This window comes from Orbicella franksi, chromosome 8, assembly GCF_964199315.1.
Source record: "Orbicella franksi chromosome 8, jaOrbFran1.1, whole genome shotgun sequence".
NCBI classification, from domain to species: Eukaryota; Metazoa; Cnidaria; class Anthozoa; order Scleractinia; family Merulinidae; genus Orbicella; species Orbicella franksi.
In genome coordinates this window covers 12,510,895-12,652,145 of record NC_138152.1, presented here as the reverse complement: position 1 = coordinate 12,652,145, position 141,251 = coordinate 12,510,895, and the positions used below count along the sequence as shown (strand labels likewise).

Below are 141,251 nucleotides of genomic sequence, written 5' to 3'. Positions count from 1 at the left end.
CCATTAACACTGACTTCGAACTTAAAAATAAGCAACTTCAGTATCCGCTACAGCCGTCTACAATAAGCTAGTCTCCTCCGCAGCCGTTTTTCGGGATGTCACCCAACGCTCCCCCAAAGAAACGGCTGCTCAAATCCGAACCACATTCTTTTCCTTTTCTGTTTGTGGTTTGTTTATGCTCTGTTGAACAGACCAATCACATAATAGCAAACTGTGAATGACGTAAGCTTTCGTGCGAAAAGGTCTGCGGTGCGAAAATACGAGGGATTTCTGGTTTTTGTTTCACGCCGCGCGTCGCCAAAAATAGGCGGTGTTCGCAGGCTACGATCATGACGGACGAAAAAAAATGTAAATGAAAGCCCTAATTACAAGTGCTTCATGTGCTCATCGCTATGTTCAGCTAATGAGAGAATATATATTATCTCGAAATGTCAAATTGTAAGCGTCAATCAAGGGCTGAACGCTTCCTACAGATTGCAATCAGGAGGAAAGAGCGGCATTCAGAGCTCGCTGTCAACGAATCGAGCGAAGCTACTTGATTTCCAGGTTCCTTTATTAAGTTAAAATAGATATCGTCCTTCTCGACAATAATTTTTTGAGTTGAAAGCTTCCAATAATTAGCTTGAACTTTGAAGAGTCTTCAGCTACATAGAAAGCTCGTTCAAGCGTCGCCGGTATTTTTCGGCGTCCCTAAACAAAAGCCGGAAATCTGAATGTTCATTTGTGACATCTCCCACAACGGGATACAAAGATAAAAAACATTCTCTGATTGGACAAGTTTCAAAGGGCGAATTTGGCGCGAAAACGTTCTTGACAATGGAACGGAAGCGGTGATTGGCTAATTTCGTGAAAGGAATGTTGTTCGGATGTGAGCAGCCGTTTCTTTGGGGGGAGCGTTGCGTTACATCCCAAGAAACGGCTGCGAAGGAGACTAACAAGAAGCCGCCCCGAAACTCGAAAGTCTACAATACTGCGCAACACGCGAAAGAAATCACATGGATGAACATTCGCTCCTGAAGAATTTTTTTTTTTGGGGGGGGGGGGGGGAATTGGTGTCCTCCGATAGATAGATAGATTCACAGATCTGGAATTTTTATGCATTACGCGATTAATTTTGCCAGCAAAATCTCGTGCAGCTTTATATGCTGTGAACCAATGAGATACCACGTTTTGTTCAAGAGCGTGCAGTGACAGATTTGATGCTAGGTTCAATAAATTAGTTGTTCACATTGTCCAACAGAAGGAAAAAAGTTTTCGGTGAACTTTTTGAAGCTTAAAACATTGAACTATTTCCTGCCATAGCAGTTGCTCAAAATCATCTGCAAACCCAGGGAATTATAAAAGAGTAAAACTACAACACGGTGAGTTAGCGAGACAATGTTTTCGTGTTCTATTTCGTTAACTACATTGCCTTGTGCCTCGTCCACACAACGCTGGGGGATTTAAAAAGGCAACAATCACCGGTCATTTTGGATTTGTGTTTGGGGAAAACTTGGTCAGGGAAATCACGTGATTATCCTGACGCAATCGTTTTCGAAAAGCTCCGTTTTCAAAATGTTGTCCGTTCACACGAAGATGAAAAGCCGGCGATTTCAAATTCCCCTGGTTTGAAGGGCGGTTTGGAAAAGCTTTATTTTCGTAACGGGATTTTGTGAAAGGAAGGCCAAACCATGGAAATGAGGCTGCGTCGTCAAGTACCTCCGGCGTAGTGTGGACAGTGCCTGTTTTGGAGAGATTTCATCCACCATTTTCCGCAATGGTACGTTTGTATTTTGCTTAAATCTAGACTCGGTTTCCTTTGCTTTTATTTATTTTAAGAAGATAGTCATCGAAAGAATTGACAAACTTCGCGAGATAATAACTGCGATGAAATTAAGACCGAGGTTTAAACGCCCTATTCTTATTGCGGGTACGTTTATCTGTGTATTTGGTTTGATTTTTTTTCTTTCCCAGTCAACTAAATAATACTCGATTGTGGATTCTGCCCACTGACACAGGTTTAGATAATTATTGATAAACAAAACTAAAGTAATTTTTTGTGTAGAGCGAAACGCGTCAGGGTTCATGAACTGGAATGACGGGTCTGAAATGGGGCGACCTCCAGACTTTACACAGTTTTTTATAATCGGCCAAACGAAACAACAGGCATTCAACCCAAACAATGCCCCTAGACCTAAGAACGAAAGAAGTGGAGGTTAACAAGAACGAATAAAAATAGCTGAGGGGTTTAAAGAAGTGTAGATCAACTGTCTGGTATACACTGCGTTATAATTCAATGTATGTATTTTTATCATCTGACAGAAATTGTCTTACAATTGAAATTTAAAATGTGTGGCTTAAATAACCAATACAATGATGTGATTGATCAAACCTCTATTTTACGCCATACTTAATTATGCATACACTTTTAATGTCATGAATGACGAAGGGAATGAAAGAAAATTCATGTCATCTACCTATATTGTATCATTATTTTTGTGACCGTAACATTTTCTTACGCTTCTGTTCTGTTTAATTTAGTTTAGTCTTGGCGACTCGCTATGGCGCATAATGCTCGTACCTTTACGCCGCGATCCATTTTGGTCAGCACCACCCCTGACACACTTTCGCTTCCTCCGCTTTTCACCATTCAAAAATAAGGTCAGGGTTTATATTTTTACTTTAAACGTATTTGTTTGATGTAAACGAAAAATACGATTTATACCCTTTACATATGTGGTACGCCACTAGATACCTTGGCCACATAAGTTCATGCTGGTTAGCTTAAAATTGTACAGGTTCTCTCCTTTTTTTATTTCCATTGCAGGTGGAAAAGACAACGCAATCGTGTTCATCTTGCACCAAAAAGATACGTTTTCCCCTGCAGATAGTCCTAGTCATAGCAATTTTTCTTGGACAATTCTGGCCAAGGGGAAAGGTGCAATGAGGTTAAGCCTATGTAAAGCACCAACCCGTGAGACAAGGCCAGACCACAACACCGGGAACTACGTGCCCTACTCTTTTCGATAAGTGGGTGGGTTCTTTAACGTCCCCTGCTAGCCATGTAACACTGAAGATGCAGGAGACGGGGCCTACGGTTTATAGTGCTTATCCGCGAAGACTTAAACGTGTAACCATTTGCAGATGTAATTACAAGGTCAGCACATTCTCCCCAATTTATTTTAAGACCCTGAGTATTGGTCTGGTCTGGTCTGGTCTGGTCTGGTATGGTCTGGGGCTCCAACCCTCGACCGTCCCACACAGCAGTGTGGCTCTCTAACAACTGAGCTAACTAGGCGGCGGATAAATCTAGCCTTTAAACTTTTTGTCATGTCTCCCTAACCTCAGAATGTTTCGCAGAGTTACTCTTTGAAGTATTTCGATATCAGCATGTCGGCTCATCAAAATATCATTATGACGCTATACTATGAAATGAATAGTCACGTGATCTAAATGATACAAAATAAAAGGAGGAGAGTGACTTGAGGGAGGATAAAGAGTAAGACTTTATCCCCAATATAGGCCACAAGTCTTATCGTCTAGACTTGATCGGATTTGACAGGTACTCGTCAAATGACGTCCTCAGACAAAGTACCGCCCATTTGTCTATGTAATGGGTTTGATCGACAGATCAAATGACATCATCGATCCAACTCGGCTTCTAATGGATCCGTTCAAAAAATACTACTTTTCTGATGGATGGGCGTCACGCAGAAAGAAAAATAAAACCAGGCGGTGGCATTTCAGCTGTCAACAGCTCAATTTCACAAAATATGCCTCTTATATTACAAGCGGGACGTGTTTGGCGAATACCTGTCAGATGCGACCAAGCGGGGCCGATAAGACTACAGAGGCCTTATTGAATATCCACAAGGTAATAACACTCAAAATATTTTTAGACATAGTGCCCAGTTCTTCCGCGGACAATGTTGTCACGCGTGTTGCGTGGATGTTGTTATGGGGGATGGAAATGCGTGTAAAGTCGCTTGACCTGTCCACGAGAGAAAAATCCGCGTCACAGGATTCTAAACCATCCTGGGGTTTCTAAAGTCGGAAGTGAGCTAAAAATAACTTAAGACGTAAGGTCAAAATAGAAGACTAACTGTCTTAGTCTTCATGCTCTCTTATCGGTAATATCTCACTTCGCAGTCGAGTCTCTGCAAGAGTCCTTGATGTTCACCCAATAAATCTAGGATAAAGAGAAAGGGACCATAGACAGCGATCTATGCCGGCTAAATCTTCCCTCCGCTGGTGAATCCCTGTCGAATATTGGAAAACGTTTCAAATACCAAATTGTAAAGGTTGAAGCAAGGCTGGGATCAGCAGCTTGCTTAGCATGTCGAGATGGAAGGGTTAGCATTAAGAAGAATAATTTAAAGTTTATTGTCTTGATGTAAGATTACTCCATTGACTAACATTAAAAGGCCTGAATCTGAAGTTCTTTCAGGAGCAATGAACATCCTGTACCTCAAGAAATATTTTCAAGCAAATAGCTAGAAAGATTTACCAATATGAACTTGTATTTTGGAATATATTGCCTTGTTGGCTCACCAAATTCTTAGAAGTAATTAATGTTTCCTGTCTATGAACTGAAAAGATTGAACAATGTAAAATCTAACAGGTTTGTAACTACACATTTGTCTCGACAGTTATATGAGTGTTGCCAAAAAAAAAATCTGAATTGCTCCCTTCTCTGATGGTGTTTTTAACTAGCAATACTTTGGGGTCAGGGGTTATGGAGGCCGTATAAGCACCTTCAGTAGATTATTATTATGTTTTATTCTTTCCTTTTAGAATAACGGATAGTGAATGGCCAAAAACAACTTCTGACAATTTGTCTGTGGGATTCCTCCGGCAGGCTCCTGGTTCAACGTCATGCTGACCATACCACGATACTCGTGATGTGTTGCTGTTAGTCGTGAGAAAAAGGTCTGGCCGGACTTTTATTCTTCGTCATCCATTCTGCTCATGTGAACCAACTTGTAACAGAGAGATTTTGGTTTCTCCATAGACCCCTCAATTTTCTGTCTTTTTTGCGTTTTTGGATACATAGGTTTTTTTTCCTATATCGGTAAAGAAATACAATCTCTTGATGCTCCCGAATATATTGCCACATGCAGTAATGAAATGATTTATATGTTGACTTCTAAGCCCTTAACGGTTCGGGTAACTTGAGTGAGCATTCAGCTACTACAACGTACTTACTAATTTAAATGATTATTTTATTTTGTTGATTCGTCATAAGTTAGTTGATCTCGACTTGCTTCGAGTATATGATTCGACTAGGGAATCAAGAAAACCGAGATTCCCTCCTCAAACATGATGTTCTGATGTTGAAGCTTTTGCATTTTTTCCTGCCACAGGCTTGAAAATGACAGCTCAGAAGAGAACTTAATTAATGAGGAACCATAATTGGAGCTAAATCATGCGTCAAAACAATTTGTAAGAATGAGGTGGCTACTCTTATAAATATTCTAATTCTCGTCAAAATACTTAACGCCAATATAGCTGGCCACACCTAGACAGTTGAAACTTGCTTCACGATCATTTGATCATGATCTGTTTTCCATATTTCTTTTAAACAAGTATATTTTCCCTCAGGATTCCGTCAGACAGTAGGCCCCGTCTCCTGCATCTTCACTGTTATGGTCAGCAGGGGACGTTAAAGAACCCACACACTAATCGTAAAGAGCAGGGCACGAAGTTCCCGGTGTTGTGGTCTGGTCTCTGCCCGTTGTGCTGTTGAAATGCTCGGAGACATTAGCTGTTAAAGCTACTCTACAATCCGAGGGTAAATAAAGTATACTACTACTACTACTATACTACTACAAGTTGAAAACCTACAATTGAAACGGCCGGTATGTACATTGCTTAGCATACGAGCTGGCACTAAACTGTACATCATATCAAGAAAGTGGCTGAGATATTTTTAAACGTGTTTTCAGAAAGTGGCTTAAAATAATTTTTTTCCTTTTTCACCAAATGTTATTATGGATTGTGGCGATTGCAAGTCCACTTGAGCGAACAGAACAGCAATCACGTAATCCAATAATATTGGAAATGTGTTACAATCGGTCGAATAATTTCAGTGCCTTCTAGCCCAATCTTAGTTTATTTCTAATCCATAATTAAGTCCTTGAATTCAGCAGTTTGTTAGCTGTTAACGAGTGGAAGTGAAGGTAATGTTAAGTAACTGTAGCATATGGTGCAGTATCTGTGTGCTTTCAGTGACCAAACTCAATTACGACTGTCAATTCTGTTTATTTCTGTTATATATACTGTATGTCGTTAAGTTTCCTTCTTGTCTTTTCTTTAGTGTCCTTCTTTGCGGTGTAGTAAAACTAAGTTTGTAAGATGTTGGTCTAGATACTACGTTCCGCTGATTTAATCCAGTTTCGAAAATAAAACTAATTATTAAGAAGCCATGGAAAAAAATGAATTCAGTGCATGCTGTACATAGGATTGAACTAAAACATTGCTTTGTTCAGTGTGTATTGTTCATTCTGAGCTTGTGTTCCGAGTATTGTGTAAACTCTGGTGATGTGCATGCTGCATTAGATAGAAATATGCTAGGAAGTTGCCGGAAGACATCTCCGTAAGTTTGCCACCGCTTCCTGTCGCTTTTCTTTGTTTCTGTGTATTTTTCCTTATGTGTGACAAATATACAAATGAAGAAGGAGAGGAGAGAATTACTACGCTCCGTCCTATATTGAGAGGCCATACCCGTGTGAAAGAACGTGTGTCAGTTTTTACGGCTGTTTCTTGATCTTGCTTCTTGTTTCTCCAAAACTACATTGCTACATGTAGTTATAGAAAGGTATAATTTATATATTGACATTGCGAGCGAATTTATATTGACATTGCGAGCCATCAGCGGTTCAATGAGCTTTGAAATACTGAACGAGCTTTCTAGCTTTTGCAATCTAGTTACCACTATTAGCAATGATTTAGTTTGCTGATTCACCAGCAGTTTATTTATGTCGATTTTGTTCGAACACATGATTCAATGTTAGATACGATGGGGCAGCGATATTGGAACAGAAAGCCAAGATTCCTTCCTCAGACATGACATCCTGATGTTGAAGGTTTTGCTTTTATTTCTGCACCAGGCTTGACAATGACAGCGTCAAAACAATTTTATAAGAATGAGGGGGTTACCCTTTCAATCGATTATAAATATTCTAATTATTACAGGAATATTTAACACCTCAATAGCTGGCAACACCGAGACACTTGAAACTAGCTCCATGATGGTAATTTCTTCTTATTTGATCGTGTCCGGTATTTCATATCTCTGTTAAACTAGTTCATTTTTCTTCAGGATTGCCTCAACACTGAAGAAAGCGTTACCTGTCGGAAACCTTCAAGCCATAAAGTGATTGTTGGTATTGCTCAGTATATACGGCTTCGAACTGAACTCTACCTGATATCAAGAATATGTTTCAGATATTTAGGTTAAAACTTTGTTTTTATCCATTTTCCTTTATTCAGTGTTCTTCTTTTCCGCGGTTTAGTACATCTTCTAAATTATTGTTAACTGTTGGTAAAAACCAAAGGTTTAGACACTGCCTTCCCCTGAAGTTGTCCAGTATAAAAAGTAAAGCCAATTACTTAGGAGGGGCACGATGTAGAAAAATCTTTTGAGTGTTATACATGTACATGGGATTTAAATAGAACATTCTTTTGTTCAGTGTGTTTTGTTCAAGCTTTGTTCACTTGGGTTTAGTGTGTAAATTCTGGTGATGTGCTTGCTAATCTTTTCTGGGGACAGCTGCTGGAAAATGGAAGCTGAGACATTGAAAAAGGAACAGAGTTAAATTATTGGCAGCTAGGATATTTTTCTGAAAGAATGCATATTTGTTGATTACCTAGTAGCCATGACGCTGTCAGGTGACTTGAGAAATTGTTTTTTTGTATTCCCCTTAAGCTAGGCCTCTTTTCTTTTGACTTCTTCTTAATGACGACAGTTCAGTCAGTCAAACTATACTTTCTACTGAGAGAAACTTGTTCGTAATCGACGAGGCGTCTGGTATATCAGCACACGCAAAAGACGAGAACTTCGTTTACAACAAGCTTAAAACCGCGCAGGGAAATTTAAAGTAAATTACTGTGAATCCATAGAAAACAGTTCCATGAAGCAACACTAGCCAAGTAGCAGCGACAAAATAACTCTATTTAATGGCAAAAGAAAAACGCAAAGCTGTGCTTGCGTCAAAAGATGCGTCAGAACAATTTGATAAGAAGAGGGGGTTACCCTTAAAAATATTCTAACTCTCGTAGAAATACTTAACCCTTGAATAGTGGCCACACCGAGACAGTTCAAAATTTGCTTCATGAAGGAAGTTTTTTCTTATTTGGTCCTGACCTGCATTCCATATTTCTTTTAAAAGCGTGCATTTTCCTTCAGGTTTCCGTCAAACAGTTATCAAAGCGCCACAAGTTGAAAACCTACAAGCCTTTAAGTGCCATTGCTGGTATGTACATTGCTTAGCATACGAGCTGGCAGTAACCTTTTCATGACATCGACAAAGTGGTTTAGATATCTCTTAACTTGTTTCCGAGATGTGATTTAACATACTCTTTTCATTTTTTCTTTTTTTTTTTTTTACCAAAGATTCTCTTTGTGAATGATGCGATTAGGAGCTAACTTGGACGTACAAAATTGCAACATGTAATCCAGTGACTTTAGAAATGTGTTACAATCGAGTGTTTCTTAATCTTGCGATTCTAGTGAATACAGTGCTACACGTAGTAATAGAAAGGTAGAATTTATATATTGATATTGCAAGCTATCAACGCTTCAATGAACTTTGAAATATTGAACTAGATTTCTAGCTATTACAACATTGTTACCACTATTATCAATGGTTTAGTTTTCTGACTCACCAGAAGTGTATTCATGTCTAATTTAGATCGAACACATGATTCAATGTTAGATACGATGGGGCAGCGATATTGGACAAAAAAACCAAGATTCCTTCCTCAGACATGACATTCTGATATTGAAAGTTTTGCATTTATTTCTTTCCCAGGCTTGACAATGACAGTGTCAAAACAATTTGATAAGAATGAGGGGGTTACCCTTAAGAATATTGTAACTCTTATTAGAATACTTAACTCCGTATTAGCTGGCCACACCGACACACTTGAAACTAGCTTCATTAAGGTGAATATCTTTGTTAAACTAGTTCATTTTTTCTTCAGGATTGTCTCACACACTCACGAAAGCGCTACCTGTCGGAAGGCTTGAAGCCACAAAGTGATAGCTGGTATGTACCTCTTAGCATATTACCTAGCATACGGGTTCGAACTGAACTCTACATGATTTCAAGAATGTGGTTTAAGATGTCTTTTAATTTTTTCCTCTACGAGCACGGGACAAACGAATGTTCCAGGTTGTTATTCTTTTATTGTAAGAGAACCCTTCACTAAGAATTTGAACAGTAAAAACTTTTCGCCTTAAATCTTTCACTGGCAAGATCAAAATATCAATTCTCCTTCCTGACTGATATTCATTTCTTATCTGATGGTTAGGAGATTTTGGTAGCAAATCAATACAGTCTACTAGCTGACGTTTTCTTTCATCTCGTCACGTGTCTTCTTGACATGAAGACTTGAGAAATAATGGCTTCTTAATGAGCTAATATCGCGTTAAAACTCAAAAAACCAGGATTGAAACTACTCGACTGTAACACAAACAAACAGCATTGCTCTTCCGTTTGCTGATCACCCAAGTCTTCGTTCAAGGAGGGTTGCCCAATACACATCTAGTCGTCAGGTTGTAAGTCCATTGACTACCGGAAGTCGATTTGTGAAAATTAAGTGGAAGTCTTTGGATTTGATGACTAGACATCCGCTTACTCCATCAGCCTCAACTAGTGTCCGTGCTACTCCACTGGTTTGTATCAGACATACATGAAATTCGAGTAAGCTTGGGATCCAAACACCCACAATGACATTCGGAAAAGAAAAAAAAGTTTTTAAAATCACCTGGTAAAGAGATAAAAAGTGTTTTTAATAACCTGACCACTTAATTTACACACATGAATTTTTTACAAATCCGAACATTTTAAAAGGAAGATTATTACAATCACGAATTGGAATTTCAGAAACAACAAATAAATGATACTGGGGCCAGGGTAACTGTGTTGACCACCCCAGAAAAGTTAGGACTGCAAAACAGTCCCAACTTTTCCGCCAAAAGTTCTGCATAAAACGACGGCCGCTCACCCGAGATAAAAGCTGACAGCAGAGGCTGATGCAGTTTATTGTAGATTGCCATGCCTCCCTCCCCCTTTTCGTTTAACCCGAAGACTGTATTACCAGTCAATCATTACAGGCAGCATGAATTAAATTCTATAGAGGGACTGTCCACAGTCTAAATTTACACTTGTGTCCATACCTCTGGGGAATAAGTATTGAAAGTTAGATTTTTTAATTTCTCGTCCAGTGTCCAACCTGTTACAGGCTAAATAACGAAGTCCTCTAACATAAAATACTTATCCTCGAACAGGGTGTTATGGACAGCAGAAGTGAATATTTAAGTTTGTTTAAACTTCTCGAATGTCAAGTCACGCAATGTTTGTGACAGAACCTTCTACTGTCACGCTATGGAACAGTTTAGAACATTCTACCGAATGATGCTTCATAAATAGTTATGTTAGAAGCTCTAAGAACATTCTAGAAAAATCAAGTTATTTTTAGAACACGGTTAGTTCAGAAGCAAGCATATGTACTCTTTGTAACAGCAGGAATACGTTTCTTTAGTGTTCAACGACTCATTGATCTGTTAACTGCAGTAAGATCACTTCTGCTTTCGAATTCATCAGTTATGTATTTGATAGCTTTCACAAAGCTCTCGGTATAAATGAGTGTTGTTGTCATCTTACAGGACTCAATCCATGAAATTTACAGTCCAGGTGTACTGTGTCATCGATTTATACTCATCTCAGGTAAGCATCGTAGGAACTTGCGAAATTTATCGGGTGTCTGGAAAGTCGTGAATAGGGTCCCATGATAGAACAATGTTAAAGACATGAGTAAAGTGCCCAGCCACACAGTCAATGTGAACTCCAAGAGATTTTACAAATTAATACAAAAAACAGGTATCGTGATGGGATGGACAACTACAATAAAACAAGGGACTATCAAGAGGCTGAATAATCCTTGACGGGAGCTATAATCGTTACCTTACCAGTCTTAGGCTGTTTGATGGCCTCCTTTTGTCTCCCCTAGTTCACTGGCTACAGCTTATTGAAAGGTCTTTGTCTGCAGCTGGAATGTCAGGTGGTTTCATTGGAAGTGGTATGTTGGGCAAGACCTCAAATGATCAGCCCACCTACTTCTGAGTAGCTGCTAGTCAGCACCAATCGACTCATTTCCGTTCTTATCCTTGACTGGACTTTTGTATGGCCACACTTTCCACACTTTGCTCTTTTTTATAAAATAGAGCTGCCTCAGATTGTTGAAATCCAGATCTTCAAGATTATGTTTCTTATTTACCCCGATGCTGTTTCTTTATTTCCTTGTTTGTTGTAACACATTGTTTTAGTGCTTCCTTTATGGCTGCTCTTGTTCTACAAGTGAGCATGACTGCGTTCTTTCCCTTCCTTTCAGGATTTTGTTATTAGACTGACTCTACAGATAGCCAGTACCTCCACGAAGACTTTTTCACATAGATAATTAATGGTTTCTCTCCTGGATTTCCACTGTGAATCAATTCCTGAAGGGCGTGGGTTCTCTTTAACAATTAAACATCCTAAATGTGTCAGCTGATTTGTCCTTCTGCAAGAAATCCTCATTATATCTGACCCTTCAGCAATTTCATTCCTTGTGTCTTTGCTCTTACTGCGCCATTAGGATATTGGCGTCCCGGCATCCTGATATAACCCTTCTTGTCTAGCTAGGACAGCTTGCAACTGATTGTAGAATGCATCCTTCACTCCCTAACTCTTGCCGTTTTGTTGGTTAATTATTACATGTGCATGGTGGGGTTGCTATCCCCGCACAAAAACCCCACCCAGTAGGACCAAAGTGTTACTTTGGTTTGGCTACTCAACACGCAGACCAATCTTTCGCGGTTAGACCTGCCATGAGTGCAATGCTCCCACCAGCATAAGTTAAGTATGCATAAGAGCCAAGTGGCTCATCAGGCCGGTGCTTATCTCCGGTTTCTTTGGCATGAAGTGTCTAGGAGTATTTCTACTTCCCCCTGGATGGGATGCTAGCCCATCGCAGGGTTACCCACAGCATTAAATTCGCCGCTACCCATTTATACACGTGGGTGGAGAAAGGCACTGTGAGAGTAAATTGTGTTGCCCAAGAACACAACACTATTTCCCCGGCCATGGCTGGAACCCATACCGCTCTATCCAGAGACAAGTGCGCTAACCATGAGGCCAGTGCACCTCCCGCATAGGCCTGGGTGTCAAAAGGTCACACAAGTATCCCCACTATAACTAGGCACAACACCAGAGGGTTATTCCCATTGTTATGAAAATGGCTGAAATAAGCAATTTTGCTCTAAAAGGGATGATACTTTACATATTTCCCACAATTTCACACTTTTTAGGTACAAAAAATCAAGTTTGTTCTTTTGCAGACTTGGCATGTTGCGAAATAAAGCCTCCTGCAGTCTGAAATTCCCTTAAAATATCAAGAAACCAAGATAAATATTAGCATTTGGGAAAAATATCAGTGATATTACTTGTTTATGTTTAAACAAGAATTCTGAAACACATTTACTGTTGAAGAAAATTTACAGCTTGTTTGTCAATGGTTAATGCATTGGTGGTTGACTGACAACTGGGCGTGAGAAAATGCATAGCGTGCTTAGGTGCCTTTTAAACAGGAAGTTGTATGTAATTAGAAGGAAGTTGTATGTAAGTTGTGTAATAATGTTTATGAGATAAATAACCACAAACATTTCATTTTATTGTTTTAAATAGTACCTCCAGTGAGTCAAGATGCATTGAGAGATTAGAAGAACCCAAGTCGGAAGGAACTCAGTAAGTTCTAGGCTCAGTTTTAGCAATATTTTTCATGACTAATTTCTTATTAAATTAAGGTAAAAGTCTGCATGCTAGCCAAGTGGCCTATCAGACGGACCCTGTCCTGGTTTCTGTAGGATGAATTCACTAAGAGACTACCTGGATGGGATGCTAGTCCATCGTAGGGTTACCCCCAGCATTATGTTCGCCGGTACCCATTTGTACACATGAGTGGAGAGACGCACTGTAAGAGTAAATTGTCTTTCCCAAGAACACAACACAGTGTCCCCGGCCAGGCCTCAAAAGTAGACCACTTGATCTGCAGACAACCACCCTAACCATGATGCCACTACAAGAGCTTGATCCTTATTATAAGCCTGGCCAATCTACCACTCATGAATGTTCAGTGTAACTTGCCGGAGTATAAACAGCAGCATGCATTCCTTGGTTTCCTCCCAATGTCGGATGGATTTGTCGCTTTTGTAATTTGAACTCCATCAACGGTGGCCTAGGGCCGAACTGCTCTTGTTCACTTGTGTTTCTTTTAATTGTAGATGACCAGTGACCTAGTAGTGACCAGTGACCAGTGACTGTGCTTACACTTTTTTAACTCCTTAACGTTTGATGTTTACCCACCAAGAGATTTTTTGGCCATAGAAAAAAAAAGAGTTGCTTCTCATTGCTTGTGAGTATTGTAGAGATTCAGGACGACAGTTCGTTTTTTGAGATTGCAAATGAGTGTGCTGTTTAGGTCAGACTAGCAGCCCTAAAAACAGCCTCAGAACAGCTGCAGGAGCGAATATAACTATGTTATAGTGCATAGATGCTTTTAGACTCAAGATGTACCCTGTAGACTGCCAATTTTAATTTTAGTCAATGTGTAAGGTAGTCATGGACGTACATTGTACATTGTAAACAATCATGACAACAACAAACTACAATAGCATAACCCAATGATAACGAATCAAGATACAGTATTAGTTTCTATTGAACTTTACGTAGGCGGGGCGGTCCCCCATACAATTTGAAAAACATCAGGGTCAACTGGGGGGTCCCCACAGGTCCAAATATTGCAACACGTGTGAGTTAACGTACGCATCACTCTCAGCAGACACCAGCAACAGAGAACAGTTCGAAACACCTTTTAGAAAAACACCCTGAACAGTCACAACCTTTTTTGTAACAATTATTGTCCCCGCAGGTTTTGATCAAACCAGCGGAGGTATCGTTGAAGTCTGCGCGTATAATAATTTGAGTATAAATAGAACATACACTATGAATATACCGTGTGTAGTCCCAGAAAAATCTCGAGTCGACAAAAATGAGCGAGCACGTAGGTGACGGGTAATTGATTTCATTGATTAATGTCCACAAAGAAGATTGACATATCGCCGTTGCAACGCTGTTGTGGCATCTAGCGAAACGCTGTGAACGGTGAACACATGAAAGCCGAACAAAGTTGGCGGTAATTTAAAGCATAATTGCCGATGTTTTCTTGAAGAGTAAGAACAAAACGAAAGCCGAGAAAAAATTTGACACGACCACTTTCATCGACTGACAGACTTGGTTCACTACCAAACTTCGGCGGCTCATGTAATATATCAAACAATATCATTGGGATATCCAAACACCAAGAAGACGACGCGCAACGGAGTATTTTTGACGAAGTTCGAGGTGTTTGGATAGCCGATGAAACACTGTCTCGAGTGTCAGATATATCTTCTCAATCGAAGCAAAAACTAAAGAGTAAACAGAAGTAAAATCGTCAAAATCGATGCTAATTAAGACCCTCCTTCACGGTTGTGATTTTCTTTGCTTTAACTTGATCTATAATTAGTTAGTTTGAGAACTCTAGTTGAAAACCGCGCAAGGATACCGATCGCAACTGACTGAAGTTATCAATCGCAACTCCTTAGTAAGATTTATATGTTTAAGCTTATCCTTTAAGCCAAATCATACCTTTTTGGTTTGCTTAGGCGTCTTCATATTGTCGGTTACCAATTTATACAGTTTATATCACATAGAAAAGAAGAAAGTGAGTAACGAAATTGCTTAGAAAAGCTTCAAGAAATCGAAGCGGAAAGCCTGTTATCGTTTGAATTACTCGTATGTTGCAAACATTCGAGTCGAGTCATCATCTAGTGGCCTACGTTGAATCTTTTCATAAATTTTAGTGCTTTATATAATTTCCCCCGAGGTAAATTGTGGTATCTCATAATTTCAGATAATACCTAACTAAATAAGGCTAAGGGAACAAACTGTTTGAAGTATGCTGAGCATCGAAGAGTGATCTTTTTGACGTGCGCAAGGAGTTGTTTTGTCACCTAGGCGAGAAATTTTAAAGTATGAGCGTTATGCTTAGCTTAGGCCTGGAGCAAACTTTGAATCTTAGTCGAACTTAATTCGTCGAACCAATTAATTTTGAAATAGACGCAAGAATGGTGCGACTCTAGCATAATTTCGACTTGCCAAGTCGGATAATGCGACAGTGGATCGGCGTTTCAGCAAACGCCGTTCTAAACACGCGCGGAACTAAATTCATGAATCATGTAAATAACAAAATAGTTTATTCAAATGTGATTGATGGACTGTGCGAGCGTCACAAAAATACACAGTCCCCCATCTGCCAAACGTTATTTTCCCTCCTGACGAGCATGCGCTGTACAAAGACAATTTCGCGACCGTGAATGGCAAGCTATCGAAAGTCATTGCTGACATCAAGACCGCTGCTCGATCAATTGTTGCTCGCTAACAAAAGCACGGTCAAGCATGCCACTTAGGGCACTAGCTGTCGTCTCTGATACACTGTGTGTCTCAGAACTGTATACAATGCGAGTCTTCTCTTTCTTTCGCAATTAATTGCTAAAGTAAGGCCCGACGAGCACTGTATTTCGGCATTTCGCTAGCAAGTCCTAGCAGTAACTAGCCGCGCATCGAGTGAATAGCAGTCGGACACGTGCTTATTCCCGTGTTTTAATGAAGTGCAACATGTCAAATGGGATCGACGCAGGTTCGACGTTTGTTACCACGCTGGAATTAAGTCGACTCTTTGTCGCACCTGTCTTTAATCTATTCGCCGCGACTTGGATTCGAAGTTTGCCGTAGGCCTTACCGTTCATGTTTTAAATTTTCTCACCCACCTAGGTGACGAAATAACCATACTTGAGAAAGCTAAAAACACAATTAAAACAAAGAAATCAATAACAAGAGAATCATACATGAGAAAAGAAAGCAAACCATAATCGCACATTGGGGGCAGCTGTGGCGTCAACTACTACTAGTTACTAACCCGGGTTACTTTTTTTCTGTATGTAGTTGCCGTTGCTTGACTGAACCTTCACGCTTATGGTTTCAATGGCAGCTGCAACTCCTTCACCCCTGGCGGCCTCTACTGAGACAACAAATGGAGTCAAGTTGAGACGGCTTCTCGTCGATGGTGGAACGACAGTTCTAAGGAAGGTTTTTGATGGCATTCATCCTGCCACAAAACTGGCTGCTAATCTCCATCTGAATAATTCAATTCTAGATGACCTCTTTGCAAGAGGAATCCTTAGTGAACAGCAGAGAAATCGTTTGTTTCCCCCAGATGGATCCAAACCAGACTCGAAAACATTTGACATTACTCTCCTCTTTCTTTTGCTGACTGAAATTTGTGGCTTATCCCCCCCTGCCCGCACAGGTTGGAACCACAAGCCTCAGGCAAAAAACAAATCTCTTGCTGCAAACCTTGTTCGTATTAAACTGTTTCGCAATAAGCTAATTCACACTCCTGAAACACGTATTGACTCACGATTGTTTAATGAGCTTTGGAAAGAAATTAGTGGTGTTCTTGTTTCTCTTGGTTTGGACCAGGCACAGGTAGACAGATTGAAAACAGAACGCTGCGGGGAAGAAGATTATCTCGACGTTTTGTTTAAATGGGCAGACCGGGAGAAAGAGATCAAGTCAATGGTGGAATTACTACGTCAAGGCCAAGCTAAAATGCAGAAAGCCCAACAAGACAACCAAGTGCTACTTCAGGATACAAAGACCGCTGTTGAGGCAGCATGCAAGACCCAACAAGAACACCTTACTCTACTTCAAGATGCCAACGCTAAGTTGGAACAAGCTCGTGAGACCCAACAAGTTACTAAATTAAAGCTAGAAACAATACATCAGAGCCAGGCCAAGACACAAGAAACTGCCGAGAGAGTTCATCACACCCAATTACAAGATCATGAAACACTTCAGGCTAACAAGTCAAAACTGGGTAAAGTACACCAGACCCAAACCAAGACACAAGAAACTGTTAAGAAAGTGCGCCGGACGCAGTTAGAATACCGTGAAACACTTCAGGATAACACGTCAAAACTGGATAAAGTGCATCAGACCCAAATCAAGACAAAAGAAACTGTTGAGAGAGTTCGTCAGTCTCAATTAGAAGACCGTGAAACACTTCAGAATAGCAAGTCAAAACTGGATGAAGTACATCAGACACAGACCAAGACACGAGAAACTGTTGAGAGAGTTCGTCAATCTCAATTAGAAGACCGTGAAACACTTCAGGATAGCAGGTCAAAACTGGATGAAGTACATCAGACTCAGATCAAAACACAGCAAGTTGTTAAGGGTGTAGCGAAGACCCAAGAAGAACATTTTGAAAGTTTGCAAGTAGTAAAGCAAGCTGTCAACAGCTTAAAACAGGAAAGAGAAGCAGACAAAGAAAAATACCAAGTCTTAAAAAACCTTGCCAAGGCGGAGTTCAAAGGAGACATAGAGTATCATGTGGGACGGTATCAAGAGGGAACTCGTGAGTGGGTGTTTAACGAAGTTGAAAACTGGTTAGACAACAAGCGTTCTCAAAACCGTGTGATGGTGATCAGTGCAAATGCAGGCATGGGTAAGTCGGTTATCTCCGCTGTTATTTGCAAAAGAATGCAAGAGGATGGCAGACTGGCAGGAAGCCACTTTTGTCAGCATAACAATGCTCGTTACCGAAATCCTCAGTTGATGCTTCAGTCCTTGTCCTGTCACTTGTGCAATGCCTTGCCTGAGTACAAACAAGCTCTTGTGAAACAGCTGTCAAGAAATCTGGGTAAAGACCTCAATGACATGGGTGTTGAGGAGCTGTTTTCCCTACTTTTTAAGGAGCCTCTGAGCACTGTAGCTGACCGTGGAAGAAACATGCTCATGGTGATAGACGGCTTGGACGAAAGTGAGTACCAAGAACGCAATGAACTTCTTGATGTTATTGCAAACCACCTTTGTAAACTTCCATGTTGGATCCGATTCCTTTGTACGACCCGACCAGAGAGGAACATTGCAGAGGCGTTAACACATCTGAAGCCGTTTCTGCTGGAATCAAATGATGATAAGAATATTGAAGACATCAAGTGGTTCTTTGAAAAGAGGATGCAGCAGCTAATCGAAGCAGAAAAAAAACACTCCATAGTGGAAAAGCTTGTCGAAAAGTCTGACGGGCTCATGCTGTATGCGTACTTTCTTGTTTCGTTTATTGAAGAAGATGTGTCAGTTCTGGACCAAGAAGATCTCGAAGGCAGCTTGCCATTAGCAATTTCTTCAATCTACCATTCGTATTTTAAACGACTAGAGAACGGACTTAAGAAAGAAGTAGACGTTAAGGTTGAGAATTTTTTGAACCTACTTGCTGCTGTTACCGTCTCCAGGGAGCCCTTGCCAACTGGCTTTCTTTCCAAACTCTTGGTACCTAATGCCAGGTCACCACTTGCAAGGCGGAAAGAACTTTAAGCTATTAGTAGTGTGTCCTCACTTCTTCCCATTCGTGAAGGCTGTCTTCACGTCATTCACAAGTCAGTTAAAGACTGGTTGACTGACGCATCCTTTTATGGAGAGCATGAATTCAGTATGGACGAGAAAGAAGGCCACCAAATTCTTGCAAGCCTCTGTGCTAGAGAACTTGTTGAGCTGAAACAGAAAGATGTGCTTCACCGACAGTTTACCCCCACTGAGAAGTATGCGCTACGTCACGGTGTAAGACACATGTTGCTGATAGACGAGGAAATGAAATCCCATAGCCTGAGGGAATGTGTAAAAACATACGTACTAGACTTAGAGCTTTTGTATGCAAAGCTCTGTTTAAACGATTCGGTAGCAGCTGGAGACATTCTGTGGCTTCACAAGCAGAAGATGTTCCCCATGCTGTCTGAAGATAGTCAAGATATGTTGCACATTTTGTTGTTCCTGCTACGAAAGTACTTCTCCACTTTTTCAGACCATTCCCATCGTATTTTTCCAAACCGTGGTCAATGAGGGAGGATCATTTCTGTCTCCTATGGCATCGGACCTGTTGCTAAGCAAATATCCTGAATTACCATATATGGAATTGGTCCAGAAACAGATGCAGCAGGGAGTTGTTCTAGCCCGATTTCGATGCTCGTCTCCGGTGGCTTGTTTTGATGTTTCTCCCGAGTTAGACTACATGGTGTGTGAATGTGACGACGGAACGATTTACATGTGGTCACTTCATACTGGTAAACTTGTATGGGCACGTCCTGTGATCGTGAAGAAACTGCACTTCGGGAATGGAGCATACAGAATGTCACCATCCTCTCCAGGCGTCCTGTCGTTTTACCGTTCAGTAGTTTTTCATCCCACCAAGGAAGTGGTCTTGCCAGGAGTCCTTAGCCGTGCCTATGATTTCAAAGGAGAGATGAAACCGCTTTTTCCCGAAAGTAGCTGCAATTTCACTGTTTGCTCGATTTCAGGAGACAAGACCACCATGCTAACTGACTGCCCTGACAATCCTAAATGCATTATTATGTGGAGTCTCAGGAATGGTTCCGAGATTATTCGCACCACAAGAAAGGACGATGTTTTATCTTTTGCATGGTCACGAGATGGAAAGATGGTAGCAATTTCTCATTGCATGGGTTCAATTTGCTTGGTTGATGTGACATATGGCTTTAGAACACTGGCACAAACGGCTCTGCCAGAAAGTTGTGGGATGATAAAGTTCTCACCTAACTGCCAATCTCTTTTTTGCTTTAGTGGAACACATCTCCTTAATCACCTCGTCTGTTTGAACATCAATATGGCGGAACATCTCAGCTGTAGTTTAGATGTTTGTATTAAATCCTATGTTCCCTGGAAATTGGAATCCCGTAGCGAAGCTGGCTTTTTATTGGGAGATCCTCTTTCGTCTGTGGATGTGGAATTTGAGTTTGTGCTGAATAAGAAAATAGTATTGAGGAGTTCTCCCGGTAACATTTCCATAGACATGCTGAATATTGATGAAACGAAGAAAAACCTAAAAGCCGAACTTAACAGGAGCAAAGAAATTATTTTTGCTTTGAGTGGAGATACTATTTATAATGTCTTCCGTGACGAGGTCAGGGCTTTCGATGTTTCAAGCGGTGAGCTCATCGGCCAAGTTGCAGCGAGCGGTGAATATCTCTCAGCGCTAGCCATGGAAGAAGGTGTTTTAATATTAACAACAACGTATACAACGTATACAATTGAGTTGTGGAATGTTGAATTATCCAGGTGCGTCCGAAATTGGCCAAATTTAAACGGCATCAGACAACTGATCGGGATATCAGAACAACGAGTGGCATGCGAAGGAGAGAACCAAGTTCTTATCTTGGATACTGCTAGCGGAGACATCGTGTCGACAATCCCAATTGGTCGTCAGTTTCTTGCTTGTAACAGTAAATGTCAATTGTTAACAGCTGGTCGCTTTTCACTTGAGTTGTGGGATGGCGAAACTCTTCTCTGGGACAACGACGTCCCTGTTTATTATTTTTCACAAGCGATTTTCTCTCTTGGTGAACGGTTTGTAGTAGTTTCCACTAAACACGGCAAAACTCGCGAAGTAGTGATTGTCTTGGATGCAGTGTCAGGAAGAGAGGTAAACGTTTTAGATGTCAAAGTCAGAAATTTGAATTTATGTAAATTTATCAGCGAGGAAGAATGCGTTATCAGCTCCGAAGCTGCTTCAGAAGGTCTTCTGCTGTTTAACGTCCAGTCTGGTAAACTGCTGAGTGTAATCGATCTGGAAAGTCCAGTGACCTGTTTAGCAACCTGTCCTCGTAAGCAGCTCGTGGCCATTAACAAAAGTGACTCTAAACATGGATTTAAACTTATCCAGACTCAGATGCCTCGAAGTTTAGGCAACATTCAGAACAAAAGGTGATCTAGAAATACACAAATTAGAAATTTTAAAAGTCATACACCGAATGCAATGTTGTGTTTTGACAATGGTTCCCCAGAAAAGTCTTGCTTCGTCGTCGATCTGGTCTGTTTTTGTTTCGCCCTCCCTATAAGTTGTTGTGTTCCTGAATGCCACCAGAAGGAATTGAAATCTTCCACAGCAGAGAAAGTGTTTTGTTTTTTCCGTTTCCGCGGTCGCCTCTCAGGGAAAACAGACGAAGGTAAAAAGTTCACGATCGCCGAAGGAACTGTTAAAGTTTGTTCGTTCAGGCTGGAAGATCTTAGACAATGTGTAAGCGACCGCATTTAGCTCCAAGTCGTTCTCATTTGGCTGAAAGCATTCACTGGATACAATGATGGGGGCAGTTGAAGTTCATTCGCTTGGTTATTACACCGTAATATTTGTTTCGTGCGATTCCTTGCGAGTGGTCGACGCGAAGTCGACTTCTTCCTTTGAGACAAAGGGTGTTTTTCAAGAGGAGCTTTTTTTTACTTTGGGGAAGGTAATGGCCATGTAAATTGTGTTGGAACACCACCAGACACCACATGAGCTCATCATTTAAACGATTTTTCTAAGATCTTCTAATGTGAAATGTAGCGAACAAACTTTAGTTCCTGCGGCGATCGTGAACTCCTTTCCTTCGTCTTAACGAATTGCATTGATCCGCTATTCTCACTAAGCTTAAGAGGCGAACGGTGGAAAATTTATATCCCTTCTCGTGGCGTTCAGAAACACAGCAGCTCGAAGCCACAGCTAAATAAAACAGACTAGATAGACGACGAAGCAAGACTTTTCTGGGGAAGCATTGTCAAAACAAAACATCAAAGCCTGACTAGCCTCGCTTTCATGCGACTCGTCCCGGGCGCCGACCGAGTGGTCCGCCATATTTGCATTCGGTGTATTAGTTATAAAAGTGTTATACATGTACGTGGGGTGGTGGGTGGTGGGGGAAAGATCAGTTCTGTTCATTATATGGATATTGATGAAACATCCAAATCTAAGACATTTCAGCGTTTCATTCATTTTAAAAGTGGTCACTTTAAATGAGATCAGGATTACTCTAGAAAATGTTGAAACTAATATGACGTAATATATCAAACACGAAAGATCGTGTTTAACCACATTTCCAAACACCTAAAAAGACTTGCGACGCGCAGCGAAGTATTTTTGACGAACTTCGAGATGTTTGGAAATGTGGTCAAACAGTACCTTTCGTGTTTGATATATCTTCTCAATCGAAACTAAAACTAAGGAGAAAACGGAGACATAAAATCGTAAAAATCTATGCTAATTGAGATTAGATATCGAAACACCGCCACGGTCATGATTTCCTCTGTTTAAACGTAATGAATTATTAATGAGTTTTAGAAGTAACTCTAAAAATGATGCGAAGAGAGATTATTTGAAAAGGCGCGACTCATCATGAGCGAAAACGTATTTGTCATTTGTTTCACTTTATTGCTAGGGATTTGAGTTCTTCCGCGGATAATGTAACCACGCGTGTTACGTGGATGTTTTCGTGTAGGATAAAAATACATTTAAAGCTGCTCGGGGTGTCCATATTAGCAAAATCTGCGCCACGGGATTGGTAATTTCTAGACCTTTCTGTGATTTCCAAAACAGTTAGTATTGTAAAACTACCTTAATAGGGATTACCTTAGAAGTATGGCTCATATGGCAAATTAACTCTCTTACCCTTTATGCTCTCTTGTAGTAATCAATCAATTTGAAACTAAGGATGCCATAACAGTGACCAGTTTTTGCATCTTATCGATTCTTAATAGGGAGAAAAGACTGCGCGTCTTTTGGATCTGATGAGCCCGCTAGTCGGACAGCAGTCCCTCCGCAGTTTCCATGATGAGAATGTTTTGTCGAGAGTGGAGAGTCATGCAGACAGACGAAAACCGCCTCAAGTAGGTTTGACTGTTTCAATCTCTTCATGTTAAGGAAAATTAAGAAAATTAGCGGTTGTATCCTAGGTACAGCGTTCCAAAAGTTCGCTATACTTTCGCAATTGGTGACCATTGTTGCCAACAATGATTACCCGTGATGCCGTGAAGGACAGAGAGCTCAACCACTAAAAGCTTCAACCATGTGCAGTTTGTTTTCAATTCTTCGGAAAAACTGATCCAAATTTAAGCTTAACCAATTTTTGAAAAACACTTTTACCGATTGATATTTAGCGGGTTAACTGAGTGGTTTGAAATTGTTTCTTTGCCCGAGCAACTATTAAGTCGCCGCGATCCAAGAAAAATTTTGATGTGTCGCTTTGTCAGATTTTTAAATTAACTTTTTTGCGCGGTTTATCGCGCTTTTGACTTCATGTAAGCCGACGAGAAGTCTCCTTGGGAGGTTTGCCAAGCACTCAAGAAGCTAGATCGGCTATCACCTCGTACGACTCTTACGCTTCTTTCGCGCTTGGCAAACTTTCGCGTACATCCATTTAACAAATAGATTCCGTGTTGCCGTGCGTCTGTTCAATAATAGATCACAGATGACGTCAAAATGTAAGAACAAAAAAGTCACTGATGTTCTGATGTCACTGATGTGTGTTACTGATGTCCTCTGTGGTTGGTGATTCTCAAATCAGTTTGAAATAGTGTCGGAGACACCTTTTACCTGCGATACAGTTGGCCGTGAGCTGTAGTAAGTTGTACTCTGCTTGCTGCTTTGCCCTGAAACGGACTGAAATATTCGTATCGGAAAGCAAGGTTATGTGGTTATTTTAACTGATTTTAAGAAGTGATGTTTTGATGTTTCATTCCTGACATCAATCAGTGGTCAACAGTTATCTTGAGACTGAGAAAAGTTGAATCTTTTGAATAAATTAATCTCATAAACATTTTGTTTATTGGGTTTGTTAAATTTGAGATAAGGCAAGGTTCTCGGCTTACCAAGACCAATTTTGTGCTTTGTGTAGTCTGGCTCGGCTACCGACTGAGACTGCTGGAGTATTTTTTCTGGGTCATTTACAAAACGGCTTTATCTTTCTTCTTCCTGCTTCTCGTACCTGTTCAATGCCTCGACAAGACTTTTTTGTACCTTATCTTTTGCCCAGTCACGTAAAATATTATCTAAATTCTTAAAACTTTCCACCATTTTAAAACACAGAGAGAAAAACTTTTTAATGATGACATCAATCGTGCGTCTGTCTTCTAATAGATCATAGGCGGGAACCAATCAAAATGCAAGAATAACTTGGGTTATTATATAAACTCCATTGTTGCACACTGTACGCTTGCCATTTCTTAAATCGCATGTAGTTATCGCATGTAGCTATAGGGTGGCTGCCTATAGTTTTACGATCGCACGCGCGCTTAGCACGAAAGTTCAAGTAATCTGTGCGCGCTCAAAGGAAACGTCAGTGTTTTTCGATATTTTATGACGTCAACATAGACCCTTTTCATAACTGGCTGCCAATTTAAGTAATGATCCAGATACGAACTGCAGCATTTTCTATTGTTCAGCAGCAAAACGCCGAGTTTCCCCACATTGAAATGGTTCTGTTTTCATACAGAGAATGTAACAACCGTTGAAAACTGCTTGAAGCAGGTTTATGAAATAAAATGTATTTAAACTCTATTTTGAAAGGTAGTTTCCTTTGTGTTAAAACATTTAAACCAATCACAACAGGCATAAACAAAGACAATAAACGCTTCCAATTTTCCAATGTTCCCCACACAGGGTTACTGTGGTATTTAGACTCAGAAGAGATTTTGTTGAAAGGAAGATAGTGGATCAATTACGGATAAATATATATATATACAGCTACCTGAAGTTTTGGTAGATTTTGCTGATTGAGCCAATCAGAAGTATGGTAAAACAATAGCAAAGTTGCGCAACAGTTAGCACCTTTTTGCACTCCTTGCCACGTGGTGCTATCCTTCTTATATGGACCGTTACTTAAAATTCTTTTGATTGCATTTAAATTAGCCTCTCTAACCTCGTTTGAGAGCAAAAATTCTTTCGAATAATCAACTTAAAAACGAGGTTTGTAAGGCTAATTTTAATACTTTCTAAAGAATTTATAATTGGTAGCCATTTATGAAGAGAGTCTATTGGCACAAAAAGCAGAGCTGACTGTGAATTTTCTTGCGTTTACTTCGATGAAATTCCGTAAAATTTGCAGACGGGTGATAAATACCTAACTTTAGCTGGGGCTCGTTTTTCAGGGAAATCTATCTGACCAGTTTTTCCGCAGCGCTAAAAGACATAAATGTGCAGAAATCTAAAAAAGCTGCCTTTACAAACTCTAATTTTTTTTCGTGTTTTAAATTGGTATCCCGCCGGGTTTAATGTACTGTAAAATATTTGGAAAATTTCACCGAAGGATATTCAAGAAAATCACAAATAAAGCCATAAAAACGGTAAAAAAGCGATTGTTTGGGCATTTATAATTCAAGATTAAAAGAAATGATAGTAAATCAATATATCATCATTGCTCATTACGTGTAATAAGTTTGAGATGACTGGGTGTTAAAACGAATGCTTAAACAGCTTTCAAAACATTACACAAGCGCGCTGAACTCGATAAATCAATACCCTGTTGAGCCACCTTAAGCCTCAGATTGTCAAAGGTATTTTACCACATCACATCGATTTAGTTTGAGATTCAAAGTGTAAAATGTATCGTACTTATAGTGATAACCAAGTAAACCAAGATATCAATTCAAACTTAAAGAGGCTGAATATTTTTTAACCTCCACGGTTCGGCATTCGAAAACACTTCCAAAAGGCACAAGGAAAACAATTTGAAAGAGACTCGCTTATTAAAATAAATCACACAAAAGGAAGCTTGGTGTTGAAATCGTGAGAATGTTGAAAAGCTAAATCAGGTTTTCCAACTTCTCGCATTGTTGAGTTACAATAACGCTGCGTTTATTTGAATGCTTTATTGCGGTTTCACGTCTAAATTAGAAGCAATTATCATGTTATTATGGTGACTTTTAGTTTAGCGGCAATCTTGTTGGTTTAATCAAGGTGTCAGTCTCGACACAAGAGGCATGTGGCAGCGACAAATAACGCGTTCTGCTCACAGTGGAGGACACTGAGCAGGGAAATGTAACTTGTGGCAGGGACGAAAGCATCGCAAAAAAGTGTAGGAAGAAAATGGCCGAGGGATATATTGGGTGAAGTAACTATACATGGCCCAAATCGAGTTTTTAGGAAACAGTCACAATGATTTTGAAATCACAATGATTTTGAAATCAGACTACTTAGTTTTTATAAACACTAAGTGTTCTTTTCTTGAAAATTATAATTAATGAGAGCTATTTTTTAAGGTTTTCGCTATAAAACAGATTCATGCAATCCTGTGCATTGCGTTTGATGAACGTATCTTCTTTTCCAGGTGTGTGTTGGTGTTAGCACAGAAACTACGCCTCTGCTCAGTTCGGCAACGCATGACTCTGCGGGGAAGGATGTTTGCTGTACAGGGTGTGTTCTTGTCTAGTGCGTGATGAATGATGGTCATGCTGCTGCTTGGTGAGACTACGTATGAGCCTGCAGGGAGGACTGTTTGCGGTCATAATTGCGAGTGTATTTGTATCGAGGAAGTAGTACGCCTGAACCTTGTGATTCTCGTTCTACTGTGAATGAACGGTTGGAGTGCACTTCGTCTGGAACCTCAGCAAACTGCTCCGTGGCCTTGAGGCTAACTACAGTATAGTAAAAATATCCTGCGAAGGTGATTTTTAATTTAGCATGTTAGTGAATTATATTGCAGTCATTCTTTACTGTGTAAGGGCCCGGCGCACGCTACTGGTATACACGGCTATGAATCACACATAATTTGGCTCTTGTGAACTTGTTTAAAATCGGATCATGTTGATGTTTGGCAAGTAGTTGACCTTTGTGAATATCTTCCCATTGAAAAGGTTTGGTTCTGCCTATATGGTTGAATAAAAGAGAGAATTTTAAAAAAAGTCGTCTAAAACGGGGCCATTTTGAACGCTTCGCGTAGCATTTGGAGTCTTACTTGGCACATTTTAGGATCTGCCTGTTTTTATGAAAGTTACCCAATTTAACTTTCTCCACAAAAGTTATTGGTTTATGAGTACTCATTATCTTAATAATGACAGTGATCAATCGAAAAGTGAGGAAGTTAGAGCAATTTACAGCAGGATTTTCATGTTATATCTGTCTAGATACAGACGGAACAACGATTTAAAAGATCATTTTTGTTTTAGTTCCTTTTGTTATAGAGAAGATAAGAAACTAATAATTCTTCACGGCGTACGGTTGACCTAAAATCAGTTTCTAACAGTTTGTGCATAAAATGTGCCTGGGTTGTGCTTGAAGTGTGCAACATATTTTTCTGTGTGCGTAAAATGTGCCTAAGCCGTGCCTAAGTTGTTCCAAAATTGTGCTTAAGTCATGCCTAAACTGCGCCAAGTTGTGCCTTAAGTTGTGCGTAAAGTGGTCAAAGACCTTGCCTAAATTGTGCCAAATCGTGCGAAATCGTGGCAAAGGTGTGTGTTAAAGAGCTCTAAAAGTATTCTTTAAACTAACCTGTGTGAGGCCTATAATACAATCTTTGTTATTCGATATAATGAATTTTAAACAACATTCTATTCAATCTCTAACCACTTCCCGTTGTATTATAATTTTTTTCTTATTTAACACTGACAGTCAACGGTCATTGAACTACTTACAAGACATTGCATTGTTGTTTTAAAATTTAAGCTCGTCCTCTTAGGTTGTTTAATTTAAACCAGTTGGAATATTTAACTCGCGCCCTTTAACGGAATTTCACAGAGAACGACTGTGTTGAAACAGTGAGGTTTAGTTCTCTCGAAGTATTGTCCGAAACGGTCGACCGTGAAAATGATATAATCTTACCACGTACATCTACAGCGTCTAAGTTCATCCATCTTGAAGTAATATGAAGTAAATCTATTGTCCCTTGAAAGTGCTTGAGAATTTGCCTCGAACCTTATCTTCAGATTTTCTCACCGCCTTAGATCTTCATTATGTTCAGATAATTGGCTTGACTCGTTTCCATCTTGAATCAAACGTTGCATAAATTAGTTTTCCATACATGGAAAATACAAACTCCCACAAACACAGCCCTGCACAAGGAGGTCAATTTCTCTAAATCGCGAATTTAAAGTGCTTCAGATCACCTTGGGCAGAAAGCCCATGTAAAATTTCGACATCTGCGCTGCCACTCAGTTTAAACTTCAGGCTGCCTAAACTGTGCCTAAGTTGTGCCTAAACTGTGCTAAAGAGTGCTAGAATTGTGCCTTCTTCGATTTTACCCTTTGCTGTTGCACCAAAACCGTGCCTTTCTCTGAAGAGCGAATTTGTGCATACGCACGATTCTTTGCTCGTGTACACCCGTAGCATGCACCAGTCCTAAGTCGCTGTATGGCAAGTCTAGGTTCAAAGCAAGAATTAAAGCTTAACAAATAGGTTTCATTTTGCCGAGCGTCTGTTCAGTTCTAGATGCACAGATGTGGCGAGAACAAAACAGTTGACCTGCGCGTTCTGGCGTGTTCGTTTGATCCAAAATCTACCTTGTAACTGAACAGACCAAGGATAAAATAAAATCTCTTTGTGTTATACAGTAACAGGAAATATCTCAGGTAATTTTATTTCTATGAAACAAGAAACAAGTTGTTAATAATTTTTTTTAAACGAATTTGCAGAGAGTGAAAGCACGACTCGACAAACTTCAGAATAAGTGCAAAAACTTGAAACACGTTAGAAACACAATTTACTGAAAACTACGTGAAAATGTATTTTAAAAAAACATTGTTTGAAATTGTTCTACGAAGAATTATGTCCGCTGCCATTCAGTGCATTTTCACGGCAAACTAGTCGAGACTTTTTACTTTATGATGATAAATTGGTAATATGTAATAGGCTAGGTAGAATTGTTTATTTTCAGCAATGATTATGTTAGTTCTATTAAACTAGGGTTTAGTGGAGGGATTCTTTGTAAATATTGTTAAGGCCTAATTCATTGCAGAGTATAGTTGTAACTTGAACCATATCATAAGTTTGGATAAGTTGTTACAGATTCACAGCAGTGTTTGCATTATTTTAGTGTGTGACTGGAGGAGATGTCTGAAATTCAGGCTATTAGTTTTAAGCTTTCATAAAGCGTATTAGAACTAATGTTATATAGATGTTCAAATAAGGGATAACAGTGAAGAGATCGAGCCTCCAACTTTGTACAAAAATAATTTATTTCATGACCACATCATTATAAAATATGTTTTCCTACCATAGAAGATTTTCTGAAAATATTCAATTTAGCACAGAGTGTGATCATGAGATTATCGGTGTATTGCGTTTCTATAAGCTCATTCGATTTCAAAAAATAAAGTTTTTCAAAGGAAAATATAACGAAACGTAGTCCTGAGTAATGTACTCATTAAAAAAGTTTAAAGCAGTATAGAAATCTAGATTTCTATTTTTTTTTTTTTTTTTGAGAAAAATAGTACAAGAATGCCTAGGATCTGTCACGGTGGATTCTTCAGGTGTATATGGAGTTTCTTTATTCTGTAATATTTTACTGTACCTCACTGTATTGTAGGAAATGAGACTTTTCTTCCTGATGAAAATAGTAAGTATTGTAGGCTTATTGTACAAGTGATGAGAACACTTGAAAACGACAGACGATGATATTTAAGTCAGCTTAATTGTATCAGGTAGACTTTTGTTGCGATCCAGGAAAAATAAACGTGATGTTGGTTGTCAGTTAACTGTTGCCACATTCTTTACTTGGTGTGCCTGTGGCATGAAGTCAAATGTCGATGACTAACACCTTAGTCTTGATATTCTCAAGAATGATCATTTTAATATTCATTATTAAGAAGACGCGTAACGAGATGGAAGAAATCGTCAGCTACTAAGTTGCATTGATGTTCTACCAAATTCTCCCAAACGTCAAATAAGATTTTTACTACAATTGCTACTAATCGCGCAATCTGATTGGCTAATTTGCTGTTGTCGATGAGAGTTGCTGCTCGCGTCAATGTGGCGCAATGCCTTTTTCAGCTCCCACTCTGAAAAAAAATTTTTTTTTGTTCAAAACACAATGTATTCAATCATTAACTATGATTCAACGGACAAAAATGGCCAGTCAATGAGAGCCCGTGCGGCTTTTGATGAGGTGAGCCAATGGAGAGCCTTCTGTTTTTGTTGAAAAGATTTGGCGCCCAAGTTAAGTTGCTTATTCAGGTTGTGAATGAGAAGGAAACAAAGCTTCGGTGAGATTTTTGAAGGTTCAACATTGAAGCCTTTCCTGTCAACCATATTTGAGAGCGAAAGGTTTAATTTCTCTAAAGCTGGGCTCAAAATTGCCTCAACTACAGGGAAATATAGTACCTGGAACATGTTCGGTGAACGAGACAATGTTTCAATTTGTATTCGGTAGGACCAGATTGTCTTATTTTGGCAGAACAAAACATATTCCTGACAAACATCCCGAGATGGTAATTATGATGTGAACCTTGGTTAAACTCCCTCTAATTATTGCGGGTGCGTTTGTTTGTGTATTTTGTTTACTTTGTTTGTTTTCCCATCATTGTCTTAAAATATGCTTGTAAATTAATTCTGGCCGCTATTCATATGAATCATGTCAGAAGTGTAGTAGCTCTAGTAAGCTGGGGTCAACTCAATAAACTTTTACCCTTCTAATCTACAAATGGGACCATGGCATGAATTTTACGAGTGCAGACGAAATCGAGTTTAATAAGCATTGTTCCAAGTCCAGACTGTAATTACAGGTGTAGCGCTACACGGCAAAGAATGGTAAGTATCAAATTTAATAAAACTTTTACAAGAGTCCGAATTGTAATTTTACAAGATGTCCAACTTATAAATCACAGGTGCAAAATACAGGTTGTATGTCATTTGTAAACATTGAGTAGGACTTCTGAAAAAGAGATTCAGTGGAGCGTCAAAACATGTCGTGTTCCAGTGAAGAGGAACTCGACGAGCTGCCGAGACGTTAAGTTATCCACCAACCCATGAATTTTGAGCAAAGACGGCTTCTAGACAGCTAAAAACCAAGGAAATTTCAGGAGACGTTTTGTCTCCCTGTAGACGTCTCGGTCCACCTTTTCGAATTTTAAATAAGCCCACAGATTTTGAAATTAAACTAATTTGCAATTGTAAAAAGTGCACGGGCATTCAGGCGGAGTTTACTCTGGTATCCTGACTCGGGAAACAAGTGTAAATTCCAGCGTAGAAAACAAGCCGGAATCTGTAAAAACTACACCCCTGCTATTGTCTTATTACAGTTGCAGCTGCTATTGTTTTGGGGCATTGTTTCTGTTGTTTGTTCTATTGTGTTCGTAAAGGGTATCAAGCCATTCATATGAGAACTGCTATCCGACCCGATAACGTGACATTTTAGACAATATTTGTTAAAAAGAAATAAATTAGACAGTATAAAGCGATTTTTTGTATGAAAGGAAAACGTCAGAGATTACGAATTTGAAAAACGGACCTAAACTTCGGATAGGCCCTTCAAAAAAACATTTCTAGAGAGATATTCATACAATCATAATTTAAACATATGATTTAATCAATGCAATAGCTCCATTTTGAATTATGCATAATTAACTGCCTTTAATTACTCGATGCTTGCTCGTGTTTGGGTAATGATAGGAGAGATCAAGTATGCCATCTTCGTTATATCTCTGCATACCGTAGAACAAATTTTGATCGCAGACTTTTATTCTTCTCTTTTCTGTTAAGTTCCTCCCGGCCTCATTAAGCAGTCAGTCCAGCGTCGTGAGTTACAAGTCCATCCCAGTGCATCCATTTCAAACCTCAGCATGTAGTCGCACAAGGTTCTCAGCGTTACCATGGCAACAATAGACTAGAAGTTCTTCCCGGTAGTGGTTAGTGTTGGTCTTTGTTGATTGGGTGGCGTGGTGCACTGCAGTCTGGATGAACCTGACTCAAATAATGCTGGTCTTACCTTTGGCTTAAATTCGGCTTACAAGACTAAATTGGTGTAGCTTAATTTAGATTTAGCTCTTATATTAACCGAGCAGAAGGTCTGCATCGGAGAATCTTGACCGAGGTATTGAGTACAAACCTCACAACGTTCAGCCTGTACACACGACCTCGGTCAAGATTCTCCCATACAGACAGACCGATTAAGGTCGACTAATAAGATGTTTAATATATGGCAAACAGGGAAAATTTATTCGTTTAATGCAACTGGTTTGTACTAGCTGACATTTTGCTTGCGAACAGCGATGAGCTAGACTTAAATCTTCTAAAGTTTGCTCGTCCTCTTTTCTTTGTTTGTTTGTTTGTTGTTTTTTTTTTCTCTCATCAGGCCTTTTAACATTTCCATAGAAGAAAATTGTCGATATTTAGTATTTTAGTTTGCAACGTTTTCACAGTACAATGTAATTGGTCTAGATGCCGGTCTAGATGGGAAAATCTAGACCGTGGTCAATGTCGATTTCTGAATTCGGTAGTTCCCAGTCCTTGTGAGAAAGAGCCATATAATAAAGATAAGGTGAAGTCGGATGGTTTGCATTTTTGCCCCCCCCCCCCCCCCCCCATTCTTTTCCTTTCCTCGGTTTCACGTACAATTCGGCCTTCGGCATACTTCGACTTTATTTTAGCAATACTTTGGCTTCTGTGCATTCTCCCGCTTAGCCTCTTTTGCCAAAACAAACAAACAAACAAACAAACAAACAAACAAACAAAAACAAAACAATGCAAAATGTTTTTTCAAGTTCTCGTGATCGACAGCACTCTCTGTTATTGGCAGGAAGTTTTCCTCTTTAATGACAGCATTGTTGTTAACTTGTTATTAACAGGGCGTTTTTCAGACATATAATTCATGTTATTAATTAATCATGACTCGTGGGAAACTAGAGGCTGACCGCGTAACCCGTGAAGGAAGACTGGTTTGTTTTCTCTTGTTTGCCAGCAGATACGTTGTCTTGACAGGTGTCAACGGAAAATTTACTTACTCCAAGCCAATCACAGTGAAATGATTTTCTTAGTTATATAATCGAGGAATTAGAAGTTTACTTTCACAGCAATTATCACGATTCACGAGAACAAAGAAACAAGAGCAACAAAAAAAAGGCCATTTCACATTTCACGGGACAAAACAGTAAGTCACTCATGAATCAAAGAAATACCCACTTGAATAAACTCTGCAGATTTCCAATACAATTTCGAGAATGTAATTGACCATTTCTGAGTTGCCTTAAGCCTCTTTTTCAAAGCAAATCTTGGTGCCCAACTTTTCCTATGAAAATGAGATTTCATTCACATACAAATTAAAATCATTTTCATATGAATGGTTGTGCACCAGCCGGGCCCTGCTTTGAGAGGCTTAAGGCAACTCCGAAAAGGGCCGGTCGAATCATAGGGAAGAATATTATCTTTTAACTGCTGAGTATAGTTAAGCTTAGTATTCCGACAGTTAAATTGAGTGTCAGCATCGTCTTTGGAGCTGAAAAGCTTTTTTCCACCTGAGAGGATCGATCCATCTAAAGATGGCGGACTGGCTTAAGTGACGCAGATGTAGAGAATGCATGAAAAATAAATTTTATTTACGAGTTGGGTAAAACCAGAAAGCACACAAGTGAGCGCAACGAACGAGTGAGTGTTCTGATACTGCTCAACTCGTAAGTAAACATTGAGCAAAGCGTTTTATTGGTACTGAAGAGTTCCTTCGTGCCAAGATTACAGTCAAGGGAGACAAACCAAAACGACTTAGCCTTAGACCTCGTCCACACCGCTAGAAATTTGAAACAAAGCTTTATTTCTACGGTCAGGCCCACAATCCACACTAATCCGTCGCGAAAACCGAGCTTTTAATTCGAAAACGCTCTTGAAACCGGAGGAATTTGAAAACGCCGGCTTTCAGTCTTAGTGCTGACAAAATACATTTGAAAACGGATCTTTTCGAAAACGAAGACGTTACGATTACCATGTGATTTCCCTGTCTGAGTCTTCCTCAAACATAAATCCAAAATTGCCAGTGATTGTTGCATTTTGAACTTTCTCCGAGTGTAGTGTGGACGAAGCCTTTAGAGGCATAAGTGATTCAAGCCTGAAATCAATACAATAAAAACATCAGTATATATAATTGGCGTACAGCACCACTTATAGTAAAATTGTGGTAGAAATTGCCGAAGTGTTCTATTTTATTTAATGTACAACATTCTTGCCATATTTTTGGAGTAAAAACTACCGTGCCTCTACAAAAGTGTGCCCAGATCGCTAGGACGCCAAAAGTTTGCAGCAGTGATCTTTTTGGTCAGCAACAGCGCACCCCTCCCGCTTCCTGCGGTAATGTAAGGTCAGGGTCCGTAATTTCACTGCGGCTTATAGACCCTTTGCAGAAATGGCGCCTAAATTTGAATGAAAATACTTATACATCCTAAGCCTTGCATTCATGTGAAAATTTGCTTTGTCTGGAAACATAAGTACGAGGCTAAGGATGTACAAAGTATCCTTATTCAAATTCAGACGCCATTTATGCAAAGGGTCTACTATAGATACAGCAAGTGCGATTGATAGCCTCAAAATTATTCTTCTTTTATTTGCAATTTTTTTTTCGCCTATTGTGTAAACACAATTCAATTATTTGATTAACATATTGCCAGCAAAGTCCCGTGCGCGTTTCATGATGTGAACCAATAAGATATCATGTTTTGGTGGAGAGCGTGCAGTAAATAATTTGATGCCCAGGTTAATTTTTGGGTTATTCACATCGTGTATGAGAAGGAAGAAAGCTTCGGTGAACTTTTTGAAGCTTAAAACATTGAAGCCTTTCTTGACAATCTGACAACACTAGGTTTAATCGCTCTAAAGCTGCAGCTCAAAATTGTCCAAACTCACAGGGAATGACAGTGCCTGGAACTAGAACATGCACGGTGAGTAAGACAATGTTTTATTTTTTATTCGGTAAAGCTCAATTGTCATATTCTAGGAGATTTAAAAAGTCAGCATTAAACCACGTGTTTTCATTGGAATAATGATCAGTATTTGACGTAATCTGCACTCGGTTTCCTTTGCTCTTACATTTTTAGACAGCTCAGAATGAATCATATTTCAAACAAACTTTCCGAGACAATAATTACTACGAAATGTGGACCGCGGATTGATCGGTAATTAAAAACTCGTTTGACACTTTCGGAATGATTTGGTAACAATTAATTTACACATGAATTTTTGTGCTCCATTCACTGTTGTGGTACAGGCGCGAACATTTGTCCACTTTGGCCTCGTCCTCACCACACCCTAGAAATTGGAAAACGCAGCTTTATTTCTCCTGTTAGGCCTTAACCGTCCACACTAATCCGTCACGAAAATGGAACTTTTCGAAAACGCTCTTCAAACCGCAAGAACTTGAAAACGCCGGTGTTGCGTTGCGTGTAGACGGAAAACAAATACGATAATCATAATATTCCCCTGCTTGAGTTTTACTCAAACACAGATGCAAATTTCTCCGAGACGAACCGACTCAAATTGGGTGTATTAACCAACCCTTGAGACCTCCGTCTTCAAATTCGTCCTGCATAGTGTGGACAGTGCCTTTGAAGTCGGTGAATAATTGTTAATTTATGAAATACGTTTTCAAGGTAAATTTATTGCACGTTTATAACATGAGCATGACGATTGTTGCTGTTACCATCTTTGCCAGGTGAGTGTCACGTGATTTGCATGCCCGGATAAACGCTGTCACACTTTGGAATATAACGCGCGCTTTTGATTAGTGTCTATTTTCATTTTGACTCGAGCCTTCATTTTCTGTTGCTTATTTAATTATTGCAGAACTTACAAACGATTTGAAACAAACAATATGGACTGTAGTTTGCAGTGTATTATAATTTTTAAATTCATCATTCCCTCGCTTCGGCTCGGTTCAATTCGGATCCTTTCGGAACACTTCGATCGGTGATCGGCTTTCGGCTTAAACCGAGAATCTACGACAAGGGCCTTGTATCGCTTTTTCCTCGATAGCAGGCCAGTGCAAATGTCTGCGCAATTAACCCTGCGTGTCGCACGTTACAGGAACGTTCATGTAAATTGCAGTACTGCGTGTTGATAAAGTTGGCACCGTAAGTACATGTCGTTAAAGACAGTAGCATTTTGGGCGATTATTCTCGTTTTTTCTAAGCACTTGTTTTAAAGATAGGAGCGCAACCTCCCCCTCAGATTAGTTTGGTTCACCTGGAATTATGTAAGCTAAAGCAGCTAGAGAATTGTAATAGCCTTTGCAAATAGTAAACTTAGTAGAAACTACCTTTATGACAAAAATTCTTCGACATTGTTAATTACCCATCTTTGGTTAACAGAATAGATACCAGATGCATTCGCGTAGAAAACTTATCTACGGATCACGTTTTCTCTAATGTCGAAGCTCATTTTCGGAGACTAAAGCGATCCCATAGCACGCAACTTAAACAATAACTTTCGGTAAAGAATACGTTCCGTCTTTAATCTGTATGACTCTTTTTGCCTGGAAAACTAATTCTAGCGACTTTTTTGTTCAAGGTTCTTAGTTTCATGATCCACATCACATGGACACAAATGGACGGGGATTGGGGTGCTCGTCGTACATTTCAGGGGCTAGAACAGCGGTTTTGATACCTCTTAGTCAGCGGGAGCTTGCGCGATACCTTTTATGGTATTGATCCGAAAAGGATGTGACAGGAGATAACGTGTTGCTTTAGAATTGATACCTTTTAGGGTTGAAAAAAGTTCAAGCCACGCCCACAAGACAGGTACCTCTTAGGGGTTCTTTTCAAAATTTCTGACGAGCACCCCCGTCCTTTTTTATATGGGAGTTCCCTTCGGGTTGTGGCTCAGATAAAAAGCAAAATAGCGATGTATGTATTGTCCTGTATTTTGTACCCTCATGTTTGCATAACATTCAAGACAAAGAACTTGACGCACGCAGGTCGCTTTTGTCAAAGAACCTTTCTCTGTTGCCATACATTTCGAAAATATTGCTCTCCAGATGTCAAGATATTTGCTGTTTCTTTCACTTTTACCACACAGCACAGCACTTTTACTGCGCCTGCCTAGACTGCGTATGCTCATGCGTAAGTGAAAACCAGCCTTAAGATTATCAAGAACAAGATGAAGGCACATGAAAGTAATTATAACTCATCATAATTCATTAGAAAATAACCCAAAGCAAATACGCGCGCTGCTTGGTTTAAGACCATGTTTCTGTAACTCGATAAAAACAGAACTATCACGAGCTGTTGACGTATGAAGGCACGAGCAAAGAGAATTTACATTTTGATGATCGCAGTAAGCAAATTGTTTTTCTTTTTTTTTCATCACGGTATTTTTTAAAAGAAATCGAAAACATGTTTTCCGTGTTTCTATCGAGTTTTAGTATAAATGTACTAGCGTTCTATTACGAATGCCGTTCTCTGATTGGCTACGCTACTCACTATCTATTCTGTGATAGATAGTGAGCAGCGTAACAGTGTACCCTTGTCAACAAAATGACGGCCGCTTCTTAGCGTTTTCGATGTGTCTGTAAAGAGGATTTAGATAAAGTTTTGAACGACTAGTAGATTTATACTAAAACAATTAGATTATTCGCTCTCGATTTCTATACGTGATAGTTGCGCGATAGAAATCTCGAGCTCATAATCTAATTGTTTAATAGAAACACTCGTAAATGTTTAGGAGAACTCGAAAAAGGTGTGGAAACACTCGCCTGTGGGCTTGTGTTCCCACAGCATTTCTCGTCCTCCCAAACTTTCACTTGTGTTTCTTCTATTAAAAAATTAGATTATTCGCTCTCGATTTAATTCTTGGGGGCAGCCCGAGTCAACTGTCACGTATAGAAATCGAGGGCGAATAATCTAATTTTTTTAGTACAATTATACTAGTCGTTCAAAACCTAAATCCTCCTCACAGACACTTCAAAAAGGCCAAGAAGAGGCCGTCATTTTGTTAATATATATAACAAGGGCACACTGCTACGCTACTCACTATCTATCACAGAATAGATAGTGAGTAATGCAATCTTCGCATTCGAATTTGGGATAGAAAACACCAAAGTGGTTTTAACTTACCGTCAAAAATGTATATATTCTGGAATTGCTTTGGTTTTGCTTAGCGCGTCCTGTGATTGGTTAATGAACTCACGCCAACCAGGGCAGTATTCACTTGTCTTTTGAAAGTACTTAGCGTTCACTTTGGTTTTGCATTAGGATGCTTTGCTAAAAAGAATATTCGCACCACTTTGTCATCCAATCAATAGGAAACCAAAACTAATGGAGTCCCGTTCGCACACGCTCTCCCACGCTTCGCGTCAGCTGCATATTATTCGTTAAATTTGTCTGTTAATTCCTGTGTAATTTGTGTCGATTTGTGATTGGGCAGAATGATTGCTTTGATATTGGTTTTACGCCACTTGATTAACAACCAATCAGATAGCAATCGAAGGCCATGTTAATTTCATTTCCATCGAACCGGCTCGACGCGAACGAACTCAAACTTGAGCACAATTACCAGTGGAACGCCGCCGAAAGTTCGAATTTAGAGCTCTCTATTGGTAACCTCCGCTGACTAACGACTACAATATATATTACTACATGAAATTCTCGCGACAACGTAATTTCACGATTTTGAAATATTAAAGAATTTGTGTAACATTTCCGTAACAAATAAGTAACTTTCTTTTGTCGCAACAGTCTCTGCGATGTAGAGGTAAAAATGTTTGTGACAAACGCTACCATTTTAGGCAATAACGTAGAAATCTTGAGGTGCAACTGACGTAAAGCTTACAAATAGTGGACTTCACATGCTCATTCATTGCACTTACTCCAAAATTTTCCTAGAGTCTGTTCTTACGACTTGAAAAGTGTCGGCCTATATTGTACCGACTAATGTTCTTACCGAAAAGTATCGAACTGATATTAATGGGAGAGGTTTGAATCGTAAAACTAAAGTGTAGCCTCGTGTGTGACTTCAAGTAGATGGCTACTCTTAGCAGTCTCTGCATGTTCCTCGCCGAGCAATTTTACCCTGCTATCAAGTGCATGCTGCAAAGACCGATGAGCAGAGACATAGTCTCCTTGTTCGTGTTGAGTGATTCCAAGCTCATGCCAACTGGCAGCTGTCTGTAAATGTTCCTCGCCGAATAATTTTAGTCTAACATCAACAGCATGCTGCTTTGACTGAAGAGCCGATGTGTAGTTTCCCAGTTGATGCTGTGTGACGCCTAGTTCATGATAGCTTTCAGCTGTGTCTGCATGATCCTCACCCAATAGCTTTAGTCTGATATCAAGCGCATGTTGGAAAGACAGACGAGCAGACTGGTAGTCTCCAAGTTGATGTTGTGTTTCTCCCATTGAGTGGTGGCTGTCCGCTGTCTTTAAATGTTCCTCCCCAAACAGTCGCAGTCTGATGTCAAGTTCTTGTTGTTTAGACTGAAGAGCTGAATTGAAGTCTCCCAGCTGATGTTGAGTGTAACCTAATGAACGGAAGCTGTCAGCTGTTTTTGGATGTTCCTCACCAAAAACTTTTAGTCTGATGGCAACTTCATGCTGTTTCAACGGAAGAGCTGAATTGTAGTCTCCTATTTCGTTATATGTCTGTCCCAGGGAACGGTAGCTGTCAGCTGTCCGTGGATCTTCCTCGCCAAACAGTTTCAGTCGAATGTCAAGTTCGCGCTTTTTAGACTTCAGAGCTGATTTGTAATCTCCTAGCTCGTGTTGTGTGTATCCTACTGATCGGTAACTGTACGCCGTCAGGGAATGATCTTCACCAAAAAGTTTACGTCTGATCTTTAGCGCAAGCTGATTATATGGCAGCGCTGACACGTAATCTTCTAACTGATAATGTGCCCATCCCACTAGGTAATAACAAACTGCTGTTGCTGGATGCTCCTCGCCGAATACAGCAAGTGCAAGGTCAAGTGCAAGCTGCTGGGACTGAAGAGCCGCTGAATAGTTGCCTTTGCTGTAATGGATCTGTCCAAGATCCTGGTAGAGCCCTACCAATGCCTCCTCGTGAATTTGCGAACTTGTTACAGAGTGTACCTCGTTACCTTCTTTTGACAAACTGCTCTCGTTGCTTTTAAATTGCTGGAGGGCAGTTCGATGAGATGTTATGGCAGACTCCGCAAACTTGACAGCTGCTTCGTATTTTCGTTGCTCTTGTAGCATCACAGCAACTATGCGGTGGAATTTGAATAAACCAAGTGACGGTTTGCAAGATGCAGCACCGTTGTCTAGTATTTTGAGTGCAACGTTGCCAAAACCTTGCTGGGTGTCAATGTCAGAGAAATTCTCTGTTGCTTGGTTTACATGATACAACACTTGCATTAAGAGTGGTGCATTCGCCTGATCTTTGGATGGTGTCTCTTCTCCTCGAGCTTTTGGCTCCCTCGTTGAAGGAGGAATTACGAGGTGTTGGTTGTCTGTACACTCGCATTCTTGAAGTGCCTTCGTTTGGTAGTAACTTGCACTTGCCGGGTTATTTCTGCATTTGTAGTAGACAGCCAGGATTTGGTAAGTGATAAGTTTGAGAATCACCAGAGCAGGGATGTTGCTCATCATAGAAAGGGCTTCATGGAAACATTTAACGCCTTCTTCCGATTCATTTGTAACAAGATAATGTATGCCTAAATAGCACAGGAGTTTCCCCTGTTCTTCATTAGGGACTGAGGAAGATAAGGCTTGGCATTCCTTAGCTTTGTTAAGAAGTTGACTCGTTTTTCCAGTTTTACCCCATGTTATCTGACCGAAAGCTTTGGAAACAAGTAATTTTCTGTAGGAGATGTTTTTCCCCTGCTTGTGGGACTCTTCAAGTGCTGAATCATAAATTTTAACAAAGGAGGTGACATCTCTCCACAAAAGCATGTCTAGAAACTGCTCTGCTGTAGCCAGGACGTCAAAAACATCATCAGCAACTTTGGGATCAGAACAGCTTTCAATGAGACTTTCAGTGATACTCTGCTTCTCTTCGTAGAATTCAATAAAAGCGGGCATAGAATGTCCACTGAGAAACTTCTCATTGAGAGTTTTGAAGAGTGTAACGTAATAAGCACGAAAACGGGATTTGGCACAGAAAACAGTTTCCGGCATCTCTTGTTCTCCCTTCTCTCTGGAAAATGATTGGATGAGCTTGTGTATCGAGAACAGACCATGCGTAGTGCCGGAACTGAGAAGGGATTTCCTCCGGAGCCTTTGCAATATCTTGTTTGCTCTAGCAGTGTTTGCCAAACCCAAAACAGCGGCAGCGATGTCTAAATGAAAATTGTCAGGAAGAATAGCTAGTGACACCAGCGCTCGTTTTTCTTCCTCTGAGAGTCTCTGAAAAGAAGTTCCAAAAAGAACTTGCAATCTCAAATTGCTTGGATAATCCGGATTGTCCAACATCTCAATGATGTCGGTTGAGGCCTTCAAGTAGTTCTCTAAATACTGACTCAGTTCAACGGGGTCATCTTCCGAAACAGAGGGACACAGTAGCTTTATTGCCAAAGGTACATGTCCACAAACTTGGGCCATTTTTTTGCAGTCAGAGGCACTTGCCATGGGAAGCAGTTTGTAAACAAGCTCCTGGGAGAAGATGTCATCAAGGTGTCCTATTCTCGATCCCTGGTGGCCTGGGAAACGTACGTCTATGAACTGCAAAGATTCTCTGGAAGTTAAAAGGAATTTCACCTTTTCATTGCTTCTCATAATTTCTTCCAGTAGATCAATGACCTCATCCTTCACGTTCGGGTCACCGGTCTCCAGCAAATCATCGGCATTGTCCAGTATGCAGACAAGACTATCCGATATCTTACTAAAAGTTTGGCATAATTCATCATCGAGCGATAGTTGCTGAGCTGTTTGATCATTTGGAAGAGACGGACCCTGTCTTAGGAGGCCAAGAAACTTTGATGTTAGATCTGCTTTGGACTTGAGTCCTCGTAATGAGAGGAAGTGGACTGGCAATCCTGAAGACTGGAGCTGATGCCCAACTGCGATTGCAACCGAAGTTTTTCCGAATCCTGGCGAGCCCCAGATTGAAACGAGTCTTGTCGATTCCGAAGTTACTTGGCAAGTGATCTCATCGCATTCTCTTTTGCGGCCAGTAAAATGTGGAACGATTGGAGGAAGAGATGATCGTTTGAGTGATAGTTTCGTACCTTTCAAAAGAATAGCAGAATTTATAGTTGAGTATCCTAAGAAGTAATATCGTTTTTTTCTGGTTTTCAGTTGGAAAAAGTCGAAATCTTGACAAAAGAGAAAAGAAAACGGGGAACGGCCTTTTGCGCGCGACTCATAATAATTATACTTCCCTTAGTCTTCCTAACTCTCAATTGTAGGGTGTTGGTTCAGAGTAGCCTATGCCCTAAACCGGGTTCATTAAATGAAGGTACACTTCACACATCAAACTCAATTGTTCCTGACAGATCTATTTGATTGAGTGCTGATTATTTTCAAACATAGCAATGACGTTAAAACAAAGCAAATAGTTACTTAACGGGCAAAAGTTGTTTCGTGGTTATCATAGTTCTACTTTATATCAAATTCTCCATTATTGACCCCGGGGAGAATGTGTAAAGAAAGACTATTTAAAAAACTTTGCTTGGATCATGAATCCGGAGCGTGGTTATTAATAAAGCATACCTCACGATCCAAGGATTTGACTACACGCAGTACCTTGAGGAATCGAAAAGAGGATGCTAAAAATATTACCTGGTCTCTGGCTCTTGATCATGTCCTCGACTTTCTCCTTCAGCTCAGCTATGCTCTCTTTCACCTCTTGGTTTGTAGTAGTTGTCGCTTTTTCCCTCTCATCTTCGGTTTTTTGTAACTGAGCGATATCGGACCGTATGCACTGCACCTCATCTTTCACATAGCACAGTTCTTCCTTTACGTCTTTTTGAAGAAAAGTCTTGTCCGCTTGTAACTCCTTCCTAATTTCTCTCTCCAACTTGTGAACCATTTCAGTAGGAAAGTCAGAATCGTTCAAACTTCCAATTGCATCTATGGGGTCAGTCTTCAATCCCAGAGCTTTAAACGCGTCTTTAGAGAGTTGAACATGCTGATCAAATGTTACTTTGTCAATCTCTGGAGTGGCTGAGTGTAATAGAGAATTTCTTAGAAGTCTGAGCTGGTCAATGGCAAGTGCAAATGTTTCAACCTTGACTCCGGTAAGGCTCAACACAGAGGCATGGAAGCTTCCATATGGCAGTCCGATGTGCTTTATGAAACAGTCGCTAAGTACTGTGTGACCGCCTTTGCTGTGTGGTAAAGCGAAAGCCTGTGAGTAGATTGTGGCTTGGAACAGGGTAGTGCAATCCCATTCATCGTAAGAAAGGTGTGTGGGAACTCTTGTTTTTCCACCCTCTAAAGCAAGGAACACATTCCTTACGGCAAGCGAGTCATCCCACATTTTATGACCATGGCGACTTCCAAAGAAGTTATCCCACATATATCTGAAGGTCTGGCGTAGGGCCTTTGGGTACTCATTGAGAACAACAAAAGCGAGCTTGAAATAGTTTAAATGCTCCCTTGTAAACGGCTGCAGGGCCATTGTTTCTTCACAATCAGTTCTTTAAAAAAGAAAAGCGATTTCCACTTGAGTCAACAACGGGATCTGCCGCGTTACCTGGTTTGGAGAGAAAATTTCAGCAATTATTGGATGAGGTTTTGCCTGATTTCCAAAATGATCAAACTTTCAGCCTCGGTTGATAACACTTTACCGACGAAAAACCGATTTCAATCATTTTTTATGGTACATTGTTGAAAAGGAAAAACTTAACACAGTTTAGCTAAAGAAAATCACTCGGCATAAATCCGATGTCAATCCAAGAGTACATTCAATTGTACATTCCAATAGTAAGTCAAATCTCAATTCCAATTTCTTTCAATTTTATGCTTAGGCTTGGCTGATTAACGCGTCAGCCAAACAAAAAGTACAAGTTACATAAGTACAAAATAAAGTAAAGTAGCGTTATTCGTTACAGCATTTGAAACCCGCGTGTTTTTGTATTGTTTCCAAGAACTTTCCAGAGGGGGCCAGATAGTTTGCTAAAGAAAATTCCTGGCCGTTGTCAATCGGACCCAATCAAACTTAATTTCAATGGAACTCAATCGAAGTCAATTCAAGGATTGAGTTCGACTGGGTCCGATTTCCGAAAGTTCCATTGACTATGCCGGGAAAATTTAATGCCTCCTCGACCACAAATTTAGAAATCACGATTTGCCTCGGGATGTAATGCCTATGGTCACACAAACATCATTAACCTTAGTTTGCCCGGGTTAGTCTTTAGCTAAATAACTCCCGTTCAACCCTAAAAGATACCTTGAAGGCTAAAAATAGTGGCGTCTTGTCTTGAACAACCAAAGTAAGACCAAAATCGGCGATTTACACCTCTAAGTGAGATGACGAGCATCTCCGAATATTTCATATGGGAGTTGTACCCCCGAGTTTTTTAATTACATAATTGTGTTTATATCGCACTTGTTAGTCTGCATTCTGATTAGCTTTACGTTTGTAAACTAAAGTTCAACCCATGCATCCAATACGGCCTATATAACTATTGTTAGTTTGTCTTGTTTTGGATCATTGAAGCATGAGTGAACGTGTATAGAGCTGAAGAGGTCACACTATCGAAATAGTTAACTAAAGCTACCTCTGCCGCAAAAAAATCGTTTGATGTCTCTTTAGTTTGTCGTCTCAATTCTAATCTAAATTTGATGTCACCACATACAATAATACATCATTATCGGTAGCATTGCAACCTGTAGTATCTTTACTGGAACGTTTATAAATCAACGGTAGAAGTAATTTTGTGTACTTATATACTAATTTCGCAGCATAACTTGTTTCTGTCTGCGTGGTTAACCCTCTATTACAAGCAAAACATTCCTAGAGCTGTCTCTCGAACCATGGACTCGATCAGTGTGGCGGTTACGCGGTTTCAGAGATTTTCTCTTTTCAAACTTATCAGTTCCTTTGAGCACTGTAACGGCAGAATGAAGAAAGTAAACACCGATATGGGACTAGGATATATGAAAGTATGTATACAACAGCATGCATACGTCTTTGTGTACTTACTTGTAAATTTGGCACATAGCTTTGGGAGTACAATCTTTATCTCAAAAGCTGAGTTTTCGTCCTGTATTAGTCCCGACAGAAATATAGTGCAAGCGGTCGTATCAAACCTAGTACGCTTATAATGCCTTCTGGCATGAACTTCCTTTCTTTCTCAGAATTGTTGACAACAGTCTAGGACGTCGCTGTCACAAAACATTGACCCTTTGATATCGGTAGGCGAATGTGTGACGAGTCAAATCGTTAAACGAATTGACGACGAATATTTTTCTTGAGTTACGCTCATGCAAGTCTCTCTCCTCCGCAGAGGTTCCCAATGGGGCTTTCGTTGTAAAAATCCGCTGGGCAAGGTGGGTGCAGGCGCAAAAGAACGGGATCCACTGAGCGGGGAACCTCTGCCAGAAGCTTGTCGTTTTCTGGTACATCCTTGTCGTTTTCTGGTACATTGATCAATTTCTCAGCCCTCGCGGACTTTGCGAGCTTGAAACTTGGCAAAAATCAGCGCTAGGTATGCTACTACAATTAGCAATCGTTATTTTCCAGACAACGTTACATATTTTCGCAAAAAACAGCAAAAATATTGTTCTCCGAAGCCCCCCCTGGAACCTGGCTGAAACTATGGGGAGTAGTGACAAGTACGTTGTTTTTTGGAGGTCAAATGTCAAAATGGAGGAAGCAAGAGAGGAAGCGCTTGACATTTCCTTCCGAGAGATGTCTCTTGAAGGTAAATATTCCTCTTCTATGTCTTCTTTTTGTCTTTTATCCCTACTAGCTGCATTTCGTTTATTAAATTTCGGCCTTTAGTTCACTAACTTTACAAAGCCATAGCTTCGTTACAAACAAATCTGTCTCTCGGAAGTAACAACAAGAAGATCTGTTAGATCTTAAAACCGCGCTTTTAAAATTTAACTGTTTTCTTAGCACTACAGTCGCAACGCAGTGCACATTCGAAAGTAATCCTTGATGATTCATTGATTACTGTAGACATCACATCACTTGATCAACACAGACTGTACTATTGCACCATCAGTCGTAGCCGTTGCGAAATCTCCGATGACGTAATAGTGTTAATCTGGAACTTTCTTTGGGATATGTATGGGCATGAAGATACGAACACTATTAACAACAGCTTTCTTTCTTAAAAGTCAAGTTTAAATTTAATTTTTTCCTTGGGTAAAGGGCTAGCAAAGAAGTCACACGAGTCACATTATTCAAGAATTGCGTTATCGACGGCTATCTTTAGTACGGTGGTTATTTCCCTACCAATGACGTAATCATTGCATGTCCTGACATGTTCTTTGCTTGGCTTGCAAATATTTCATTTTCCTTCCCATCTATGAACTCGTTGCGATGAAAGAGCCAAAGAATTTACTTCATTTGCCTAAAACCACAAGAAATACTCGCAAACTTGCAAATAAATTGATGACCGTCGCTTCTGGCGAAATAAACTTCCAAAGTAAACACGATCTTATTAGTCACGTAGCGAAAGTGAAAGCTGCAACGTCAACGCATTCCATGACTGACGTAATACCTTTTTTTAGCGTATTTATTAATCCCTTTGAATCCAACGCTTCGATAAAACCAAAAGAAAATATATTTTACCCACAACAAAGGAAACAATATCCGTAAAATTATCCGTGTATTAATGTTTTAACAGCTTCTGGCGGAAAAAACATCACACGTTGCGTGACTCGGAATTTGGCCGAGCGGAGGTCTGCGTCTGGTCACCGACAAAAAAAAAAAAAATAAACCACGGGTAAACCTAGAACCGCGCTCGGCCCATGGCCGCGCGGTTAATTAAGCATATAAAAAGTTACAAACAAACGATTTAAACTTTGAAAACTGTTCCGTCTACTAGTTTTTCAAAAAATCGGTATCGCAATCCGTTTCAATCTTATTTAATTTTTTTCTACATCCGACCGTATCTCCTTTTGTATATATATGCTGTGTTATTGAAATGCTCTATTTTAAGTGCTTTATGTGCTTTTGGTGGCCATTTTGCCATGTGTAAATCCTTTAAACGAAAACCTCACAACCTCCTTTGGTTTTTTAGATGACCCACAGAAAAGACAGTTAACACCATCGAAGGTTGAGCCCACCAGTAAACGGTCTCGACAGAATTTAAGTGGACGATTTTACAAGGACAGGAAAGAAACGTTTTCTTCTGTTCTCCAAGAAAGGTTTGTGGAAAGTCCAGGGAAACAAGCCACACAAGAATCCATTCTCAGTGCTTTACAGTTAAACAAAGAAGAGAAAGGGCTGGCCACACGTGCTGTAACAAAAACATTCCCCTCTTCCAAATTAAATAAAAGAAAAGGGGTTTATACTAACATCAGAAAAGCAGTTTCTTTTAACTGTGAAGATGATAAATCAGGAACAGTTACTGTGGATAGTGAAATAGCTAATGTACAAGCCCTTATTGCTGAGTCAAGAAAAAGAGGAAATGATCTTCTGGAGGATATTATTGCCAAGGTAACTGCTGGAGAGACTAATGCCTTGCAAGCACTTTTGTTGGCTTACAAAACGGAAACTGAATTGTTAACTGCTAAATCAGAATTACTTGACAAGATCTATGAGCGTGAAATTCAATTTTTAATGAGAACTGATCAGTCATCCACACTTTCTCAGTCAGAGAAAACAAAACTTACAGAGGAGGTAGACTTGTTATCAAAAACATTAAGTTTTGGATTGAGAAGTGGTGAGGAAGTCTTTATCAATGAGGAGATTTTTACAGATCTTGTAAACAATGTTGCAGAGAAGTTTCCCTTTCTCTTTGACATTGTTAAGACTCTCTTTCCAAGTGACGACAGGAGAAAGGAGAAAGGAGCAGTTCACTCTCTAAGCCTATTAATGAGCCTGAGAAACAATCAGTGCCAAAATGATGTAACATTAGTTTTTACAATTCTTCTGGTTGCTTATGGAGCTGGTACACGAATGGTCAATATGCTGAATAAAGTTGGATTAACTCTTCACTGGGACACTCTTATGTCATTCCTGGACAGGTACAACAGGAAAAAGTTTGACAAACTGCACTCTAATATACCAGCAGAGAAACCCTTGTTTTTGCTATTGGACAATGTGAACATTCACAGGGGATATCAAAGACACCATAGGTTGTTTAAGGTGCCAAAGGTGAACATGTGGAACTTCACTGTTAGAGGATTACTAAACCCAGACATCACTGGCATTGAAGATTTGTTGAGTACACCTGACACTTCACTGCAGAACCAGGACAATGTGGTAGGGTGGAATGCTAACAATATACAATTGGAAAACTGTAATGAACATTTTTTAATTTGGCAGAAGTTCAGTAAAAGTTACATTCTCCAGTTGCTTTATGATGGATTGAACAAGATTCCACCACATGAAAAACCCATTTGTGAAATGAATGAAAAACAATGTAACCAGTGGTTGTCAAATGCTGATGGTTGTACCCAACAGAATGTGAAACTGAGCATTCCCAGCATTGAAAACATTTTTGACACAAGTATGTCCACAGTGAAGACTGATGTTCACATATTACCTCTGTCATTAGAAAATAATGCAACCCTTACAGGAACAAGTGTGATTCTAGATCAGTTTGCTGAGGAATTTGGCCTTTGCAATAAAGTGGACAAACTGGAAACATTGCCATTTGACAAAAGGAACAGGAATTTCAGCCTTAAAAAAGCCAGGGAACATGTTGAGTTTTTAATCATGTTGTATGAACACAGAGATGAAATGGCTGACTTATTAAAAACCTTGGAGGCAACAGAAAAAGAGTTTGACAGTTCTCAAGAGTTAACCACAAATGATGATGGTGATGATGAGCTTGCAGGTGATTCTGATGATGAAAATAGAACAACTATTCAGCAAGCTAAGAGTCGCTTTGCAAAGTGTGATCAAGTTTTCACTGAGCTGTATAATAACATTGCAGATAAGGTGTGGGAATCTAAACAAAGTGATTCAGTGGAACGTGTTATTCAAGACTTGAGCAACATTAACCTGCAGGATGTTAGAGACCATCTTGGCCGTACCTTGTTACATATGGCTGTGGAACAAGGAAACTATGACCTTGCTTGTTGTCTTATGCAAGCTGGCTGCAACCCAAATGCAAAAGAAATGTGTGGTGCAACACCTCTTGTAATAGCAGTGATAAAGAAAAACAAACAGGTCTGTGAACTTCTGGTTAATCACAGAGCTTGTGTGAGAGGGCCTTTGTTCACAAATATTCCATGCCCACTTAAAATTGCAGAACAAATGCAACTAGCTGAAATATATGAAGTACTGAACCCACAAACGTCAGATAATGAGGATGATGACATATCAGGTTATGATGACTCCTTTAAGAGAACAGATATTTTGATCAGGGATGGATCTGATGAACCAGTATCACAGGTGGATCGTAACTCGGAAGGATTTGTTACAGGCTTAGTAGGAGATCAAGGCACCTGCAAAACTATCAGGGGAGTGATGGGGAGAGCTTCAGCTTACGAGTGGGCAGGGATAATACCAGGTGATCTGCATACAAAAGGATACCTTTGTGAAACCTGTTTTAAAGAACAAGGACCTGGTGGATTCCACTACATTGCCAACAAGGTAATGAAGAGACCAAAGCTCATTTCTGATGTTTTCAAGAAGAAAAAGTTTGAGACAGGAAATCAAGATCGAATAAAAGAAGCAGTACAAGACTGTGCTAGGTCATATGGAATAGCTGCTGTAATTGAATTTGCTAAAAGTGACTGTTATCCAGGTCCGAGAGATAGGTCAGCTAGCCTCAGAAAGTCAGGGAACCACAATGATGTGATATATGATGCATTCATTAAATGGATAGAGCAATCAAGTGAAAGGAATGTTGCTTTCAGGTACTATTCAAGAATGTTCCTGTACTATGGGCCTCTCCTTGAACTGTTTGACATCTCCACATCGCATGTTTTAGGCCAAGCAAGAGAGGTTTGCTATATTCTGCAGTTGCCCACTTATGCTCATTTGAATTTCAAGAACTATTTCACAGAAACATTTGCTCATGTTGTCAATTTTCTTGGAAAATGGCCTTTGGCATTCCGCAAATTGCTTCAAAAGAATTGTGCAGTTAACCTTTCTGGAAAGAAAGGGGGAGCCATGGAATTGGATGCATTTGTGGAAGCTGAAATAGTTCAGCCACTCAAGATCTATGTGTCAGGTAAGAGCAGTTCAGTTGTAATGATATGACAGGTGGTCCTGACCAACCAGCACAATAGTGCCCTAATCATATGGGAAAATTGTCTGAGTGATGAAATTAATTCAAATTTGACACTCAGTTGAATACACTTGATACTAAATGACTGGTCCTGAGGGAAAACAGTTAATTTTGTTCAAGGAAAACAAAGTTAACTAATTGATTTCCTAAGGGAGTAAGTGATTTGTTATAATTCATAATTAATACATAAGGATGGCCCTCAACATTTGCAGGCAAAGGTGTACTGTTACCCTCTGACGTCATGGATTTTGTAATGTTGCCCAGACTACAATGTATAGCAGGAAACAGTTTTATTGATACATGTCATGCAAACTTAAGAGCATGTGTTCTTGGGGGAAAATTTCAGTTTTGTAACAATTTTTGTCATGTCAACTTTTGTAAATTTCATATAGCTCACAGGTCTAAAGATAAGTTGTGAATGAATTAAATAATCATATATATTTGCCAGTTAACAACTGGTTCATGCTTTAGTGAGCACAATGGAGGTATTTGATTGCAAGCCTCTGCTAGCTATGTTATAAATAACTATCGTTATCATCACCAATCAAATACCTTACAAAAATGAATTCATTTGATCAAACTTTATTTTTGTGTAAAGATGGCCAAGCAAGGCACTCTCTCTTTTAATGTTGTGGACACCTATTGAACATGAAATATCAAAAAAAAAAATTCTATCACTTAAAATGTCTAGTCTTTAAGTAGTTGTCAGAACATTGTCATAGTATAGAAATTATTATAAATATGAAAAAAAAAACCTGACTTATGTAATATGTCTGTAATTTTCCATTCTAGGACATACCTCAGTGAAGATGTGTGAAAGGATAATGTCTAGTATTGATCTGTTTAAAGCTGTCAGGAAAGCATATTCCTCCAAACAAGGTTGTGATGAGCACACCACCCAAAGACATTCTGTTCCAAACTCTTTCCTAGACCAGCTTAAAGGCACGTGGTTTTGCTTAAAAAATGGATTCTTCAATGGAGTTCAATCGGATGACCCCCCTGATGTGTATACTCTTGAAGGCAGTGGCAAACCAAGTGGTAAAGTTCAAAAATGTCATTTGGATGTCAATGAGAAGGGCACCAAAAAGGTTGCAGAGCAATTCAAGGATAAGCTGTATGAATCCTTTCCTGACCTACACTTTGACCTTTTGACAAATTAAGTTTGAAATTTGCAGTGTGAAGTTTTACAATTATGAAAGTATTTATCCACTGCTTAAAAGGCTAACGAAGTGTAACATGAAGTACTTAATTGCCAAGTGTCTTTTACAGACAGAAAATGTGCAGTTCAAGAAAATATTCATATACCCACCTCACAGAAGGTCATTACAAATTTGAGGGGATAAAAAACCTTCTGCAGGAGGGGTATGGATGTTTTCTGGAACAACACAATAAATAGAGCCAATTGCAAGTCAGGAAGTCACACAATTTATAATAATTATTTCTTAAGTTTCCCTCAAATTTTTTGAAGGTTAATTCTATCATTTTACATGTAGAAGCTATTCCTAGGTGCTCTAATGATAGTCAGATTGTTGGGAAGGTGCAAATAAAGAAGAATTGTGTACCAGTAGTCAATAACCTTGGACCAAAGAAAACTTAGTTATTTAAAGCTGACAACAGCAAACCCAGTTAATCACTCAGGATGTACTTTTTTGGTCTTTCGAGTATTTACATGAAATTATTGTCAACTGTTTGCATGACCCCAGGGGGATCATTAAAACAGTCATGGATACAAGTTCAGGATTTTTTGTGCTGCATTAACCCTTTAAGGCCCTAGTGTGATCAACTTCAAATTTCTCCTTGCAATATCAATATTAAGTCAATCACCAAAGAGAATTTACCTTCAAACTGAAACAAAAATTTCTCATAACTGCAGAAACAGCAAATTAAAAGTGCAGAGATCAAGGAGAATTTGTATGTTGATTATGGGGTTTAAAGGGTTAAGCTCTTACTGAGGCTAATTATGTTTTAGTTCAGGTCAACATGTCTGATCCTGATAGTATGCCATTTACATCACCAACAGTTAAGAGAATGTTGGAAGATGCTCCATCAATTTTCTCTTTGAGGAAACCTTTAAGAATAAGGCAGTATATGAATTTTACCAACAGCTTTCTTCCATTTCTTCCTGGTAAAAATTCCTTAGCCTTGCAATAACTGGTAAGTTTATCCAAACCATTAGTTAAGATCTCAGCTGATGCAGATCCCATTAAAACTTGAGAAAGCAAAGTAACAGTCACTTTTCCATGGCCAAGTGGCTGCATTTCTATCAGACAGTGGATGACAATTTTGGCAAGTTCTGTCTTGTCACTTTGTATTTCCTCTGCTACAGGTCCTCTTGTGCACACATCACATGCCTCCTCACAAGGGATTGAATCATCTTCCCCAAAATATGATAGTAGACCCACATGCCTACACACATTAGAGTTGTAAAAGAAATAGCTGGATTGATTGAGTTTATTGTACCTTTCATTTCTGTTACCTTCATCTTGAATTTTACTGATGTTATGCAGATGAAAAGACCGGTTTTCAAATTTGAACAAAGCAATGCATGTTGCAGGATTTCTGTCTCTCCCAGCCCTTCCAATTTCCTGGTAATAGTCTTCAAGGCATTCTGGGAATGTTAGGTGAACGACAAATCATACATCTTCTTTATTGATTCCCATTCCAAAGCGCTTTGTTGCACACATAACTTTGGCATTGCCATTGCTCCACAGTTCTTCATGTTTCTTTCTGTCAGTATCATTTAGGGTGCCATGGACATATGTGACACTTATGTTGTGTTTCTTTAGCTCTTGAGCCATGTCCATTGCATCCTGACGCCTTGCACAGTAAACAATTCCACAACTATTCTGAAATTTCTCCTGTAGTATTGTGGCCACTTGTTTCTTTGCATTGTCTTTCTTCTCTTGCACTTCAATAAACAGGTTCTCTCTCATAAAAGATGTCTTGATTACAGTACACTGCTGGAGTTTTAAGCTGTCAATAACTACCTGCAAAGTATGGGGTGTTGCTGTTCCAGTAAAAGCTGCCATTGCAGTTCCAAACTTTTTTAGTTCTCCTAGTCTTGTGAAATCTGGTCTGAAGCCAACTCCCCAGGAATCGATGCAATGAGCTTCATCAATGGCAATGAAGGCCAGCCGGCTATTGCCTTTCCAGTTAGATAAGACATTTTGAAGTCTTACATTAAAAATACATTCTGGACTAGTAAAAAGCATAACATATTGGGACCTAAACCGAGTAAGACCGTGAACTACAAAATCCGTCTCTGTGTCTGTGAGTGAAGAGTTAAAGTAAAAGGCAGACACACCTTTTTCCCTCAGAGCAGCAACCTGCTCTTCCATTAAAAATTTTAGAGGTTCAATAATGACAGTTAGACCTTGCTTAATTATGGAAGCAATAGTAAAAGTTAAGCTTTTGCCTCCCCCAGTGGGCATCAATATTACACAGTCTTTGCCCTCAACTATGGCTTGGATGGCCTGTTGTTGTCCCTCACGGAAGGAATCATATCCGAAAACTGTCTTCATGACATGGAGAGGTTCATCTTCTTTAGACACGGCATCTGGAACCCCTTGCATAATTCCAGCATGAACTGGCTGGGTTTCAGGTGCAGGAGTAGGTAGTGGACTTGCCTGAAACTACAATTTAAATAGCAGACAAAAGATTATGTTTGCCACATGAAGCAGTTCTTTTGAAGATGGTGAAGGTATTTTTAGGGGGGGGGGGGCATGGCAGTGGCTGATTTCAACAAGAAAATTGGCCAAAAAGAATAGAATATATCTGGGCAAACAGAGGTTAATTTTAATTAATTTGCTGGTCAATGTTCTCCTGTTATCAGTGAATTGTAACACATAGGTAATGAGAATTAAAGAAATGATCTCCAATGATGAATATTTACTTATGTCTTGATGTGTATACAAGTTCTCTCAACTAGTACTCATGAAAATGTTTGAGACCAGTAAGGATAATTTGTGAAATGGTGTTTTTTAATTTCTTTAAAGGTACTTAATTTTAAATACTAGTGTTAGGATAGAATTTTACAGCACTCACCCAGAGGAGTCAGAAAATAATCTTGTCTTTATGGGTAAAAATTGTATGTTTTAGGTGCAGTTCTGGAAGTCTCAAAATTCTACTCTGTGTATGTTAATTTAGTTAAAAGTTAAAATGAAAGAATAAAAATTTAAAACATCCAACAACAAACAGAATGCATTGTTTTATTCTATGGTATGTCTTTCATATTTTCATCCACAATTAAATTTGGAGTGGGACAAAGACAATTACCCCATTTATCTTTCTAGCTACCTTTTTATGAAACATGGCTTCTGCATAGATTTTTTCCTTATTTCGCCACAAGGCAAATGTTGACCCCAACCACTTGTTCTTCACGGCAACTGTTACAGGTTTATTTCCAGCCTCCAGCCAGTTCAATACTCCTTTATGCCAAAGGTAAAGGCCAAACAGCTTTGCTGCCTCTTTCTCGTGTGTTGCCACTAAGGCAAAACATTCATCATTGAATTCAATGGTGAATGATTCATAATGAGCTGAATTCTGGATTGTTATAGAAGACAGGTGATCAGCGAGTTTAATAACTAATTATGCAACGTTAAAGATGAAAATTAACTGCAACTGTATGTATTTAGTTGAAGTTATTTTGACTGTTAAGTATTTTTGGTGTTTGTGCAATAAAATAATAAATGGAATAATTTATAAGTTTTCAAGGGGATTTCCAGCAAATAAAGACTATTTACAAGACTGACACATCAACGAATCAACCATTCCTGAGCTTTATTTAAAACAAGAAAACAGGAAATTTAATACATATCTTACATGTATTTTTGTGCTGCTTTTAAAAGAATATTTTGGTACGGATTGTTGTTTATTAACGAAAAGTCTTTCAACTGAAGCTTAAATTTATCGAATTTGATTATACTGCTGAACAGAAAGCTCCTTTTTACAGCAATATTTTTCTTACAGGAAATATATCAGAGATTTGATCGAGTACATTTCAAAATACACATGAAAAGCATTTATTTGGTCGAGGAAAAATATGACTAATAAGCTTAAGTTTAGCAGCACTGCAAGGAAATTTCGTTCTCGATAATCAATGAATTTAACAACACTTCAAAGAAACCTTACTTGTTCTCTTCTCTTTTGAGACAGAATCAATAAGTTGTTCAGAGTTTCATCTGCCAAACGTTTCCTTAAGATATTCTTTCCTTCTTTAATTTCTTGATCGCCACATGGCGGATCTCGCGAATGTCGAATTCTGAAGTGATGCTTTAAACCATCGCTACATAGCAAAATACTTTCAGACAAACAGTCTTTATGAGGACAACAAAGTTTTCCAGCTTTCCACGCATCCAAATACGTTTTTTGTACTTGAACATCGCGTAACCGCAGAACAGGACATTCCAATCTGGCCGCCATTTTGCTGACCGACAAACATGTGCGGCATACCCCGGTGAGGAATACTGATGAAAAGTTACCTCCCCCAGATGGCGGCCATATTGGACGTGACATCTGGCAGAGGCTCTCGCGGCCGCTCTCGCCATTTTATTACGCCTGCACTCACTACGTACAGCGGACTCTCCCCACCTAAAACCTGTCAGAGCCTCTGCGGAGGAGAGAGCATGCAAGTAGTTGTCGCGACATGAATAACAAATAATAAGACATTGAGCAGTAAATTTGACAGTCAAAATAGTCGGGGTAATTTGCAATGAAGATATCACGCTCAAACGAATATCAAAATAATAATTATGTTTTTGTAAAAAAAGGACCATTTTAAATACGTACCGACCTTTATCTCTCTACCTTTTAATTGCCATTTCAGCCGAACCTTTTTAGCACCCCCGTCCTCTACGTAAGAAGCTAATCAGGATTACTCTGAGTATTGCTCAACAATATTCAGAATTTTAAAGGAGCAAAAGTTTGGAGATAAAAAACAACAAAAAAAAACACGGTAATAACATTCTGAGACATTCTGCTGTTCCGATGACACTATAACTTCATAATAATAAAGTTGTATTCATCCGTTTGAACGGGGGTGGGGGGGAGGGGGGGAGTGAGTCATAAAGCGACACTTTATTTGACGTGAGATTGTATACGGATATCCGTGAAATGTAGTCCGTCCTGAGATGTGGACGCATTTCTGAGAGAGAGGGCAGCAGCTCGAGGAAAACTGTGACGTATTCGAGGAACAGATAAAGTTCAAGGGGAAATATAACAGAACTTCTTGTTACGGACATATCTCTCAACTGCGGACAGTTTGTGACGGTGGGTTTTGCCGCTTTAAACTCTAACTTGGGAAAAACGGGGCGGTTGCAAAACTTGTGCGCTTGACTCTGGGAAATTCCATTGACTGGGAATTAGTTCGGAGCAACTCGCTTGGCTGCCATGAAGGAACTTGTCACGGGTTCCAACGGGTACCAACCAGATCTGCAGCTATTGGATAGGGACACTTTTCACACGTTTATTCTTGTTTTCATATCGTAATTATAAATCTACGATGTAAATCGAATTACAAGGATACGGAGACTCTCTATTTAGGATAGCGAGGTACAAGATTACGTCATCTTAGGAACAATTAATTGAAAGTAGCATGAATAAATTCAGCTGCATAATAAGTGAAGGCAGCTTGAAGCCTTGATAAATTCAGCAGACGAATGGTGAAGTTTCCAATGTACATCTGCAGATTGTATTCACAACTTAAGAAACTGTATTAGGGCAGCTTACAATTCAGAGTGTTTTCAGCCTAAAAAGCTGTGGACAGGCAGCTTGTATCATTATAAATTGAACTAAGGGAAGATTAAATTTACTTTTTTGCACAATTTTGTTTGATCAGTGTAAACTACTGATAATTTGAATAAGATAATTTTAGCTATCTGAAATGAATGAGTTGCGAATATCTAATATGCACAATTTTCAACTATCTTAATTAAAGCGTTTAAAAATATTGCTAGATTGTATAAAATATGTAATATTTTTTGGAAGGAATTTGCTGTTTCAATGTACCTTAGGTTGGCGATTTTTCAGTCTATTGTCCAAAATAAACTGATGTTATCTTATCTACCATTAATTGGCCTCCACCAATGAGATGAAGACAAAAAAAACAGTTCCTTTAGTGTCAGTTCAAAGAATTAAGTAGTATCGCATGAGGACCCAGAGAACTCCTGTAATATAGTGACGGGGATGATCATGCGTCAGTAGGGGATGGAATTCATGGCTCGGTACCACTTAGGGTGTTGGAATCGAACATCAATGCGCAAGTTATCCCGGTAATTCTAAGGGTATCGAGCTTTGTCACATCAGGTTATCTCCACCCACCACCCTCCCCCTTCCTCCCCTCACCACCACCACTACCGCCACCTCCCGTTTTAAAAAACGGGAACCGGTTAGGGGTGAAATGCTATTCGAGCCACGCTCACTGATACAAGTTTTGGTTCCCTTTAGCGGTTCATCCACTCACTTTTCTGCAGAGGTCTTTTTGGTCATAAGAGCATTGTTTCTCTCGAGCCACTTGATGATTTTCGTTATTCTGTTTATCATTCTGAATTGTTGAACTTACCTATTGCACAAGCATAAGTAGAGAAGTTAGATATTCTTTCGTTCCATGCACGTTTTGTCACTTCAGCGAAAAGCTAACATATTAATGATAGTATAATCAAATAATTGCGCAAGAAGAATTGGAATACAACAACTAACGGATAATTTTGAGAGAAAAGCTTGGTTAAAATTGTCCTTTCTAAGCTCCTCTTAAATGAACGCCTCTCACTGAAATGATAGACTTTTACTTCAGTACATTTCTGACCAGCTACAGGCGTGAATATATTTATATACGTGCTCCAAAGTAACTTAAACACTCTGACATACATAGGTATAACAACTGAGACGTCAGCTATTTAATTAAATCTTTAACGACGACTAATGACGGGTGATGTATCCTACCCGCCGACTAAGCATAACAGGAGCCGTAACAAGTTACAGCTGTTGCGAAAGAAATCTTTGGTTTAGCTTTGGCCAAAATGGGTCAAAAACCTGGACACAGGTTCCTTTACTCTTCTACGACTTATTCGAACCATTCTCCGCTTAGCTCAAACTTAACTTAAAATAACAGGCTAGGGCATGGAAGAGAGAGAATTGAGAATGAGCTTCTCTCCGTCTCCCCTAGTCTTAGTCTTGTTTTCTCCAAACTCCAAGTCCCAACCCAGGTTTTATGTTGGGTTAACTACCTTGAGGAGTATCACAACTGAGATGTTCTATTTCGATCAGCTAGTGGATTAAAAGACCAGAACGAAACTTTTTCTTATAACAATAGTCTTAATGGACCACTATACAGTGATGTCCACTGTACCTACATATCAGAGGAGGCCTCCGAGGCATCCACATTAACGTATGGACGTCTGCCTGTCTTGCTGCCTGCCACCACCGTGCTAAACCTCAGTGGTGCATACATGCAGTTGGCAGCGCTGTCGTTACGGTTGCTGGGTGAAATGTTGGTGTAATCAGGTCTTCGGACTTGCGGGCCATCCACTTGGTGTTCAAGGTTATTATTTTCCCTGCGATTTAGGCTCATGTAAGGTCCGTTTGACCCAGTCCAGGTCTGGATGACGTCGTAAGGGAAAACCTCGTCGTTGTCACGCGTAGCATTCTCCGTGCGTGACACAGGTCCTGGTGAGTCAACGTCTTCGATGGTCACCATTTCGGTGGAGGTAATGCTCTGCGTTGTCATTTTTCTGGGCTTGCTTATCTTGAGTATCCGTTTTCCTATGCTGCTGAGCGCAACACTTACAACGAAACAGATTGCGAGGAGAACGGACAAAACAGCAATGATCCAAACCAGGGATGCTGAACTGGATTTGGTTACCTGGTTCTGGACTGTTTCTAGGAGACAAGAGAAAACAATCTGTGTCAGTGGAATCGAAGTTGTGTTTGCGAGAAGCAGAATAAAATTGTCATAATTATGTTTAGCTTCATGCAGTAACTGTGAGGCTGGCCACTGTACATACAAACACAAAGACATCACTTTAAATTCCAGCCAGTCCCAGGTCTTCGGTTTTGGGGGAGCAGAGAAGTAGAGGGAGCAGGGAAAGCAGAGGGAGTAGGGGAGCAGGGGGAGCAGGGGGAGCAGGGGGAGCAGGGAAAGCAGGGGAAGCAGGGGAGCAGGGGAAGCAGGAGGGTCAGGGGGCGCAGAGGGAGCAGAGGGAGCAAGGAAAGCAGGAGTAGCAGGGGAGCAGGGGAAGGAGAGGAAGCAGGGGAAGCAGGGGGAGCAGAGAGAGCGGGGGAGCAGGGGGAGTAGGGAAGTAGGGGAGCAGAGGAGCAGGGGAAGCAGGAAGAGCAGGGGGGGCAGGGGCAGCAGGGGGAGCAGGGAATCTGGGGAAGCAGTGGGATCAGAGGGAGCAGCCAAGGTTCATGTGGCTTCCTCTCTAAATATGCAGGTGACTCATGGGATATTCCATGGCACTGTATACCACTGGAAAGCGTTCCGCAACTAGTATAGAACTAGTGGTGCATTTGCCAATGACCTTGTCATAGAAGCTTTATAATGCGGTTTTTCAATTTTTGCAGAAACACCTTTCAAAGATCGGGGACTCAAAACAATTTTATCCCGACGTTTTCTTACCACACCAAAACCGCTTTACCTAGTTTAGACATCCAGCTTAGATAAATATAGCAAACAAACATGGACTCTCTTACCTGGTTCCGCTACAGGAGAAATGACAAGAGATTTTGAAGCACTGCCGGCCAGATTTGTCACGTGACATTCGTACTCGCCAACAGCTGTGTTCTCCTCCAAGGAAATTTTTACGGTGTCTGTTCCTTTGGCTAGCGGAGAGCTGTCTTTTCTCCATACGTACTCTGGTGAATGTCTGTTAACAGTGTCGCAAAGTAACAGAAGCTGTCGTGTATCTTTACCGTTGTCGTGTTGTCTCAGAAGAATTCCTTTCACATCACTAATCACAGGCTTCTCTAATAAATTAAAAGTGGCATTAACTGAATAACATATTTTATGTCAGTTAGGCATTCATGTTACGAAAGTATGGACTAGAAGCCCTTCTATTTAACTTGATAGAAACACAGAACATTTTGGAATTAATCGATAGATTTTACTTAATTGTCCTCTTATTGGTTTCTAAGGGAGGGAAAATCAATTATATTTTCTGTGTTCCTGTCGAGAAATAGAAGCACGCGAGGAACGTTTCGGAGAATTCTTGAATGTTGCGGAGACAGTTTCTTGTATTTCCTGGGGATTTCTCGTACTCTCCCTGTCTAATTTTGCAACTCTAGAACTCGATAGAAACATGGAAAATGATTTGTATGCAAAACCAAGGTCGAAAAGAACAACAATTGACGAGGCCTAAACCTCGTCTGCCACCGCCAATTCCTACGCACCTCGTTAACTCTTGGGTGCTCTCATTCAATTTCAATCCGCACGAATTTTCATCGAGCCGCCTGAATATTTACTGGTTTGAGGATTTGAACTGGGGTATATTTTCAGTTCGTTTCGACTATACGCTATTTCGACCGTTACTTGTAGTAATTTGCGCACTTACCAATCACAAGGACTTTCACTGATCCTCTAGGTCCATTGTCCACTGCGCAGTAATACATGCCCTCGTCTGCCGCAGTAGCAACGTCAATGGAATATGCTTGTCCACGTGCTAATGGAGTGGCGCTTTCGTCTTTGTACCACGTGATTTCTTGATGTGATTGACCACACTGCAGTGTTATAGAGTGGCCAGCAATTACTTTGGCGTTCTGCGTGGAAGTCACAATGATAGGAAGACCTGCAAGGCAAAATCCAAATTAAAAGTGATGGGAAACAGCCCCTCTTAGTGAATGGGTTCCAAGGAGGTTTCAAGGTTACTAGTAGCTTTCTAGTTCTGCTTCTGACTGCGGCAGTTACTTTTCGTGTCAACCTTCGGACAAAGCTTATAAACCTTTAGACTGTAGACTTATAGGGACTATCGAGTTGAAGGTTACTAACATGCTGCGAACTGGTTATATACTACTGTTGCTTCCAGTGATTGCCACTAACTGCATCTGGGTAGCGCTACTTCGTAAGCGTGAAATATTTTGGTTCAAATCTTAAAGTGAAGAAATGAAAGTGAGGAGGGTTAGGACTGCTTGTCCACACAAAGATTTAGATGCCGCTGTTCAAAACCCTGAGAAAACGAGATGCATGAACCAAAAATAAATCACAGTATTCGACAAATGGTCAATGCTAACTGGATGTCAAGGAGTGGTGTCTCCCTGGGAGGGCAGTGTGGTGGAGTGTGTGGGGGGCGTAGGGGGGAGGAGGAAGTAAACGATCAAAATAATACTTAACTCGTGCTGGCTAGCTACCGTGAGCCCTACCAGCTTTTTCAACAACTGAGTATTGAATTAGCTCACACCGATTGTACAACCATCCGCGTAAACGACTTACCTCCCTTCCTGTTGATTGACACATATGACGAGCTCGACCCATTGCCTGCAGCATTCTCGGCTTGTACCCTCACTCTATATTCTACGTTTGGTTGCAGATGTGTCAGTAACAGAGATCGTTCCTTTGAAGAGGACTTCCGTGATACAACATTTCCATCTGAGGTCGACAGTTCCACGTGGTAGGCGATCACTGTATCGCCGGACGCTGGCATGCTCCATCCAACACGAACAGTGGTGGAATTTATATGCTCTATACTGACATCTTTGGGAACATCAGGTAACACTGTAAAGTGAAACAAGAAGATTTAATCAAATAAAATAAATAAACTGCAAAGCCGTGAACAAAGATCCTGCTTGATTGAACGTTGGATCTCACAGGAGATCTAATCAGCCAAATTTGAAAAGTAAAATGATGAGAAGACAAAGACTACTGCAAGGCTGATAGAACGTGATATATTTAAAACAATATTTCGGCCGGCCAGACCAGTCTTCTTCAAGTTTAGATGTTACTAAATTATAAAAACGAAATTACAACATTAAAAAAATAAAGGCTTAAGGTTATCACGATGAGGGATTGAAACGTAAAGAGCAAGTTGTCGATAGAACTGCTGGCTTTTCCACCTACTCTTATTTCTATAATTTTTTTGGCGCACGCAAAGAACAAAGGTGCATGTTTTGTTTCGCCGCCAAAACAAAACGTCTAACACCCTTCAGCTACGCAGTGTTGCCACTATTAAACGAGCTACGTCGCAGTTTGCCCGTCTTGAAAAGTTATACCTAAACTTTTCACGTTCGTCGTTTGTAATCCGTGTTAATCTTCTCTCTATCCTTAACTATCTTTGTTCCTTCATAGTTTACTATCGTCCCTTTGCTGTTTTTCTTTCTTAGTAAACTACTATTTTTAGGTTTCCTGCAATTAAAGTGTAATTCTATGCGTGGCCAAAATAACTAAGAAATATCGTGACTGAGCTCCTTCAAGGTGTAGGAGAGACCACATTGACGGAAGTAGGCCGAAGAGGGCTTGATCATGAAGTGCTTGACATGGTTCAGGCCCGAATTTTTTCAGGCTTTAATTTCACAACTGCTTAAGCTGTGTGTATAACTGCGATGATCAATCATATCTTCATATCTTTCTCCGCAGTTCAAATATATGGTCTTCCATATATTCACTTGTATTCTTCACAATCTATGGGTATATTACGAACTCACAATGTGACCAGTTCCCAGTCGGCTTGATAGCTCAGTTGGTAGAGCACTGCACCGGTATCGCAGAGGTCATGGGTTCGAGTCCCGTTCAGGCCTGAATTTTTTTTCAGGCTTTAATTTCACAACTGCTTAAGTTGTGTGTATAACTGCGATGATCAATCATATCTTCACGTGTTTCTCCGCAGTTCAAATATATGGTGTTTCATATATTCACTTGCATAGTTTAATACACTTAAATAACACCAAGAGCTAGACTTGCTGAAACAAGTCGTTACACTGATAATCAAGCTAAGGAACTGTGATCCTCTTACCTCGTTCACATATAAAGGGGAGCTTTTCTGTGCACTTTCCCGGTGTCCTTCTTATTCCATAGATCTTTGCGCACCGCCTGTTTCCAGACTGGAGACTGTGAGAATTGCCAATCCAAACCCTTGATGCGTTTACTTGCTTAGCAAGGTCTCTTATGAAACCCAAAGATTCAGAATCGCTGGAGACCTTTGCTAGCCGTGCTGAGGATTTACTGCAATAGTCATAAGCTTTGTACCAGCTCTCAAGCACCGTACGAGCAGAATTCATGAAGCACGAGTTCTTGTAAAGACTCCAACCATTTGCACAAGATGGTTCTCCAGGCTCTAAAGGGAAACAAATACGAGCGACTCATGAGCGCGGGTATAATATAATGAGTGATTAAACGGTTTGGTAACGATAAAAACATTTTTTTTTCCACAGCTTAGTGGGTGAAGAGCGAGAAAACCATTGCCGAACATGCAAGAGAGAAAAACTTCTACCTTCTATCAATTCCCCTCAGCATTCCTCCCCCTCGCCCCACGCCCACCTTCCCTTCCCACTCTACGCATCACGGATTCTATTTTGCTTGGGCTCGCGGTGATCATAAGACTCACTCACGGGGTCTGTGAACCGATCGACAAACGTTGTGATAGTCAAATCTGGTTGTTGGGACCTTGTTAGAACATACGTGCATATAGAATACATCCAGGCTTATTCGAGTTAGCGTTTATTTTTATTTAAGGTTACTTTGACTTATGACTTTCAAAAGGTGATTTGGACGGTCGTATTTAGTGGTCATAACAAATTCGAAAATTCGCTTTAATTCAAAATTCTTAGTATAGTTTGATAGCCAACTCTATAACCGGACGCACTACATCGCTTGGACGCCAGACACCTCTAGAGGTATACGTTAAAATTGATAACACGTTTACCTATGACGTTGACCAGAATGTAATGCCTTATTCCCCAGAATCCCCATTCTGCTGCAGAACAAGAATAAAACGCCGTGTCATCCACGATTGCCTTGGTGATGGTAAATGAGGGCCCAGTGGAAACGTGCTTTTCAAGGCCCTTTTGGTTCCGTGCACCTTTGTACCAATAAACCAGATGTTTGGGACTATCCCTTGGTTGGCATGACAACGTCAAATTTTGACCTGTGTACAGGGTCAACTCTTGTGAAAGGTCCATCTTTGCTCCTGTAAAAAAAGAAAAATTGAGAGAGAGTGAGAACATGTTGTTATAACAAACAATAAATTTAGTGGCTGCTGCCTTTTTTATTTTGTCTTGCAAAACATAAAGGCGGTATTCCACACCAATCTTGCTCTCTCTGCTGAGGAGATGAACAAGGAGATGAGCAAGTGTTCAAAAAGTCACTAAGTTAGATTCTTTAGCTTGAACAAAAGGCACTTTACCCGAGAAATATCCACCGGCCAAAAACATTGTTTTCCTAGTGTCGTCTGCGCGTATCTTTTGTTTCTTTGCCAACTGATGTTTCCGGCCTGAAGTGTTTTTTTATATATAGATATTGAGTTTCATATGGTCGTAAAACTAAAACGGAAGTAATCACTCTGGTCAGTCAGAGAGGAGGCAGTGAACCAGTCGAAACTCAAAGTAATTATATATAGCTGACGCGAAGCCCGCGGGGAAACGTGCGCTACAGTTGGTTTTGGCTTTACTTCTCACTGGATGAAAAACCTGCGCAAGTTTTTTAAGCCAATCGTTAATGCAAAATCAATTATTTTTCGACACTTGAGTGAAAAAGGTTCTGACAAAGAGTTACCTGTTTTGATGACAGGCGTTGAGTATTGATTTATTGAACATCTTTACTTCATTATTTACATTTCAACACGAATGAAATAAATACTTCTGACAGTACAAAGAATGTAAACTGGATGTGGTCGAAACTAGGTTAAAATTATGAATACTTATATATAATCCCGGGGGAGATCACTCACCGAAAACTTGGGTTTGGGTATGTGCGCGATTCGTGATACCCTTAGATTATTTAAGACAGATATACATATGATTTTCCTCTAGCACTAATCCCAAAATTGCAGCTCTATTTCAGACCAGACATTACCAGGAACTTCGTCAGTTTGCTTTCACATTTGAAAAGGCTTCAAAACCCCGATGTTCATTGAATTCGCACTTCTCATGAAACGAATATGACAAAGATTAAAAACGTTTTGTCTAGGAATAATATTCCTAACTGCTGGACAGAGTAGACAAACTAAAGCGCCGCATTTTCCTGTAAAGCTTATATTAGGGGAGTACCCTAACCACCACCGACCGCCCTCGAGTAAGTAATGAGTGATCGTGGATGAGGTATTCCGTCGTGCTTTCACCACACAATATTATTTTAGCCTAAAACATAACCGCAGTTTTGTAGAAAGTCAACATACGGTAACAACGAGGTCAAGCGCGGGGCAGCGACTTCGGAAAGATTAGTTTTCGTGGGCACGTTGCTCTGGAGATAACTTCCTACTTCCGCTCCTTACGTCAGAGAGCAGAATTCTTTTGAAACAAAAGTTGGTCGGGTTGTCACGCAATGGAACAAAAGAGTTACGTAACGCATCTATCGCGGTCATTGCAGCAGAGAGACGTTTGTTGTTAGCCAGCTGCGATTAACAAGGAGGCCCTTTCTTTGGAGATTGGATAGAAGTGGACCAGACACCGGGCGCGAAGGCTGAAATAATTACTGTCTGGTTTGAGTTAGCAGGATCCATAGGTCATACGAGTCATGCAAGTCGTAAAGAGTTTTGGTAAAATTTGATAATTTATACGCCCTGTGTTAGCCTGTGTATCTCACCGATTTTTTTCTTTTTCGGGGAGGGAGGCTGTGACACAGGCTAGCCAAAGACAAAAAGAGATGAAAGGAATAGTTTAAGCAAAGGTCAAAACAGTGGTTTGGTGAAAGATAAAATAAATGAATGATTTTTTTGCTGTTTCAGATCGCCCGTTTCATTACATGCCATTTTTTGAATTTGAAAACGTGATTTCTAATCCTATCTTTTTGACGCGAACTTTTACACATTTAGCAGACTGTTTTTTAGTTGTTGTTGTTACTTATAAACGTTTAGGCGTAAAGACGTATTTCTAATTTAAACTTTAAACTACATACATTGTACTGTTTTACATTTCCCTTTATGTTAATTTGATTTCTAGGAACGCCTGTCTTAATATACTTCCAGTCGGAGGCAATAACATGACAAACAATCGTCAATACTTGCATTCCATACTTTCCTTTAAAATTCCAGGCATTCACTGCTTTACCTTAGAGCAATTTCATTCGATACAAATTCTTAATTAAGCTTTTATGGAAAAAAGGTCCTCTGTTGTTGCTGTTGTTGTTAGTTTTTTTTTATCAAGAGGCACGGCCTTGCCAGAATTTATCCTAATACTGCTGTTAATTATTCTAATAAGTTCTGGTAAGCCTCTTACCTTCAGATACTACGGAATAGGTCACTGTGAGACAAATCAACACCATGAAATGCAGCAAAACACTCATTTTAAAAATCACAGCGAGGTTGTAGGGGAGCAAGCGTGTAAGCTCTTTGACTGCGACTCGCAGAATGATAGCGGGGGAAATGAAACTGGCAAATCTACCAGTGAAACAATCCATTATGGGTTGTTTCCGGTGGAAGTTGCTAAAGGTGAAAAAAGGTGACAGCAGAATTGCACGGAATCGCCTTAGATGACGCAAAATGCTTTAACGAAATCACTGAGTTAAGAAGCTGACGATAGACGGGTCAATATTCACGAAAGTCTTCCAAGATACTTGTGTCTGAAAAAGGAAAAAACCAAAACACGAGGCTATTGATTCAACACCCTCAATCGAATTTGCTTCAAAACTGATAACCGGCCTAATTTGATATCCAGGAAACCGCAAGCTGTAACCGCACGTACGCACCACAAAGAACTACCTCGCCGAATCGATGACAGCTTTTGAAAAAATCTTCCTTATTTTTGTAATAAAACTTTTCAGTGCCTCAAGGCAAAGCTTTTTTTTAGCGTTTCCTATAGCCTGTGCAGTTTGAGTGAACACCAAAGGAAGGTTTACAAAATTATGATTTCCGATCTTACCATTCTGTCTCGTCTAATGGCTGTCAGGATTCCAGTTCCTTGGATGGTTTGGTTGACCGTCTGCCTCACGAAAAGTCAGTACCAATTCGCCTTAAATTTTCTGCTCGCTTCATGATCAGTCTCTTTAATACCATTCAAGACCATGAACACCCCAAAATAGCAATCAATTGCCTCCTCCAGCTCCTCCTCAGATGACCTTTCTCAACTCTGCTTAACTTCGGTCGAAGCAAGAGCGGAAATAAACAGGAAAAACCTTAATAAACTTTTGGCTCTCATCTCGATTTTTCCTACACTTGGATTGTTCTTTCACAGTGCCGATTTCCACAGAAGGGAAAGGGGGAGGGAACTCTCTTTACACACCAGCTGCAGTTCGTCGTACCATTAATTAGAGTTGAAATTCTAGTTTTTTTTTTTTGACCGCTCATAGTGTTACATATATTCACTTTTCAGTTGCTCCGCATTCTGGTATCTTTTAGGGCGCGTTTTAAGCTAGCCTACGAGTGCTAAATCCGTCGTGCGTGACGCGAAAGAAAACCATGCATCTACGGTCACGCTTGACGGACTACGCGAAAGAGGGACCACGGTACTCGCAGTATAGCCAGCTTCAGCGTAAGTCGAAAGTCAAAAGATTAGTTGTTAAGAAATAATTTTGTCTGAGCTATACCCACACCAATAGCTTCTTGTGCCTTTCAGACTGGGGTTCTTAAAAATCCTTTCACGTGTAATTTTTCTGTACCACCCAAAACCGCGACATGGACACGCGTCGGTCCACGAACTTGATAACTACAGGCCACAGTAACAGACAGATCGAAATTGACCGTAACGACAGATTCTGCAAGGCCTTTTTTTAAATATTCATTCGATGAGTCTAAACAGCTTTATGCCAGTCATTTCCGTAAAGGTAACGTCGTAATGCAAGGAATTATAGCAGAGACTATAGTTCGCACAAACCTTGCGATCCGGAGTGTCGATAGGTTAGAGCAGTTACATTTTACGGGACGGGGATAGTGAGGAAAGGGCACTAGTATCAGTCGCTCCTCCCCTCTCTGTCCCTTTACAGACCACTGCAGCCACCCTCCTCCCTTTACCCTCCAGCCCTCCGATCGAGCATCCTCTCTTCTCTGTTGTATCACGTGTCTAGGCTTTTTTTACCTGCAATGCAGTTTCTGTAACTTCAGCGTAAAAAAAAAATTACCCAGTGCTAGAAAATACAAACAGTCTTTTCCATTGAATGTTAGGTTTTTACAAAGCTGAATGAACTTGTAAATGACTAAGACAATAACATCTTTTTTCTTTGTTTTGATACTCTATCACGTAATCCGAAATGCCCGATAACATTACCGATGACGTCACAGGAAGTTCGACTGCATGGCGCGCAAGCCGGAAACTGGACAAATGATGGAAAGATACGATTTGTATCCAGAACAAACAGAACAGTGTTCTTTTATGCTTTCCGCACGTGTATCAAAACAAATTAAGAGTCATTAGCTAAGGGTCACTCTTTCCAGCTCTTTGGACCGTGGCCCAAAGTTATCAGGATACGTACGAACGTGCAAATCTTTTCGCCATTTCTCGTGTTGAAATGATTGCTTCCGGTGGTTTTCGAAGTCTAGAGTGACGTCACAAGTTCCTATGGAGTAACAAATCCGGTGCCAAAAAGCGAAGTACTTTTTGTCTCAAATGTATGAAATTCCCAAGCAGTTTAACCAAAACAAAATATAGAATGTTCACAGCTAAGAATTTTTAAATTGCTAACATTCGCCACGTATTTTTTTTTCTCGATAAACCTTTCTTTCAAGCTTTTTGCCCTGTTGATCTATTGCTGGTTTTCAGTGTCACGCAATTCAAAATAGATCAAAATAAAAATCAAAACCGGTCAATTGATAAACTCCAGAATCTGGGAAATGAAAAAAGGTAAATATGCAAAGACTCCCGCCAAAATTCTGGTCACAGCAATTTTTCTTATGCGAGATGTGCGGAGAAATTTTTTACCCAAATTTATAGCGATTTGTATGGAGACGCCGTGCTGGTGCCTATCCGTATGGGCACCAACATGAAACATCTGTGACTGAGTTTTGCTACAAAAGTGTGAATTTATCCCTGGAGGAACTCTAAAACATTAAAATAATACTTTTTCTAAGACATGAACTGTTCCAGATAGCCAAGTTCCCCCGAAATAAGTCACTTTTTTAACCATCATGACAGCTCTCTAGGCCGTCATGTAAATGCCGCGTCACGCAAAAGCTTAGAAATTCAAGCGGAGTGTATCACAAAACCAAGAACCCTTTGGGAGCGAAAATTTCTATGAATATTAGTTTTCAGCTGCTCTTACAAATCATTTCAGTAAAATCTCAGGAAGATCAATAGTTTTGTAGTTCGAATCTTGGTGACGTCATGTGAAAACCAGCTATAGCCTTCAACTTTTACTCACCGCAAAGCAGTAAATGTTAGATGTGGTCCCGAGTTCCCCTTCCCCGTTCGCCGACAAAAGAACGCCTGATCTTAGGTTAACTGTTTGTCGGATGCGTGTGTACTGCTTTCGTTGACTGAGGTAGTTTGTAATTGGGCGAGACCACAAGCGACAGACCACAACACGCTATATCAGAGAACATCTATTTTCTTAGTCGAGGTCCGATCCTTCAAAAACATACATATTCCTACTTATGGACCTTTAATGAACCCAATCCTAACATTGACCAGATATGACTGTGAGAAGAAATTCATCTCATTTATTGAGATTATAGGATTAAATGAGTAAACCTCCTTGCCGGCCTCAAACCAAAACTGCTCTAATTTGCTTTCAGACCACAGGGCTATTTTTCTACCTTATCTCAGACCAGAAGTTAATCCGTGTCAAGATTTTAAGTTCCATACTAGCCTGTGAGCAGGCTCACCTTCGGGTCCCGCGCGCGAGCGGCGAAGAACAAAACGATCCGGCGGGAAGGAGTTTGGTGAAGAGGTGCCAAGAAAGCGCGGCTTCGCCGCTCGATTTCGCACTCGCGGCTACGCCGCGTGCACTTGTGCCCCAAAGTGAGCCTGCTCGCAGACTATTTCCGTACAGGTGCTTCATCGCGTGCTTTTTTGTTTGTTTGTTTGTTTGTTTGTTTTACAAGGTACCGTGGCTAGATTCGCTGCTAAGCGATAATTATATAGTGCCATCGGGAAAGGAGTTGTCAAACCACGTGGATAAAAACTGAAATTAAAATGAAAAATACTTCATTTAAGACCGATGCCGATTCCAAGTCCGGACTTTGTAGTTTAGTTCAGATGTCGTAGTCAAAATTATGTCAACTACAGTGTTTCGTTTCTGACTACATGTACACGTTTTCTGTCGCTTGTTCGACTTAAAACAAAACTCCATCGAGTTTTCAAAAGAGTCTGTCACGCTATTCTATTTCACGCCGAAACTGAACGTACCTGGGAGAAGAAAGAAAAGAATAAAAAATGGAAATATAATAAATGGGACAAACTGCAAATCATGTTCATTTTAAAGAAGCCCATCTCAGACAAGAAGACCAAAACTGAAAAGCCATCTGTAAGTTGGCAGATGGATGGTGGCACATCATCTAGCGGCAGATTTAATGAGTTTGATTTGCATAAAAATGGACTTAAGGATGAACTGTATTTTCAGAACAACGATTTCACACAGAGACTCGTTTTGACACAGAGGCAAAAAAGGCCAATTGGTTTTGCATTACTACGCTACATGATTGGCTTAAAAAACTCACGCCACTTTTTCAGCCAATTAGAAGTAAAACCAAAAGCAATCGTTACTCGCTCGAACACGTTTTCCCGCGCTTCCCGTCGGCTGCATGTATTTAATACATTGTATTGTATGTGTCCATTGTGCACGTGACGGGCCAGAGTGATTACTTTCGATATACGGCACTCAGTTGGTCAGCAGTTGGTCACGTGATTTGCTTTTCAAGATTACACTAACTTTTAGCCATCTATAATGCATGATGTTATCAGAAATGGCTTCACTGAGGTTGATATATCCTTCAAAAGGGAACATTTATGGACGTTAAAAATTAGAAGAAGACCCTTTAAACTCCAGTCACGCTCCAGTGTTTTGCAAAACAAATCCTTGTAACTTTGCAATTGTTTTCAAGCTGCCATAAAATCTTTTGCTTTGGTTTTAAGAGCCTAGAATTTTCCATTCTTCCTAATACTTTATCCATCTTTGAATGTCCAATATTTATATGCCAGCAGTTTCCCTTTGTAGTGAGTAATAACATAAAGGAAAAGATTTCTGGAGAGCAAAACTTCCTCGCTTCCATGATAATAATAATAATAATAATAATAATAATAATAATAATAATAAATAACTTATTTTGCGCAGATATCTATATAACATTTACAGCTGCGCATTACAACGTTTAAGAAAATATAACTACTTATGAACCCTTAATATTACTTAAAAATCCCAAAAACATCTCTAATACAAGTTTTGCAATATTCAAATCATCATTTAGTGTCAACCTTACACGTCGTTAGTCTGGACATTGGTGTTCTGCCTACTTAAAATATGCTCTTTCTAGTTCTGAAATTCATTTAGCTGTAGCTACAAATTTAGACATCGGTCACGTGACCAACCTTTGCAAAGAGGCCAATTGAGAACTGCTCTAAAATAATCTAATCAAAAGATTATATTCTGTTACTTAAGAGATTAGGGAAACGACTTCAATTTCTGGCAGTATTAAGGATCAAACGCAATCACACACGACAATTTCTGGTTTCGATCCGATTTGTTCAGCTCTATGGCTAAGAGGATTTTTGATTTGGCTTAAGTACAAAATTCTGTCAGTTGGGTAAAGTCTCTGTCATATTGACGGGATAGTACTTAAAAAGAGTTCGACGTCCTGGGCCGGGTTGTTCAAAGCCCGATTAAGCAAACTCAGGATTAGCAAAAATTTTTGATTTCAGTTTTGTAATTTTTCGGTGACGTTTTTTGTTTATAATGTTTGTCCTTCAGGTTTGTGCTTGACTAAACTCAAACTACACAAAACGTGAGCAATAACAAACATTTTTATGCAAGAAAAATTAATACTTCAGTTAACTTTTAATCCTGGGTTAGCGTTAACCGGCTTTCGAACAACCCGGCCCAGGCTGTTTCTGGAGCGTCAGACTGTTACATTATTTTGAGTCCGCTATCCATGGGATATTTTAATCTTTACAGAAGCGTGACACAGTAGCCGGAAATATAAATTCTACTGTAAAATAAATGTTAATTGACGGGGAAAAAACACTCTCGTTGGAAAACAAACTTATTTCTCTCACATGAGATGTATGTTGTTTGCCGGCTGGGAGGTCCTAAAAGTGAAAAACTGTCACCCAGGTCTTGTTAATGCTGCCCGAGGCCGCAGGCCCAGCATCTGCAAGTCCGAGGTCCCAGTTTTTCAATATACGGATCCACCCCAGGCCGGTAAATAACTTTTCTTCCGCTCCCTGGAATCGCTTTAGTAACTGCGGAACTTTTCCACCCACTCATCGCGGGCGCGTTACCGTGACCATGGGCAGAGATTGGAAAATCCGGACTACGCTTAAAACCATTTGGATTGCAGGATTCGTTACCAGTACCTCTTTGAAAATATAGTCACAGTTACTTCAGCTTCAGTGGTATGTGAATTCGAAGCATTTTGATTATTAACACCGACAGAAAATACCAGAAGGTTAAAGTTTGGAGCCGGTTGTCCCAGAATTTCTATAAAAAATGAGAGCACTGTCCTCGACAGGGTCAAAAACTCATGAGACGTATTGAACCGCTAAGAACGGCAGGTTTTTAATTTAATTTGAGGGTTTCACGCTGTTTTGAGCGGAAAGCATGGAAAAGTCATAAAGCATTAGGTTTGGTTGGCTCTACCAAGGAATATATGGTGCCCACGTGACCAACGTTTTAATTCACGTGACCAACTTAAGATTGGCCCAGCTCCAAACGAAGTTTAGCGGCTACGTTTCAGCACTTTAGTGATTCCCTAAGTAAATTCGACTGATTTTAATGTATAATATCATGGGTTTATATTTCACATGTGAAACTCCAAAATCGCCATGGCAACGTTTGGCGCGAAATATCTCGATACAATGGAAAAGTAAAAAACCCACGATTGTAATTGTAATTCGTCACCTACGATATTAAGAGTTAATCAAATGGTATACTAGCGAAATATGAAAATAATTTCACCTGCGTTTTGTCAAAATTCTAACAATTTCGCTAAGCCTTTGTAAAAATTTTGACAAAACGTACGTGAAATTATTTCCATATCTCACTCGTCACCATTTGATTACCCATAGTAATTAATGTAATTCTATGCTATTGAAAATAATAATGCCAACAAATAATCCTGTATCCGATATTCGTTTATTCTCCTGGTTTAAATAAGACTAACTCCCGAGGTCAAAATCAAAACGTACCACTATTCGGTACCCTGATATTATCACGCTATGTAATCTAATGAGAACACTTCATAGGATTGAGATGATACGGTTGGCTCTTATGATCCCAGTCCTTGTGCGTATACATTTAAAACCAATTCAGATACTGTTACTAGCAAATGCGTTCGTTTTAATTGAGCTGAAAATCATTAGACTTGTACAAAAATAGAAAATTCATTTCCACGTCTTCGGGTATCAGATATGACTTAGACAACAAGTTTTTTCGTTACATGTAAGTTCTTAAGACTATGGCCCATTGAACCGTACTACATCGTCCTAACATAGCTTTGCTCCTTAGATATTCCAAAAAAAAAACATTATACGAAGTAGTTAATTATTTTACAAAGTTCCTTGAAAAATTCCATCTAAAATGTACAGGAACATGTTCTACATGTTTCATAGTCTCGGACTCAACTGGCATCACTGAAACACACCATGAGTTCCGGAAATCACTCTGCTGCTTTGTAATCTCGTTCCAGCAACTGACTGTAACAAGTACAGGATGCATCAGATCCAGTTCACTTCTGTTTGGTAAGGGAACCTGCAAAAGACAGAAACATGTACATGTAGTGACTGCGAGTAGAACCCAAGCTGCAGCTAAACGTTTGAAAATTGCAGACCAAGGCTTTGAGTGCCCATAATAATACATACATATTCGGGACTGAGGTTCTTCTAGACACGTTATCGAATTTCTTTTCGAAAGAGTGCGGTAAAAATAAACTTTGATATAATGACGGGAGTAGAGCTGAAACACCAGGACAAAATTTATCAGGATTAAAGAACAGACTGAAATCAGAAGGTAAGACCTACGTTTTTCTTGTCACCTGTCCTCAGAGAGTTTTCAACAGGGATCGCCTGGATTCTAAGTTTAAATCAAACTAGCAGTCTTCCGAGGTGTTCTTGGCAATCATTAGGAAGTTCTTTAGTCATGTATGTATACATGTTGGGGTTTTGGGTTTACTTGATAATGTTAGCCTTGCAATTGATATAAAACAGATGGTAACTTCAGTCAAATACATGAATTAAGCAGAATAGTTGTTGAAACCTTTTCCCCTCGAAAACCAATACTTCGAAACCTTCAAATTTATCTTAGAGTAGAAATGAGCCTAAACATAATATAAGCTCAATGCAAATTACTGAATGGTCAGACTCTGCGAAGCAACATGCAGATATGAGCGGTAACCATGAAGACCTATGACCTCTATAAAATTTGCTAAAGCAAAATCAAACGACTCTACCGGTACAGAACATTAATCCTAATAACAGAGTATGATGTGCCCTTCGGAAACACGTATGAAACAAAGAGAGGTCGAGAGAGCGAAAATTAAAAGAGAACGGCAAATGCACAAATGCCACGAATCTTAGAAGTTTTGTAGGCCCGTCAACCCCATTAATTTTCACACCGAAATGCGATCGCTGGCACTCCCAGATCTTCAAGATGACGAATCTGGTCTTCCATAAGTAATCGTAATGGCGATATAACAATGAGAACATTGTAGCCACGAGGCTTCTCGAACAGAGAATCTGCAGCGATCCGGAGGCACTGGAAAATCAAAGATGTACCGTAGCCTGTCGCCAAATTTACAAAGATATTTTAACCTCAAAGAAATTCGCGAAGAGTGTTTTTCTGTTCAGGTACAAGATAATCAGTTTCAAACTTCTCTTTCACGGCTTTGAATGCTTTTTGTCAACTTTCTTCTGTAACGGCAGACATCTTACTTCCAACTCAAGGTAGTTTTGATGTGTTAATACCGTACAAATGTGCTTATTGCCTACTCCTGAAAACTAAACACAAATTCATTTTTGGCATTGCGCGAGTTGAGCAATCGATTTTGCAAGACTTTAACCACGCGTAGGCAACTAGCCAATCAGAAATGGATACACATATCCCTGCAAAACTGCGGGACATCGGAACAAGCTCCCGGGAACCTTTGCCCAGACGGACTATACTACTGGTTTAGACTGTCTGCGACGCAGGCTAACTACCTATTTATCAGCCATACATGATAGAACTGGCCAAAAGAAATCACTCAGAACAGTATCATGAAGCCATGATTTCTCACCTTTCTTCCCTTCAGAGTCCTGGACACCTGGCAACTCGACATGCACGAATTTCAATCTGGCGCCCCATAAGCCAATGGCGACAAGAGGCTTGTCCAAACAGGCTCCTAAACAGCAGGGTTGCTCCTCAATGTCTAGCACGCTGAGTTGATCACCAGACCTGATGTTAAACAATCGAAGGAAGTTGTCCTTACTGCAGCAAACCAGAGACTCGCAATTAACAACGAACTTACAATCAACAATGTCATCTTGGTCTTTGAGCAAGGTGCGTTGTGTTTCTCCAGTTTTTGCATCAAGAATGTGCACTCCATAGCCTGAACTGAAGGAAGCCCACGTCACTACAAATTCTCCATCAGGGGAGAACATGAAATATGGCGTAAAAGAACGAGTGTCGTACCGCTCGTCTTTTCTTTTCCATACACAGGAAGAGGAGTTGTTGTTTCTTAAACTAAGGGTTAACTGTTCCCCCTCAAAAAAGTCATCGTCTAATTCCTCGCAGTTGCAAACTAGCAGCTGGTTCTGACTATTGCATGAAACAAATGCATCGTCGTTGGGGCAAACCCTTGCCTTTATAGATGAAACACACTCTCCACTGGTAACGTTGACGATGTCCACAAAAAGCGCAAGGAATAAACGATTAAATGTTTTAATCACAAAATCTCTGAATTCTGCAGAAGAGTCTGTCGTTGATGAATCGTCTGAAGTTTCTTCATCGGTGAAGTTAGCGAGATGTAGAGCTTCGTTTTCTTCAATTGAGTCATCTTCCGCACGTAGTTCCAGGGAATCCTCTATCTCTGATGGATAACCAAAATCTGATAATTCTTCAGGTGTTATTATACGACGGTACCATTCACAGGCTATCAGCTCATCTGATAAACGAATAAGCTTTTCAGTTCCCTTTAGTTTGGGAATTTGTCGGATACACTCGGTCAGCTCAAAATTCCAAAGCTCGGGTACTTTATGCTTCAAACATAGTACAACACCTTCCTTCACGGGGACAAGCGACAGTGATGGGCAAGTGAAAGACTTTTCCACCAAGATTTCTCGACTTGACATTCGGAATACGGTCACTAGAACCGCACTGGCACTACCTTCATCTTTTGAGGTAATGGAATAAATGACATCTCCTTCAGAAGAAAATACAACTTTTTCGACCACTTGTCTGGCGAAAGCATAATTCACTTTACTTAGCGAGCCAACATGAATTGCCGCGACGTACTTGAACGATGGGCTACCAACCAATGCTGTTCCATTATCAAGCCATTTGTAGAATCCTGTTTCTAACGATGGAAAAACACTGTGCACGTTTTTTACCCTGCCCAAGAGTAAACCGTCATCGAAAACATATTCCCCAGCCTGGATCTTTTGTTCAATGGGCCACAAGACGAAGTCTACTCCACGTGGAGGTGGAAAGGTAGTTTTGAGTCGACGAAGGATCAACACCGGATTGCGGTAAGACACCCAACCAAACTGTCCATATCCGATGCCGTCTTCTATCCTATAAGAGAGGTAACCACAGACAAGGGCCTTGTTGTCTTGTGTGAAGTGCATCATACCACATGCCACGTCGCACTTCAACAAATGTTGTCTTTGTCCTTCAGCCACATCAAGGTAGATGGAACCAGTCACGTCAGCAAAAGCAATTTGTAAACCATCTTGGGAAATAGCAAAAGATGTAATAACGTCACTCCAAGCTATGCGCCTTAGCTCTTGGCCAGTTTCCATACTCCACAAAACAACTTCCTTTGGATCATCAAAACGGTCTGTCAAAATGGTTTTTTTGTCTGTAGGAAAAGCACAATGTGAAAATGTGCAGTTACTATCAGGATAAAGGGAATTGCAGTCTCCTTCGAGACTATAAGCACTTCTGAGGGTCCCCGGTAGAACAGACATACCACTTGGATGAAAAACCACAGAACGGTAAAATGTCAGAATTCTAGAATTTATTCTACGATACGCGCCTCCATCACGAACTACATCACCTTTAGGATGCACATATTGAAACTCTCTATCAATTAACGAAGGTCGGCTCCATTCCAAGTTACCAGTCTCGAGAGACCACAAGTGGATTGTTCCATCGCGGCATTCGCACACCACGTAGTCCATTTGAGGTGAAACATCAAAACACGCCACCGTGTCTGAACAGTAAAATCGGGCTTGAACTGCTCCATTTTCTTCTTTCTTGTTTAAGTATTTAAAGTACGGCACAGTGGGAAGCCTGTTTTCGAGGATGGTTGCGGCTTCAGATGATAGCTCAGGAGGTCCGTCATTGATCACACTTTGGAACCAAAGTAGGGGATGTTCTCTTAACAAATAAGAGTGTTTTCTAAGCACTTTTATCAAAGAAATTAAAAGAGACTGACTTGGCTCACTGAGCAAGGTTGGCTTAATGTACTTTTGAACACTGGAAATATCCTCAGAGGAAGCCGTGTTGTTCACACAAAGTTTGGCATAAATGAGCTCCAAATCGGTCACATACGCATTAATCAGCTCTTCTACATTACAAGGTCTTGGACTTTCACCCAATCCGATCAGCTCAATCATGTGCTGGACACCATGTTGCAAGGCGTACCTTTCAGTGTCACTGAAGGTGGAATCATGTACAGCCTTTCGCTTGATATTGTCAAGCTCATTCCTGCAAAGTTCGAAGAGAATCTCGTGGCCTTCCTTCTCGTCCACGATGAAATCATGTCGTCCATAGCACAAGGTGTTCGTCAACCAGTCTTTGATCGATTTGTGGAAAAAGTGAAGACAATCATTGCGAATCGGTAAAAGGGAAGAGATGCAGGCGATTGCTCTGTTTATTCTTCGTTGAGCAGACAACGACTTTCCACCAGGGTTTAATAGTCTTGAAACAAACGCTATTGGCATTGGTTCTCTTGAAACGGTAAAGGCACACAAAAACTTCATTACTTGGTCTTCGTCCATCTTCAGCTCTTTGCGAAGTTCATTCTCTAACCGTTTGAAATGGGAAAGATAAACGGACGAAATACCCAACGGTAAAATGCTCTCTAGCTGCTCAAGGGTGAGAAGTGGAACATTCTCTTGGATGTGATCTACCAGGAAATAAGCATAAAGAAAAACGCCTTCAGACTTCTCAACCAGTTTCGTGTAGAGAAGATCTTTTTGCTTTTCCGCAATCTTGGGACTCAGCCGCATTTCAAAGAAAAACCGAATGTCTCTCAAGTTCTCTTCCTGATTTTCATCAAGATGTATGGGCTGCAAATGCTTCAGGCTGTCTGCGATGTTAATTTCTGATCGGGTTGTCACAAAAAATCGAATCCATTGAGGAAGCCTGGAGAACTGATTTGCAATCACATCGAGAAGCTCATTACGTCCTTGATACTCACTCTCGTCCAGTCCATCTATCACCATTAGGGTATTTCTTCCCGGGTCTTCTACAATGTTAAGTGGTTCTTTGAAAAGTAACGCGAATAGGTCTTCCACGCCCATGTTGTTGAGGTCTACCGGGCCCAGATTTCTTGACAGCTGTTCCACGAGAGATTTCTTGTACTCTGGTAGAGCGCGACTGAGATGACAGGCCAAGGACTGAAGCATTAGCTGAGGTTTCCTGTAACGTACATTGTTATGCTGACAAAAGTGGCTCCCTGAAAGTCTACCAGCCTCTTGCATTCGTTTGCATGTGATCGCAGAGATAACTGATTTTCCCATCCCTGCACTTCCACTTATTACCATCACTCGGTTTGGGGAAGATCGGTCATCTAGCCAGTCGTCAACTCTTTTGAAGACCCATTCACGGGTTCCTTCCTGGAATCTCTTTGCATGGTATTCAATGTCTCCTTTGAACTCGGACTTAGCAAGGTTTCTTAGCAATTCATCTGCTCCGTCCACCTCACGCTTCTTCTTCAAGTTCTCTACCTCCTGTTTTACTTCTCGGAGACCTGCCTCAAGAGTTTCGTGCACGTCTTCTACGGCTTGCTGAGTTTTGGTTTGGGTCTGGGATATTCCCTCTAACATGGAAACGCCATCCTGAAGTGTTTTGTGGTCTTCTAGTTGGGTCTGACGTACTTCTTTTAGGGCGTCATGGGTTTTGTTTTCGATTTGATGAATTTCATCCAGTTTTGAGAAAGTATCTTGAAGTGAACTGTGGACTTCTACTTGGGTCTGACAGGCCTCATTGACGGCTTGATTGGTCTTGTTCACTATCTCATGCACTTGCTCCAACCTGAAATTACTTTCGTGTTGAGTTTTGCGATCTTCCAGCTGCGTTTGAAGTACTTTCTTAACATCTCGTTTCATCTCTTTCAGCTCTGACTTCATTTCTTGTTCACTAGCAGCCCAGTCAATTAACGCGTCAAGGTAATCGTCCTCTCCAAAGCACTCTGCCTGTAATCTATCAATTTCCGCCTGACCCAGCCCAAGAGCAACAAGAACAGCACTAAGTTCCTGCCACAGGGCCTTGAACATTGGAGTATCAACACCAGTGGAAGACACATGACCATACAATTCATTGCGGAAAAACTTAATGCGAGCAAGATTTGCTTCAAATGAGGTTTCACTTGGAGGTGGCTTAGTGTGCCAACCTGAAAGAGGAGGGGATAGTCCACAAATGGTGGTCAAAAGCAAGAATAGAAGAGTGATGTCGAAAGAGTTGGAGTCTGGCTTTGCTCCACTAGAAGGGAACAGTTTTTCCCATTGACATTTATTGAGGATTCGTCGACGCAGGAGGCTTAGCAGGGTTTTATATTGCACGTTAAGATCAGCAGCCAGATTTGCAGGAGGATGGTAGTTATCAAAAGCGTTCCTCAGAACCGTTGTTCCGCCATCTATCAGAAGTCTGCTCAGCTTGGCTCCATTTGTCTTCTCTACGCTGCTAGCTAGGGGCGACGGTACAGCAGCTGCCATTGAGGTGACTGGATGCAATTAGGCAGCCTCTTTAATGATACGGAATCTAAATTAGTAGGCAACAAAGTGTTAGTGATTAATCTCGCCATTTTCAGAATTTCAAATAAAATACAAGTATCACTGCAATGGAGGTCATCAGACTCAGAAGAAAGATAATAGAGACGATTGAAATCAAGTGCCGGGACCCAACCTTCGACGGCTCCGATCCCCAAGCACGTAGTATTTTATATTTTGATTCTCTCCTGGTTAGGCAACCTTATTTTAATATGAATTCAAAAGAATCGAGAAGTAAGGTTTTCGCTCGTTTGTCAACATTATGTTTGTCACATAAATATTGATATTGACTATACCCTGCAACACAGTCCCTACGTGGCGTGTAGTTTCTAAATTCACAGGTATAGGTTTTCTAAATCACGGTGTAAAAGTTAAATAAATGGGCTTTGTCCACTTTGAGGTACACTCTTTCTTTCTTATAAGACTATGTTTTATAAGAATATCCAGGCTGAAATCGCGGAATTTTAAGAATATTTTCAGAATATTCTCGAGCCTGAGATTTTGAAAAGAATACAATTTTGTGTTGTGAAAATTTGTAAACACAAAACAATTAAACTTTTTAAACTAAACCGTATGAAATTCTTTCTTTCTCTAAATGGCAAAACTTTCCAAAACGCAACAAAAACAGCACTAGTCGTATGTTCGATGCTAATAACATTTCTGCAAGAAGTCCTGCGCGTGATATCAGGTTTTAATGCCTGCAGGCTGGCTCCAAAATCACTTTAACACCATCCAGACACCAAATACATTCGAAAACAGAAATGTCATACACTATAATCTAATAATATTCACAAGAATATTTCAGCCTAAAATGGGCAGAAAAACAAGAATATTGAGCTTCGACTGCAAAAACAATATTCTTATAGAAAAAAAGAGTGTACGGAACAAACTCAGGAGTACGTAATTGAATTTGTTCAATGCAACTGAGCCATGAACATAGACTCTAATATGCATGAATGTATGAATGAAGTCTTTATTGAAAAAAGTCAGACTCCTTAGATGTACCGGAGTCTTTACATGCAATCGAAATCATGAAGTAAAGATGGCCTTTGTCAACTTTGAGGTACCAAACAAACTCAAGAGTACGTAATTAAATCTATTTGATGCAGCTGCCATCAACATGCACTGTCGATCATCCTAGCTCATTTGTGCATAAATTAAATATTCCAATTATGTTCACAAACTGGTAATTTAATTCGACTACTCTTTGTGTCCTACACGATACCTTGTTCGATTCCTTCGAACTATTCACACATCTCCAGAGAAGCATCTTAGCTCATTAGGATGTAATAAAGGCGAATTAAAAGTCTCATCTGCTTAAATCATGCAGAAATGCATAGTTTGCATTCTGAGAAACGCCTTAACATGCTATAGCTTTATGGTTTTAACACTCGTTTTCGCTGTTTTACTGGGGAAGCCAAATTCTCTATAATTTCACAGTCTCTTGATCAGCTCTCACTGTGTTTCATGCATTTCTTACTATCTATCTAATGCGGTAACGTCAAAGACGTGGACATTTACAAGTATTTTGCTCATGCATGAGATAATGTCTGTGTCGTGGACATGCCAACCAAATATATTTAATTCCTTGAGATGATCGTTTCTCAGTGATTGTTATCAACTTTATCCACTTTTCAAATGAACCTCGTCCAACTAGAGGCCAGGTAAAATGGAAAAGAAAATGTTTCGAAGATGCGTTTCAATTAAAGTCTAAACCAAGCTTTAAGAGGAAATATGTATGATAATCACAAAGGTATTGACCGGCAAAAGAAAACATTCAACCAGGTTACCGAGAGCAACGCCAGTGTTACCTTAAGAATCCTATGCAGTCTCCTCCAGGGTACAATCATCCTTTCTAGGTATCTGTGCTTGTCCCATGGCCTGTGGATGTCTCCAAGCTATTCTGTGCTTGTTGCCTCTTCCGCTGTCGGTTAGAACGATCTAGAATAGGTATGGCAAGCCCTGTGGGATGGAACGTACAGTTAATATCCTGACTGACCACATTTGCATTTTTGATGTCTCGCTCCGTTAAAAGTAAATTAAAGACGTGACTGATGGTTGGATCCGCGCGATTGCGCTTGACTAAGAAATAACAAAGTAGTTTCTAATAAAAGAAACCGTTGGGCTGCGTCAGTGAGAAAATGAAACACTGACCTATTCATTGAAGTTGATAAAGGTAAATTGACCGCGATAGAGATAATGTTACGCTGACGTTTCGAGCGTAAGTCCTTGGTCAGAGCAAAATGGGCTTTTGTCTTTTGTTGATGGCCTGAACGCACAAGTTTTCTGACGATTTATTCGTCTTTAAAAAGTTTCAAATGGTTAGGCGGATAAGTCATCCTGTGTGAGTCGACATAAATCCATATCAAGAGGCTTAGGACGAATAGTGACAAACAGACGGATCAAGGGGACTGGTACAAAAAAAAAACAAAACAAAAAACAAAAAAACAAAAATGGCTGCGTGGATCGACATATATCGAGTACCATTTTATAAACAAAGCAAAACATTCAGCTCGCAAAGATCTTCTTTCGTTCAAGAGACCCGTGATACCAAATTACCAAAGTTGCACAGTAACCAGCCTCTTTTTCAGTCCTGTTGAGAACTAGTTTTCCGAACCAAGGGTCCATAGTTGATCTCCATTGGCATTCAATGATCATGACAGGCAATTACAAATAAAAAGTTTGCAGGCATATACGGGAATAGTCCCATACAGAAATGTTAAATGATAACATTTGTATGGGAGTTTAAACCGGATTTTGTTGGAGCGCTGGTAACAAGATGAACCATTTTGAGCCCAGTTCTGTCAAGAGAGCTTTCACTATATGGCACTTTTAGGTTTGAAAACGGAATATCGACACTACACTTTATTTGTTACAAATAACCAATACAAAGTTAATTATTTTTCTGACCTACATGATCGTCTAGGACTGATTACTCAGTTAAGATGTGGAGAACCTGAAAAACCGAGCAGTTAACGCCACGGTTAAGTCAAATATATTTTTTCTCCATGTAAAAGTTACAAATCCTTATTGGAAGTTAGTTGACTTAGAAAACTTCTGTTAATGCATGCATTTGATAAATATTCTGTTTGACCGTTGCTATGGCGAGGTCTTGCAGACAAATTAGAATTGTTACGTTAAGCCATTGTTGAATACTCAATACATACCCAAGAAACTAAGTCCACATTCAATTATGACCCTTGTCTAGTTCGCTTTCTGCGAGCTCGTTAGACGCGATCTCTGCTCTAGGCACGGGTTGATGAGTGCAATGCCAATGTTTTCGTTTCCAAATTATACGTCAAAGCTTGAATGACAACAAAGGTAACGGATGAAGCCCGAATTGATCTAAATTTGACAAAAAAGGATGCAATTCAGTTTTGGTTGACTCTTATCAACGAATATCACTTTACATCAGTATTCCACTGGAGTGGAAAAGAAAAAGTAAACAAATGTCCTGAAATGCGTTACAGTCAAAATGACTTCAATGGTCTGTTTAAAAGTTACTTACATTACTTCAGAGAGGCTTACGTTCTCGGTTTCAAATTTTGGAACTCCAGCTACGGTGCACAATCATCCAACTCAAGTTTTCATTCTGATATTGTTACATGTTATCCTGTGCTATGGCTCTGAGGTGTGTCAGTAAGACGAAAATGTTCTCAGTACGTATCTGATTCAGTATTCCTTTCCAAATAATCACATTTAGTAGAATTCTACTAGTATACTAATGCAAATGCTGCAATATGATTGGCTGAGCTACTCGTATACTATCAGCCATTAGAATACAGTAGCTGTCGGTCGTCCACGAAATGCGACGTTTTCATCGTTTTTCCGAAGTTTTAGAAGCAAGTTTAGATGTAAATGGATAACTATATTCCTGAGAAGACAAAAAGAGGGACATAAACGGGTTCTTGACTTTAAAAACTTGAAATTATGAAAAACCGGTGCGCGCGCGTAAACAACTGCAAATTTACCAAGGACAATTCAATACGTGCGATTCTGTTAAAGCGTAAAGTTCAATAATACGTCGAAAAATATTTGGAAACCATTCTTTGCGTTAATTTAAGTTAGAATTCTACTGAAACAATTAGATTATTCGCTCTCGATTTCTATGAGGTGATAGTTGATTCGGCCTTCGGCCTCATAAACTATCACCTCATAGAAATCTCGAGCTCATTAACTAATTGTTAATTACTAAACGGTTCTATTCCATTAATTGATCTCAGTTTTACTATCAAAACCACTAGAGTTGTCAAACTGCCTTAAAAATTTTAACTGTTCGAAGCAGTTCGATTCTTAATGCGTGATATGAAAACAAAATTCATTCAAAAAGTTCCTTGGAAAAGCTCCATCTGAAATGTACAGCAGCATGTTCTGTATGTTTCGGTCATCAGTTCCTGGAATCGCTCGACAACTCTGAAATTCGTGTCAGACGTTCCAGTAACTGACTGTATCAAGAACAGCATCCTTGACTAATTCACCTGTGCTTGGTAAAGGAACCTGGAAAAGATTGAGGCATGAAGTGATCAGTAAACCTGACACTCTAACCCGTGTGTACAAAAGTACTGCACGTAATAAGGTGATGACCAAGAACACCTTGAAAGGAGGCTATTTCGATTTATACTCAGATTTAAGGTTATCCCTCCTGAAAGAGACGGCTGTGAACAAGCGTCAGTCTTGCCCTTTCACGTCAGTCTTCCCACTTCGTTGTGACTCGTCACGTTGCTCCCAACAGCCGAGATCCTCAACGAAAAAAACTGCGTAGCAAGTGGAACCCTCGGGGCTGATTATATCTATCTGAACATGGGCAATCGAGAAAGTACTCGTGAACAATTTTTTTTAACGCTTAGCAGCTTGGGTTTTGCTCACAGAAAGATTTCAAGGAAATATATAAACTAAAGGTTTCCGTGTCAAGGTTCTCAAAAATACCGCACGGGTTGAAATTGCAATAACAATTAGAGTAGAAAATTGCACGAATATAAGAGCCAAAGTTTTTGTTATTCTTTATGGGAATTGCAGTATTAATTGTTATTATAATTTCGACCCGTGAGGTATTTTTGAGAAAATGACGTCATTTACTCAAATTCTCAACCAAGACTTGGAACAAGGAAAAATAATGGCGGCCGTAAATTCTCCGAAATAAAGGTCCAAAAAACGCGAGTTCTAATGTTCGTAATAGACTGGAATTTGGCAAGGTGTCTAGGAAAGACCTATTGTGTACGAAAATGTAAAAAAAATGGATATCGAGAATTTGATCATGGGTGTACTTTAAGATTATGCTATTGTCATGAATTCATTCGTAGCAGTTTACCTGGATATGGAGGCATTACAAACCTTTCCTCCCTTCGGAGTCCTTGACCCTTGGTAGCTCGACATGCACGAATTTCAATCTACCCCATAAACCAATGGCCACAAGGGACTGCCCCACACAGGTTCCTAAACTGTAAGGTCGCTCTTCAATGTCTAGCACGCTCAGCAGATCACCAGATCTGATGAAACTGATGAAATACCCAATGGTAAGCTGCTCTCCAACTGTTCTGGGTTGAGAAGAGAAACATTCTTTTTGATGAAATCGATCAGGAAATAAGCATAAAGAAAGACGCCTTCGGATGTTTCAAGAAGTTTCCTCAAGAGAACATCTTTGTACTCTTCTTCAATTTCATGATTCAGTTGCATTTCAAAGAATATCTGAATATCTCTTAAGTTCTCTTCCTGATTTTCTTGAAGCTCAATGGGTTGCAAGTGTTTCAGGCTGTCTGCAATGTTTATTTCCGTTCGGGTTGTCACAAAAAATCGAATCCACTGTGGAAGTTTCCAAAACTGATTGGCAATCACATCGAGCAGCTCATTTCGTCCTTGATATTCGCTTTCGTCTAGGCCGTCTATGACCATAAGGATGTTTCTTCCTGGGTCGCCCACCCTGCTGATTGGTTCCTTAAAAAGCAAGGCAAAGAGCTCCTCCACGCCCATGCTGTTGAGGTCCACTCCCAGATTTCTTGATAGCTGTTCCACAAGAGCATTCTTGTACTCTGGTAAAGTGTAAGTCAGATGACAGGCCAAGGACTGAAGCATCAACTGAGGTTTCCTGTAACGCGCATTGTTATGCTGACAAAAGTGGTTCCCTGACAGTCTTCCGGCTTCTTGCATTCTTTGGGAAATCACTGCAGAGATAACAGATTTTCCTGTGCCCGCATTGCCACTGACAACCATCACCCTGTTTTGGGACGTTCTGTCATCTAGCCAGTCCTCGACTCTTTTAAAGATCCACTCACGGGTTCCCTCCTGGAATCTTTGTGCATGGTATTCAATGTCCCCTTTGAACTCGGACATAGTTAGTTTCCTTAGTAAATCATCTGTCCTATCCATCTGTCTTTTTCTCTTTAAGTCTTCATTCTCTTGTTTGACTTCTTGGAGACCTGCTTGAAGAGCCTCGTGCACGTCTTCAACAGCTTGATGAGTTCTGATTTGTGTCTGGAATACACCTTCTAATTTGGAAATGCTGTCCTGAAGTGTTTTGTGGTCCTCTAGTTGAGTCTGACGAACTTCCTTGGTAGCTTGATGCGTTTCGTTTTCAATCCGATAACCTTCCTCCAGCTTAGGAAAGTTACCTCCAAGAGTTTTGCGATCTTCTAGTTGATGCTGAAGGACTTTCGCAATATCTTGTCGTGTCTCAGTCTGAAACTGACGCAGTTGCTTCAGCTGTGATTTGAATTCTTGTTCACTATCAGCCCATTCTAGTAGCACGTCAAGATAATCTTTCTCTCCAAAGCTCTCTGCCTTTAATCTATCTATTTCTGCCTGATCCAGCCCAAGAGCAAGAAGAACAGCACTAATTTCCTGCCAGAGAGCATTGAACGTTGGTGTATCGACACCAGTGGTAGACACATGACCATACAACTCGTTGCGGAACAACTTAATGCGTGCGAGGTTTGCCTCCAGGGAAGTGTCAGTTGCAGGAGGGGATAGTGTGCCAACCTAACGGGGGAGGGGATAGTCCACAAAAGTTGGCCAGAAGGAGGAATATAAGAGTAATATCAAAAGTGTTGGAGTCTGGTGCGGCTCCACTTGGAGGGAACAGCTGGTCCCAATGAAGTATGTTGAGGATTCTTCGACGCAAGAGATTGTTAAGAATTGAATAACTGGTATTGAGATCAGCAGCAAGTTTTGCAGGAGGTTGGTAGTTGTCAAAGACATTCCGTAAAACCTGAGTTCCACCATCAATAAGAAGTCTGCTCAGCTTGGCTCCATTTGTCTTTTCTACAGAGCTGGCCAGGGGTGAAGGTGAAGCAGTTGTCATGTTGGTGTTCTAGTCAGATTCCTGTAGCAGTTGTATACTCTTGTTGAACCTTGATGGAAAAGTAAAACAGTTTCAGTGGATAAATCGCCCATATTATGGTTTTAATCCAGCATCAGTAACCAGTGAATTGTTCACTCTATCAGTCTGATATCAACCAAGAATTGTCCTCTGGTAGTTATAATTTCCTTTATTGTTTAATGTTATGCTCTACATGTTGACTTGAAGGAGCTCAGTCATGACATTCTGAATAATTTTGGCCTGCGGACAAAAAATTTTGGCAAAACAAAAATGTCACTTTAGCCTCCAGGAATACCTTAAGTGAAACCTAAAAAATGGTAGTTTACTAAGGTAGAAAAACAGCAAAGAGATAATAATAAACCATAAAAGAACAAGGATGGTTATGGATGGAGAAGATTTTTAATAACGAATTACAATGAGAAACTTAAAAAATTATGGTAAACTTTTCAAGTTGCAGAAACCTTGTCATAGCTCAGGACTTTAATTTGCACCTATGCCGCAATTAATAGCTTAAAACGTTTGAAACACAGGATCCAATTTACACTAAGTAAAATCTGCATTCAAGCCTTGTGTCCCATCACAATGAAAGCTTATCTGGTTTCAGAAACATGCAGTGACTAGAAATCCTTCTACTCCCCCCTGGATAGGATGCTAGTCCATCGTAGGATTACCCACAGCATTAAATATATATAACTGGTTGGAGAGAGGCACTGTCAGAGTAAAGTGCCTCATCCAAGAACACAACAAAATGACCCCAACAAGGATTCAAACGTGATCTGTCAACTCTTGAGTCCAGCATACTAACCACAAGGCCACTGTGGCTCCCCTAATGTACACCATACAAGTATTCCATAAAAATAAACAAGTACATGAAATTGTCAAACCTGAGAAACAAATGTGGCTTGTTGCATTGGTACCTTCTTGTCAGTAAATTTTAATTGGGAAGATCACACCGGTGACCACATCCTGGCTCAGGATCACCAGTAAGGCTGCTGGAGGTATGGAATGAGCACCTGAGCAAGAAAGAAAAAAAGAAAAAGGAAGAAAGAAAACAAAATAGACAAGCATCTAACTACAGGCTCATCCCAGGCTGCCAAGCTAATGACAAACACCATGAAATTACAATCTAAGAAACCAGCTCTCCCGCTCGGCCATTCCTAAGTTTGAATTTTCTATTGGTGCAATTACCATCCCCCAAGCCAAAAATAATGTTCAAATACCCAACCTTTTTGGTTCCTGCTAGGCAATCAAATGCCCCTACCCCTGGGACATACATGGTAAGATAAAGAATGAGTGTTAGAAAGGAAAAAAAACATGAGCACACACTGTAAACATCTCTGTGTCACAAGGTATTTAGTTTTCACAAACGAAACTATCATGTATCTTTAAACACAGCCCAAAGCTTGGGAAAGTTTTTCTTTGCAAGCCACAGCATAGAAAAGAATGGTGCTGTCTTGACGACTGCTAACTTAACCATGACTTTGAGGCAAATTACCCCTACCCCTCCCATATGATGTGAAATGCCCCACCCCCAAATAACCACTGACGTCATATTTCCACCCCCAGGGACAAAAAAAAAATGCAAATGCCTGGGGGTATCTCTATTTGATTGATGCATAATTTTGTAAAGTTAACTGATTTGACCATCGGATTCCATTCCACAAAAGTATTGAACACTGTAAATCGCGTAGCGCTTTGTCCTTTCCATCATATAAACACAATACTTAAAGCATATTGAACAATTTCATCAGCCCGGAACAAACTTTCGACCACGCAACGTATATGAAGCAATCTGAAGTCAACCCATAAAATCTTTACCTCAGAATCCCATTCGACGGCCAACTTTCTTTTCCTTTAATTGATACCATGTTTCTCACGAAAATCAACGCCATATTTTGGCTGCGTCAAAAGATTGAACCGAAATGACGAATTTTCCGCATTCCTCCCCTCCTTAGTGGGAATATTAGTCCAATTGACTCATTACCCAGTTTCCCACGTCAAGGTTGGAACGCCTGGCAGTAATTGACACTTGAGTCGAAACACGATGCCTGTTGATAGCAGAAGGATCGCTGGTCCTGAAGAAACGCAACCAGTTGTTTCTGGAATCGAGAAATGCTTTGAGAATCCTCTGGTAACTATTTAATTGTCATATATTTACATTCTAAGCTGTCATAGTTCATAATTTCAAGCTGTTTCCTTCCAGACAAGCAACGAAGGATTGCGAAAAGATGGCCGAAAAGTGGACGAACTTCGACCGATATGTAAGTGATTTAATTAACAAAAGCATAAACCTACCACATGTAAAGGTGGTACAGTAGTAGAGCATAGTGTAAAAGATCGGTGCATGGTTCAAAAAGGTATTAAACACGAAGAGCATCAACCTGGTCTCCTGAACCGTCAGTCATATTAAAGTGTGCGGTGGTATGAGCTCTCCCTCATAAAAGCGACATTTTCGTGTTTCTTTAACGCTTCGTCGGAGGAACATTTAGAAAAGTCACTGGATGGTTTGATTCCTGAGAAGGGTAAAGGTGGTAAATTGACTATTATGTCATTTTAACACCACAAGATTCTCCAATGAGACTACAGATGTCTACATGTAAACAGTTGCAAGTTTCGAACGACAATTCAAGTTTTATGCACACTATATTCTAATATAGCTGCAAAGAAATATTTGTAAATCATTATTTGAATGAATTTTAGTTAGCTTGTGCAAAGTTTAAGGTGGTTTTACTGGCATGTCAGTATTAAATTTATTCTTTATGTAAATTATATTATCAGTTCTGCGATCGGGAGTAGTGAGTCAGGCAAGGGGCTCAGCGTATATTGAGATGCAAAAGACCAAGGTCACCTGTGCTGTGTATCCTTGTAATGAACTATGGATGGTAACCAGACTGTGCTCTGCTTATTTACAACTGCTGCTGCATTACCAAAGTGTACCAGAACTATCCTGATTTCTCATTATACATCCCATGTTCATGTTAAAATTTGGTCATTTTTTTAAGTTTTGTTTTTTAGTTAACTGCAGCTAAATATAAATACAAATCAGGTTTTCATTAAATTATTTTCTCTGTTTTCCTACATTTTAAAACTGACTCAATACTTGACCCAAGATCCTCTCAGCAGTGTCTACTAGTTCTTAACTAAATTTTAGATATGGACCAAGAGAGTCACAGAGACAACATGAATTTAGTGAAAAGGTTGGTCCAATAGATGTCTTTTAATTAGCTTGGGTGGTTTGTTTTCCCATTTCAGACCATTTGATATTCTCTAGAGAATTCTTCTTTTTATACACACAACTATTTGAAAATTTGAAAGCAAGAATTCTCTAGAGTATCATTACGTGGTCTGAAATGGGGTGACAAATGTCCAAGCTAAAGATGTCTATATTCAGAATAAAGTTGTCAAAATATCTTTAATTAATGTCTCCACTAAAACAACTTAGGAGTCAGTGTCTCTAGGAAACTTACTCTAAAAGCTGAAAAACCTTTGGTTGTTAGTTATAAGTAAATTAGAACTTAAAATTTTGCGTTTTAGATATATGCTCCTTATTGTTTCCTATAATAGATGTAATTGTATTAGCTAGTCAGGCTATTTTTTAAAGCCAGTAATAAATTATTGATCTTTTTAGCTCATGACCACATATTAGGAAAATACATGTTGTTGTTTGCTAAATAGTTTCGGTCCTTGCTTTTCATGCTGATCATTATTTTTCAGTTCAAGAGTATTTGCTGTGAGTACTTACCGGTAACTTGTTTGCGGATGAATTTGTTAAAGATACTTTAAAATGTCTTCAGTTTTTTCTTCTTCTTTTTGTTTAACTAGGGAAAGATCTCTTGTGAATTTAAGTTTGCACCATTTTCGTGCTGGCAAAGAAGACAACATATACAGGTGATTGACATTTCATTTGCTGCTGGGAGTCACCTGAACTTTTTGTTTTGACTATGGGTAGTAGCTTAGAAAATTCCACAAATGCAAAGGTTATGACAAAATTCATGAATAAATATACATACACGTAATCAAGTCTGAGATTCCTCAGGGAAACAACTGTGATAGTAAAATACTGCAGTGTATGATGGAATATTCCTCCTTCATCTATATGTACTGTGTATATACATGTATGGAAGGCAAGTGGGAAAGTCTTGCAATTATTAGTTAGAATAAGTTTATACCCTACATGTATAACAGTACATTTTCTATTTTCCTATCAGGATTCAGAAGAGAAAGAGTTTTCTTCTTTTGTTGTCCAAGCACTAAAGCCAGCAGTTTGCTTGGTGAGTTGACTGTTTTACTGCAATGGCATTAAAGCAATATGAATTTAAGACTGTAATGAATTAGTACCTTCCTTGTCTACCAGGTAACAGGGCATTAGCCAACTAATTGATGGGCTTTTTTTCTTCACCTGACAGGAGAAATTTCCCAAGGCCCAGGTTGACATCTACATCACTGTTTTAGAGAATGATGGAAATGGTAGGTGATCAAAGATGCATTGAAAGTAGGCTACTCTCATTAATCCTGATGATCAAACCTTACTCCTGCCATCATGCACAAATTGAGAATAGGTCAGGGCTTGAAACAAACTTGTCTGAGCCCTAGCTTGGCCAGGTTCAGACTTGTAAGCAAGTCTCAAATATGTCAGTTTGCACAGGGTAGTCATGTGCGGCTTGCCTTACTTTTTGGTCTTGCCTGAGCATTGCCATTGGGCAGGAGAACATGAAAACTTACTTTCCCAACAGTCAAGTCTAATAATTGTCTCAGACAACTGGACAACGCATTTTTGGAGCCAAAATTGTTGGAATTTCTTTCCTTCACCTGTAGGTGCAATGTTATATTTAGCCTCTATTTGTATTTATTTTGTTTCCCTATTTTATAGACATCATTCAGTGATATGGAACAGTCCCTCTTACAGTTGTATGTTTAACCTGTTATCATTGTTTTGCCTTCTTTCTTTTTTTATACCAGCGCTTCCAGCAGGGATCCTCTGTGCTTCATTGGCCTTAGGAGAGGCTGGAATAGAAATGTATGACCTTGTCTCTTCCTGCTCTTTGGTAAGGAATTTTGATTGACTGGAGTCATGACAATTGTTCATTGTTAAAGAGAATGAAATCGTTTGTTATACAACATTTAATGTAATAAATCGATGTTATAATAATTGGTCATTTATTATTATTATTATAATTATTATTGTTATTGTTATTGTTATTGTTATTGTTGTTGTCGTTGTTATTGTTATTGTTATTGTTACTGTTATTGTTATTAGTAGTAAATCAAAGTGAAAGGGCACGAGGGAGGCGTGGACTGGGAAGAGACTTTTAATTTGATTTAATTTGAATTTGCCTCAATCTGAATTTTAGGTTCAGAAAGGTAACACATCACTTATGGATCCAACATTTCAAGAGGTACTGTAAAAATTTGATTTATTTACATGTAATAATTAAACGTGATTATAATTAAATATTAAAATTAATAAAGAATTAATCAATTGAAATTGAAATAATCCCAACATTCAACAACTCTGATTTCCTGGAAAGTAAATCTTTTCCCACGTGCTGGGTGGTCCAGATGAAAAATAGTGACCAAGATATTAGCTATAAAATCAGAATTAGAAATGCAAATTAAAAACTCTGTCAACTTCATTTTGCCAGGGATTGTCATCAGAAGCTGATGGTAAAGTTACTGTCGCTTTTCTTCCCACAATGAATGTTGTGTCTGGTCTGTTACAAGATGGTGAACTGACCCGCGAGCAGTCAGTTAAGGTTAGTACATGTAACTTATGAGCAGTCAGTCAAGGCTTGAACAGTACCTTCTAAGTGAGAAATAAACATGCACCAGACAACGTCTTTACAAGTTGTTACACCCCAATTATTGTTTTCATATCTCTTTGTAGGCTCTCAAATGTTGTATGGAAGGTTGTGCAAGAACCTACCCAGTACTTCAAGATGCCCTAGTACACACTGTTAAGCGAACTGTCAAATCCAAACACAAGTAGCTAGTAAATAATTTTGAAAACAATGTTGGGATGACAAGTACATGTATTGTAAGTTACAGATTCAGTGGTGGATCTACCCTTATTTTGGGTAAAAAAAGAGGAAATCACAGAAGGAAGAAAAGCTGACAAGGGAAGCAAAACAACCCCCTTTCTCCCCCCCCCCCCCCTCCCCCCCTCTTAGCTCAAGGTCTGGATCTGCCACTGAGACTGACTAAATTGAACACTCTCATGGTCTTCATATTGGTGGATACAGCAGCACATAATTACACTGTATATTAGGGGTTTCATTAAGGGCCAGGCACCAGGCTAATTGACCAGCTGTGAAGACAATTTTTCCCAGCTGGTGTTTCTTATAAAGAAGTTCAGACCAAATTTGAGCAATGCCTCCATCCCCACATGGCTACTTCAAGCATGAGAAAGGAGCACGGCGTGACTTTGGCCCAAGAGGTTGTGAGGGAGACTACTTACATGAAGTACACAACTGAGAAACGCTGTTTGAAGTAGTGTCACTTTAAAGTGGACTGTTAGCCTGTGCTGTCAATGTTTGTGATCACAGGGCAAATTATTGTGTACCAGTGTTTAACTCAGGGCAAAAGGAACCATTATTTTCTTTCCAAGAGTGATCAACATCTACTGGCAATTTCTCTTTACAATAATCAATAAGGACAGATGATCAGAATAAAGAAAATCATCAACTGTTGTTGAGCATTTGAATGTACATTAATGTCTTAATTTCTCCTTGTGCAATTGTACCATTAGAACTACATGTACATGTTATGTTAAAAGAAACATTAAAAGATAAATGTTAATTGCTAAATAAGATACAATATTAATGGAGACTATACATATAGATGCCTTGAAGCTAGTTCAACAAGAGTTTTTATTGTTGAAATGCATGTAGGCTAGCCGCATTCTCCTTCATGATTTTATTTAAAAATTTTAAGCAGCCAAAATAAAGAAAAGTGATACTTTTTCTGTCATCTAATCATGCTCTGCCTTTTTTTATTTGTTTGGACAAACATGTAATAAAAATTGTGAAAATTTACCAGCTGTTATTAAAAGTGTGTGACATGTTAAGAGAAAAGGTATAATTAAATCCACTACCTGTACTGTATTTATAAAAGAGTATTTGATATTATATTAGATAATTAATTATTACCACAGAGAGATAATTTGACACACAGAAATGAAAACTTTTCTTTTCATAACTTATATTCACAAATAGCTTAATAAAAGTATTAACAAAAAACTGTTGATACATTTGGAAATAAATGTGACTCTCGGATCATTAATTAATAAGTAAAAATAATTAATATATCCAAAAATTAGTCATAAATTTAGGATCTCCAGCTCAAGCAACCTTTTTACTTCTAACTTTTCGAGGAATTGGTAGTGCAAGTTCTACAATTCTAGGAGTGGCTTGAGCCACTTTCGCTCCTTGTGAGACTTTCCACGCATTTGCATCGTAATCCTCGTTGTATTGACTTCGGCTCTTTGGTCTTGCGAGCTGCTGAACTCTGAGAGACGGAAGTGCCTTTTGGGCTGACTGTGACACTTCCCAGATCACAGGACGCCCTTCATTGTAATTGCGATGTGGCTGCTTGGGATTTGAAAGAACAAGAACTCTTTCTGATGCTGTTCCATTCTTTGCAGCTTCTGTTAAATCAGATTCCCATTCGCTCCAATCCCAATCACTATTTGACTTGATTTTTAAAGGAGCGTAAGTTTTGGCTTGTGCAAGAAACTCTATACGTTGTGAGGGTTCTGTTTTCATTGCTGCCTCACTGACGGCTGTTTGGACTTGCCTACATGGTTGGTAGTCTTGATGAAGTGCTTTCGGTTCTGACAGGGCTTCAACTCGCCCTGATGCTGAAGCTTTCATTGCTGCCTCACTGACTGGCCATATAGCGCTTCGTCTGTTGAACACACACACAAAAAATATGATCTGTAACAAATATGAGTGCGACAACCAAAACAAAAGACCCTACATCCCTCCTTTAAGGGGGTGGAAGTCCAATGGCCAACTGTTACAAGCACTGTTAATACAGTATACACTCATTTGTGCAAGTCTTGGTTAGATCCCAGCTGGGCTGTAGTCTTGGGGAAGGTACACCCAAGGGAAGGGGAAAAAGGGTTGAAAAGGGCAGGGATGCTCATTAGAAAATTTGAATTAAACCCCTTGAATGCCTTGAGCCTCATTTGACCCCTAAAAGATACCTGTCTTAAGAATGGACAAAACCATTATTTTGTTTTCTTTTTTTTCTCTGATCTTGAGTGCAGTCCTAAAAGATACCTTGATGGCTATAGATATAGTGGTGTTTCATCTGGTCATGACACACTCTAATTGAGACCAACATCTCTGATTTACACTCCTAAGTGAGCCAATGAAGATCCCCAAACTTTTCACTTGGGAATCACCCAAGCCCCTTTTTGCCCTCACAATGAGATTAACAAAAACAACAAACTGAAACATACAATAATTGCTACAATATCTCAGTTATTTGAGTTTTGGCAAATTGAGACAATAGGCCGTGCCAACTGATAAAACTGTGTCTTGACTTACTTTTAGAATTCCTTTTTCTCCTCTAGGAGATCAGGGCCAAGGTAACTATTTATGTAACTTGTAAAGCAATAATGTATCAACCATTCTTAGTGAGTAGAATAGTTCTCCACATTCTCAGGTTACAAAGATGATTTCAAATGGTTTGAACATCCTCACCTGTCCCCAACATAGTCCTTGTGAAGTTGCTTGCTGTACACAAGTTGTGCTTGTCTTTCACTTAACACTGTTGAATTTGGTGCAAAAAATAAAGGGTATTTTAGAACTGATCTGTCTAAGCACCACATTATTTTACAGAAAATATTTATAGAAATTGTATGAACCCAATTTATAGATACGGCATTTTGGATAGTTTCTAGCCTTCTGTTTCATGATAAATTATTTACCTGTCATTTACTTGTCAGCCACTTTGTCGATGTCAGTTTTGGAATATGAGTTGTCACAACTACTTAATTATTAATAACTGTGAAACTTTATAAATCATGATACTCTAACTTCATCTTACGTGAATGTTTCAATCTCACAGAAAATGTTTCTCTCTGAATATTATCCACCGATGCTTGATTTCAATAACAGTTCCTGATCATGATAATAGGTGTTCGTGGTTTCTTCAAACGATAAATTAAAGATTGCATGAATGAACCCCATTAAAATTAACATGTCAGATCATGAGCTGCGATAATTTGGCGATATCGGCTTTCATTCGGTTGTATAACTTTTGTTAACTACAAAATATATACGTTACCACTCTTGGTCGGTTCTATGTTATCCCAGTTCTTCGCTAAGTTGTTATCCCAGTAAACCGATCGCCTAAAAATAAAGAAACAAAAAGTTATTGAATTTCAATCTGCATGCGGTCTTCTCAAAATAATGGAAAACATTGCACGTATGTCGCAAATGTTACGAGCTTGAAACGAAATTCATTAAATGTGCCTGGCTTAAATAAAATCAAAGCATAATTTTATTCGAATCTAGTGTTCTTCATTTAGTGAAGCATCAACGTGTAACAGTGATCGATTACAAGTGACAATTTAACCAAATTGACCCCTAAACGTACAATTGTTTCATGAGCAGAACTTATTAGCGAGAGACACACGAAGGAATGTTACCGATTTTGTAGTCGAGAAGGCAAGAGTGACATTACATATACCCAATTTCTGATAATCCAGCAGTAAATGACAAAATCGCAGCGTTGATAACAAGGTAGATTGGCTTAACTTCTTACCTGTCTTCAATAAATCCAACTGGAACTGGTTTAGGCCGAGCCAAAGTGTCTATTCTTCGCGTGTCCGCTAAAAGAACGAAAAACTCCATTTCAAACTTCGTTAAACTAAAATTGAAAGCAGAAAAAAATCCAAACTCACTTGTTGCTGCCATATTGTCTTGGTCTTCGGCTGTAGCCGGATTTTGTTTGTCTTTCTCTTGTTCAGTGCTTTCCATGTTTGTGTTGACCGTCTAATGAATCGTTTCTATGAACGCCTCAGCAACTTGGTGCATGGCAACAAGCGAGCTGAAACCGCGAGCGGCCAGCGGACTTCCCAATGAGATCAAGATGGGAAACAAAATGGCGGCCTTGGTTTCATCGTACTCTGGTTTTGCTGGAAATCTTGCACGTTTGCCAACGGTTGAACAACTATCTCCACGTGTTTTACGAATTCTAGGATGCAATCCTAGTCCTATGACGCTTCAAGGAACCAACACGTACCTTGTAGGGACTGGCAGAAGGTATTCAATTACAGTCACTTATTTTTCTTTCTCTAATTTAAGACATCAGCAATCTTGCTACCTTAAATTCGAGACGAAGTAAGATTATTTATTTATTTATTTAATTATTTATTTATTTTTTGCTCAATCTAGCAATAAGCACGACTTAATTTAGCTCAACCTTATCAGCAAATAAAGATCTTTCGTTATAAAATTTCAAGAAATATATAGAGATAAGGAGGGACTGTCTGCTTATGCAGAATATGACATTTGCAGATTGCAAACTGCAGACTACAGTAAGAACTTAATAGCACTCCAGTTAGCTTGAATATCACTCAGACTAGCCTAAATCGTGCCCAGGTTTAAGCCTGTGGTTTTGATAATGGAATGGAGTATGATATTATGTAAAAAGTCAGCAGTCTGTGGTCTGCAAAATTTAATTTCGTACACAGGAATGCAGTCACAACCAGAGACTATTATTGTATAAACCAGAAAGTAACGTACATGTTATTATTACCTCTCTAATAATATACACAAAAAAATTACTCAATTCTGATTGGCTGGGAGCAGTGCAGTTCAAGTGTAACACCAGTGCAAAGAGTGTAACACCAGTACAAATTACACATAGTTATTCTGGGTTATGATTGGCTGAAAGAGAATAGGAAATTTTCTAAGCCAATGATATCACGTGAAATGATGATGAAACTTTTTCTCAGAATTTTGGAAAAAAGTTTTCTTGAATGAGAAAAAATGACTTCAAGAAAGAGCTTCTGGCACTTCCTCCAAGCAAATTTTTTCATGTTTATGTCATTAATAAGCAATCGTACGGTTTTTATTGTTTAATCTGGAATTAATTTGCACTTGTGAGTTTTTCAAAAAGCTGAAATTGCACTTGCTGAAGCAGCTCGCTCAATTTCAGCTTTTTGAAAAACTCACTCATGTAAATTAATTCCAAATTGAACTCGGAACCTTATGATTACCTACATGTATACAAAGTTTCAATTTCAGTGATGTTAAGTGCATGCTGTGCCAGAAATCTTTACAGACTGAGTATGTTAGGATTTAACCACTGAAAGTTTACACCAGTGGTCTGACATTATTCTGCAGCCGCATATTAATTGACACAGGGAGTGGAGGTTCCAGTGAATACGTAGAACATCTCAAAGAAGTGTTATCTAACAACGAGTCCAGTATACAGGAGATTCTTATCACACATTGGCACGCAGATCATGTAGGAGGAATCCTTGATGTTCTCAAGTGCACGGAAAATCCAGGTATTAAGCAGTATTTTAAGTTACATGTATAGTTAAACTCATCACCAATAGATGAGTGTGGGAATGGTGCCTGAATGATCAGTTGGAATCTCAGTCTAGCAGAGAGGGTAATCATAACAACCCTGCCAGTGGTAAACACAAGGTACTGTCACACTGAATTTCTATGTTGAAAAATTAAAAACTTACAGGTCTATACTGGGGCGGATCTAGGGGCTCAGTTGAATGAACCAATTTGCAGTGCTTTAGATTGAATAGTGATGTTCATTACATGTACATTTATTGGTCAAATCATCGTACAGGTCATCTGAGAATTTCAAAGCTTCCACAGGATGGTGTAGCAGAAGAGATCAGTGGAAGCATTGGGAATAAATATAGTTATCTCAAGGACGGAGATGAAATAGTGACAGAGGGAGCAACACTTAAGGTTTTCCACACCCCTGGTCACACAACAGACCACATGATAGTCTATCTGGTGGAGGAAAATGCCATCTTTTCTGGAGATTGCATCTTAGGTCAGGGAACAGCTGTAAGTACTCACTATTTACCATGTTTACACTTACAGTTGTACCCTGACTTGGTTCCTGAGGGCCAGGCACAAGTTTAAACATGGCTGTTTTGTAAATGGATGAGTGTTGCCAGACCTGAACAAGACAGACTGAGTCTTTTTTTTTTTTTTTTTTTGAATGATCACTATTGGAGCAGATATAGAGCGAGAAATATTTGTTTCATTATTATCCAAAGAAAACCTAGCCCTTATTTTTCAGACCCTTTCTGGACCCCTCTTTGGACCCCACTTTGGGCCCTTGTTTGGACCTTGTTTTGGAACCCCTCCTGGACCCCTTTCTATACCCCTTTCTGCACCCCTTACTGCACCCCTTTCTGGACCCTCTTCTAGACCCTTTTCTGGACCCCATTCTGGATCCCCATCTGGATCCCCTATTTTTCTTTGAGAAAATATGAGGTTGTGAGTAAAATACATGTAATTAAAATTGAAGTTAACAACGATTAAGACTACATTAAAGGAGGTCTAGAAAGGCGTCCAGAAGAGGTCCAGAAGGTGGGTCTAGATGGGGGTTCCATGTTTTCCATCTTACTTCAACATCCAATTAAAAACTCCAAAAATGTAGTTTTTAAATTATATATATATATTTTCCATATAATTATTTTTTTTCAGTTGGTAGGTGACAAAATGATAAAATCTATTTGGCCAACCAGTCTGAAGCTATCACACAAGATTTTGGTGCGGTGCATCACTATAAGACTACCACAAACATGAACATTGAGCACTTAATAATAACTTGAGGTACCATTCTACAGGTGTTTGAGGATCTCTTCACATACATGAAATCATTAGAAGTGATTTTAAATTTGTCCCCACATCTTATCTATCCTGGGCATGGTCCAGTCGTAGAAGAAGCTGTCACAAAAATCAAGGAATACATTGAGCATAGAAACTTGAGGGAAAAACAGGTGTGTTATCTTCCTATTCTCTTGATCATAATTTTATGGTAAACATCTTTTTGGTAATATTGTTAAATCAGAAAATAGGCCGAAGAAAATATGTGTGCTGATTGGTTAAAATTGTTTTTCTACATACATGTATAATGCAATAGAAACTAAGAACTAGCAATTGAGCTGTTAATGTAATGATGGCACAAGCAAAGAGTATGACTGACATTTTGATGATCAAAGTAAACATTCAAGTTTTTTTCTTTTTCTTTTTGCAGTATTTTCTAAAAGAAATAGAGGAGACATGTTCTCTGTGTTGTTATCCAGTTATAGACTGAAACCCTCATGAAAGTTTAGGAGAACTTCAAAAAGCTATGAAAACACTCACCTGTCAGCTCACCCGTCAGCTCATGTTCCCACAACATTTCTCATTTTCCCAAACTTTCACTCGTGTTTCTATAACTCCTACATTATAGCAAATGTCTGCCCGGTAAACTATTTACTGGGCAGACAAACAATCATGCTTTAAAAGTACTTACATGTATATGATGCACTCTCTATTCTAGATACTTGAAGCTTTAGGAAATGAGCCTGAAAATGTAACAACTGCCATGGAAATTGTCAAGAAAGTCTATGTTGTAAGATATTAAGAATATTAATTTGTTTTTGTTTTATTTTGTTTTTTTAAATGTTCATCTAAAGTATATCTGAACAATTTCTCAAAAACATATGTACATTTATTATGTACCCGCTAGGTTTTTGCCTGGGTTTGGGCTTTGCCTGAGCCCAGGCCTAGCCAGCCACTCTAAACCTAGGGAGGAGGGAGGGGGTTCTGCCAAGGCCGGGCTGGGGACATGGTCCAGGCACTGGCCTATCTGCTGGTGGTTTGCTAGCAGCCAGCTGTCAAAAGCAGGGGGAAGGGGCAGGGAGGGTGTCTTTTATTGACACCTTCACCTAGCTAGACTTGCTGGGCACTTTACTCAGTTGTTGAACCTTGTTTGAGGGTTGTGTGTTGACATGGCACCCTGCTGGATAGGCCCATGCCACATACGTGTGTGATGGGTATATCTATATCTCCTAGACAGGGGGGGTGGTCAGAGTACTTGGGGCTGCTGGGACTGTCTTTGAGCTGTCTACGGGCATGTTTTTGTGATTCAATACGGTCAGATGTATACGTATACAGAGTATGAGTATATTGGTGAAGTACTTGATTTTCCACTGTCGGGCTCGCATTTGGCTCACCAGTTTGTTTTGATATGTTGTAAGTTTTTTTTTTATCAATTTGTTGCACAACTTTGTGTTTTGAAACCTTTACTAATATTAAGGATCACATCATTGGTGATTGTAATACTAAAAAATAACTGCAGCAGCAATTTATTGTGGGTTACTCTCATTGAAAGGTAACCTTTTACCCTCATCTATATGTATCAGCTCTTGGGGCATGACCCCTGCTTTAGAAACCACTCCTCCTTCATCACAAAATGCAGTACATACTGTCCAAGTGATTTTCAATTTCTTATCTTCCCTCCAGGGTAAAAAGATAATTCCCACCTCCCCATTTAATATTTCTGTTCTCCCCAAGTAACCACTAATTAAAATTGTTGCAGTTGGTCCTTTATTTTGATCCATGATGTGCAGTTCCAGAAAATATTGTACTTTATTACTTTATTACTAATAGTAGTAATAAATTATTAATAATGGTAATGGTTACAGAACTAAATCTATTAATAATTTTACCATTCATTTTTAGGATACTCCATGGCACCTTCATAGAGCAGCAGAGAATAATGTGAATCACCATCTCACCAAACTAGAGAAAGAAGGACGAGTCAGTAAGTTTACTTTAATTGATTCTTTGGCGTATAAATCATCTCTCTCTTCCATATGGGGGCCCATGGCTGAGTTGCCAGGATTGGCCAGTCATTCGACTGGTCTTCATCTTGGAGCCGGCTGCCAAAATTATAGTGGAAGCTCCACGTTGTCTCAGGCAACCAAACTCCATTCTGCAATGCAGTTAATACATTTTTTAATTAATTGATGTAACGAGGAGCAGGGATGGCACAGTGGTGAGAGCGCCTAGGATTGATGCTGGCCCTGTGCCACATGTGAGTTGAGTGCCGGGTAGAGTTTGTTCCTGCTTCTCACCTTGCTCCTTGAGGATCTTTCTAACTAAAGGTTACTCTCGTTTTCAGTCCATCCACAATAACCAACATCTCCAAATTCCAATTTGAATTCCAGTTTTGATGACTTCCTCTCTTAATATTCTTCTGGGAATAGTACTGTCTAAAAAGTGCAATACACAAGTGTGAAGAATCAACAAAAATTGTAGGTTCCTTGTGAGAGACAGACTACTTATTTGTGAAAGGGTTCTTGCAAGGGAAATGGGAGTTTTGTCATGCTTCTAATATCATTTTAAAATTGCTTTCTCTCAGGTTCTATTGAGTCAGGCAATGTGAAAAGATGGAAGAGCTCCCTTTAGTACAGTACGACTGCATTAGATAATTTAATAATTATAATAAAGTAAGCACCATAATTATAATAGTTGATCAATCAACTGTAAATGAATGTTTACCCTTACCTTTCTCTAATCATTACTACTGAATATAGAAATAGGGTAAAGACAGGATTGCATTGCACTTATGCGGCAGCCATTAGTAAGTTTGGATACAATGTTTATTTTTATCCATGATTTTAAACTCTGTAAGTGACTTCACTGAATAATCCAGTGCCCATGGACACTAAAAAAGGACATTATTTTGTGGACTTGAAAACGTCAAAATTGTCAAATAAGCTGATGATGTGTACAAGAATGCACAGCTGCAACTTTCAAAGGGGAAGTTCCGACCAATGACAGTTCAGTCTGGGTTCAATTTTGCTAAAGTGAGAAGTTGAACAGTACATTTTCTTACATGTATGCATGTCAAGAGGCCCTATGTGCCACTGGACATTCTGGGATTGAATGAGTGGGTGAGTGATGCAGGTCAAGAAATACTGGAATCATTTTTGGAGAAAAGCAGTTTAATAGAGTTCTGCTTAAAACAGATTATTCACTCTTGATACTTGATTTGACCAGCATACTTATCAGCTATCACCTCATAGAAATCTTGAGCTCGCAATCTAATTGTTAAATAGTAATCACCATAAAATTATATAGTCCATAGATAAAGTATACCATAAGTAATTCCATTGGTTACTTATTTAACAAACTGACCTGTAAGGCCAAGCCATGTACAATGCAATATTTTACAATTTGTCATAAAACATTGCAGGAATTTGAACATTAGAAACATTGAACTGCTGGGGCCCGTTTTTCAAAAGCCCCGAAAACTTTTCAGGCACGTAAAGCCATTTTTAGTCCATTTGTATCTAAAAACAGAGAAGTGTATACGCCTGAAACTTCTTGTATGAAGGGAATAAAACAGCACTGTAATCATAAGGTTCGAGATTTTGCTATGTCTTTATGGGCCCGAAAAGTTTCCAGGGCTTTTGAGAAACAGGCCCCTGGGCCGTGTGACAAATAAGATTACTACAAAGTTGACAGAAAGTAAGGAATGTCTTAAAGGATGGTTAAAGTGGTTGTTAGATGATTTGACTGAGGAAGGAGCTCAGTCATGGTATTTTGAGTTATTTTTGCTGGTACAAAATTACCTTAAAATTGCAGGAAACCCGAAAAACAGTAGTTTGCTTAAGATAGAAAAACACTAGGAACAACGATGGTTTAGGATGGAGAAGATTGACACAGATTACAAAAGGGACACTTGAAAACTTTGGACTAAACTTTTCAAGAAGTGCAAACTGTGACGTAGCATCTTTTTAAGGATGGTTCACTTGGCCTCAAAGAGACATACCTTGGTCTATAATAATTGACTTGCTTTTTTAAATACTTGACTTCATCCTAGAATCACATATTTTTGTCACGCCTATAATACAGATAGAGATACCTTGAACATTAAAATAAACCTAGCTAATGGAGAACTTTGCTCATATTTTCTATACAAAGATGCAGTTACAATCTTCAAAATGTTTCCGTTAAATAAAATCTCTATTGCTAGCTTGAAGGTAGCCCCTAAATGATGGACATTAGATTTTTAGGGGGGAAGGTTTGGACAATTTTTCTGAGCAAGAATTTTCTTTCTCAGTTTCAGATCATGCAAACATTTTTTTTTTGTTACATTTGCTCCATTTGTGTCTTGTGCATGGTTTGCTCTGCACTATTCTTTCCTTATCTTTATCTTGTGCAGGTTATTTTTTGGTAACTGCCAAAACCCCCATCAAAAAATAGTGGTCCATTCCTAAATCTTGACATATCCTATAGGCATAAATTATACAGGGAAGTAAATATTTATTTATCTGTCTACATTCTCACATACACCTGTAAATGATCATCGCAAAGTCAGGGTACAGCGGACTCTGTCTTTTGGTGCTAGAGTGGCCTTGGGATCTTCATATCCATAATCCTGGCCACGCACCAGCTGAAATTTGAATGACTTCAAAAAGCGTGACATGAGAACCTTCACTTCAAACTCGGCAAACATCTGACCAATACAATGACGAGGACCAAGAGAGAATGGAATATAAGCATGGTGTGTTGCACAGCCAGTGTCATTGTCATCTTTCTGAGACAAAAATCGTTCGGGATCAAAGTTCTCAGGATTCTTCCAGTATTTGGGGCTGTGATGTAAGGCATATACACCAACATTTATCAGTGTACCAGCAGGGATGCGGTGCCCTCCCAACTCACCGTCCTTTTCCATAACTCGAGTGAATGCCGGAACACTGGGATGCAATCGAAGTGTTTCTTTCATCGCAAGACCCGTGTAGTTTAGATTGCTGAGGTCCTCATATGACACATACTGGTGAGAACCAAGGATATCTTCAGCCTCTTGGACTAACCTAAACAGGAGAATTGAAAAAAAGAAGCTGTCAAAATCTATATTCATAGTCCCTGTTTTGGATTTTAACTCCCTTAAGTCCTCTTTCCAAGATTTCTGAGTCATTCTGAAAAATCTGACTGATTTCTGTTAAACAGTGAAGACCAGTATGGATTTGCACCTGAGAGAGATACTGTGAGAGTTGTGTGTTGTTGTGTGCGCAAGAACACAACACAGCGATCCCAGTGAGCAGTTGAACCTACATGTAGACCTCTTGATCGTACGTTTCCTAGTCATTCTAAAAAATCTGATCGATTTCTGTAAAACAGACTGTGGAAACCAGTAATGTCTCCACACCTGAGAGAGCTACTGTATGTCTTGTGCAAGAATACAACATGGCGATCCCGATAATCACTTGAACCTAAGCCTCTTGATCCTGTCACTAAATGAAAGTAATATCATTAAGGACTCGTCTGATAATTGGTAAATCACCTGTTCTCAACCTCAGGATGTTTTCCAGCCTCTGCTAACATAAACGAAAGTGTTGAGGAAGTAGTCTCTTGACCTGTAAAGTACATTGGAGACATACATTAATCCTCTTCATAGTTGCCATTGTTTGATGAAAATGAACATCACTGGCGCCCGATCGCCTGAGGCGCCTAAGTTACAAGTGCGGGTGACTAAAGTTTTGTTCAAGGAGCCTGAGTGGGCACCTAAACATGGAGTTTTCATTCCCATGTAATCTGTCCGACGACTTCAATCTTCTCATGAAATCGGTCAAAAAATCATTCACACAACAAATTAAATGGAAAACAACAGCTACTCTGGTCCTGTTTTGCTTTTAGCACGAGAAATCTGGGCCAAAACACGGCAAAAAAGTCTCTCTCCGCCCCGGGGGGGTGGGGGGAGTGGGCACTAACACATATGGGCTATATAGGTATGTGCCGCTGTGAAGGGTATGGTTTTCAAGCAGTTTACTCTAGGATAGGGTATATAAATCAGAGCGTTTGGGTCTAGAATAGGGTATCATTTTTCCCAAAACTGACTAGTTGGTTGAAGATTTTCTCTAGACTAAGGAAACCAGGAATTGCCACTCAAAAATATAAAAAAAAAATCAAATCAGCAAGTTTAAATTTACGCAAATCAGCCGCAATAGTGTCGATAGATAGGGGGATTTGGGGAGTTTACTCTAGTATAGGGTAGCAAAATTCAGCTGAACTAGCTCTGGTATAGGCTAAGGCTCCAGGGACCCAGCGGCACATCCCCACCCAGAAATTCCCAGAGTACCCCCCCGGGCTCTCTGCTCACAAACAGCCCAAAACAGCCATATTTGAAAATCGCCCTATAATGCATTGCAAGCTCAGTATTGAATATATTTACATCATGTATGCTAATGGATTGTGTCTCTGTTGATGCCTTACTGATTCCAAGTTGCAAAATAACTACTTTGATAACAAATATTTTTGGAATTGGAGTGATGATCCTGCTGACATTATATTTACAGTTGAAAAAAGATCAATGCGTCTAAATATTTGTCCAATACTTAAGAAAACTTCACTTAGATGTACTGAATGAATTTCTTTAGGTTCTGAAAAGATAATTCAAGTAACTAGCCAGCAAAAAGAACACATCATTGCAATTCTCTCTGCATACTAGGGTTTTATATTTTAAATTATCAAATGAATTGTCGCGACTCCGCCCAATATACAAGAATTTATTTTCTCCAAAGAAGTGGCCAATATTGCCGTCATGCTGCCTCAAAATCACCTTTAGTTTATACTAATGTCCCAAGCCCGGGGAAAGGAACGCACATTTCAGCGAGGCCAAATTCAAACCTCCCAAATGCCTCTTTCATTTTTATTTGTTTTCATTTGCAGCTTGCATTTCATGATTTGTACAATGTATTTCGTCTTTTTAAAATAGAATTGCAAAACTCAAAAACAAAGGCAGCAATATAAATTTTTATTAAAAAAAAAGCCGCAGCACTTGCATGGATACACCAATTATTGAGTTTGACCATAAATAGTATTCTTTCTCAGTCATGACCTGATCACTTTGCTGAATGCTTTATTTATAAAATTTGATTGATATTAGACCATATTAGTGTCTCACGGAAAATCTCTGCCCCAGGACCCCTCAACCTCCCCACCCCCCCGGAGAATTTTATCTGGGCTCCTAAAAAAGTGGCTTGGGCTCCTAACTTTTGGTGGAAGGAGCCCAAAGGGCTCCTTAAAAATTTCCTTAGGCAACAGCCTTGCACTTGAGTCATTTTCATGGTCTGTACTTTATTACGCCTATCTACTTGAAGCAGTTGCTTCAAGATGTTTGCTTGGGAGTGCAGCAACTCAAATAGCAATACTTGTACATTGTTGAATTGATTAAGTATAAAGATGATTTCCAGTCCATACTGCACACTCTTGAGAGTTTGTTTGCGTTTTTTGTTTTGTTTCATGTAAAACATCACAAAATGTAAACATTTTGCAACTACAGCAACTGTACTTACATGAGGTAAATTCAAAGTTTCAAAACAACCGCCATTATGGATACAAAGCGGTCAAAGTTTTATGCTGCATTTCTTTCTCATTACATATCACTTGATGAAAGACCTTCACAGCTGTAAAAATCAATGAGGCTTTTGGAAAAAGAATTTGAAAGTCCTCAAAGATAAGGTATGTGGTTTGTAATGAATAACATCGATTCGCATTCATTGAGTGAGATTTATCATCTCTATAAACATTAGGGTGCTGAGACTGTGCAGTACGGCCAGAAATCATCTTTAAGTATATATATAAAAAAATCTACCGATGTTGCAATCTTTAATGTACTCCTCTCACACGTGCAACAGTTGTGTAACTGGAGGATACATTTTAACTGTCAAACACGATTCTGCTGACTACATGTACATGTAAGTTAAATTGCAACATGTAATCTTATATATTTACATGTAACTATCGGTCAGACTACTTTTCTATGGGCAAATAGTCAATGAAGGGTAGCACTCATAGAAAACAAGGGTGAGTTGTCTAATAGTTTAAGTAGACACTGCAAAGGATTACAGATTCACCAAACCTACAACTTTGTGTATTTTTGAGCCTAAAGTTAAGAACGATCAAGGTTCAAGAGCAGCATGCACAAGATCATTGACAACCAGTGAATAGAAAACGATGATGGAACCAATCAGATTTGCAGATTTCCAACAGGACTCAGCTGAGTGGCTACTACTGAAAGATAAAGAAAAATGTGGAGTACATAATAATATTAAGAAATACCCACCAGCAATAAAGAAAGTGACAAAGTAATCAAGCAGTTCTTCGTAGTCCAGATCAGTGTCTTCATTTACAGACTTAAGGATATAACTGAGAATATCTGAAGGCACCTCTTCCTCATTTGTCAAGGCTTTTCTTCTTTCATCAATGATTTTCTTTCCTGTATCTCGTAAGAAGTGAACTGCAGACACAACTGAATTTTGATAGCCATAACTTGTAAAGTCAATCGCATGAAGTGGATGAGATAGACACCAAATTGGGGCTGCTAAACATTCCCTTATGGCAGTGGGGAATGGAGAATCAGGGTCACCAATCGCATTTAAATCAATTCCAAAGGCCACCTGGAAAAGAAATAGACCAATTTAACTAAACTATCTCCACTACTCAATATGATGGGTTACTAATTAAGTAGTTGGCTCACAGAGTCATTGTTCCCTTTCAAAAGCAGTTGACAACAACAGTCCAAACAGTATGCCGATAAACAGCCATTAGATCTAATAGATGGCTGACAGATGGCTGAGAGTCAGCCAACAGTCAACTGACAGTGTACCAACAGTTTTGTATATAATTTGGCACAAAGGGTAGCAATGAAAAGCACCCTCTGGCATGGATGAACTTGGGCAAGTTTTGTTTGGTGTGTCTGATTACAAAAATAATATTATGAATGCAAATTCTCACTAAAACTATGGGCACAAAATCAATTTCATGTCAGGGTGAAGTGTCTACTTTTAGTGCATCTAGACCAATGAACTTAAACAGACAAAATGAGATGGATAATCCATCTTGATGTATAATGTAAGGAAGGTAAGGTGAAATCTACACACGATAAGCTGCCCATCAGGCTGGTGCTTATCTGTGGGTGCTTGGATAATTCATGATGATAATTAAACGATCTGCTTTTGTGCATCTAGAATTCACTCCTTTTGATACAATAATAATTATTGTTCATCATGTTTTGATAATACAGTAGATGTATACACAACTGACAAATTAGCTGCAGATGCATAATCTGTGAGGAGAGATTCATTCATCTCAAGTGGTTTCTTCAGTGTTGCACCTTGCATGTGTACACTTGTCTTTCCCTTTTTTATCCACACCCCCAACCCCTCCCTATGGAGGGCAACCTAAACCACAGGGCCTCTTGGAGAATTTTTTTCAAAGGAGACAACATAATTTTGCACCTCTCAGTTGAAAACTTCAAAGGTGTCGCCAACAGAAAACTGGGCTGTCTGAAATCTGCCCTCTGTAGGGGGGAGGGGAGGGGGGTGCATGTTTTACAATGTCCCCATCTGGGTCATTATTTGAGATCACAAAACAAATTGTGAAACATTACCAAATGTACTCTTGCCTTACCTTTCCAATTATGTCCAAAGTAATTCTGTTAAACTCATCCGCCATTTTCACTTCGGTCTTTCCATCTGCTAAGTCAGTCAGCCTCGCCAAAAACACGTCACAACTTGAGTTAAACTGGATCAGAAGTTCCTTCAAGTATTTCCTGTGGAATGCAGGATTCACTGTAAGGCGTTTGATCTTCCATTTCTCATGGTCTGTCTCCGTAACAAGCCCTTTCCCCATAAATCGCTCTCCGAAGAGATAGCCAAGTCGATCGTAAGACCAGGCATCTTTGGGAAAATTCGACGTTATAAGCACTTTCTTGACTATATCAGCATCTGAAACGTAGACGAGTGGGATATGAAAAATCCAAATAATCATGACAGGGCCATGCTCTTGGACCAGATGTCTCAAGACTTGAAATCCATTCAAGTCGTTCTCTTCTTTCAAGCGTTGGAGTAACTTGACATTTCCCCACAAAAATCCGTCCCGTTTGGGGCCTGGAATGTGGTCAAGTGTCTTATGTTTATGATGCAGGTAGACCAAAAAGCAAAAAGCGAGAGTAAAGGCAGCTAGGCACAAAGATATCAAGAGAAAATACACCGCCGTGAACAACATGGACGCCATTTTGATTTTGTAACACTTCTGCTCAGCGGTAGTGGGGTGGAGAGAAACCTTACATTCAAGTAACCACTTATAAACTCGTTTTTCTTCAAGAATCCTTACAGAAATATAACTTCACTGAAAAGATGTGTCCTGCAACTTCCTTTCAAAGGAAATAAAAACAACAACAACAAAATGAAATCAAACAATGTTTAGTCAGGACAGCATGAAGTGTACTTGAAACTACCCCTAGAAAGTTTTGGCTGCTCTCCCCAGTTTTTTTCGTTCAACAGTAACATTGCAGACCCGAGGCTTACAGAATCTTTGCAGCGAAGTTATTTCCAGTTAGACTGAATTAGATACACTGTCATCTCTTATGGGAGACTGGAAGTCATATTCCTGCCCTGCGACAGAAATCTTTCCTTGTGCAAGCTTTGCTGAAAGAAAGGGGAAGCAGCATTGAGCCATCACAAGTGACCTAAAATGTTTCTTCTATGGCCAGCAGTGCTATAATTTCAATTTTCCCTGACGTTTCTTTAAAATGCCAATTTTTCCTGTCTCAGAATACGATTCTCTGACTTTTCCCTGACCTTGAAGAATTTTTACCCTGTGTATGTATTCAGTCCAGGTCCTGGGGCGGATCTAGGGGGGAATGGTTCGGGGGTTCTGTCGAACATTATAACACGCTGACTTGGCCTCAGAATGAGGAAATCCTATTTCTGAGGACCTCAATTTTAACAAATTTTCGGGGGACTGGATGCCCACAGATTCCCCTACAGGGAACCGCCTTCTGTGGTCCGTATCTCAAATCGCCTACCGTAAAATCCTGTAATCCCCTCAGAGAAGACAGAGAAGTGCAGAGCAGAATAACGTGTTTCATTTCTTTACCTCCCCAAGGTGTTCGAACTGTACCATAGTGATACAAATCAAGAATATTAATAATTTAAATAATTATTCATTGCTCATTTGTTTGCCGTTTTAGGCTCTTCTTCATATTCCAAAATACTGTAATCACTTCTGGCGAGACGCAATTGACGCAATTGTCTTCCATACCCCTTACCAAAGGAAGGTGTCCAGCAATCTGTGGGAGATAACTGGGCAAGACAGACAGACTGGCAATGAAAACCTTGTACGACAAGTTAAGAAAAGTGCCTCTCACACCCCGGGGGGGGGGGGGGGGCCCGTACAAAAAGGACGGAGGTGCTCGTTGTAGCTTTTAGGGTACTGTGTACTATAGCTTCATATGGACATAACAGTGGCGGATCCAGACTTTGAACTAAGGGGGAGGGGGGCGGTTTTGATTTACTTGCCCTGTTGGCTTCTCTTCCTTCAGTCATTTCTTCTTTTTCCACCCAAAATAAGGGGAGGGCCCTTCCCCTAGATCCGCCACTGCATAAAAGCACAAGTGTTATTAACATTAATCGTTCAGATAGTGGCAGACATGTTAAAATTTTTAGAAACAACGCAACGTCTTTCAAAAACATGTTTCAACAGAATTTTCTGTCATTTTCAGTTCAAATTACAAAGTACAGAGTTGAATATATAGTGTACGCAAAATGCTACTTTGTAATTTAAACTGAAGATGACAGAAGATTCTGTTGAAACATGTTTTTAAAAAACGTTGTGTTGTTTCCAAAAATCGTTCAGATCCAGAAATGCTGGGTTGCGCAACATAACAGCATTAAAAAAAAAATTGAAAAATTATTAACTATAAGAAATAACACGCAAACTGCGGTGATAAATATAGCAATAAAACGCATGTTAAAAAACAAAGTTCATTTACTAGACGTTTCGTATGTTTCAACATACATCTTCAGAAGTAACCGTTAGGAATAGAAGTAACAACTAAATTTCAATTTAAAATAAGTAACTAATTAACAATTACAATGACAGAAGCTGAGAAAAATTTGCATATAAACAATGCAAACTAATAAAGATAAAACTTTTCGCTGCTTACACTATCATTTAGAGTGGGTTTTAATTCCCTTATTAGCTGAGTAAAACCCATAGGTGATGTCATGACAAGTGTACTTCCACCTAGGCCCTTTGGCTACTCTCCCCAGGTCTTTTGGTTCAAAACCAACATGGCGGCAAATGGTGGGTTCTTAGGATACAGTAAAGACAGTCTGCAGAATCTTTACAGCAAAGTTATTTGCAGAAAGATTGAAATAGATACACTGTTATCTCTTTTGGGAGATAGGAAGTCATATTCCTGTCCTGCGATATTTGTGTGTGGACACACCGCTACCGGGAAATCTTTTCTTGTGCAAACTTTGCTGAAAGATCTAGAGGTGAGAGTTTGTAAAACTTAATTTATTAAGTTGAAATATTTCTTGAGAGTTTTACCCTCTTTAACGCTTTTTCGATTTAAATTGCATATTATAAAATAACTATTTCAGTCTTCAATATCGTAATCAAATGAAATATAATGCTCGGTCAATTCCAAGCCCGCTTATTTGTCTGTCATTTGACAATTTTTCCTGCCCCAGGGTAGGGTATTTGCTATAACAGAGCTCTAGTCAGCCCTAGGATGGTGCATTGTCAAAAACAATATTTTTTGATCGTTCACTTTTTAAAATACTACATCTTTTGTTCTTTATTTGTAAATTTCCTAATTGCTATCAACACAAAACTACTGATTTAATGAACCTCATTGGAGTCCTACACTTTCAAGCAAATCCAAGTCCCACTCTCTGTGTTTAGCTTGGAATCGCTATACCACAAGGAACGCACCGCATCTTGACCAATCACCAAAATTTTGGGCTTCTTCCATAGGTCAGGCATTTGCATTCTTCCCAGAGCTACACTGTGGGGATTTGTATAAATGAAGTGGCTCCACTGGAGAGCATGCCCAACAAATGCCTCTGGGGGCGATGGGCAGGCTAGAACTGACAGATCATAGAGCAATTGCCACACTGATCCAGTTTAGAGAGGTCAGAAAAGAGAGAGGCAACACTTTATCTGGGACAGCTCAGGGTGTTCCAATATTTTTATTTCCAGCCTAAACTTGGGAAAGTGATGTACAGCACTTAAATTAACAACAACAGATAGAGATACTGTAACTCAAGAACTAAATAAATGGGGCTTATCGTCCCGTCATACTATGTTGGGAAACTGCAATGTTGGACCTTGCCCTGACTTACGTTATATAAAGGGGAGAGTTTGAACTGACTAAATTTCTTACTGCTCTTTTTCTTTCCTTTGTTTAACGATACAGCTTCCACATGTATTGGTGAATTGTGTGGAGAGCTTTACAGCAAGATTGATTTTTGAACATGTTCTATACCAGTTGCAAGATTCAGACAAAGAAGATGATTTAACTGCCTCACCGAAATGCGACAACATGACAGACTTCTTGCGACATCTGAAACATAACCTTTTATCAAAGGACCTTGCAAACGAAACGTTTTACATTGTTCTGGACAAGGCAGAGAGACTAAGAGACATTGAGGCAAACATGCTTCCTGCATTTTTAAGACTTCAGGAGCTTACGCAGCTCAATATCTGTGTGATCTTGCTAAGTCAGATTGTGTGGGAGAAGTTCCAAGTCGGAACAGGATTTTATGAGCCTATTGTTATGCATTTTCTGGATTATTCAAAGACTGAAGTGCTGCAGATCATGGCAAGAGATTGCCCAGCAACATATCCTGAGGAATTTTTCAAAGCATACTGCCAGCTTCTCATGAGTGTATTTTATTCAGTGTGTAAGGATTTGAATGAGCTGCGGCATCTGGTGAGTGGCTTTTATTTTGAGTTAGGAGTATTGTAGATTGCTAAAAGGGAGTTTGTGGTGGAAATTAGCACACCAGGCACCATTGGGTTGGAATCACTGAATACATAATTTGCTACAAACAGAAGCTTTAATCACCACCTATGAATCTAGCAGATGATAAACAGATAATCTAATTTTTACCATAGCATGGCAAATGTACATAAACCATTTAGGTTCTAGTTTACAGGAGGTGCCAGTGTCCAGACTGTCAAAAACAGGCACCATATCAGGCATTCTCCAAAAGTAGGCCAAAACAATCAACCATTTTAATTGATAGAGGGGAATGATTACATAAATCTCAAGCCCACAGTGTTCTTTGTCTCATGCTCTTGTTCACTTATTTTGGCCATGACCATCCAAAGGATTGTTCAATAGCAGACCTTCGAAATTTATATATAATTACTTTGGCATCTAAATGTTTGCTCCTTTATGTCCAGGGTGGACATGATATTATTTAATGCACATTTTTGCCATTCAGGCTCTTCTTCATTTTCCAAAATACTGTGAGCCAATCACTTCTGGTGAGGCACAATTGACAGACAGTCGCAAACTGTGGCGGAATATTGAGCCTCATCTGAAGAAGGCCCTCCATACAGTTTACCTTAGGGAGGTGTCCAGCAATCAGTGGGAGAACATTATTGGGCAAGACACACAGACTGGCTGTGAGAACCTTCCAGGGCAGGGTAAGAAATGTGCTTTCATCCACTTCTAGGATTTTTGTTAAGTATGTACACATGTAACATCTACAGATATAACACATGCAGGAATGCATTGCAAATGGTACAATCCTTCACGTAGAAAATCCTGAGTCTCAGAAACGTTTTTTGATCTTCGAATCTTGCAAAACTTTGTTTTGAGTCATGAAGTTCTGTTTTTGCATCTGCAAAGTTGCACAAATTGGGGGAGATATGAGTATTTTCTAAAAACAGTGGGGCGGGGGGGGGGGGGGGGGGAAGAGGGAGATTGATGTTACTGAAACTAAAGATTTAAGTAGATATTAATACACACCATTCCACCATGCAGGAATGGTGTGAATGGTAAAATGAATAATGAATGGTAAAATTTGAGACTTGCTTAAACATTTTTTGAAAGGCCAAAAGTCAAAGACAGGGTTGTGACTTAAATTATTTTAGACTTGTACCTTTAGAAAGCACTTGCATGTTGATCAGGCAAGTGCCAACAGGGGAGGCTGGGGGAGAGAGGAAAAGATCCTAGAGAGAAGGAGCGCAGCCCTTTATGTTTTTTGGCTCCACATGTACAATGGCCACCAGATGTACACATGGAAATAATTATCCAGTCCTTGCCCAGATTAGCTGCTAAAAGATTAGCTGCAGTAAATTCTTTTTCTCATAATTATCACCTTTTTTATCAGCTCAGTCAAAACGGAGAGATTAGAAGCGCCTACAGCATAAAAATTGTGATAGACTAGTGACCCATCTCTTACCTCTTGATACAAAAACTGTACATGCACAAAAAATCACTTTGGCTACTTTGAAGCTACTTATTAATAAACACTTAAATTTGGCAATCTCTTTCTGTAGGTATTTCTGTTCGTTCACACATCGAGTTGCCATACTACGCCAAGTACCTTTTGATAGCGTCATACCTGGCTTCTTACAATCCTGCTCACACAGACAGGAGGTTCTTTACCAAACAGGGACGACGAGGCTTGAGTAACAGAGCAAAGGCGGCAGCGAAAGCTAAGAAATCCAACACACAGCTGACAGGTCAGAATATAAATCAAATGTGGCATTGTTATTAAGCACCGTTATCCTCGCAAAACTAACTCCTGGAGACCTTACATGGTTCAGTTCTGGCCCTCTCTCTGTCACGGGAACGTAACGCGACAGAAATAGGGTCAGAGCTGGACCAGTCCAGTTCTGGGCTCTCCTGTCATGCAAGTCCCCCCACATGCAACGCTACGCTTTCGGTAGAGGGCCGTAACTGTGCTGTTTCTCTAGATGCCGTTATTTATGTTCTCAATTCATCACGGTCTTAAATTTAAAGCCTTTAAGGGCATTCCACTGAAATAGAACCTGCAGTGAGATTTTTGTGAAAGTTTGCCTATTGATTGTTTATATTACAGGAACTTAAATTTTGAAATAAAAATGATGGGTCCCCATGTTCGTCTATGAGCAACAGCACCTTGTTTATACCCAATAAATCCTTATAATATTGGCACCATGATTGTAGTCACGATTGCTTGCTAAATTTACGTTTCCGACGATTGTTTTTTGTTCTGCGCTGAGAATTGGTCCATATTTAATTTACACAGAGAAATTTATTACTCAATTAAAAACAACAGAAAAAAATGATAGGTCACCATACTCGTTTGCGAGAAAATGACAATTTACCTCTATGGCGAGGTCCAGCCGTAAAGAAAACGCCGCCATTTTTTTAATACGCGCGCGCTATTCACGCGTGAAGTTATGCGCAGTAGGGATGCGCTATGCAATACTGGGGAATGACCTTAAAGACCTTTTAAAAGCGTAGGAGAGAAAAATCCCTAGTCGTTTCACGCTACGGAAACGGGACAGAACTCCGACGGTATGAGACACTTGATCCGACGCTTAATCTGTACCTGCACGGTCTCTTAGGACCCTTACAAAAGACAGTCAGTCAAGTGAGTTCTTAGTACAGAAAATGCAAGAGATGCTCTGACCTGTTGATACATGTGTTCAAGGACTTTGGTTTTATTTTGTGACAGGTCCGAAGAATTTTCAGCTGGACAGATTGATGGCCATATTTTACAGCATTGTGGAAGAAAACGTCACTCCATCGGCCAATATTCTTTGTCAGATTTCCTCGCTTGTCTCACTGAACCTGCTGGCTCAGATCACATCTGATGATCAGATAGACTGTCCCAAGTACAAATGCCTCGTGAACTTCCTTTCTATTTCAGAGATTGCCAAACAGCTGCAGTTTGATATCGTGCAATACTTGTACGACTTCGTTTGATGCTCTAGCAATGATTGAGTCGTAAATTCTTGTTAGCTTTTTATAAAGGATTTAGCTTGGCAAGTTTTGAGAAGAGAGAACATGATGGCCAAGAGGCCTGTCCTGACCAAAAATCAATTTTCGTTTGGCTTATTATAGAATATTTGACAATCTACAAGGATAATTTTTTTGTAGATTCAACACATAATATCGGTAGCGCAAATTCTCTTTTGTAAGCCATTCCACCTCTCTATCGCTGAAAATACAAATAAAATTAAGAAATGGTTCGTTGATGCATTCTGTTCTAAATGCTTTACATTGGTAGACGGGAATAAAACTAAGAGATCGTTTCCACGAACGTTTAGGAGACGTAAAAAAACCGAAAACCACGACAGATAGGCCTTTAGAGCAATTTATAAACATTATAACCTCCCAGACCATCCTTCGGAAAACATGATTGATTTTGGTATTTCTTTCCATCAAGGCAACACTGGAAGCCATAACAACCGTGTGAACAGAAATTTATCCTTGAACACGGTAGTTTGGCAAGTTCGGTTGGGTGTAGTGATGCTCGACGGAACATTTGAATTAAACCCTACTTAATTGGCCACTCCCCATTGGGGCTTTTCAGGACCAATGTAAACAAACAATGATAAATAAATATTTAAATAAACATAACTAGGTTTAGAATCCCAACTGGCGGGGGGCAGACCAGTCGGCTATTTACAAGGGCAGGAGAGAAGCTGAACTCGGGGCTACCGAGAACAACATGGGGCATGGAGTGTTTGTGGCAAAAATTCAACAAACTTTGATAAGCCAAATTTTTCTCAACTGATTCTGATAACTGGGTCACTAAAGTAAATAATGGTATGGGTACGAAAGTAATGCCAGAAGGCAGGTAGATACACTGATTTTTTTGAAAAATGGCAATTTTGGGTTGTAATTTTGACATCAATTTTTGCCAAACTCTAGCCCCAGGCTCCTCTCTGTACAATACCTCGAGGACAAAGTTACATGTATGAAATGAAAGCTCTATTATAGTAGAGTTCATGGTCAAATTCATTTGGAAGCACAATTTACCTATTGGGTTTTATGGCACTTTCAAAATGTCCCCTGGAAGGCTGGGTTTTTGGTGTTCAAAGGGGAAAAAAAAGATACCCCCCCCCCTGAAACTCCAAAACTAAAAGTTAGAGAAGTTAGCCAAATTGGCTTTTGAAATATCTCATTGCACCCAACTTCTGTGCCAAGTTTCAGCCAAATCGGTTGATCACAACTTTTGGCCCCTGGAACACTTTCTGAGACAATGACACTTAAGATGTGAATGAAAAACAAGTGGATGTGGTTTCTATGGTAGGATCAATTGTATTTTAGGGGGGCGGAATGCACTACTGGGAATGTGAAGAGGTTGTGACCAGGTTCAAATCGTTTGCGTGTTGTATTGAAACCTAAATATTGCTGCAGAGTTCGTAATGAGTGTTCCGGGCGTGTCGTTAATTTCAGCACCATTGATAAGTTTCAATGTCAAAAGCGAAGAGACTACGATTAATTTCGTTAATAGAACAAAAAGATATTATTCTGTGACGATTTTACAGTTATAATGGTTCTTGTTTACTACTGGAATGAGAAGATACGTTTTAATGAAACTAAATCTTTTCTCAATGTTATCAGGGTTCTCGCTTATTCACATTAATAATCAACACGAATTGTAGTTGAAGAAAAAGGAAATTATTTTTGTTCAAGATAACTTAAGTGAGGTATATGAAGTCTTGAGCGTTTTATTGTATTAAAGACAAGGACTCGGCTGGTAATTGAAAAATAAAGACTGACGTGTATGTTGCCGGTTTGTGATTTTTAATCCGGTTTGGAGCGGAGTGTCACAGTTATATACATCCATTGGGTTGTTTTAGAGTGCATAATGTTCAGTGTAATGGTGGCTAGTTATGAACGAGATGATCCTTGAGTTTTGAAACAGTTCACGAGTTAGTAGTATGCAAATGAAACGAGATGTTTTTATTTTTAGTTACAAAGGTAACTTGATACTTTTGTTTTTCACAAGGAGTAAATTCAATTAGAGGTCACCAATCGTCGCCTTTAGTTCTTAGGACATGTTTTAGAAGAGACGAGATTATTTAGATTTGAAACAGTTCGAACGTTTACAATAGTAAGGGTAGCTAACGATTGTTTTGCTCTTGTTGCGTGCAAATATAACGAGATATTTTTATTCTTTAGTTACAAAGGGTAATTTGACACTCTTGTTTTTCACAGGGGAGTAAATTCAATTAGAGCTGACGAATCGTCACCACTTGTTCCCACGAGATGTTTGCTATCTTTAGTTACAAGTGGTAACTTCACACTTTTGTTTTTCATATGGGAGTAAATTCCATTAGAGAGCTGACAAGTTATCGGCTATTGTTCCCAGGATATCTGATAGGATATCAGACTTTCAACGTGTCAAAGAGGTTGTTTTCTCTTTCTTTCTATTTTCGGTGAAGAAGTGTTGTTGCGTTGTCTTGCGTAAAAAGGGTAAACTTACGACTCGTATAAAATGCGAAAAGTCCTCTCAACTTGAATACTTTTGAGGAAAATTCCTCTTCGGGGAGTTATGCATGTGCGCGTGCCACACCAATCACAGTGTGGGTTGTATCAAAGAACGAATCAAATTGCCTTTTAGAAAATTAGATGGTATATACATTAATCTGGAGACGTGTCAGATTACTGTAGTTTGTTCAGTCAAACATTTTATGGCTTACTATTTAGTTATCTTACTATTACCGTTATTATTGTAACATCGTATGCACATCATAAATTCCCAGTTTCTTTCTTGCTGTACATCGCGACCAAAAAAACTTGTCAAATTAACCAAATCATTACTGTAAATAATGAATGCTCCTATCTCCGAGACTTTTAGTTCACAAAAAAATAACTCTTGCACGCCTTGCGTGCCTATGATTCATTTAAGCAGCAGTAACAGTCATCTTTTTCCGGCAAACGATAAATGGTTTCATTTTTGAGTATTTTTTTTTTTTTGTAAAAAAAAAAACCTCTTAGTCGGCGCGTCGGGTATGTTATTGACGGGTCAATGGATGAGTGAGTGAGTGAGTGAGTGAGTGAGTGAGTAAGTGAGAGATGTATGTAGGTCACACCAATCAGATTGGGTCTACTATAAACAGCCAATCAAATTTTTTGTTGTAAAGGTAAATGGTATGTGAGAAGATTTGATCCCGACACAGTTTAGAACGGCCATATTTATTCTCCTATAAAAGAGGAGGAAGTATTCATATATTGGGCTTACCTTGACATTTTCTGTGGGTTAGGCTGAGGATTTTAGTTACGAACGAGATGAGCCTTGAGGTTTGAAACAGTTCGTGAGTTACAGTATGCAAATGCAACGAGATATTTTTATTTTTAGTTACAAAGGTAACTTGATACTTTTGTTTTTCACAAGGAGTAAATTCAATTAGAGGTTACGAATCGTCGCTTCTTGTTCTTATGACATGTTTTAAAGGAGACGAGACTATTTACATTTGAAACAGTTCGAACGTTTACAACAGTAAGTGCAGGTGACGATTGGTTTGTTCTTGTTGCGTGCAAATATAACGAGCTATTTTTATTTTTTAGTTGCAAAGGGTAATTTGACACTCTTGTTTTTCACAAGGGAGTAAATTCAATTAGAGCTGACGAATCGTCACCACTCTTTCCCACGAGATGTTTGCTATCTTTAGTTACAAATGCATATGGGAGTAAATTCAATTAGATAGCTGACAAGTTATCGGCTATTGTTCCCAGGATATTAAACAAAAAAAGCTTTCATTTCTGGACGGTTTTTACGTCTCTGCAGTAGCAGTTTATTTTTATTTCGTGAGCATTTTATGACATTCTGTTCAGTCCAATATTTTTAAAGATAAAAAGTATGAAAACTGTTCAAACGTTCTTTGAAGACTGCGTGGCACCAAGTTAAAGTGCAATTTAATTAAATCAGACTTTCAACGTGTCAGAGAGGTTTTTTTCGGGGAAACAGGGAGATCTATGCAGGAGAGGATCAAAGAACACGACAGGGATATACGACTCGCCGGTACTCAGACCTCCGCCGTTTCTGAACACACTCACGAGACCGGCCACTATCCTATCTGGAATGAGGTCAAGTTTATTGATCGAGATCCTCACTAGTACACACGTAGGGTCAAGGAAGCTATTCACATAAGACTTCAGCCTAATAACATCAACAGGGATAGCGGAATTGAAATTCCTGAAGCATGGATGCCCACGATCAAAAAACACAGCAACAGGAGAACGGTACAACAGCGGACCACTGAGGGAACGGCTACTCGCCGGAACAATGGAACAATAGGAGGATCGAAATGCACCAACCACAGCCGACCTTTGTGATATAAATGATACCGTGCAATCAGTCGACCTTATCGCCTGAAGAAGACTAGCAGTAAGCAGTCGAAACGTCGCGATCTACATCTCAAGTGACTACATCGTGAGACAAACGATAATACACTTTATTAGTGTTGTTGTGTTGAGTTGTGTAAAAAGGGTAAACTTACGACTCGTATAAAATGCGAAAAGGTCTCTTAACTTGAGTATTTTTGAGCAAAAATTCCTCTTGGGGGTTGGAAGGGCTATGTGATCGGTGAGTGAGGGAGTTATGCATGTGCACGTGTCACACCAATCACAGTGTGGGTTTTATCAAAGAACGAATCTAAGAAAAAAATAAGATGGTATCTACATTAATCTGGAGACGTGTCAGATTACTCTAGTTTGTTCAGTCAAACATTTTATGGCTTCCCATTTAGCTATCTTACCATTACCGATGTAACATCCTATGTACATTATAAATTCCCAGTTTCTTTCTTACTGTACATCGCAACCAAAAAAACTTGTCAAATTAACCAAATCAATACTATAAACAGCTCCATGAATGTTCCTATATATCTCCGAGACTTCACAAAAAAAATAACTCTTGCACGCATTGCGTGCCTATGTTTTTCCAAGATTGCACTGTAACGAATCCTGCAATCTGATTGGTTCTCAGCGCGGCCGGATTTTACTATCTCAGCCCTGGGTGTGTTGAAAAGGGCTTAAAAACGTGATATAGAGTTAAAAGTGGAAATCGTCTTGCCACTTGAACATGCAATGCCCTCAAAAAAGCCGGCTTCTAACCGTGAAGCCCACTTCGTTCTTGAATTTGCTCTTGAAGATAACAATAGTTTTAGTTCTTTCCGGGCGAATTTCCATGTTTAAGAGTAACCTTTAATTTGCCGTATCCTTTAATTTCACTGCTTCTCTGGTACTCTTTTGATGTTTTCAAAGCTTAAGGCCTTACAATATTCCTTTCCATCCATAAAGAATCTCACCTCGTCTCTTTGAAACCCTGTCACCGCATTCTTCAGCTTTGCAGATCTTCCAAAACCGGGACAAACTAGACAAAATTAAACCGTTTCCCTCCTGATGAAGACTTCATGGTGGGTTTTTTAAAGTTACAATTAACTTCATCTCCTAAAAATTACTCCTATAATAATAAAATAATAAACTGCTAAGAAGTGTAACAAACTGGCGGGAAACCGATCAATGCTGCAAATTTACATTTCAAATTAGCTCAAATTATTTCCAAAAGCGCACGCTGACTTTAATAATTTATTCATTACAAGGTCAGTTTGCCATCACCTTCGTGGAGTTCTTGCTCCCTTTATACTGCGAAACCTAGAGAGTTTTGCCATGCAAAGCTTATAAAAAAAGAAAGTTACGATGTAAGGAGAGACAAATACGCTTCCTAAACAAGAGGCGATATTTTGGACCGAAACAGCGATATGTTCAACCTGTACTGATGATTTAGCGAACACAGAAGCTGCACGTGTTTAATCCTGGAGGTTCAGTCCGACTTGCTCTGTCCTTCTTCGCTGTGAAGTCTTCCGGTGGAATACTTTCGGGTTGGTGGCAACTTTTATCACCACTATCGTATACGTTTGAACATTAGTTTTGTCAAGACTTTTTTCTATCTTTACCTTGAATATAGGCATAATCTTTTTTGTGTGTATACTAAAAGTTATAAGCGCTCAATCACTGAAACGCTTGCGGGACATTTCATTTTCCTCGCGGCGAACATGATCTAAATTTCGTTTTACGACTAACCCTGGGCAACGTAAAATTTAAAGTCGAGGTCCACAGTGGGTATTTTGAATTCCTCCAACAAGTTCGCAGCCCCTATTATTTAAACTATAAATTCTAGAGTCGCGAGTGAACAATCAGTGTTTGATACAAGATATAATTTGCGTGCTCTTTATTTTGAGGCTCACTGTGTTTTAAGTTTTATTTATATTTCAATGTATTTTTGCACTTTAGGCCTGCTATGCAAGAGGATCGAAAGAAATGGCTGCGTTGTCACAACTACTTATTTCTGATACTTGTAGGTCTTCACTTGCTGCCTTGACCAAAGACGTGTCGAACAGGTAAACATAACTGTGTAGTTAGTTCAAGTGTGTTGGTTTGTCGTGGTTTTAAAACTTTTGTTTGTCAGTGTTATTTTTGTTGTCTATAACAAATAGGGTACCACTGATTTTAGTCATTAGGCTTATTTTCCGTTTGTTTGTTTTTTTTTCCTTTTCAAGGCAAAACAAAGTTTGCAAAGAAACCTCCAGTTGTCACTGGATAACTCAACATCGCGCTTGAGCAGCAGGGCTTTTGATGTTATTTTATGATAGGTATTACAAGAAATGTTTTTGTTTGTACTTGTCAGAGTATGGCTAGGTAACACTTTTATAAGAATGCATACTGACGTAAACAAGAATCAAATCACGCTTCAACTACACGTGAAACATGACAGTCTGTGAAACATGACAGGCACGTGAAACATGATAGCCTGTTTACGACGAAAACATATTCTCCCTGGTTAGATGGCTTCCCTCAATACAGATTCTTCCCCCTTCCCCCCTGCCCCCGGCGTGAAAGCTTTTTAAACATTTCAATATAAATAGCAGCGAACTGTTTACACGAGAAGTGAGGTTGGTTCGAGGAGAGGGGCTCCCTGGTTGTAGGGTCACACGCTTGAAGGCAGTGTGACCTTTGGATGGCATGCAAACTACCTCCATGAAATCTTACTCCCCTGATTTTTGCTTCACCTACCAGGGACAAACTGGGACGCGTAGAAAATATGCGAGGCTGGGGTACAGGGGCAATTTGTTTTGTCTATTTTCGATATTATTGCTCCGTAAAAGATGCTAACTACGTTATTAAACAACAGTGATAAAGAACTATCCAGCAGCAATTTTTTATTGACTTGTTTTATTCTTCTGTAGTTCCACAATGCATACCAGTATCACGTCTGATCCATTATCACCATCGTCTTCACGGTAAGTTTACAAGCTTTTTTTACATTAATTAATAATGGTGATAGGACTGAGTGGAGTGATTAACAAAATCGGACTCCCGCTTCGCGGTCGTCCGATTTGTTAATCACGAGTATGATTACAGACTGAATTGGACGACGCGAAGCCCTGTTACCAATTAATCAAAACTATGACAAAATTCGAGAAACGAACAAACCATCGATTGAGCGCGGAACGATTAAACGTCGTTATGAATGCTGACAAACACAGCAGTTTACTCGACATAGTGCACCGCAACAGCGCGCGCAAAATGACGCGTACTGTCCAATTACAAGCATGACGCGCACACTGTCCATTTAACGCTCAAATCGGGCTGCTGATAGTCAATCACGTTCGAGAACTTTGCTATAGTTTTGATTAACCTTATTATCTCGATGAAGCATTCCTCTCTATACAAGAAATTTCTGGTGAGAACCTAGGGTAAATTTGATTTGCATTCATTCTGGTTTCGTTGAGAGATCGAGTTTACAGATCTTTATATATTTAAAATTTCATGATTCTGTGGGCCACTTGTTCAAAAAGGGGTACTTATTTAATCGGTGTAGGTGTTGAATCGAGGGAATACGGTTTATGTCATTACGAATCCTCTTCGATGCTAGCCTGCGTAGCAGCGCTTCCAAAAAAGCACGCGAAGGGAACGAAACTGAAAAGTTTTTGCTCACCCCAGGCGTGCTCTTTCGCTCGCCCGCTTGCTCGCTCGCTCGTTCCATCTCTTTGCCTGGAAAAGGAAAGGAAACGGCTGCTACGCAGGCTACTTTGATGCGCTCTCGCCTGTTTGAATATATATATATTTTTTGCCAGGCACCAAAGTCAATCGAGTAACAAATTATTATAATCATAGTATTGATATTGCAAGAATAAGGTATTGAGCACTTTTACAAAGATATAACTGAGGAAATGTAGAACTCAAGTGCATTGCGGCTATCTTCTAATTTTTTTTTTTTTTTTTTTTTTGGTGGAGGGTGGGGAGGTTGGGATCTATTGCAAGATCAATAGGGAGTGGTAACTCCTTTTTTCACATTAAAATCATCAACAACCCTGAACGGTTTCGAGACTGTCGTGATCATATTTTAGCTCAATGTTAACTCAAAGATTTATTATGGAAACCAGCCTTTAAAGAACCCGAAAAAGTGTTACATTTTTTTTCAGGGAAATTAGATTTGTTCAGGCGTGAGATGCGATGCACATTTTACGTTTTGGAAGGCACAAGAAAGAAAAACTCCTTTTCTCTTTTAACTTATATTTGACTCACACCTTTCAAAAATACTATGAAGTGTACAGATAAATCAAAAATCAAAGTTGCAAAACCCATGCGACTTAGCCAGAATTTTTGTGGCAAAAAAATTATTCAACTCAGTTTATTTATCTTACTTAGGAGCCTATTTGCGCGCTGATCGTGCAAAATATCACGAAGGAGCAAAACGCATTGGAGGAGAGATGATTGGATTTGTAATGAGCTTGTCAGTTTTTGACATCGTATTTTCAAAAGGAGCTGGCTGCCAACCGGAGCCTTCCTTTTCATTTACACTGCTAAACAAAAACTGCTGAAAAGGCGTTTCAATTTGCTAAAGATTTCCTGAAAAAAAAAAAAGTGCAAGGTTTTTGTAGAACGCAGTACGCCAAATGTACTGTTTGCTTTTGGTTAATTTCACTCAGGTTTGCTTTCGGTGAGCAGTTAGTTCTTGGAAAGGACGGCATTATATTGTATTTGGCTTACTCGCCAGAAAGAGTTTTAATTTTGCATTTCGCATTTCAATGGTGTGAGTGATGTAGGTACAATCTCTTTTTTGTCGTGCAACTTTCGCTCATTTAAGGCTACTTTTCTCAATTAATTCATCGTTACGTATTACCATTCACCATGAATAAACGTTTTAGACCATAGTAAACTTAAAACCTGACTATTTTTCCGCATACTCGAATTGACACGAACAGAGCTTTAGTATGTACGCGGCAAGTTAAAATTACTGATCACTGATGATTAGAATTTTGAGGAACTTACAGGACATGGTGTTTATTTTATCAAAAGAGCAATTTCAACTTCCACTGAGCTTTGACATTTTATGAACAAAATTTGTTACGAGTAATGGTATGATCGGAATGTAAACAAATCTTTAGCAAACGAAAGGGGATTCCCAGGGAAGACCAGCCAGACTGCTCGTTAACTAATAGTGAACGTGATAAAAAGCTGAAAATTAGTCGTCAATGAATAATAAAAGTTTCGCAGGTTTTCTTTCCTATAATGTTTTTCAACCCAACGAAGTAATGAAAAAAGTTTGCTGAAATATTTCGGTTCAAAAGAAATATGCAAAATGCTAAAGAATGGAGAATTTTGACGCAATATTATGATAATTAGCATGTGTGTTTATGTGGCAGAAACCCGCCAAATTCAAACTCGCAGAAAAGTTCAGACATTTTAATGAGGTTGAAAAAGCGTTAAGGGTTTAATTTGACAGTGGATATAGAATTTGCAAAAACACGATAATTTTACAAAGGTCCTGTTTTCACGTGCTAAACCAAAATTCAAATTAGGTGTCAAAGTTGATTTTAATTATTTTTGTTTTTCAAAACGTTTTCACCAACTACGGACAACATTAAGTCATGTGTAGAGTCTTTTGCTCTTCGCTTGCGGTAATTGTATTTGAGGCTTTTAAAGTTATTTTCAGTTTTTTTTAAAATTTATTTGTTCGTCTTTTTTTGTTTTGAATCTTATTCGTTTCATGCCTGATAGAGATAGGTGCCCAATCGCGAAGCTCTCGTTTGATTTCCAAATTATCTTGCTTTTTAGTTAACTTGTCTGTAATATGATCAACATCTCACTTCTTCTGGCAATATCAATACATCAGTCAGTTTACCAGTGCGGAGAATAACGAAGCTAATTTAACTAATGCAACAAAGAAGTAACAAAGTGTTGTTATCACACAACTTCCCTGCCTCCACGGAAAGGCCAAACTTCAGTTTGAAAGTTAATGACGAAAGTACCACAGATAGTAAATCAATTTCACATATGATTCCTGACAATCAATACAGATACAAAGCAAATTGTCGCATGCCAATTGTAAACAAGTTGAATTAATTTCCTCTGATTTTAACACGCACGTTTGCTCTCTTTCAGCGTGAATACTGATTGCTGAATGGTGTGGATCACAATCTAGGAGAGGAAAGACAAGAAGTCTTTACGAAGTCAGCTCGGGAGGACAGGGCAAGATAGTCAGAGATTAATACTAGAGGTAGTAACTGTAATTTAATGGCGGCTGGTAACAATCATTCCGCCTTCGAGACTCCTCGTTAAACGACAAAATTCAATCATCAGAAGTTTTCGCAAAACCATTGAACAAATTGAAATATCGAGGGACCAGAAATCAAAAGTAAACAAGAACCAGGATTAGTTTTCATCAGGAACTAATTGTCTAGAACCTTACAAAATCATTAACAAGTGCTTTAATCTAAATTTTGCAAACTCTGCAAATTAGCAAGCATTTCGGAAGGAATGCAAATGCTACTCCTTCAGCAAGGGAAGTCAAGTTTCAGTAAAAAGATATAAATCTCAAGCGTTTTAGAGAAAGTTTCCTATGAATTAAACAATTTTTTGTTTCTTAAATCAATCAAGAAACTCGTACAACTTGCGTAATAGACCTTGCAATCAAAACATGCAAAGCGTGCTTTGTTGACATAGTTTACTACGCTGTTTTATGACAGCAGTAATTGTCTTTACGATCATCTTATTTTTTTTTGCTCCAAGTTTTGCATTCACGACTTATTTATTTCTCTTAGTTGGAATTTCTAATTTGAAAAATAACGTTTTAAAATGCCAGTACTTATCAAAATGTTTTTCACATTTCGTCTTAGTTTTTTTTGCATTGATTAATCAAGAAAGTAGTTGTGATATCCACACTTAGTAATTTTAAGTGTTCTATGATCACTTGTACCTCGCCCATTGTAAACAACTTTACTTCTTATCGAAAGTGTTGTAATTAGTGAAGGATATTGAATAAACAAGAAAAACTTTTACAACTACTATTGTTTCTTTTGTTTATTGTCTTTCATTGCATACAAATAAGTAAAAAAATATTTGCGCTTTTAAAAGGGGCCTGGAAACTAGTCAGAATGTAGGCTATCTCTTTTGCTATTTTTTGACTATGTAGGGTTGCCAGAAAGAAAAAAAATTCTGCGACTTTGAACAGAGTCTAGCCAGAAAACAAACATATACTTTGAATTTTGATGGGGCAAATCCGTTGCACAAGGCACGATTTTTCCCGCCAAAAGACTTAGTATATTTTTTACTCAAAACCAGACACCATTCAAAAGCACAGACTTTTTTTTCTAGGGACAATTTTCCCGCCGACGTTTTTTGGTTTCTTTTAAAAGCGCAGTATTTAACCGAGAAAACTTTTCCCGCCAAAAGACAGTATATTTTTGACTCAAAACCAGACACCAAATGCACAGACTTCCTTTCCTGAGGACAATTTTCCCGCCAAAAGACTTAGCTATTTTCCGACTTTGCATGTTTTGGTCCCCTTTAAAAGCGCAATAACCAAAAAATAATATCACGTAAAAGACTTACTAGTTTCTTTTTCCGGTCGTTTTAAAAGCGCAACTTTTTAATCCCAAGACAATTTTCGCGCCAATGGACTTAATTGTTTTTACTTTTTTTCGCTTGTAAAAAGCAAATTTTTATTTGAAGACACTTATCCTGTTTTTTCCTCCTTTCTTGAGCTCCTCACGTTTTATTTCAACCTGAAAGAAAAAAAGTCAAAAAACATGTTAATGGTACAAGCTTCAGAGTACTTTGTACAGCTACAATAGACCAATTTCGATATATTAAAATTCAGCTTAACACAATAGACCTCAGCACGAGGCTCTGGGGAATAACTACAGAGTTTGTGGGGTTTATTTCCCAGAGCCTCGTACTGAGGTCTATTGTTTAAGGCTGGATTCTAATATATCGAAATTGGTCTATTCGAGTTCTGTTTCTATTTGCATCTAGCCATATGCTATTCAGTCCCAAGGTTAAAATATCAATTCTCCAAACGAGTTCCATACATTCCTTTGATGACAGTTATATATCAAGACAATGCAAGTATATTCTCTAACATCATGCTTGTCCTTTATATAAGGACTGGCCGCTATGTACACCACTATGATCAATCTCTACTAGTTGCCTTACTTTTCCTTTCATAATCATTGTTCTGAAAACTTGGTGATAAATGAAGACAATTTATCTAAAAGAATTATTCACATACACTTGTACTGGTTGCCATTGTTACATTAGCTGCATGAAACTGGTGACAGATAACCCCTTGATTTAAGACTTTTCTCCAAATGTATACTTTGTTGTTTGCAATCTGTGTGAAGTCTTTCCTTTCTTTTTTGGTGTATTTAATAAACTAACATTTGACATTTCTGGTACATTAGCAAACTGACTGCAGTCCCTTTATTGTTTAAAAGGTGCTAGTTGAAGTCTAAACTCGAGTGCAACTACCTGACAGTAGAGAATCCAACAGTCTTGAAAAATAATCACGACTTTTAGAATGCCCTTTTATCAATAACAAACAAGAGAGAGTCATTTTTACATGCAGGCAATTTTCAGCAGTCTTATGTCAAAAGAATAAAAACTGATCAAATTATTGCGAGCAGAAAATATCGAACAGTTGTTTTCTTTCTTTTTAAGAATGGTGCCTACTAGATACAAAGGTCTTTTGCCTGAAATAGAGCTATGAAATAAAAAAAAAACTGAACGAGTAGAATTAGTGGAAATAGAAGATTCCAACAAGGGCTATAAGCCTATGGGAATCCCAGAAGAAAAGTGAAAAAAATAAAAGTGGTGAACAAAAATGCTGACATCAAAACTGTTTCTAAAAAGAAGACCAAAAGTTTTTCTTCACAGATTTCCTTAGAATTCGCCTTTATGTACACAAAACCAGTAATGTTTATAAAAATCTTTAAAATGCATAGCAAGTGGTGACACAAAATCACCTTTCCTATGTAACTTTTAATAACAAAAAAATAATTGTAACAACAGCAACATTAATCTCTCTCTGTTTAGCAAAAAATACAGTCTACATAGCTCTTGTACACAACAAGTTAATCACATGTTCAGTAGGCTTAAAAGTTAAACTAGTTAGTTTCATCTTTTTGAAATCGTTTTTATAGTCTATGACAATTTTCCTGTCACCTACCCAATAAATCAAAGACTTGCATCTCTCGCAATGATTGTGCAATTATTGTTAAGCACATGCACCATGCTATCTTCATGTAGAAGCTTACAGTTTGATTTCAGTGTAAATATATTCTAAGGATTAAGCAGCTACATGTAGTTCTTCAGCAGTTAGTGGTTAGTGTAGTATAAATGAACCCCATAACAAGAACTAGAGTCAAAGACATTGTGCATTTGCACAGGCATTATAAACTGCTAGGTTATGTGTTAGTTTTGGGTTGCCTGTGCTTATGAGCCTGCTATTGCAGTCAGCAGAACAGTTATGTACAGTGTAATACAAGTGAACATATGAAAGATCATATATTTGAACTGCAGAGAAAGATATGAAGGCATGATTGATTATTGCAGTTATACACACAACTTAAGCAGTTGTGAAATTAGAGCCTGAAAAATATTCAGGCTTTAATTTTAAAAACTGGTTAAGTTATGTGTATAACCGCGATGATCAATCATGCCTTCATATCTTTCTCCGCAGTTCAAATATATGACCTTTCATGTACTGGTATTCACTTGTATTCTTCACCATCTACGGGTATATTATGAACTCACAATGTGATCAGCTCCCAGATGGCTTGATAGCTCAGTTGGTACAGCACTGCACTGATATTGCAGAGGTCATGGGTTTGAATCCCGTTCAGGCCTGAATTTTTTTCAGGCTTTAATTTACAACTGCTTAAGTTGTGTGTATAACTGCAATGATCCATCATGCCTTCATACAGTTATGTAATGTATAAATTATGTATACTTTGTTAATAGCTCATTGCACTTGGCTGCCTTGTTTTCTTGTGCCGTACATTGGCATGAAATTAGCTGATTACAGCCTCAAGTTTAGCAGGCAATCATTTTCTTCACTTCACAACAGTTTGCAATATGCCAGCTGCTATCCTGGTGTTCCTGGTTTTAGCACATTTTCATTAAACTTGATTTGGTCACAAAAGGAAAATGTTTTGATATCTTACATGTAGTTGTACACTTGGTAGCTTAGTTGATTCCACCAGTTTCAACCCTAGCACATGTGTGGCATGTAATCCATGCCTTGTGTGATGCGCAGAACGTGTGGGCACTAACATAAGTAGGCACTGTCCTTAAAAACATTCAAGCTTTCATAACCAGCTGTTTGTTAAAATTATAATAACCTTTGTATGCAGTTAATGTTGTAAGAAACATTTATTAAGATTCTACATTTCTGACTGACAGCATTAACTCTAGAAGCGCCATACAGATCTATTCAAAACTACAAACTTATCTTGTAGAGAATGCAAAAGGCCATTTACAACTGGTTTTATATCAACTTTAAAATGCTTTTTAAAAAAATTCTTCTCAGTAATGAGAGCCATACAGCTCTATCAAAACATGTGCACCAGTTCCGAGAATTTGATGCTGGATCAAGACAATACACTGTATCCATTAACTGATGATTTTCTTAGTTTATTCTTGTCACTTGCTCGCTGCATAATATTGTTGGTATTGTAACCAGAAATTGGGTTTTGATCAGTCCTGGGTTAACCAGGGATAGGGAAACTATATTTAATATCAATAAATAAAGTAAAAGCTGCCAAACATTGCAACTTAATCTGAAATTTATCTGAACAACTTGGTATGCAAGACATCTCAAAATACTTCAGTTATAGCATACAACTGTAGGTTAAATGTTATATTGTTGCAAACAGTGGTCATTAAATTATAAAATTTTACTTGATCATTCTCTCCTGTGAGTTGGTTCATTGTCTGGGCTTGGGTCTGACATGGACATTGACTAGGTTTCAAATGGATATCATCATGAGAGATATTTTCTAATGACAAATTTAGGACACCCCCTATCACATCATTTCCTTTCTTAGCTTTTCCTCTGGTATGACTACAATAAATTATACTAAATCAATATTGAAAACAAACAGCCCTTTCCAGAGCTAGTTAGAGGTTTCAAAAAATGATTAGGAAGGCAATTTTACATTCAAAGTGTAGCTATTTCATCTAAAAATACCACATGAAAAAATTTTCAAAGTACATTGACTTTACTTTGGCCATATTCCAACTTGAGTAAGATTAAAGAAATACTCATTTATTAAAACTGATCCTGTACAAAACTAACAATTTGTCATCATGGTTGCTATGGTAAAATACTGGTGCTGATGAAACAAAACTATTTTCAATTCACAAAAATCCAAGGCTCCCTTACGATGTACATAAAAGGTTTGGTTATGAAAAGCTATCCAGTTAGTCTGATTGGCATGACTGGTCATCATTCAAGAAAATACCTCAGTCCAAACTTTTCTTGAAGTTGTAACTGACTGGGCAATGACCACCTAACTTTGCTTTGAAACAACACAAATCTGCCCATCCCAACCCTACATTTCCGCCATTGGATGAAAAAGTAGTTCAAAAGTGCTTTCTAATGCTTAATGTGCAATGCACCGATGAGACATCCAGGACATTGTTGTTTTGTGCTATTGTGTAAACGAAGTGAATCTACTGAGCTTGAAATATCAATAAAACTGCCTTATTGACAAACTTTTTAATACTTCTGAAAAAACGTCCATGATCGAATGAGCAAAAGCAATCTATCAACCAATTATAAATTAAGGCAGTGTAGCCAATTGTATCGCATGTTTGCCAGTATGTAGCAATCTTGCCAGTATGTAGTCATGTTATAATTGCTAACAAGGGAAACTGAACTCACCAAGCTATGATGCATAGAGTTTCTGTTCCATTCCTGCTTTTGTGACTTGTACCATCGATGTAGTAATCTTCAGTAACATAAACCAAAAAAATGCAGAAGCTCTTGAGAAAAACAAATAATAAAATAATTTGATAAATGCTCTTTTGCCTAGTATCAGAACAAAATGAAATCTGCACAGCACCAGAAATGATTCCCAGACCAGAAATGATCACCAAAATGAACCACAAATGATCTTGAACTGAAAATGATACCCAAAGTGTGGCCCACAAATGATCCTGGAAAAAAATAGGAATGACATGGAGTTTTTGTAAGCAATAAATAGTTGGCTACTAGATCTTGAGGAAGTGAGTGCTTTCCACCTCCCAACTTGCGAGGGTCATAAGCAAAATAGTTTCTTGGAGCTACCGCAAGCAAAGAAGAAATTTCAGCAGTCTATGCACCTGTCCCTACTATTATTTCCCTGACTCATTTTAATTAAAATAATTCATTAATTGAAAACAAAGAAAATCACCATTGTTGTGGAGGTTTGGATACTTAATTTGGTCTTAATTAGCATAGATTTTGACAATTTTGCTTCTCCATTTACATCTTAGTTTTTGTTTTGATTGAGAAGATATATCAAACACTCAAGACAGAATTTCATTCGCTATCCAAAAACCTCAAATTTTGTCAAAAATACTCCGCGGCGTGTTGTATTTTCACATCGCTTCGTGATGAAACACTGTCTCTTGTGTTTAATATATTACATGACTTGACCAGTCAACTCCACTGTAGGGAATGATTATATATAAGCAAATTATCAATAAACCTCACTTCTAAATTGCTTTCATCCAACTGCAAGAATTATGTGAGAGCTCTCAAGTTGATTTGTTGCCAAAGAGTGAGATTTTTGACAGCATAGCCATCCATCGGTTGTGATGCCGTAGGCATCACCTTTCTAGGGGGTCTGGCAGCATGTCCCCTAGAAAATTTTGAAAAATTGAAGTAGCTACATGTAAGATGTGTTTTCTTTCATTCTGAGCAGCTCTGCACAAAAATTCCTACTGCAGGAAAGTGCTCAAAGCGAGCACAAAGCAAACAAGTAGTAGATTAGTTTCAGCATGTGAGCGCAAGAATGAATTCATTTGTGTGAGTCTCACACGCAATGCGTGAGACTTGAGAGCTCTGCTTAAAATGACTGATGACCTTTTGAACATTTTTGGTATATCACAGTTGATATAGAGGGAGAATTATTTAACTCCCTTTTGGGAGTTCTGGTTTTGAAGTCAAAGGGAACCAAAAATGGTGGCAAAGCTTTATGGACACGCAGAGCATCTTGGGTACCCTACTTTTTTGTGCCGACATGTTTCAATGGGCACAAATTCGTAATGGAAACACAAGTCAATCAATGCCTATGTGTCAGGCCTTCCTCCACTCCTCTTCTCCTCCCCTAAACTATCCCCTAAGGAAGGCCTGGTGATACTCAGGCAGATTGTTCTAAGGAGCCCAATTCTTCTTGTTTTTCTGAGGATTCTTCCTTGCATTTGGCAGGGCTTGTAATTGAAAAAAGAATAATTATATGAAGTTGGAACGTTATGACCTCTTCTGAAAAGTTAGTTGCAAGTTTGAAAATGTTAGTCCCAAACAAACAGAGTTTACTTATTAAAAATCAGATTTAATATTTAAAACATAGACTTGCAAATAATTTTCAAGGCTCCGCTTTAATTTTGTCAAGAGCTTTTATGCCATCTAGCATCATTTGCTGTCCAAATCAGGGATCATTTTGCAGTTTGAGATCACTCCATGTAATTTTGCCCTCCAATTAGGAAGTTATTAATTTTCTGTTCTGAGATCATTTCCAGTTGGGGATCCTTTCTGTTGCCAATTTTTGGAGATATTTATCTGGAATGTTTCCCACCAAATATAAATAATTATTGTGCTTCAAATAAGGTCAAAAGTTTGCAAGCCAACCAAAACGGTCCACATTGCCTACTATATTATGCTCCTACAGCATGGGGAAAACAATAATAGTACTCCCTCCCCCCCACCGCCCCCCCAACCCCTGGATGGGAGACTCTTACAGTCTATCACAGGTTTTGCCCTGAGTGAGTATTCTGTCTGGCTGCCCCCACAACTTGCCAGTGCACAAATATACTTTTGCTTGGACAGAGGCACTGTGAGAGTAAAATGACTTTATTGTTCACTTTGCAAGAACAGTGCACAATGGATGATCAATTTGGTTTGCACTACTAGGCCACTGCTAGGGTTCCATGCATGTTTTCTATCAAGTTACAAGACTTGCATACTGGAAGCACCCTTAAGCCTGAGGCATCTTTCTTTCAGCTCTCCCATTTTAGAGAACTGCTTAAGCAAGTGGCTCTCTCATGGTTTAATACTTTGGAACGTTTGATCCTCAGTTCTGAGCGATACATCACACTGATAAAAGAAAAAGCACATCACAACTTACCTTTGTGCTATGGTGAATGAAGTTGTTCCATTGTCAGTGAAATCTCCCAGAAACTATTTAAGAAAGGAAATAAATAAATAAATAAATAAATAAATAAATAAATAAATAAATAAGTACTTTTCATAAATACACGATTTCTGCTCACAAATCAAGGAGTAGAAAGGTAGCGGTCAAATAAGAAACATTTTACAGTGATGTCATGTTTTGAAGCACATCCTTATCTAGCACTGACAAAGCATGCACACTAATTAATGGAAACTAAACTACATAAATTTATGGATAAAACTCTTTATACTTAGAGCAATAAACTTTGCCCAGGTTACCTCACTTTGTCCTGGAAGTAAAAAATTTCCAATATTATTGTTGCACTGTTTGTCAAGTAGTTAAAAAGCTGCTGGGAAAATGAAAATAAATAAACAAACATTTTATCAATAAATCACATAAATATGGATCGTACTGGCAAAGAAATTAATTCAATGCCTAAATTTGGGGAATGGTCCAGATTATGCTTGATGATGAAACACTGAATCAGAATTTACACATTAACCCATTGACTCCCATGCCACCTGTAATCAGCCGTGACAAGAATTGGGCTTTGTTCCACCTCTTACGTCATCACGTTTGACCAAAATTGGCATCATCTATACTCAAGTTCTGCAGGAGGAAAAGATCTCTCCAGTGATACCCAGATAAAAGTGATCAGCTCAATGGAGCCTGAAATATGCACAAAAATGCTCAGAAATTTGAGTGAAAAACTCAGAGCAAAATTTCCTGCGACTACACGTGGCTACTCCAAATGAAAAGCCAAAAGATGTACATGTAGGTCACTTTCTCATCTCAAAATTGATTTCTGCCCATGTCTGATTGAAAATGTCATCAAATGCGATGCTAGTGAAAGGAAAGGCATGCTGTCATGTTGTAAATGCCCTTTTGAGTAGATTGGAGCTAATTTGGCCCATACCCAGCCCAAAAATCTCCAAAATCTCCAAAAAATGCGTTTTTGGCAAAAAGCTCCGGGAGCCGGTGGGTTAAGTAACAAAATATAAGCTTATGTTTTGATTCATATATCAAGAATTAACAAATTGAATTCAGTTTTTCATGCATCTGTCATGAATTTTGTCATGACATTGCCAAAGTAGCTGTGGATCTACTTTGACAATGTTATGATGAAATTCATTGTCAATAATAATAATAATAATAATAATAATAATAATAATAATAATAAGAAGAAGAAGAAGAAGAAGAACTATAACAATAACAATAATGATAACAATAATAATAATAATAATAATAATAATAATAATAATAATAATAATAATAACAGACCAGATGCATGAAAATCTGACGTCAATTTGTTTTTTACAATAAATTAAAAATTCATGTGTCTGTCCGCTTATTGACAATGAAAATAGCCAATGAGCAAGCAAGAATTTCTGCAGTTATGGAAGGATAAAAGCATGACTCAAAATTATTTCGTTCTCAGCAACTGTAATCAGTGATTTCAGCTTAAACTGAAGCTTAAATTTAAGAGCTTGCTGATTCAAAAACGCCCAGTTCATAAATATTCACAGATCTTCACAAGGCGATTAGTCCAACATGGCTGCTCAAATGTTGTTATAAATTCAGCATTGCCATCTGCATCTTATATATGTTTGAGAGTCCTAAACGTTTCTTAAACTCACAAAGAACTATACACAACCGTCAAAATAAAACAGATATAACTTTTGCAGTCCATTACCTTGTAAAGAAGCGAACCACGGACATCAGCATGGCTGATTCAATTTTCTTGGCGTGCTTAAATTCTCAACTTAAATCCATCTTGTTGACCACATTTGACTTAAGTTGCGAGGAAATTCTGTTTCTAACCATCATGTACCTCGCATGTTAGTGCAAATTTCCAGTTCCGTATTCGGCAGTTCGAAGCGCTCTCCCATGTCAGCGACCAGGCGACCCGACGCAGAAGCTGTTCCACAAGTGGTGTTGACAAAATGCAAATTTTCCCGCTACTCCAGCTCGTGAATGAAAAATAGGTACGCAATACATACACGCGTTCATTGCGAGCAGTCTGGAATACTTAGAGTGGAAACTAATACGGCCACTCAAACCAGTTATGTTCGTATTTCAATGGTTAATATTGCGCGAACTGATTAAACCTTCAATCTTTCTTTTTAATTATACCTGCATTTTGGGAGCTTGTTAAAGAACAGTTGTTTAGATGTGCAATAGTGATATATCTGTTAAGATGTCACTCTCTTTAGACCAATCAAAAATTTGACACTACCTGGCCGTTTAATAATACCGCCACCCTGTTAAAACGGCTATATTTTCATGGCTTGTTGGTGACTGTATTAACGGAGTTCCACTGTATATTCATACTTCTAAAACAACAATCTATTTTGATGTTTAAACTGTCTCTTGAAGTACACGCTTAGTTTATCCTTTATTACTAATTAGCGTTTCGTAAATACATAATTAACCGTTTACGTCTCAGGTCATGGCCCATAGCTGTTCTTGGAAATTTTCATGTTCTAGAAAACTACTAGACTTTCCAAAAGTCCTCTCCAATAATATTTCCATTTTGTTAGTTTCGCTTGGGTTCGCGACTTCGTCGCTGATCAAAGATCAGCCTCTCGCTACGCTCAAGGGCGATGATTGAGAGAAGATATTTGTACTGGACCCGGGGATGGGTAAGGGATAAAAGAAGATTTAAAAAATTAAAAAACCCCAGTCTGATGGTGCAAGAGAGCTCACCTTCCAGGAGCAAGCGTGGGGTCCATATTTCATAATACAAGCTATGCTTTTTCTGGACTCCACTCACTTTTATACCTGTTACTATTTACTGAGTTGTAATTTATGCGTCGTTCAATTCTACCTATTATCATTCCCCCGGGCAACTCCCGGGACAAGTCCAGCCCTTCGTGCACGGGGGTGGGGGATTGTTTAAGGCGGTCTTATCCTGGGGGTAGAGGGGCGGGAAAATCAAAAAATCAAAAAATTGCTTCTTGCACTTGGTTTATAAAACACAATTGTAAAGCACCGCTTGTTGGACATAAAGAGATTTTTTGCAGGAAAGCCGATCGAGATTGTTTCGGCTTGGCTGGAACAAAACAATCTTTCTAGATTAAATTAAATTAAAGCCCATATTTGAAGGTAAGTTTATTTAAAACAAATATGAACTGGCAAAAGAGCTATACATTATTTTAGTATAAATCTACTAGCGTTCTATCACGAATGCCGTTCTCTGATTGGCTACGCTACTCATTTTTGAGTTATTCTTTTGTAAAAAAAAGAATACCTCTTAGTCGGCGCGTCGGGCATGTTTGTTATGGATGGGTCAATGGATGAGTGAGTGAGTGAGTGAGTGAGTGAGTGAGTGAGTGAGTGAGTGAGTGAGTGAGTGAGTGAGTGAGTGAGTGAGTGATGTATGTATGTCACTCCAATCAGATTGGATCTACTATAAACAGCCAATCGAATTTCTTGTTGGAAAGGTGAATGGTATGTGAGAAGATACGATCCCGATAGAGTTTAGAACGGCCATATTTATTCTTTCATAAAAGAGGAAGTATTCATATATTGGGCTTACTTCGACATTTTCTGTGGGTTAGGCTGAGGATTTTAGTTATGAACGAGATGAGCCTTGAGGTTTGAAACAGTTCGTGAGTTCACGGTAGTATGCAAATGAAACGAGATATTTTCATTTTTAGTTACACAGGTAACTTGATACTTTTGTTTTTCACAAGGAGTAAATTCAATTAAAAGTCACGAATCGTCGCTTCTAGTTCTTAGGACATGTCTTAGAGGAGACAAGATTATTTAGATTTGAAACAGTTCTAACGTTTACAATAGTAAGTGCAGATAACGATTGTTTTGTTCTTGTTGTATGCAAATATAACGAGCTATTTTTATTTTTTAGTTACAAAGGGTAATTTGACACTCTTGTTTTCACAAGGGAGTAAATTCAATTAGAGCTGACGAATCGTCACCACTTGTTCCCAGGAGATGTTTGCTATCTTTAGTTACAAGTGGTAACTTAACACTTTTGTTTTTCATATGGGAGTAAATTCAATTAGAGAGCTGACAAGTTATCGACTATTGTTCCCAGGATATTAAACAAAAAATAAGCTTTCATTTCTGGATTTTACGTCTCTTCAGTAGCAGTTTAATATTTTATTTGATAGTGTTGTGTTGTGTAAAAAGGGTAAACTTACGACTCGTATAAAATGCGAAAAGGTCTCTTATTCAACTTGAGTATTTTTGAGTGAGTGAGGGAGTTATGCATCTGCGCGTGTCACACCAATCACAGTGTGGGTTGTATCAAAGAACAAATCAAATTGCCTGTTAGAAAATAAGATGGTATCTACATCAATCTGGAGACGTGTCAGATTACTGTAGTTTGTTCAGTCAAACATTTTTATGGCTTACTATTTAGCTATCTTACCATGACCGATATAACATCGCACGTACATCAAATTTCCAGTTTCTTTCTTGCTGTACATCGCAACCAAAAAAACAAATCATTACTGTAAACAGCTCCATGAATGCTCCTATCTCCGACACTTCACAAAAAAAAAAAAAAAAATAATAATAATAATAACTCTTGCACGCCTTGCGTGCCTGTTTTAAATTAGTGACTCATTTTCAAAAGTGCGACCCATTTTTCCAAGGG

At 39.2% G+C, this 141,251-nt stretch overlaps 10 protein-coding genes, 2 long non-coding RNA genes, 1 other non-coding gene and 1 pseudogene across 23 annotated transcripts; 6 read left to right on the top strand and 8 right to left on the bottom strand.

Moving 5' to 3' along the window:
* The first annotated feature begins 10,869 nt into the window (after window positions 1–10,869).
* On the top strand, window positions 10,870–22,991 carry LOC145495341 (uncharacterized; annotated as a pseudogene). The gene is made up of 4 exons (XR_014050401.1): window positions 10,870–10,931; window positions 12,927–12,986; window positions 16,284–21,116; window positions 22,923–22,991. The product of XR_014050401.1 is annotated as an uncharacterized LOC145495341 (transcript).
* A 16,062-nt stretch (window positions 22,992–39,053) lies between these two features.
* Window positions 39,054–45,179, bottom strand: LOC145494166 (uncharacterized). Its single transcript, XM_081473629.1, has 3 exons — window positions 45,169–45,179; window positions 42,737–43,716; window positions 39,054–42,306 (listed from the first exon to the last, which is right to left on the bottom strand). The coding sequence occupies exons 2-3, from the start codon at window positions 43,639–43,641 to the stop codon at window positions 39,054–39,056; spliced, it is 4,158 nt and encodes a 1,385-aa protein (XP_081329755.1). The 5' UTR covers window positions 43,642–43,716; window positions 45,169–45,179.
* Window positions 45,180–53,008: 7,829 nt separating this feature from the next.
* On the bottom strand, window positions 53,009–55,897 carry LOC145495406 (putative ATP-dependent DNA helicase RecS). The gene is made up of 3 exons (XM_081475021.1): window positions 55,514–55,897; window positions 54,680–54,925; window positions 53,009–54,015 (listed from the first exon to the last, which is right to left on the bottom strand). Exons 1-3 carry the CDS (start codon window positions 55,895–55,897, stop codon window positions 53,017–53,019), a joined length of 1,629 nt encoding a protein of 542 aa, XP_081331147.1. The 3' UTR covers window positions 53,009–53,016.
* A 534-nt stretch (window positions 55,898–56,431) lies between these two features.
* On the bottom strand, window positions 56,432–69,308 carry LOC145495354 (hemicentin-1-like). Of its 5 annotated transcripts, none has more exons than XM_081474960.1 (7): window positions 66,737–69,308; window positions 64,228–64,491; window positions 63,319–63,639; window positions 61,803–62,084; window positions 60,928–61,161; window positions 60,071–60,343; window positions 56,432–59,257 (listed from the first exon to the last, which is right to left on the bottom strand). In XM_081474960.1, the coding sequence occupies exons 1-7, from the start codon at window positions 66,915–66,917 to the stop codon at window positions 58,728–58,730; spliced, it is 2,085 nt and encodes a 694-aa protein (XP_081331086.1). In that variant the 5' UTR covers window positions 66,918–69,308; the 3' UTR covers window positions 56,432–58,727. The 5 variants fall into 5 exon arrangements, with proteins under 5 accessions (XP_081331086.1, XP_081331088.1, XP_081331087.1 ...); XM_081474962.1 differs by having other exon boundaries at window positions 56,432–59,251; XM_081474961.1 differs by having other exon boundaries at window positions 64,228–64,488.
* Window positions 69,309–73,650: 4,342 nt separating this feature from the next.
* LOC145495340 (uncharacterized) lies at window positions 73,651–86,260 on the bottom strand. Of its 4 annotated transcripts, none has more exons than XM_081474936.1 (3): window positions 86,123–86,260; window positions 82,603–85,288; window positions 73,651–80,783 (listed from the first exon to the last, which is right to left on the bottom strand). In XM_081474936.1, the coding sequence occupies exon 3, from the start codon at window positions 80,735–80,737 to the stop codon at window positions 75,797–75,799; it is 4,941 nt and encodes a 1,646-aa protein (XP_081331062.1). In that variant the 5' UTR covers window positions 80,738–80,783; window positions 82,603–85,288; window positions 86,123–86,260; the 3' UTR covers window positions 73,651–75,796. The 4 variants fall into 4 exon arrangements, with proteins under 4 accessions (XP_081331062.1, XP_081331064.1, XP_081331065.1 ...); XM_081474938.1 differs by having other exon boundaries at window positions 73,651–82,753; window positions 82,946–85,288; XM_081474939.1 differs by having other exon boundaries at window positions 73,651–82,753; window positions 83,959–85,288.
* A 1,373-nt stretch (window positions 86,261–87,633) lies between these two features.
* LOC145495403 (E3 ubiquitin-protein ligase DZIP3-like) lies at window positions 87,634–90,071 on the bottom strand. 2 transcript variants are annotated; one of them, XM_081475019.1, is made up of 3 exons: window positions 89,922–90,071; window positions 88,988–89,116; window positions 87,634–88,134 (listed from the first exon to the last, which is right to left on the bottom strand). In XM_081475019.1, exon 3 carries the CDS (start codon window positions 88,083–88,085, stop codon window positions 87,735–87,737), a length of 351 nt encoding a protein of 116 aa, XP_081331145.1. In that variant the 5' UTR covers window positions 88,086–88,134; window positions 88,988–89,116; window positions 89,922–90,071; the 3' UTR covers window positions 87,634–87,734. The 2 variants fall into 2 exon arrangements, with proteins under 2 accessions (XP_081331145.1, XP_081331144.1); XM_081475018.1 differs by having other exon boundaries at window positions 87,634–88,343; window positions 88,988–90,071.
* A 66-nt stretch (window positions 90,072–90,137) lies between these two features.
* Window positions 90,138–94,788, top strand: LOC145494086 (exosome complex component MTR3-like). The gene is made up of 11 exons (XM_081473556.1): window positions 90,138–90,234; window positions 90,307–90,364; window positions 90,882–90,960; window positions 91,255–91,300; window positions 91,926–91,991; window positions 92,312–92,374; window positions 92,510–92,570; window positions 93,063–93,148; window positions 93,455–93,499; window positions 93,746–93,856; window positions 93,988–94,788. Exons 1-11 carry the CDS (start codon window positions 90,148–90,150, stop codon window positions 94,087–94,089), a joined length of 804 nt encoding a protein of 267 aa, XP_081329682.1. The 5' UTR covers window positions 90,138–90,147; the 3' UTR covers window positions 94,090–94,788.
* Window positions 94,789–95,084: 296 nt separating this feature from the next.
* LOC145494085 (uncharacterized) lies at window positions 95,085–98,096 on the bottom strand. Its single transcript, XM_081473555.1, has 5 exons — window positions 98,014–98,096; window positions 97,875–97,941; window positions 97,395–97,459; window positions 96,809–96,875; window positions 95,085–96,005 (listed from the first exon to the last, which is right to left on the bottom strand). Exons 1-5 carry the CDS (start codon window positions 98,087–98,089, stop codon window positions 95,441–95,443), a joined length of 840 nt encoding a protein of 279 aa, XP_081329681.1. The 5' UTR covers window positions 98,090–98,096; the 3' UTR covers window positions 95,085–95,440.
* A 24-nt stretch (window positions 98,097–98,120) lies between these two features.
* Window positions 98,121–105,039, top strand: LOC145494084 (endoribonuclease LACTB2-like). Of its 2 annotated transcripts, none has more exons than XM_081473554.1 (7): window positions 98,121–98,374; window positions 99,461–99,627; window positions 99,927–100,153; window positions 100,945–101,097; window positions 101,643–101,714; window positions 102,827–102,904; window positions 103,509–105,039. In XM_081473554.1, exons 1-7 carry the CDS (start codon window positions 98,121–98,123, stop codon window positions 103,530–103,532), a joined length of 975 nt encoding a protein of 324 aa, XP_081329680.1. In that variant the 3' UTR covers window positions 103,533–105,039. The 2 variants fall into 2 exon arrangements, with proteins under 2 accessions (XP_081329680.1, XP_081329679.1); XM_081473553.1 differs by having other exon boundaries at window positions 102,827–102,908.
* Window positions 105,040–105,133: 94 nt separating this feature from the next.
* Window positions 105,134–112,738, bottom strand: LOC145494083 (cholesterol 24-hydroxylase-like). Its single transcript, XM_081473552.1, has 4 exons — window positions 110,567–112,738; window positions 109,221–109,554; window positions 106,440–106,512; window positions 105,134–105,969 (listed from the first exon to the last, which is right to left on the bottom strand). Exons 1-4 carry the CDS (start codon window positions 111,170–111,172, stop codon window positions 105,459–105,461), a joined length of 1,524 nt encoding a protein of 507 aa, XP_081329678.1. The 5' UTR covers window positions 111,173–112,738; the 3' UTR covers window positions 105,134–105,458.
* Window positions 112,739–113,211: 473 nt separating this feature from the next.
* Window positions 113,212–118,957, top strand: LOC145495664 (origin recognition complex subunit 5-like). The gene is made up of 5 exons (XM_081475288.1): window positions 113,212–113,439; window positions 114,366–114,881; window positions 115,399–115,603; window positions 116,462–116,647; window positions 117,628–118,957. The coding sequence occupies exons 1-5, from the start codon at window positions 113,233–113,235 to the stop codon at window positions 117,876–117,878; spliced, it is 1,365 nt and encodes a 454-aa protein (XP_081331414.1). The 5' UTR covers window positions 113,212–113,232; the 3' UTR covers window positions 117,879–118,957.
* A 4,467-nt stretch (window positions 118,958–123,424) lies between these two features.
* On the top strand, window positions 123,425–129,276 carry LOC145495407 (uncharacterized). The gene is made up of 5 exons (XR_014050409.1): window positions 123,425–123,790; window positions 124,203–124,309; window positions 124,469–124,561; window positions 125,156–125,209; window positions 128,358–129,276. It is a non-coding gene; the product is annotated as an uncharacterized LOC145495407 (long non-coding RNA).
* A 75-nt stretch (window positions 129,277–129,351) lies between these two features.
* LOC145495410 (uncharacterized) lies at window positions 129,352–136,732 on the bottom strand. Its single transcript, XR_014050413.1, has 3 exons — window positions 136,586–136,732; window positions 134,140–134,240; window positions 129,352–129,979 (listed from the first exon to the last, which is right to left on the bottom strand). It is a non-coding gene; the product is annotated as an uncharacterized LOC145495410 (long non-coding RNA).
* Window positions 132,029–132,101, top strand: Trnai-gau (transfer RNA isoleucine (anticodon GAU)). Its single transcript has one exon. It is a non-coding gene; the product is annotated as a tRNA-Ile (tRNA).
* Window positions 136,733–141,251: the final 4,519 nt, after the last annotated feature.

Coding starts and splice junctions, on each gene's coding strand:
- LOC145494166 (XM_081473629.1), bottom strand. CDS start 43,641: ATGGCCCTGCAGCCGTTTACAAGGGAGCATTTAAACTATTTCAAGCTC. Junction 42,307..42,736: donor TGTAGTCAAATCCTTGGATC/GTGAGGTATGCT, acceptor ACTGAAAACCAG/AAAAAAACGATATTACTTCT.
- LOC145495406 (XM_081475021.1), bottom strand. CDS start 55,897: ATGTCACGTCCAATATGGCCGCCATCTGGGGGAGGTAACTTTTCATCA. Junction 54,926..55,513: donor CTCAAAAGAGAAGAGAACAA/GTAAGGTTTCTT, acceptor ATAACAATCCAG/AATTCAGCTCATTATGAATC. Junction 54,016..54,679: donor AAGCCATGTTTCATAAAAAG/GTAGCTAGAAAG, acceptor TTTAAATTGTAG/TTTCAGGCAAGTCCACTACC.
- LOC145495354 (XM_081474960.1), bottom strand. CDS start 66,917: ATGGATTGTTTCACTGGTAGATTTGCCAGTTTCATTTCCCCCGCTATC. Junction 63,640..64,227: donor CATTCTGGTCAACGTCATAG/GTAAACGTGTTA, acceptor GTTTCCCTTTAG/AGCCTGGAGAACCATCTTGT. Junction 61,162..61,802: donor GTCAATCAACAGGAAGGGAG/GTAAGTCGTTTA, acceptor TTTGCCTTGCAG/GTCTTCCTATCATTGTGACT.
- LOC145495340 (XM_081474936.1), bottom strand. CDS start 80,737: ATGGCAGCTGCTGTACCGTCGCCCCTAGCTAGCAGCGTAGAGAAGACA.
- LOC145495403 (XM_081475018.1), bottom strand. CDS start 88,085: ATGACAACTGCTTCACCTTCACCCCTGGCCAGCTCTGTAGAAAAGACA.
- LOC145494086 (XM_081473556.1), top strand. CDS start 90,148: ATGCCTGTTGATAGCAGAAGGATCGCTGGTCCTGAAGAAACGCAACCA. Junction 90,365..90,881: donor GGACGAACTTCGACCGATAT/GTAAGTGATTTA, acceptor TTATATTATCAG/TTCTGCGATCGGGAGTAGTG. Junction 90,961..91,254: donor ACCAAGGTCACCTGTGCTGT/GTATCCTTGTAA, acceptor ACTAAATTTTAG/ATATGGACCAAGAGAGTCAC.
- LOC145494085 (XM_081473555.1), bottom strand. CDS start 98,089: ATGGAAAGCACTGAACAAGAGAAAGACAAACAAAATCCGGCTACAGCC. Junction 97,460..97,874: donor GTTGGATTTATTGAAGACAG/GTAAGAAGTTAA, acceptor CTTTATTTTTAG/GCGATCGGTTTACTGGGATA. Junction 96,006..96,808: donor AAGGACTATGTTGGGGACAG/GTGAGGATGTTC, acceptor TGTGTTCAACAG/ACGAAGCGCTATATGGCCAG.
- LOC145494084 (XM_081473553.1), top strand. CDS start 98,121: ATGAACGCCTCAGCAACTTGGTGCATGGCAACAAGCGAGCTGAAACCG. Junction 98,375..99,460: donor CTTGTAGGGACTGGCAGAAG/GTATTCAATTAC, acceptor ATTATTCTGCAG/CCGCATATTAATTGACACAG. Junction 99,628..99,926: donor CAAGTGCACGGAAAATCCAG/GTATTAAGCAGT, acceptor ATCATCGTACAG/GTCATCTGAGAATTTCAAAG.
- LOC145494083 (XM_081473552.1), bottom strand. CDS start 111,172: ATGGCGTCCATGTTGTTCACGGCGGTGTATTTTCTCTTGATATCTTTG. Junction 106,513..109,220: donor TGTCACTTTCTTTATTGCTG/GTGGGTATTTCT, acceptor TGTACTTTACAG/GTCAAGAGACTACTTCCTCA. Junction 105,970..106,439: donor CATCCTGAGGTTGAGAACAG/GTGATTTACCAA, acceptor TCTCCTGTTTAG/GTTAGTCCAAGAGGCTGAAG.
- LOC145495664 (XM_081475288.1), top strand. CDS start 113,233: ATGGCGGCAAATGGTGGGTTCTTAGGATACAGTAAAGACAGTCTGCAG. Junction 113,440..114,365: donor CTTTGCTGAAAGATCTAGAG/GTGAGAGTTTGT, acceptor TTAACGATACAG/CTTCCACATGTATTGGTGAA. Junction 115,604..116,461: donor TGAGAACCTTCCAGGGCAGG/GTAAGAAATGTG, acceptor CTCTTTCTGTAG/GTATTTCTGTTCGTTCACAC.